The sequence below is a fragment of the Mercenaria mercenaria genome, chromosome 1 (genome assembly GCF_021730395.1).
Source record: "Mercenaria mercenaria strain notata chromosome 1, MADL_Memer_1, whole genome shotgun sequence".
Taxonomy (NCBI): domain Eukaryota; kingdom Metazoa; phylum Mollusca; class Bivalvia; order Venerida; family Veneridae; genus Mercenaria; species Mercenaria mercenaria.
In genome coordinates, this window is record NC_069361.1 from 116,249,976 (window position 1) to 116,394,154 (window position 144,179).

Below are 144,179 nucleotides of genomic sequence, written 5' to 3' on the forward strand. Positions count from 1 at the left end.
GCTGATTTTATTAGGGAAAATATATATATGTGCCATATAAGGAAGAAAATTATGGTGGGCGGGGATGCGAGAGATGTAAACAAACCATATGTAGTAAATCAGCACTGATCATACCAGGTGATTTTTTGATGAATTTATGAGCGATAATATGTTATTGTATCTTTTGTGTATTCGTACCTATTAAACCTGTCGAACCAAAAACATAAATAGCATGTTTGGTATTCGGAGAAGTGCGACACATGGAGAAACAAATGAAGTTCTTATTAAATATCAAATTGCAATTTGCAGATATTTTGTACTTTTGCAGTTCTTTCTTAACAATGAAAAAGTTTTGTTTTTTTCAAACAAAACCACAAAGAATTTTATCTAAAACGATTGAATTGTGAAAGTAATAGGGGACAAGATTCGAAGGGCAGGATGGTTCATTTGTTTATCTAAAACCGCACAATTCCACACACCCAGGCTTGTGGTGTAGTCTTTCAATAAAACAAAAAAAAACACATAGCCAATTATAAACGGTAATAATATTTCAATTATTTGCAATTTTCGAGTTGCACAATTGAAATTCTAAATGTACTTGTCTCAAAATTAGAATCAGATCCATCTCTACTGATTTTAAGCAGATAAATTGATGGTTGTGAACCCTACATTGTTGCATTAATTTCCATCCCCTCTACCTACAAACATTTCAGACAATGAAAAATTGTTTTATGGAAATGGGAGTATGTACAGATCTGACAGTGATCAGACCATTTAGACTGTAACTTTTTAGTTCAGGCAGACTGTAATTATCTTTAGGGAGTGCCTGGTTAGTTCTATGTTCTCAGCCTTGTTTTCAGGGGCTAGAGAGTGTGGACGGTAGCATGCATTTCCACTACCGTCCATGAACAGGCACAATCACACCTGCAACATTTTCATTTTTGTCATGTTGAGCGACCTGTGGAGTTTCCATTTTTTCTATTAAATTGAAAGAAGACCACCTCAGATCGATTTTGTAAAGAATAATGTATAATACCCTTTTTCGAATGCAGGAAAAGTGACTAGATTAATTGACCCTTGTTACATAAATGAAATACTATTTTGTCTTGATGGTATACTATTTCATATGATATCCTCATGCTTCAGTTTTGCTCTTTGTTGAAGCATAGCTACCGTCTATACTGTGACTATACTTTGTCAAACTTTAATGGTCTCAATTAATTTGAAACTTAGTATTGAATTTCTATAGATTATTTCGCACTTTAGTAGTCTGAACTATGTCTAACCTTAGTCCCTAAACTATGTTGAGCCTTACATCAAGCCTTCGTAGTCCATAAATTATGTCAAGTCCTCTTGTCATGCCTGGGTAGTCCCTAAACAATGTCAAACCTGGGTAGTCCCTAAACAATGTGAAACCTGGGTAGTCCCTAAACAATGTGAAACCTTGGTAGTCCCTAAACAATGTCAAACCTTGGTAGTCTCTAAACAATGTCAAACCTGGGTAGTTCCTAAACAATGTCACACCTTGATAGTCCCTAAAAAATGTCAAACCTTTGAAGTCCCTAAACAATGTCAAACCTTAGAAGTCCTTAAACAATGTCAAACCTTGGTAGTCCCTAAACAATGTCAAACCTTGGTAGTCCCTAAACAATGTCAAACCTTGGTAAGTCCCTAAACAATGTCAAACCTTGGTAAGTCCCTAAACAATGTCAAACCTTGGTATTTTCTAAAAAATGTCAAACCTTTGAAGTCCCGAAGGCGTAAAAAAAATTGTTTGTTTCCAGTATCCCGACCTACCCTAAATTTTTGGCCGGACCCTAAAATGTTTTATGGCCTTAAAGAATATTTTTTTCAACTTTTTAACAAAAAGTTGCAAAACTGCACTTTCTATGCTTTAAACGTGGTTAGTGAACTCGACTTACTGATGCTCTAAAGGCATACCCCCTTATTTGTATTAATTTCTTGGCACAAAAATAATTTCCGAAAAGTCTCCCGTAATAAAAAAAAATCCCCCCAAAAAATTTTTTCCAACCTACCTACCCTAATTTTTTTGAGCATGTTACAGGAAACAAAGAATTTTTTTAGCATGTTACCAGAAACAAAGGATTTTTTTTAGGCCCCGCCATATAACCTATACTGTGTTGGTGCGCCGTAAAACCCAAATAAATAAATAAACATTTTTAGGCCTAAACAATGTCAAATCTTAGAAGTCCCTAAACAATGTCAAACCTTCGTAGTCCCTAAACAATGTCAAACCTTGGTAGTCCCTAAGCAATGTCAAATCTTGGTAGTCCCTAAACAGTGTCAAACCCTGGTATTCCCTAAACAATGTCAAACCTTGGAAGTCCCTAAACAATGTCAAACCTTGGTAGCCCTACAAATGTTAAACCTTGGTAGTCCCTAAACAGTGTCAAACCTTTTAAGTCCCTACACAATGCCAAACCTTGGTAGTCCCTAAACAGTGTCAAACCTTTAAACCTTGGTAGTCCTTAACAATGTCAAACCTTGGTAGTCCCTAAACAATGGCAAACCTTGGTAGCCCTACAAATGTTAAACCTTGGTAGTCCCTAAACAGTGTCAAACCTTTTAAGTCCCTACACAATGCCAAACCTTGGTAGTCCCTAAACAATGCCAAACCTTGGTAGTCCTTAACAATGCCAAACCTTGGTAGTCCCTTAACAATGCCAAACCTTGGTAGTCCCTAAACAATGTCAAACCTTTAAACCTTGGTAGTCCTTAACAATGCCAAACCTTGGTAGTCCTTAACAATGCCAAACCTTGGTAGTCCCTTAACAATGCCAAACCTTGGTAGTCCCTTAACAATGTCAAACTTTGGTAGTCCCTTAACAATGTCAAACCTTGGTAGTCCCTAAACAGTGTCAAACCTTTTAAGTCCCTACACAATGCCAAACCTTGGTAGTCCCTAAACAATGTCAAACCTTTAAACCTTGGTAGTCCTTAACAATGCCAAACCTTGGTAGTCCTTAACAATGTCAAACCTTGGTAGTCCTTAACAATGCCAAACCTTGGTAGTCCTTTAACAATGTCAATCCTTGGTAGTCCCTTAACAATGTCAAACTTTGGTAGTCCCTAAACAATGTCAAACCTTTTAAGTCCCTACACAATGCCAAACCTTGGTAGTCCCTAAACAATGTCAAACCTTTAAACCTTGGTAGTCCTTAACAATGCCAAACCTTGGTAGTCCTTAACAATGTCAAACCTTGGTAGTCCCTTAACAATGCCAAACCTTGGTAGTCCTTAACAATGCCAAACCTTGGTAGTCCCTTAACAATGCCAAACCTTGGTAGTCCCTTAACAATGTCAAACCTTGGTAGTCCCTAAACAGTGTCAAACCTTTTAAGTCCCTACACAATGCCAAACCTTGGTAGTCCCTAAACAATGTCAAACCTTTAAACCTTGGTAGTCCTTAACAATGCCAAACCTTGGTAGTCCCTTAACAATGTCAAACTTTGGTAGTCCCTTAACAATGTCAAACCTTGGTAGTCCTTAACAATGCCAAACCTTGGTAGTCCCTAAACAATGTCAAACCTTTAAACCTTGGTAGTCCTTAACAATGCCAAACCTTGGTAGTCCTTAACAATGCCAAACCTTGGTAGTCCCTAAACAATGCCAAACCTTGGTAGTCCCTAAACAATGTTAAACCTTTAAACCTTGGTAGTCCTTAACAATGCCAAACCTTGGTAGTCCTTAACAATGCCAAACCTAATGCCAAACCTTGGTAGTCATTAACAATGCCAAACCTTGGTAGTCCCTAAACAATGTCAAACCTTGGTAGTCCCTTAACAATGTCAAACCTTTTAAACCTTGGTAGTCCTTAACAATGCCAAACCTTGGTAGTCCCTTAACAATGTCAAACCTTGGTAGTCCCTTAACAATGTCAAACCTTGGTAGTCCCTAAACAAAGTCAAACTTGAGAAGTCTTTAAACAATCTCAAACCTTGGTAGTCCCTTAACAATGTCAAACCTCAGTTGTCAGTAAACTGACAAAATCTAGTAGTCTCCAACGATGCAGGCCTTTGCAGTCCCTTAATGATTTCAAAAAGTAGTTCCTAAACTGTGTTAAATTTTAGTTGTGCTCAAGTTGTCAAACCATAGTAGTCTTTAAACTAAATAAGACAGACCTAAGTTGTTTTTAAACTTTGTCGAACCAAAGTAGCCTCTAAAATGTGTTGCAACTTAGTAATTCTCTAAACTATATTGAACCTTAATAGTCTAGAAACTATGTCAAACCTAAGTAATGTCAAAACTATGTCAAATCTAAATATTCTCTAAATTGCAGTTAACCTTAAATGTGAACTTCAAATTGATGAGTACATGTCCGATATGTTATGATTAAATGATTATAGGACAAATCCATCGTGAATTTTTTGTTGTTGTTAATTGTTTTTTATTTTCATGTTTTTATTTTTTTTTTAGTAAAGTGTCATGTTCGAATATGGGGTTAATGAGTTTTCCTTACTATACATCATATCCATCAGTGTTTACGTGTTTTGACAGACAAAATAACCAAATCATGAATAAACATGAGGTATGAACTTACCTCCTCGGATGCAAAAAAGGAACTTTTAGTTTGGTTGTCTAGTTGAGTCATATTTTTTAGCATTTCAGATGCACTTTTAGTGCAATTAAGTTATAGCGATTTGTTCTCACTGAAGCACTTAGCACAAATCATTGCACGGGGAGTTGCCACAGGACTTAGGTACATTTAACAGTTTTCTGTCATTGGATCGTCCACAATGACTTGACAAGAAAAGTTGAAATGCAGTACTAATTGTAGAGTTAGTGTATATTATTATTATTGTTATTATTATTATTATTATCATTATTATACCACATTTATATAGCACTCTTTTCATGCACATGTATGCGTTCAAGTCCCATGTGGTTCGATCTGTGTATGAAAAGAACTGGAACCACTTCCTTACCCTTGCATGATCGTAACAGGCGACTAATAGGGTCTTAACACTTGGTTTTGCTGTAACTCTGTGATTCCAGCAGGTATGCAAATTTTGATTCCATACCTCATGTTTTTATTTCGATGTAAATGAGATGTGGAACCAAAATTTGTAGTCCTATTTGGCGCCATTATACTGTGTTGGTGCGCCGTAAAACCCAAATAAATAAATAAGTGCTTTACAGCATAAATTGCAAACAATACAAACAAATACGCATTCAACACAAATAAAAATGCATTCCACATTAACAAAGTCATAAATGTAAAACATATAGATAAAACAAGACAAACATACATACATATCTAAAAGTATTTAAGTGACCTCAAGATAAAATACTGTACTACGCTGTTTTATGAAAAGAAAAAATGTGTCGGTCAGTTAATGAAATGTTGTACAAAGAAGTGGGTTTTTGGCAGGCTTTTGAAAGCAGCTAGCATGTGAGCTTCCCTGATCTTGACGGGAAGGGAGTTCCAGAGGTTTGGAGCAGTGAACGAAAAGCTCAGCAATTGCCATACATCATGGTTTTAGTTTTTGGCATAACAAGTGACGGGGTGTCTTGTGATCTTGGGTTTCTGACCGGTTTATACACTTCTATCATATCCCTTATATAGGCAGAGGACTGATTGTGTAAAGCCTTAAGGTGCGGGTCGGAACCTTGTATTGCACCCTGTATTTCACTGGCAACCAATGGAGCTCCTTCAGAACCGGTGTTATATGATTGCGAGTTAGTGATAACGCGAGCTGCCGTGTTCTGGACATGTTGCAACTTGTTAAGCGTGCTGCTTGGAATACCACTTAACAAGGCATTACAGTAGTGAAGTAACCAGGCTGTATACTTCATGGCACAAATCATGGTGCTGTTGTAGTGTGTGAAAAATGTCTGTTTTTGGTTACGTAGTGGATAGTTCATGGTGCTGTTGTAGTGTGTGAAAAATGTCTGTTTTTGGTTACATAGTGGATAGTTCATGGTGCTGTTGTAGTGTGTGAAAAATGTCTGTTTTTGGTTACATAGTGGATAGTTCATGGTGCTGTTGTAGTGTGTGAAAAATGTCTGTTTTTGGTTACGTAGTGGATAGTTCATGGTGCTGTTGTAGTGTGTGAAAAATGTCTGTTTTTGGTTACGTAGTGGATAGTTCATGGTGCTGTTGTAGTGTGTGAAAAATGTCTGTTTTTGGTTACATAGTGGATAGTGGGTACGCTTGTCAAAATTTGTAAATAAACACCATTGCCTAAAAGGAAGACATACTGCTTTTTGAGCCTTGACCTGCACTGTAAATGGTGCCATTAAGTGCAGCTCAGTACACTTTCTGAGGTATATTTAAATAATTCTTATGATTTTGAATAGAAAATGCACAATAGTATTTTATGCATATTATTTATGTCATTTATTAATTAAATTTTCCTTTGTTGTCATTTGCAGTCATCTAAATCATCCCTTACAATAATAGAAGCTTAGGGCATTAACCTTGTTGTTGAGAATACAGAAGTATGATGTTTGTATAATCATTTATTTGTGTGATTAATTATTAGGTATAAATCCCGCATGATAACTCAATTGATAACATGTTTGATAATTATGATTTTTCTTCATTATAACGTTTCAATACAGAAAATATTTTTTGTGTAACATTACAGTATGAACTTAACTTATATCATTGACAACCTTTTTGAGTTCAACGACGCATGAGAACCATAACAATCAAACGGTATAATAAACATGCTGTCGTTCAAATTATCATGCGGGAGTAGTAGTGACTGTCGTTGTTTGTGTTTTCTATGGACCTTTCAACTGTTTGTTAGGTTTTACGTCACACTGACATAATTATGTCACAGTGACTTTCAAGCTTTTGATTGTGGACAAAGACCTTTGGTGCCCTACCAAGCATTATTTCATCACAGGCGGGTACCTGAGTAGAACAACCAACCTTCTGTAAGCCAACTTGTCGGCTTGCTCTCATGAAAGAGTTGTACACCCAAGCGATGTGATAATACATAGCACAAAGCAGATATGGACAGTGTCAAATCTTCAGTAGCCAAGATTAATGTTTATTTTTTTGTTAGCATTGCTCAGGTGAGTTCTTCTGATCGCTCGATGTCCGGCGTCCATCATCTGTCGTCTGTCAACATTTAGCTTGTGTATGCGATAGAGGCTGTATTTTTCAACTGATCTTCATGAAATTTGGCCAGAATGATTACCTTGATGAAATCTAGGCCGAGTTTGAAAATGGGTCATCTGGGGCCAAAAACTAGGTCACAAGGTCAAATCAAAGGAAAAGCTTTTATATGCGATAGAGGCTGTATTTTTCAATTAATCTTCCTGAAATTAAGTCAGAATGATAACCTTAATGAAATCTAGGCTGAATTTGAAAATGGGTCATCTTGGGTCAAAAAGTAGGTCACTAGGTCAAATCAAAGAAAAACCTTGTGTATGCGATAGAGGCAGTCTTTTTCAGTTGATCTTCATGAAATTTGGTCAGAGTGATTGCATTGAGGAAATCTAGGTCAAGTTTGAATATGGGTCATCTGGGGTCAAAAATTAGGTCACTAGGTAAAATCAAAGAAAAACTTTGTGTATGCGATAGAGGCTATATTTTTCAATTGATCTTCATGAAATTAAGTCAGAATAATTGCCTTGATGAAGTCTAGAATAAATTTGAATATGGGTCATCTGGGATCAAAAAGTAGGTCACTAGGTCAAATCAAAGAAAAACCTTGTGTATGCGATAGAGGCTGTATTATTCACTTGATCTTCGTGAAATTTGGTCAAAATGATTGCCTTGATAAAATCTATATTAAGTTTGATTATGGGTCATCTTGGGTCAAAAAATAGGTCACTAGGTCAAATCAAAGAAAACCCTTCTGTATGCAATAGAGGCTGTATTTTTCAATTGATCTTCATGAATTTTGGTCAGAATGATTGTCTTGATGAAATCTAGTTCAAGTTTGAATATGGGTCATCTGGGGTCAAAAACTAAGTCACAAGGTCAAATCAAAGGAAAAGCTTTTATATGCGATAGAGGCTGTATTTTTCAATTGATCTTCCTGAAATTAAGTCAGAATGATAACCTTAATGAAATCTAGGCTGAATTTGAAAATGGGTCATCTTGGGTCAAAAAGTAGGTCACTAGGTCAAATCAAAGAAAAACCTTGTGTATGCGATAGAGGCTGTCTTTTTCAGTTGATCTTCATGAAATTTGGTCAGAGTGATTGCATTGAGGAAATCTAGATCAAGTTTGAATATGGGTCATCTGGAATCAAAAATTAGGTCACTAGGTCAAATCAAAGAAAAACTTTGTGTATGCGATAGAGGCTATATTTTTCAATTGATCTTCATGAAATTAAGACAGAATAATTGCCTTGATGAAATCTAGGTCAAATTTGAATATGGGTCACCTGGGGTCAAAAAGTAGGTCACTAGGTCAAATCAAAGAAAACCCTTCTGTATGCAATAGAGGCTGTATTTTTCAATTGATCTTCATGAAATTTGGTCAGAATGATAGCCTTGATGAAATCTAGGTCAAGTTCGAATATGGGTCATCTGGGTTCAAAAACTGGGTCACTAGGTCAAATCAAAGAAAATACTTACTTATACTCAAGATTTTTGCTCCAATTTTAATGATAATTGGTCAAAATATTTTTTTCCATGAAGTCACTAGGTCAAACATGTTTACACTGTTTAATATGTTGTGTTATGGTGTGTTTCTCAGGTGAGCGACCTAGGGCCATCTTGGCCCTCTTGTTTGTTTGCTCGACTATACGAAGTATAAGGAGAGCTATCCTACTCGCACCGGTGTCGGCGTCGGCGTCTTTCCGTGTCCCCACCTTGGTTAAAGTTTTGGTGCACTTTCTCTTTTTTCAACTTATCTCTGTAATTACTTGATGGATTTGATTCAAACTTGAAATACTTATTCCTCATCATCATCCACATCATCTGACATAAGGGCCATAACTCTGGCACCAATATTTCATGAATTATCCCCCCTTTTCACTTAGAATTTCAGGTTAAAGTTTTGATGCACTTTCACTCTATCTCTGTTATTACTGAATGGATTTGATTCAAACTTAAAATAGTTGTTCAACATCATCACCCACATCATATGACACAAGGTGCATAACTCTGGTGCCATTTTTTCATGAATTATTCCCCCTTTTTACTTAGAATTTCAGGTTAAAGTTTTGGTGCACTTTCACTCTACCTCTGTTTTTACTGAATGGATTTGATTCAAACTTGAAATAGTTGTTCAGCATCATCACCCACATCATATGACACAAGATGCGTAACTGGCACAATTTTTCATGAATTATTCCCCTTTTTACTTAGAATTTCAGGTTAAAGTTTTATGCACTTTCACTCTATCTCTGTTATTACTGAATGGATCTGATTCAAACTTAAACAATTGTTCAACATCATTACCCTTATCATGTGACACAAGGTGCATAACTCTGGGACCAATTTTTCATGAATTATTTCCCCTTTTTACTTAGAATTTTGGATTAAAGTTTTGATGCACTTTCACTCTGTCTCTGTTATTACTGAATGGATTTGATTCAAACTTAAAATAGTTGTTCAACATCATCACCCACACCATATGACGCAAGGTGCATAACTCTGGCACCAATTTTTCATTAATTATTCCCCCTTTTTACTTAGAATTTTAGGTTAAAGTTTTGATGCACTTTCACTCTGTCTCTGTTATTACTGAATGGATTTGATTCAAACTTAAAATAGTTGTTCAACATCATCACCCACACTATATGACACAAGCTGCATAACTCTGGTACCAATATTTAATGAATTATGCCCCTTTTTGCTTAGGTTATACTTATATAGTGTTTTGATACATTTTATCTTTACCTCTCATATTACTTTAAGTTGATATTTTTGACATAGACTCAGGCTATTGTGCAATATCTTCATCCACAATTGGATAATTAAACACTCCAGTGACAGCTCTAGTTTCCTCAGATGTGCCCAGTTTCACTATCCAGCATCGAAATAGTCGAGCGCGCTGTCTCCTGTGACAGCTCTTGTTTTGTTTTTGTTTTGTTTTTCAGGGTAAGCTATACCTATAAGCGAATGGTCTGGTATCTGGTGTCCATCATTCGTTGTCAACAATTTACTTTAACATTACTCTGAAACTACTGGTCAGAAGTACATCAAACTTGTCTGTTGCATCCTGGCAACCTGTCCTCTTAAGTTTGCTCAAATGGGGGCACTTGGTTCATTTTAGGGCCACTAGAGCTAAAAACCTTTAAACAACTTTTTCTCATGAACTATAAGTTGATGGATCTTCATCAAACTTGGTCTGTAGCATCATTTTGAAGTCCTCTTTTTAGTTTTGTCCAAATGGGTGCATTAGGTCACTTGTTTCAGCCGCAAGAGCTTAAAATAGAAATACCTTTTAACAGCTTCTTCTCATGAACTGCTTGATGGATCTTTATTTAACTTGGTCTGAAGCATCATTGTAAGATACCCTCTGAAATTTGTCCAAATGGGGGCACTTGTCCTCTTTTAGGCATCTATAGAGCTTAAAATAGGAAAAATGTTTAAACAACTTCTTTTCATGAACCACATGATGGAGCTTCATCAAACTTGGTCTGTAGCATCATTGTAAGGTCCTCCCTCAAATTTATTCAATGGGGGTACTTTGCCCCTTTTAGGGTCCACTAGAGCTAAAAATAAATTTAAAAAACCAGCTTAAAACAACTTCTTCTCATGAACTGCTGGGTGGCCCTTTATGCGACTTGGTCTGTAGCATCAGTTTCAGGTCCTCTCTCAGATTTATTCAAATGGGAGCACTTGGCCCCTTCTAGGGGCCACTAGAACTAAAAATAGAAATATCTTCAAATGACTTCCTCTCATGAACCACATGATAGACCTCATCAAACTTGGTCTGTAGCATCATGATAAAATCCTCTCTCAATCAGGTTCAAATGGCTCCTTTTAGGGGCCACTGGAGCTAAAAATAGAAAAACCTTTAAACAACTTCTCATGAATCACAAGATGGATCAGCATCATTGTAAGGTCCTGTCTGAAGTTACCGTCGTCATCATCTGTTCACACTTAGGTTGTGTATGCAATAGAGGCTGCACCTTTTACTTGATCTATATGAAATTTGATCAGAATGATTGCCATGGTAAAATCTAGGTCAAATTGGAATATTGGTTACCTGGGTTCAAAAAGTAGGTCAAAGAAAGACCTTGTGTATGCAGCAGGGGCTGCATTTTACACTGGATCTTCATGAAATTTGATCAGGATAATTGCTACAATGAAGTCTATGTAAAGTTTCATTATGGGTCACGTGGAGTCAAAAAGAAGGTCAGGTCTAATCAAAGAAAAACCTTGTGTATGCAATAGAGGCTGCATTTTTTACACCAGATATTCATGAAATTTGATCAGATTGTCTTGATGAAACCTAGGTCAAGTTTGAATATAGGTCATCTGGGGTCAAAAACTAGGTCACTTGATCAGATATTCCTCAGGTGAGTGACCTAGGACCATTTGGTCCTCTTATTATTATTATTATTATACCAGATTTATATAGCGCCCTTTTCATGGTAAACATGTTCAAAGGCGCTTTACATATAGCAGCTGTTGTTGTATTTTCAGTAGGAGTAGTTGAATTTTATTTCCGCTTACATCTCTACAGACTCTACGAAGATTCTGTGTGTCACAGTGACAAACCAAGGTTAGTTTTATACCAGTCTGTAACTTGATTTATACCTGTTACAGATAAAGGTTTGAGATTTTAGATGCAAGCGAATGGGTGACAATTATGTAGAATATGAGTAAGGAAGATCATGTTTTAGGTGCAAGACTGTTGGTTTATGTGTACCGCGTATTTTTTGTTAATGTATGATAATATTTAGTGTGTGATAGATATATTTGTACTAAGTACAAAGTACTAAACTGTAGAAATACCGCGTGCATTCAAATAAAGGTCAAATTTCATATCTACCAGAACTACACTTTGAACCCAAGAGTGTAAATTAAATGCTATTTGTTGTGTATGATTTACATTAAAAATCAGAAAAGCAGATTAAAGGTGGAGGAGAAGATAACAATTGAAATGTTGAGATAGAAGAAAATGAATTTTCATTACAGTATGCTGTCCACGGCCCATCAACTTGGTGCCATGAATCTGATTGTCCCGAAGGTATAATCATTACTGGCTACTGGAGATAAAAGAACTGTTTATCTGGACCAGTTGTAAGTTTACGTTATTAACTGTAGGTTAAGCTTATCTTTAAAATAATCTAAATATGAAATCATTCATTTGCCAGTGTGGTTGGCGAGTGCCTTGGGTTCAAGTATTGTGGATAGGAGTTACACCATGAAACATGATTACAGCTCCGTTTACAATAAAACCATAGTCCGAATAAATTGAATAAATCGTCTTTTCAATGTACGAATATGTTTATATTCATTGAACTTTTATTAGTGTTGCAAATTAGGGTTTAGAGGCTTGCATGTTCTGTTTGTATTTGTTAGTCTTTGAAGACACTGTTTCATTTGTCGGACAGGGTTTTAATTTCAGTGAGATTCGAGTGCATTTGCCTTTGAGAAAATTGCACGAAGCTTCCAAATTATGAAGTTTTATTTCGCCTATTAGAATGCTCATGAATAGTGAATAGATACTTTAGCTGGATCTCTCTTTTATTTCGAACTTTTGAACATGAGCGTTTTGACTCGATAATTATAATGCTGTGAAAAGTTTTAGGAGAATTTCTTTGGCGGTCTTTGCTCAAGACTATTTGGCGTGCAAAATAACAAGTTTTCTTTCAATCGAAGAGGTGTACACGTACCAGTAGGTCTTTAAATCTACAGCAGTGTTGCACTCGCTGAAATATGACATCTTGTCACCTGTTTTAAATATATTGTGGTTAATTTTCGATACATTATATTATGATTTACCGCTTTCATATATTATCAGCTACTTGTCATGATTGTATTTTTAACTAGATACGCAGGAAGTCTGTTTAGTTAAAACACTTGCATAATTTGAAACCAAATCAAAAATTATATTTCAAACTTCATTGCCTCATCATCTCTGAAGGTCATTTCTCAGTAACTTACGAACACTTTCAGTATACCTATGCAGGAAGTGGTAAAGGGAAAGTTATTTTGATCCCCTAGTTAGCTCACCTGTCACATAGTGACAAGGTGACCTTTGGTGATCACCCTTCGTCCGTGCGTGCGTCCGTCCGTCCGTCCGTGCGTCAACAATTTCGTGTCTGCACGGTAGTGGTTTCATTTATGATTTTATTTTAACCAAACTTGCACACAACTTGTATCACCATACAATCTCGGTTCCTTTCTTGAACTGGCTAGATCCCATTATGGGTTCCAGAGTTATGGCCCCTGAAAGGGCCAAAATTAGCTATTTTGACCTTGTCTGCACAATAGCAGCTTCATTTATGATTTGAATTGAATCAAACTTACACAAAACTTGTGTCACCATAAGATCTTGGTTCCTTTCTTGAACCAGCCAGATCCCATTATGGGTTCCAGAGTTATGGCCCCTGAAAGGGCCAAAATTAGCTATTTTGACCTTGTCTGCACAATAGCAGCTTTATTTATGATTTGATTTTTACCAAACTGGCACACAACTTGTATCACCATAAGATCTTGGTTCCTTTCTTGAACTGGCCGGATTCCATTATGGGTTCCAGAGTTATTGCCCCTGGAAGGGCAAAATTGGTTATTTTGACCTTGTCTGCACAATAGCAGCTTCATTTATGATTTTATTTTAACCAAGCTTGCCCACAACTTGTATCACCATAACATCATGATTCCTTTCTTGAACTGGCGAGATTCCTTTATGGGTTCCAGAGTGATGGCCCCTGAAAGGGCCAGAATTAGCTATTTTGACTTTGTCTGCACAATAGCAGCTTCACTTTTTATTTGAATTTAATCAAACTTGCACAAAACTTGTGTCACCATAAGATCTTGGTTCTTTTTTTTAATCGGCCAGATCCCATAATGGGTTCCAGAGTTATTGCTCCTGAAAGGGCCAGAATTAGCTACTTTGACCTTGTCTGCACAATAGCAGCTTCATTTATGATTTGATTTTAACCAAACTTGCACACAACTTGTATCACCACAAGATCTTGGTTCCTTTCTTGAACTGGCCAGATTCCGTCATGGGTTCCAGAGTTATGGCCCCTTAAAGGTCCAAAATTGGCTATTTTGGCTTTTGCAGCCATATAGAGACTTCATTTATGGTTTTATTTGATACAAACTTCCAAAATATCTTCAACAACAATAAATCTTGGATTCCATGACAAATCAGATCCAGTCGTAGGTTCCAGAGTTATTTTATATCTGATTATCTCCCCTGATTGTAATCAAAATGGATTTATATCAGTAAGTACTTATAGGACTTATTTGAAATTTCATTATTGTCATTAATTGGACTGAGCCAATCAGGGTAGATAACTACGGACTGATTTTATGTCAAATTACCTCCCTTTATTTCAAATTAAAATGGGTACATCTCCATTACTAATAAAGATACTGATCTGAAATTTCATTTATGTCAACAGATTTATTTGGCAGATCCTTCTTTTGTTCACTTACAATAAAAATTTTTTTTAATTACTTCCCTTTTACGTTACTATAAATAGCTTATTTTTAGTAACTTTTTTATTATTGGCCGTAGGAAAAAACCGAGACCACTTTTAAGTAGTACAATATGGATGGTACCTCCAATTTTTAGGTGTATTTTGACATATCTGTACCTTGTAAGAATTTTTTTTTTCATTTTGGTTAAATTTCTTCCCTTTGTTGTTACTGTCCTTTGGACTTAGATATTTTTTCTGAGGACCTTCTTGCCCTCAAGTGCAATGATAACAGGTGAGCGATATAGGGCCATCATGGCCCTTTTGTTTTTGTTCTTGTTTAGCCAATAGAAACTACATTTAGGCAGTTTTAGTGAAACTCACATAGTGTATATTGGCCACAAAGTCTCATTGAAGTTCGATATTAACTGGAAAGTGTTTTCAAGTAGCAGTTGAGTTATGGCCCCTGAATTGGTCAAAATTGCTGTATTTTGCACATTTTAGATATCTCATTTCTTGATAAATATTCATGAGTTGCACAGAAAGTACAAGACCATGAACAGGAAAGATTTCTGTCTAATAACTCTAGCGTTACAGCCTTGGCTTTACTTGAAATTGCCCTATTTCATCATACAAAGCTAACACTTAAAAAGCTTCATATTTTGAGCAGTCATCAGGAAAGTGGAGATTGAGTTGTATATGAAATATAATTATGTAAGTAACTTAAAGATTTCTATGGGTGATTTTAACAAAAAATAATAAAGTTATGGCCCTTGAATTATTCAAAGTTGCCATATTTGACCTAGTTTACAAATATTGCCACATTTCATTGGTGTGCTTCCTTATTTGAAATGCTGTTGACTTTTCCACTTTCATTCTTAACCTTTAACCAGCAAAATTTCTAAAATGGACTGGTCCATCAATCAATTTGGGCAAAATCATTTATCATTCGAAGGGGTGTTCACTGAAAATGTACTTACTGAATTGCTAACAATGCAGACTATGACTGGCCATGGTCTGCACTGGTCGCAAAGGTAGAATCACTTGCCGTCAGCAGGCTAAAGGTTAATGTCCTCATGTCATTAATGATATAACTGTCACACTTCTTTTCCGATCAATAACTGAAGAACCATTTAGCCTAAAACCTTCAAACTTTATAGGGTGGTAGCGCTTGTGGAGTAGATGGCCCCTATTGTTTTTTGGTTCACTCCATCAAAGGTCAAGGTCACAGGGGCCTGAATGTGGAAAACATCACTGCCTCGGTAGCCTTGTGGTAGAGCATCCGCTTTGAGTGCGGGTGGTCGTGGGTTCGATCCCTGGCCTCGTCATACCAAAGACGTAAAAAATGGTACTAGTAGCTTCCTCGCTTGGTGCTCAGCATTAAAAGGATAGTACTAGGACTGGTCAGCCCGGTGTCAGTATAATGTGACAGGGTGGGGTATGGTTTGGGCATTGTGCTCACTGCTACAAGTAGACACCATCGTTCATATGACTGAAAAATTGTTGAGAAAGACGTTAAACCCGAACACGCACGCACGCACACATTTCCAATCTATAACTTGAGAACCACTTCCAGAATGTTAAATTGGACATGCAGAGTAGATGACCCCTATTGATTCTGGAGTCACTCTGTTAAACGTCAAGGTCATAGTGGCCTGAACATGGAAAACCATTTCCAATCAATAACTTGAGAACCACTTGACACAGACTGTTGAAACTTCATAGGATGATTGGATTTGCAGAGTAGATGACTCCTGTTGATTTTGTGGTCACTATTGAAGGTAAAAGTCACAGGGGCCTGAAAATGGAAAACCATTTCTGATCAATACCTTAAGAACCACTTGACTCAAAATGTTGAAACTTCATAGGATAATAGGACAGAGTAAATGACCCCTATTGTTTTTGGGGTCACACCATCAAATGTCAGGATCTCAGGGGCCATCTTCCTGTCACACTTCATTTTCAATCAATAACTGGAGAACCATTTTACCTAGAACCTTCAAACTTCATTGGATGATAGCGCTTACAAAGTAGATGACCCCTGTTATTTTTGGGGTTACTCCATCAAAGGTCAAGGTCACAGGGGCCTAAACATGGAAACTGTTTCTGATCAATAACATGAGAACCACTTGACCCCAAATGTTGAAACTTCATCAGAGGATTGGAAATGTTGAGTACATGACCCCTATTGATTTTTGGGTCACTTGATCAAAGTTCAAGGTCACAGGGGCCAGAAGTTTGAAAACCATTTCTGATCAATAACTTGAACCATTTGACCAAGAACCTTCAAACTTCATAGAATGATAGGACTTACAGAGTGGATGACCCCTATTGATTTTCAGGTCATTTGAGCAAAGGTCAAAGTCACAGGGTCCTGAATATGGAAAAATCTTTCCGATCAATAACTTGAGAACCACTTGGCCCAAAATGTTGAAACTTCATAGGATGATTGGACATGCAAAGTAAATGACCCCTATTGATTTTGTGGTCACTCGATCAAAGGTCAAGGTCACAGGGGCCAGAATATGGAAAACCATTTCCAGTCCATAACTTGAGAACCACTAGGCCCAGAATGTTGAAATTTCTTAGATGATTGGACATGCCGAGTAGATGATCCCTATTACAGCCAAACATCGGTGTCTCATGGACTTTTGTCCCCTATTGACTTCTGCCTATTACTACTACATGCGCATCTTCTAGTTTATATGTACTTTAGGCATATTGGAGACTGTTTTGAATTAATTGTATAAATGATGTACCACATTGTGACAGACCGGTACAAAGATGGTATAAAGTGCATCTTAGGCTGGTGTTTTCAAATAGAGACAAGTAGTGCAATTTCATGCTGATTTGCACTAACTGAAGTTGAAGAGTCAAATATTTAATAGACCTGTGTTTACTTGTTTCACCACCAGACAATAATAATAGACATTTTTAGTTCATTAAGGTACAGTAAGAACCTATTACATACAAATATATATAGAGACCGTACAAGAGTTCTTCATGTACTTTGATTTTTGTAAATAAAGTGGTTTTAACAGTTGCACCGATAACGAGTAAAAATGTAAACAATGAACTCTGCATCTGTGAATCATTGAAAGAATGAATGACAGGCAATCTCTGTCATTATACTGACTGACAGTGAATACTAATTACAGAAAGGTATGTAGTTTGTAAATGTAATTTCCTATCAATTGAAATCCTCTTGAAAGTTGTAAAGTTGTTGCAGCTCACTGTTTTTGCTGGTCACCTGCTCCTAAAGGGGCAAATATAAAAGAATCTGTGTAAGTTATATTTCTCTGGTACTACCAGTTAGTAAGTTCATACTCTAAAAAACATGTCCGAGAAATTTGGGCAGTTTTAACAGATTAAAAATGTTGGCAAAATCAGATTATATTTTTTCTTTACATGAAAATTGCCGTTAGCTAGGAAAGTGAATACGATAATCCGGAGTATTCCGAACACGTTATTGTCACAAAATTGTAACAGTTCACATAGGTAGTCGGGTAGAGAATAAAGGTGCACTTACACTACCTAGCTATAGATACTGCTGTTATAGCAAAGTGGTAGAGTGTCTGCCTTGTGTGTGAGAGGTCCTGGGATCGAGTCCCGGTCAGCTCTTAAATATTTGCATTCTGTTACAGAACGTATTTGAAGGTTATCAGACCGTTCAAGATGTTCTAAATTTTTAGCGAACAGTATAATGGATCATTGTTTATAGCAATCCGGATCACTGTTGAATGTTAAATGAAATACACCCAAAGAGAATTTAACTATTCGATATAATTATTATGTCCCTTTGATGTTTCTGCTCTACATGTCCATTGAAGAAGATCAGCTTACAATTTCCTTGATCATAAAATTTTCTTTAATACAAAAATATTAATACTCATAACTATACACATCTGGGTTAAAATGTTGTAGATATATCTATTTTTGAGAAATATAATTATGGACATTTGCCTGCATTTCAAAGCTTTTTAACTTCGTACCTGTTTTGAAAAAAGTAGGTACTGTCTTGAAAATATACGCTTGTTGTGTGTATTTGTGTCAAGCTGTACGAACTTTATTTAATAAAATACACCATTTGCTATGTCAGTCAGCTTCCAACTCAAAACGGAGTGAAATATAGGTCAAAGCCCACCAGCTAGTAGGGAGAGCGCAGATCTGTGGATCAGGGGTGGGGGGTGTGAGTTTGATTCCCAGGTAGGACTATATATTCTCCGTGACAGTTTGAAAAAGACATTGTGTCTGCCTCTAACTGCTAGTCATGTGGATTTTGGCAGTTACTTGCAGAAAAGAGGTTAGTAATGGTACTGAAGCCAGGAACACAGGTAAGGTTAACTGCCCGTCATTATATAACAGAAATACTGTTTGAAAACAGTGCTAAACCCAAAACAAAGAAAGAAATATCGGTCTCAGAGCCGCGTACGTCAAACTTTGTTCTCTCGAACTCGGATAATTTGATTCGATGACCACCTTTCACTCGAACCCATTTTAAGTCCCGAGCAAAATCCCTCTACAATTTATTTTGTTCATTATCTACAGGTACGAGCAGAATCATTGTATAATCTATTTTGTTCGACATTTAGAACTACCGATAACTCGAATTATAAGGGAAAAGTGACAGGTTGCGTGAATGACACAATGAAAGTACTCTTTGAAATGTTGAACTGCCTTAAAATCTCATTATAATTGTTTTCAAATCTTGGATTGCAGTATTGTCTGTACAAATTATGATCCTTATTAATATTGATTATACAGATTAAAAAGAGTCATTTTCTTGATTAGAGGGACTTAATAATCTCACGGGGCTTGTGTAAAGTAGCAATTTTGGTTCAGCTTTAATCTACAAAATAATATTAACCTTTCATTTTGTTGTTCGAAATTGCAGTTGGCTCTTAATTTGTTCAGTAGAGACATTGTATGTGGCCCAACATGTTTAAGAAATTTGTAAATAACAATTATAATGTCTTTGGCAATGTCACCTGTGAAATTAAACTTTACTTGTACTCTTTGAAATGGGTTGAAAAACATAATGTTGAATAAGATTTCAATGGGGAAAAAAAATAAATGTAATGATTTGAAAATGTGTTTATCTCTTGTATTTTCATGTTCAAGGATAGATCAATGCCAATTTGTGTCCGTTTTTTGTGCAGGAATAACGATTCAATAACAGCCTATTGTGAATTCAAATTACGTTGTTTACCTGTCAGTTTTAATGTAAATTACATTAATTATTTTCAAACTCTTATTTTCAGGTATTTTGTATCCGGACATCCCCGTCATCATCAGAATGTGTATAAACAAATACTTCAGGGTGATCGTCAACCATTTGGTCACTTGATGTTTATACTGTGATTATTTCGTTCATTGCGGTCATGGTCAACGCATCCAGTAGCGGCGTCTGCTGCGCATAGGTCATAGAGGGCAGAGCGCCATTATCTGTAAATTGAATCAAGGTCATTGAGAAAACCCATAGAAAGCGTAAAATCCTTGAAAGGAAATGAATTGATGTCCAGAGGTAAAATTATTTGAAATTCGATCGGCTGAAAAATTAATTAAGAAAAGTCATCCATCGTTCATTGAGAAAATGTCAGATGACAGGATTGTGTTAACTGAATTATATGCTTTTGTTTTCATGATCATTTCATTTTCCAGGGTGAAAGATTTCAAATGCATAAACGAGTTACTAAACTGAAACCCTTATTTCGAATACGACTGTCTAGTTCTTAGGGAAAAGTCCCGTTTATTATTGATATTCTTGATGGTTTAACTTGGATGAGTATACCCACCCTAAGACTGGAGGACGTAATTACTGTAATTAGTTCAAAAGAATGGAGACAAACGTCTTCGCCACAAACGCTTTTATCGATCTTTAAATGATTGGAAATTGGTACAGTAAAAGTATGAATTTCATTTGATAGTTCAATAGTATGCCTTTATGGGTATTGTCATAGATCTTGACGCTGATAAAGACGATAAACATGTATTCGTGAATTGTAAGGTCACAGTTGAAACGTGTAATTTATATAAAAAAAAATATGAATGTTTTAATGAATTTCTGTAATCTCTTTTTTTTGCAACTGATATCCTTGTAGGTAATAAGTAGCTTTTTTCATTTTCATTTGTTGATAAATTGACAAGTTCTTATATACCGGTAGTCAGTGAAATATTGCTTATTAATATAAATTGATGTGTTTGCCTGTAATTCTATTGTTGGTGAGAAAAAAGATAGGGTTCAAGTCCAACATGATTAAAATCACTTCAGATTCACAAATTTGGAGTGAGGGAGTACATAAAACTGTGATGTTTATCAGTATTGGTATACTTAAAAATCCTGTTCATTGAATGATTAGGAAACCATTTTAAGTCGCTGGCATTTTAAGATAATATCGTAAAAGTGCATAACTGACAGCGTGATCAAAACTGCACTCATTTCAAAGTGGTTTCTGCATATAATACAACATTAGATATAATTGATTAAGTAACTTGTGCTGTCATTTTTGGGGATTTTTTTTTGTTCAATAAGTTCTATTTTATATTAATAGTTTTTTAGTGCTTCGAGTGAATGCAATGTATTCTGTATATAAATTTTATATAAAAGTGAAAAAGAAGTAATTTTGATTTAAGATGTTCATCTTTTCTTTCTGCCAAAATCTTAAATGCAAGTACTTTTAGTAAGCGTGATATTATTTGAATTATCTTGATCAATCTATATTTAAAGAGAGTTTTGAGTGTATCATAGATATAATGAATACCCATTGGGGCCATTTAAATAAATATATGTAAATCCAGTACAATTTAGAAAAAAAAATTTGCATAAGTATTCTGTGTCAGTAATTCAGGAATAGGTAACCTGAGATCCCATTTTACTTTTATTCATTCTGTTATGTCGTTAACAACAATTTAGTGATATCAGAGACAAATTTGCGCTATTTTTAGCTATTGGCATCACATTGAATGTCAGCTTTTGCTATTTTTTATGCGTTCATGACGATACCACATGAATCTTCGTCAGTACAGTAGCATTATTGCTACTGTCACCGTATTCCACGTTTCGAACAAATAATCCTTTTCTTAAGTATGGATTTTGATGGCTTTTTAAGATATTATCTATATAAGTACATATAGCGACATCTTAAAATGTCCACAATGACAATAATCGCATTATTTATGATATTAATGATGTGCGATATAATCTTTCTGTACAACAAAGAAAAAAGGCGAAATGGGCGGCTGGGTCAGAGTGCACACAACCCTTTTGGTCATTCATAAATGGCCGTATTCATTTGAACGGACATTTTGAAATCAGAAATAGCTTGTTATCTGATTTATGGAAATTTAGGCTATAATCATTTTGGTGTCGTGAAATATTTCCCATGAAGTTTTTATAAATGAATATGTAGCCCATTAGAATTGCTCCTCGAAAAATAGACTGACCAAAAAGATATCGGAAATACCCATAAGGCATGAAATATGAGGATGGGACATTTGAATTGTAGATTTTCCATGTACCAACTTCCTCAAGCAGCATCTTAATTCATACCCAACAGTATCCATTTAGTACTACATAATGAATTAACCTAATCCTCTCTAAAAGGGACTACTGAAGAATTTTTTTGATGCATAATTAGAGATGTGATGTTTCTTGCATTCTCCAGTTCTTTTTCACAAGAACAATTTTCTGAAGTTCATTGAACTATGTGCAAGTGCATTTCTGGGGCGCAGTGAATCTATAAAATGGCGTATTTTGTTTAACGTTATTTCAAGTATGAAAAGAAATTTGATTCAGACATTAAATCAAATTTTTTTTTTAATTTATTTTATATTTTGAATGTTTCAGTTGATCCTATTTATTTTATGGTGATATGTTTGTCAGTTTAATACAGTTAGTTCTAAATACACTCATTACCTGATCAACCTAACACTTCAATGACATGTAATCAAGATGCATTATGGGTGCTTGCGGTTTGCACGTTAAGATCTTCTTTCCAGTTACAAACAGATCAATTTACCAATCAAAATTTTACTGCATTTAAAAGCTTTTTTTGTCAACTTTTTGTATGAAAAAACCTTCTAAATTTGTCAAATTCGCATTAATTTTTTGTCCCACTTTTGTTCATATTTCATAATTTGTAAATATTATTTCATTTTAAAAGCAATGAATGGATATATTTATTTTAGGTTAAATGGTATCAAAGCTTTCAATCAGTAGCTTCATGTCATATTAATTGCATTTCACATATTTGAAGAGTTGCTTCCCTTAGACCATGTTTAGTTATTGTAGGGTAGTTTGTGTTGAGGGAGAGAGGGGGAGGGAGTGGTGATATTTGCAGGTGTCAGGTTGGCGAGACTGTGAATTAATGTTTTATGAGAACGTTAATCTGTTGATTCAAGATTTTAATGATTAAAAAACGTGTAGATATTATTTTCAAACACATTCATTTTTGTGGAATGGTTCAGTCACATGATACATAAAAATTGCTGCTAGTCCCCCCACTAATACCAATAATTTATATAATATTCAACTAATATCTTGGATAGCCTCTGATGAAATAATTTTCACAACTCTGGGTTGGTATGAGAACAACACTGGCTTACCACAATGATTGAGAACCATTTTAGCTGGCAGTAAGAATAACACTGGCCTTGAACAATGAGAACAACACTCTTAACCGTGAGGTCAACACTTGCCTTCAACAGTGAGAACAATCTTAACCGTTAGGTCAACACTGGCCTTCAACAATGAGAACAATCTTAATCGTGAGGTCAGCACTGGCCTTCAACTATGAGAACAATCTTAACTGTGAGGTCAACACTGGCCTTCAACAATGAGAACAATCTTATCCGTGAGGTCAACTCAGGCCTTCAACACTGAAAACAACACTCTTAACCATGAGGTCAACACTGGCCTTCAACAATGAAAACAATCTTAACCGTGAGGTCAACACTGGCCTTCAACAATGAGAACAATCTTAACCGTGAAGTCAACACTGGCCTTCAACAATGAGAACAACACTCTTAACCGTGAGGTCAACACTGGCCTTCAACAATAACAGTCTTAACCGTGAGGTCAACACTGGCCTTCAGCAATGAGAACAATCTTAATCGTGAGGTCAACACTGGCCTTCAACAATGAGAACAATCTTAACCGAGAGGTTTAACACTGGCCTTCAACAATGAGAACAATCTTAACTGTGAGGTCAACACTGGCCTTCAACAATGAGAACAATCTTAACCGTGAGGTCAACACTGGCCTTCAACAATGAGAACAATCTTAACCGTGAGGTCAACACTGGCCTTCAACAATGAGAACAATCTTAACCGTGAGTTCAACACTGGCCTTCAACAATGAGAACAATCTTAACCGTGAGGTCAACACTGGCCTTCAACAATGAGAACAATCTTAACCGTGAGGTCAACACTGGCCTTCATCAATGAGAACAATCTTAACCGTGAGGTCAACACTGGCCTTCAGCAATGAGAACAATCTTAACCGTGAGGTCAACACTGGCCTTCAGCAATGAGAACAATCTTAATCGTGAGGTCAACACTGGCCTTCAACAATGAGAACAATCTTAACCATGAGGTTTAACACTGGCCTTCAACAATGAGAACAATCTTATCCGTGAGGTCAACACTGGCCTTCAACAATGAGAACAATCTTAATTGTGAGGTCAATACTGGCCTTCAACAATGAGAACAACACTTTTAACCTTGAAGTCAACACTGGCCTTCAACAATGAGAACAATCTTAACCGTGAGGTCAGCACTGGCCTTCAACAATGAGAACAATCTTAACCGTGAGGTCAACACTGGCCTTCAACAATGAGAACAATCTTAACCGTGAGGTCAACACTGGCCTTCAACAATGAGAACAATCTTAACCGTGAGGTCAACACTGGCCTCCAACAATGAGAACAATCTTAACCGTGAGGTCAACACTGGCCTTCAACAATGAGAACAATCTTAACCTTGAGGTCAACACTGGCCTTCATCTGCAAGAACTACTTGCAATTAATTTTCAGTCACAAGAACAACACTGGCCTCTCACCATGAATTTAACTATGAGAACAAAACTAGAGATAATTACACTTGCTTTCAACCACAAGAGCATCATTGGCCTTCAGTCATAAGAGCAACACTGGTCTTTAAACATGAGTTTTAACCATGAGTGTAATTCTGGTCTTTAACCATGATAGCATCTTCCATGACATAAGAACAGCACATTTGCCCTCAACCAGGAGAACAGCACTTACCTTCAACCTTGTGAGTAAAAGTTGGTGTTGTGGGTGTAAAAGTTGTTTTTAGATGTAGAAGTTGATGTTGAGTGATGTAGAAGTTGTTGGTGAGGGATGTAGATGTTTTTGTTGAGGGGTGTAGAAGTTGTTGGGGAGGGATGTAGAAGTTGTTGGGGAGGGATGTAGAAGTTGTTGTTGAGGGATGTAGAAGTTGTTGGTGAGGGGTGTAGAAGTTGTTGGTGAGGGATGTAGAAGTTGTTGGTGAAGGAGGAAGAAGTTGTTGTTGAGGGGTGTAGAAGTTGTTGTTGAGGAGTGTAGATGTTGTTGTTGATATAGTGAAAAGAACTAAATATTAAGAAGCCAAGGAACACTATCAGCCTAATTATCCCCAGTTATATAATTCCAATGCTAAACCCGATGGTATTAAAAAGACTCTTCATTAATTTTATTCTCATTCATATAAATTACCATTTAATCTTTGGTCTTCATTTCATCACTTTCTGAAGTTGTCAATTTAGTTGAATTTTACAGACTATAATAGTCCAAGTACTGTATACAAGTAGTGTCAAAGACACTTGGTTGACGTTTTGTGTTATTTGGGTACCATTTGGTGGTTGGGTACATACAGCACATGTTTTAATGGTTTGACAGCCTATTAAGTGTTAATTGAACATTGAAAGCACATCAAGAATTAACATAAACTGGTACAGTATCAACTAATGGAAAATAAGTAAAAAAAATCTTGTTGACTTTGATTAATTACGTTTTAAACTTTAAAAGGAAAAGTATATCATCATTATTATGTGGTTAATGTGGTTTTTATGTTCAATGGTTCCGAGTTAATTATTGTTGATTTCTGATTAAAATTGCGTCTTTAATGGGTTTTATGGAGAAATAGATAATTTTTGTCTATTAAGGAACTATTATAACATTAATCAGTTTCATCTAAATCAGTGACTTGATATATTACACCAGGACAAAACAAGATCTTGTACTTGTTAGCCCGCCCGCTTAGCTCAGAAGGGTCCAGAGCGTTGGTCTACGGATTGCGGGGTCGCGAGTTCGATCCTCGGGCAGGGTGTATATTCTCTGTGACGATTTGATAAAAGACATTGTGTCTAAAATCATTTGTAATTCATGTGGGGAAGTTGGCAGTTACTTGCAGAGAACAGGTTTGTACTGGTACAGAGCCCAGGAACACTGGTTAGGTTTACTGCCCGCCGTTACATGACTGAAATACTGTTGAAAAACTGCGTTAAACCCAAAACAAACTTGTACTTGTTGCAGAGTGATCCATATCAAACCAATTTACTATCCTTTTTGTTAGAAGAAATAAGTATTTAGCCCATGGCTCTGTAGAAAAGGAGCCCCTAAAACACTGAAGTGTGTCCTTACCTATCATTTCAATTTATGTTCGTGAAACTTGTCTATTGTAGGATCATGAATTAATTTCATTGCAAATGTATTTGTGTCATTTTGATATTAAAATAAGAGAAAAGTCTCTCTGTGTTTGGTGAAGAAAAAGTTTTAGTGTAAGTAGCAATACCAGGTCACAGCAGTGTGATTTTTCATGTGATTTTGCAGTAAGCCAATGTGGCAGGAAAAATCTCTCTTAGATGATACATTACCCTTCACTTTATGCCAGTTATAGGATAAGTATTCAAAATGAAGGAAGAATTTATACTTTGAAGGTGGTCTAGGCTTATTTTTTATTTTATGTAGAAGAATCTATGGATCGCAGGGTCGTGAGTTCGATCCCCGGTCAGGGCGTATGTTCTCTGTGACGATTCGATAAAAGACATTGTGTCTGAAATCATTCGTCCTCCACCTCTGATTCATGTGGGGAAGTTGGCATTTACTTGCGGAGAACAGGTTTGTACTGGTACAGAATCCAGGAACACTGGTCAGGTTAACTGCCCGCTGTTACATAACTGAAATACTGTCGAAAAATGGTGTTAAGCAAACAAACAAACAGAAGAATCAGACATATGGAGTAATATTTAGGTGTGTTGGACCTAGTAAGGAGATGACAGTTTGAGTTCAGGCAGGTGCTTTCAAGAAAACTATCCTTATAAGTTAACATCATCATTATCACACAATTATGTGTGATGAATTCACCCATCCTGGTATACAACATTCCAGCTGAACAATTGATGGTCATATTTCCTCCCTCATTATTTGTAATACTGTATAAACAATTACCATTAATTGCCAAAAAAGGTTGTTAATTGTCTACCATTAATTTGTTTCAAGGAAGTTATTTAAGAGTAAACAAATGCATTAAGCTATGAATGAATGAATGAATGAGTGGTTTTATGTTGAGATCAAACAACGTTTTCATAAATTCGTTGTTTTTATACATTATTCATTTAAGTCTGGGCCCACTATATCAGTTTACTTCTGCATAGTTTTTGCCTATATTTTTGCATTTTAACAGACGTCTTTGCAACTATATTTTCTACTTCTACAAACTCAACTTTGGACACCACACAGTCGTAGTAGTTAAAGGAAGCTAGTTCCTGAATATAATACACAAAATGATAGTTAAGAATAGAGCATTTTGATATTGTGCCGATGATCAAGGTTTGAAACAGGTCTCCAATTTCAGTTTTATACCTTGGATTCTTGTCTCTTAATAATATCAAAAGAGGGGACTTGGAGGGCCCATAGATAAACTACAGACAAAAACCACAAGTGTGGAGTTTGATCCTTCGCTCTCCAAAAGTAATAGTACTTAATCTGTAGGAGTACAGTGTTCCATGTATGGATGCTTTACACCTTTCACATTGGAGAACCAGAGAAACTTGTCTTGATGTTTCTAACACCATGCAGCATTTGATATAGTTTACACCATGCAGCATTTGGTTTAGTTTACACCATATACCATTTGTTGAGTGATACACCATGGAGTTTTTGATGTTACAAAATGGAGCATTTTGTGTATCTTACACCATGAAACATTTTATGTATCTTTTACCATGGGTCATTTAATATATATCTTATACCATGGAACATTTGATGTATCTTACACCATGGAGCATTTAATATATCTTAAACCATGGACCTTTTGATGTATCTTACACCATGGAGCATTTGCTGTATCTTACACCATGGAGCATTTGGTGTATCTCACACCATGGAGCATTTGATGTATCTTACACCATGGAGCATTTAATGTATCTTAAACCATGGAGCTTTTGATGTATCTTACACCATGGAGCATTTTGTATATCTACATCCATGAAACATTTAATGTATCTATACCATGAGCATTTAATTATATACTTAAACAATGGACTATTGATGTAACTTACCACAATGGCATTTAATGTTCTAACCATGAGCTTTTGATGATATCTTTACATGAGATTGATACTACACCATAAACATTAAATTGTATTTACACCATAAAGCATTTTGTATATTACACCATGAAACAATTAATGTATTATAACATGGAGCATTTTATATATCTTAAACCATGGACCTTTTGATGTATTCTTACCCATGGAGCATTTGTGTCATTAACACCTGGAGCATATTGTGTATCTCAACCCATGGAGCATTTGATGTATTTACACAGGAAGCATTTAATGTAATCTAAACCATGAGCTTTGATGATCTTTAATCCATGGGCAAGTTGTGAATATCTTACACCATAAACATTTAATGTTTGTTTATACCATGAAGATTGGTGGGCTCATAAAAATACACCAGGAGCATTTAATGTATCGTTAAACCATGAGCTTTTGATGTATCTTTCACCATGGAGCATTTTATTTTACTTAGAACCATGGAGCATTTATGATTTTCTAACCCATGGAGCATTTAATATATCTTAACACATGGAGCTTTTGAGTATCTTACACCATGAGCATTTAATGATTAAACCATGGAGCTTTTGATGTTACTTCACCATGGAGCATTTTGTTATCTTACACCATGAAACATTTAATGTATCTTATACCATGGAGCATTTTTATATCTTACACCATGAAACATTTAATGTATCTTATACCATGGAGCATTTTATATATCTTAAACCATGGACCTTTTGATGTATCTTACACCATGGAGCATTTGCTGTATCTTACACCATGGAGCATTTGGTGTATCTCACACCATGGAGCATTTGATGTATCTTACACCATGGAGCATTTAATGTATCTTAAACCATGGAGCTTTTGATGTATCTTACACCATGGAGCATTTTGTATATCTTACACCATGAAACATTTAATGTATCTTATACCATGGAGCATTTAATATATCTTAAACAATGGAGCTTTTGATGTATCTTACACCATGGAGCATTTAATGTATCTTAAACCATGGAGCTTTTGATGTATCTTTCACCATGGAGCATTTTGTATATCTTACACCATGAAACATTTAATGTATCTTACACCATGGAGCATTTTGTATATCTTACACCATGAAACATTTAATGTATCTTATACCATGGAGCATTTTATATATCTTAAACCATGGACCTTTTGATGTATCTTACACCATGGAGCATTTGGTGTATCTTACACCATGGAGCATTTGGTGTATCTCACACCATGGAGCTTTTGATGTATCTTACACCATGGAGCATTTAATGTATCTTAAACCATGGAGCTTTTGATGTATCTTACACCATGGAGCATTTTGTATATCTTACACCATGAAACATTTAATGTATTTTATACCATGGAGCATTTGTTACTTCTAAAATACACCATGGAGCATTTAATGTATCTTAAACCATGGAGCTTTTGATATACCTTACACCATGGAGCATTTGATGTATCTTAAGCCATGAAGCTTTTGGTGTATCTTACACCATGGAGCATTTAATGTATCTCACACCATGGAGCTTTTGATGTATCTTACACCATGGATCTTTTGATGTATCCTAAACCATGGAGCTTTTGATGTATCTTACACCATGGAGCATTTCGTGTATCTTAAACCATGAAGCTTTTGATGTATCTTACACCATGGAGCATTTTGTGTATCTTACACCATGGAGCATTTAATGTATCTTATACCTTGGAGCATTTGTTGCTTCTAAAATACACCATGGAGCATTTAATGTATCTTATACCATGGAGCATTTAATGTATCTTATACCATGGAGCATTTGTTACTTCTAAAATACACCATGGAGCTTTTGATGTATCCTAAACCATGGAGCTTTTGATGTATCTTACACCATGGAGCATTTAATGTATCTTAAGCCATGAAGTTTTGAAATATCTTACACCATGGAGCATTTTGTTTATCTTACTATCATTCAGTACTTCAGACAACTCTTGTTCATCTGTACAGGTGGTCTCCCCACATTGATGGTGACTGTGAATTAAATGTTCTTGAATAGATGGACCTATCTCCTTTTACATGCATTTTATTGATGTATACATACATGCCAGATCACAATTTGAGATGACTCTAAAAAAATCAAGAAAAGAGTGTACCAAACAGAACTGTTTTAATAAAATATTAAGGATGTCTTAGTCTGTGGGTTTAAAGACAATGACTTTAAGCTTCGTTGCATTTAACATTTTTGCTCAATATTAAAGTCATTTTTTCAAAAAGAATTATGTAGACATTGAATAAAATATGCTTTTTGAGTACATGAAAGGCAGTTGTGAACTTAAAATGTATATTGTTGTCTATTGTAAAAAAAAAACGAGGTTACAACTTTATGTTACTCAAATATCTATTTTAAAAAAATCTCCTTTCAAAATCTACAACAAGAGATAACACGAGTGATCTTGGCGCACAACAAATATGCAGCATTTGAGTGTTTCCAAATTTCAAGAATTAATGAGCTAAAGCTCAAGACAAATTTCATTTCAGTACACAAAAACATGTCATGTTCCAAATTGAAGCTTAACTTGAAGATAATGTGAAAGAATCATAGATCAATTTCATAACAAAGTTCTTTTACACAAACATGCAATGTGCACAAGTTTGAAGGCTGTAGTTTTGAAATTAAAGTAGGTCACTAGGTTCAAATAAGGTCAAAGTTTATTTCGTTAATAAAACCATGAATGGTCCAAATTGAAGGCTGTATTTAGAAATTGAAGTTAGGTCAACCAAAATCAAAGGTCAAATTACACTACAGAATCATAATACATGCATGTGGTCCAAACATTTAAAGCCTGTACTCTTCAAATAATGAAAAATAGGTCACTAGGTCAATTGTCAAGGTCAAAGTTTTATAAGGTACAAATCAAATGCATAGTGGCTAAATTAAGCCTGTAGTTTAAAGAATATGTGAAAGTAGGTCACCAGGTCCCAATCTTAAGGTCAAAGTGTCATTCGTACACAACTATGCAAGTTGACCAAATTTAAGCTGTAGCTCAGAATGTGAAAGTAGTACATAGCAAAATCAAGTCCAAATATAATTCTGAACAGACATCATGAGTCTAATTTGAAGCCCTGTCCTTCAAAATTGGTTAAAGTAGGTCACAGTCAATGTAAAGGGCAAGTTTGTTTCAGGTACCCAAAACTATGCAAGTGGTCCATATTGAGGTCACTGGGAAAGTGTAAAGTAGGTCACTAGGTCAAATCAAGGTCAAATTTATTTTCAGAATCACGAACTATGGCCTGTGTCGAAATTGAACTGTACCTCAAAAATTGAAAGTAGGTCACTAGGTCAAACTATGTCAAGGTCAATAAAGTAATTTTTTCAGTGCACAAAACTATGCCATGTGGTCCAAATTTGAAGGCTGTAGCTACAGAAATGTGAAAGTAGGTCACTAGGTCAAAATCAAGGTCACCATGTCAAGGTTCATCTTGCCACTCAAAACCATACATGTGGTCCAAATCTGAATGTTTGTAGTTTATTGACAAGAAGATTTAAAAGCTTTTCCCTATACAAGTCTATATGAACCATGTGACCCCCCCCCCCCAGGGCGGGGCCATATTTGACCCTAGGGGGATAATTTGAACAAACTTGGTAGAGAACCACTCGATGATGCTACATTACAAATGCCAAAGCCCTAGGCTTTGTGGTTTGGACCAGAAGATTTTCAAAGAGTTTCCCTATATAAGTCTATGTAAACCATGTGACCCCCAGGGCGGGGCCATATTTGACCCTAGGGGGATAATTTGAATAATCTTAGTAGAAGACCACTAGATGATGTCACATACAAAATATCAAAGCCCTACGCCCTGGGGTTTTGAACAAGAGGGTTTTCAAAGTTTTTCCCTATATAAGTCTATATAAACCATGTGACCCCTGGGGCGGGGCGATGTTAGACCCCAGGGAAATAATTTGAATCATCTTGGTAGAGGACCACTAGATGATGCTTCATACCAAATATCAAAGCCCTAGGCTCTGTGGTTTGGACAAGAAGATTTTCAAAGTTTTTCCCTATATAAATCTATGTAAATTATAGAAATAAACAAAGGGCCATAACTCATTCAAAAATTGTTGAACCAGTCTGATTTTCAGGGGGACACAACTAGGGTACCAATACATCATTCTGACAAAGTTTGGTCAAAATCCCCCTGGTAGTTTCTGAGGAGATGCGATAACGAGAAATTGTTAACGGAAGGACGGACGGAAGGACGACGGACCACGGACGCAGAGTGATTTGAATAGCCCACCATCTGATGATGGTGGGCTAAAAATGTTTTTGTATGTTAGGAAACACCCTGTTTGAACATACATGGAAATTTTGGAGAAAAAAAAATAATAGCAAGACAAATATCACGCTGTTTAAAAACCTACTAGTTCATAACTGCAATTTATATGGATAGTACATAAATAGTTTACACAGAATAAAAAGAATTTACATAGAATACAAAAATAAACAGTCATCAAATTGTTTTGAAGGATTAGATGTCTTAAAATATGAAATTCCTTTTTGTTCTGTACTATCCTAAAATAATTTACTGTCTAAAGACGGGATCCAAATTAGCACAGAAATTGTTTGAAGATGGACAATTCTTCTTTGAAAAAAGGATGGAACGATTTTAAAAAAGTAATGTTTGTATTTCACCTTTAGACAGTTTCATTGAATGAAAAGTACACATGAATCATAAATTAAAGTGCATGTTGCAGTAAATAGCAATTAGGCGACCAAATCTTAGATTAAAGAAATAATCTAAATAAGAGTACATGATCATGTGAATAGATACAGTTCTCAATAGCTTATTTGAAGACGTAGCTAATTAAAACTTAGTATTTATATAATGCAAAAATGAGGTTTGAAAGATCCTTTCATGAAAAGCTTTATACAGCTTTTTAAAAAAAAATTCTATAAATACTTAAATTAAATGCATTATTGTTTATAGAAGTCATCCGGCTGGCTTACAAAAGGTCAGTGGTTCTACCCAGGTGCCCGGGCACTGCCTGCCAGGGGACTGACTTCCTCCACCATGAAAAGCTGGAAAGCCACCATAATTACCTATGTGTCCGTGTGAAAGACTTAACCCCAACAAAAAAACCAACAAAACAAACAAAAATCATTTTCATTGCCACATCATAATCTGACTACTTTTTAGCTCAAGGTGAGCTTTTGTGATCGCCCTGTGTCCGTCGTCGGTCGGCGGCGGCATCGACAATTTGACTGTTAAATTTCTAGAGGTCACAATTTTGGCCCAATCTTAATGAAACTTGGTCAGAATGTTACCCTCAATAAAATCTTGGACGAGTTCGCTATTGGGTCATCTGGGGTCAAAATCTAGGTCACCAGGTCAAATCAAAGGAAAAGCTTGTTAATACTCTAGAGGTCACATATTTGGCCCAATCTTGATGAAACTTGGTCAGAATGTTACCCTCAATAAAATCTTGGATGAGTTTGATATTGGGTCATCTGGGGTCAAAAACTAGGTCACCACGTCAAATCAAAGGAAGGGCTTGTTAACACTCTAGAGGTCACAATTTGGGCCCAGTCTTAATAAAACTTGGTCAGAATGTTACCGTCAATAAAGTCTTGGACGAATTTGATATTGGGTCATCCGTGGTCAAAAACTAGGTCACCAGGTCAAATCAAAGGAAAAACTTGTTCACACTGTAGAGGCCACATTTATGATTATATCTTCATGAAACATGATCAGAATGTTAATCTTGATTATCTATAGGTCAAGTTCAAATCCGGGTCAGATGGGGGTCAAAAACTAGGTCACTAGGTCATTTCAAAGGAAAAGCTTGTTAACACTCTAGAGGCCACATTTATGACTGTATCTTCATGAAACTTAGTCAGAATGTTAATCTTGATGATCTTTAGATCAAGTTTGAATCTTGGTCATGTGGGGTCAAAAACTAGGTCACAGGGTCAAATCAAAGGAAAAGCTAGTTTACACTGTAGAGGCCACATTTATGATCATATCTTAATGAAACTTGGTCAGAACGTAAAGCTTGATTATCTATAGGTCAAGTTCAAATCTGGGTCAGGTGGGGTAAAAAACTAGGTCACTAGGTCATTCAAAGGAAAAGCTTGTTAACACTCTAGAGGCCACATTTATGACTGTATCTTCATGAAACTTAGTCAGAATGTTAATCTTGGTGATCTTTAGGTCAAGTTTGAATCTTGGTCATGTGGGGTCAAAAACTAGGTCACAGGGCCAAATCAAAGGAATAGCTATTTAACACTTTAGAAGCCACATTTATGACCATATCTTAATGAAACTTGGTTAGAATGTTAATCTTGATGATCTTTAGGTCAATAGGTCAGGTGAGTGATACAGGGCCTTCATGGCCCTCTTATTTATGTCTAAGAATTTAGATGAAAGCTAGCAAAAGTGTTCACTTCATGTAGAAAATTTTAAAGGTAAAAGTGCTAATGTCCAGAAGTACTATTTGCTGTACAGTTTATCAATATCTGCAGAATTTGATCATTGCTAGCATAGATTTTCATTTTATCCTGGCAGTTGTAATAATACAGCACTATCAGGTCAAGGTCAGTGTCAGAAAAAAATCAGAACTCAAAATGGCTGCTTTATGTTCATTGTATTACAAAGGATTGTCAATGTATCAAGAGTTAAATCATCTTCACAGATACCAGGTCAAGGTCACAGTGTTTGTTATTTAAGGTCAAGGTAAAGTGTAAATTACCAATTCAGTGTTGCTCTTTTATGTTTTCAGGTCGAGATCAGAGTAAAAAACGTAAGTTACTCTTATTAGGTCAAGGGTGCAGTTATATATACATCGAATGGCAGTTATATCATGCAAGGATCATTTATGACCTTCACCTTCTGTGTGTCAGTTACTCAAGCTCATGGTCACAAATACCTTCAACAATGAAATAGGTAACAGGTAGATGCTCAAAAGCTGTGTTTTTTTGTGATAGATTAGAATCAAGAGGGTTTTTTTCAGGTCAAGGTCACAGTTAAAATCTCCATATGTATGTTATTAGATCACCATCAAGATCACATTTACAGTTAAAAGATTTTAGATGTATATTTCCAGGTCAAGTCACAGTTGAAAAATTCAGCAGTATGTTTTCAGGTCAAGGCAAGGATTTTTTAGTTCAAAGTTTCGAGTTGTGTGATGCCACATTTATAAACTTATTATAGGTCATAATCACTGTTTAAAACATCTAGTGTCTGTTAGTAGAGGTCATGGACACAGTTCTTATTATTATAGGTCATGGTCAAAGCACTAAACTTGATGTATCTTTTAAAGTTATCTATGGTCATAGTACTGAACATGATGTGTCTATTAGAATAGGTTATGGTCATGGTACTAAACTTGATGTGTCTGTTATAATGGTTGTGGTCATGGTACTAAACTTGATGTGTCTGTTATAATAGGTTGTGGTCATGGTACTAAACGTGAAATATCTGTTATAATAGGTTGTGGTCACGGTACTAAACTTGATGTGTCTGTTATAATAGGTTGTGGTCACGGTACTAAACTTGATGTGTCTGTTATAATAGGTTGTGGTCATACTACTAAACTTGATGTGTCTGTTATAATAGGTTGTGTCTGTAATAATAGGTTATGGTCAAAGCACTAAACTTGAGGTGTCTGTTATAATTGGTTAAGGCCAGTGTACTATACTTGATATGTCTTGTGTGTTCTAATAGGTCATGGTCACAGACACTAAACTTGATGTGTCTGTTAAAATAGATCATGGTCACAGTTCTAAACGTGATGCGTCTGTTATAATAGATTATGATCACAGTACTAAACCGGATGTGTCTGTTATAATAGGTTATGGTCACGGTGCTAAATTTAATGTGCCCGTTATAATAGGTTATGGTCACAGCACTTAACTTGCAGTGTCTGTTATAATAGGTTATGGTCAATATACTAAACTTGATGTGTCTGTTATAAAAGGCCATGGTCACAGTACTAAATCTGATGTGCCTGTTATAATAAGTCAGGTCACAATGCTTAACTTGAAATGTCTGTTATAAAAGGCCATGGTCACAGTACTAAACCTGATGTGTCTGTTATAATAGGTTTTGGTCACAGTAAACCTGATGTGTCTGTTATAAAAGCCCATGGTCACAGTACTAAACATGATGTGCCTGTTATAATAAGTTATGGTCACAATGCTTAACTTGAAATGTCTGTTATAAAAGGCCATGGTCACAGTACTAAACCTGATGTGTCTGTTATAATAGGTAATGGTCACATTAAACCTGATGTGTCTGTTATAAAAGGCCATGGTCACAGTACTAAACCTGATGTGTCTGTTATAATAGTTATGGTCACAATGCTTAACTTGAAATGTCTGTTATAAAAGGCCATGGTCACAGTACTAAACCTGATGTGTCTGTTATAATAGATCATGGTCACAGTAACCTGATGTGTCTGTTATAATAGGTTATGGTCACAGTACTGAACCTGGTGTGTCTGTTATAGTAGATCATGGTCACATGTATAACTTCAAATGTCTATTCAGTATTACACCCCATGGTCACAGTAATAACATTTAGTGTATGTTTGAGTACATGGACACTGTTATGAACTTGAGTGTCTGTTATTTAAGGTCATAGCCAAAGTTATAAACTTGAGTGTCTGTTGTTTAAGGTCATAGCCAAAGTAATAAACTTGAGTGTCTGTTATTTAAGGTCATAGCCAAAGTAACAAACTTCAGTGTCTATTATTTAAGGTCATGGATTACTGGTATAAACTTTTCTGTCTGTTATTTTAGGTCATAGTCACAGAAATAAACTTTAGTGTCTATTATTTGATGGGCAGTAGTCAAAGCCCAAAGTCTAAAGGAATGATGGCTGTAATAGTTTTGACTATTGACCGGCAATTTAAGCCATTCAGTATGTGTTTCATTACAGTCAGACATCAGAAATTAATTTTCATAGTTTTACTTTCAATTTTTGACTTATTGTGCCATCAAACCTTTATTGAAAGATCATTATAGTAGACAGACTAAGGACCAGTGATTTCTGTAAGGTGTCAAGTGATAACTGAAGATAGAACAATATAGTCTGATCAATTTCAGACATCATTTATGCATTTTAATGATGCGGAATGGATGATATAGTAATGTGGTGCATAAAATTTTGCTACCAGAAATAACTATAAATGGGACATTGTTGTTTAATGAGAAGCTTAAAATATTATTTATGGTTCAAGCTCTATCAATTTTATACATTTGAACAATACAAATAATAATTAATAAAACATGTTGTGGCATAACAGTGATGCTATTTTCATTTCCTTTATTAAACATTCATAAAGTTTTCTCAGGTCTATGACATTAATTTAAATTACTATACTATTAATCATGATTCATATTGGAAACTGAAATAAAACTGTCCTAGAAATGCAGAGGTTGTTGACATGTAAATATGTACAAAATAAGGTTTTTGAAAGTGGCAAAATATTGATACTTGTGTTTATATACATGATTTTCATGTATTGTTTAAAAGACTGAAAACATGGTAATATTAGAACTTACCAAAATATGTTATGAATTGAATATCAATTTTTTATAATGTTTATTTTCCATAGTAAATGCGGGCCATTTAGGACACAGATAATTTTCAAATAAGGCAGTGCAACTAATTACAAGAAAATCATTAATTAGTGTAAAGATTTATTTTTTTTGCTATATTTAACTCACCTGAAGGGAAGGGTGTTAGTATGGGCAGATGTCCTGCATCCATCATCTGTCATCCTCAATTTACATCTTCTCTGAAACTACTGGTCAGAATTACACTAAACTTAGTCTGTAGCATCCTAGCAAGGTCCTTTCTCTAGTTTGTTAAATGGGGCTGCTAAAGCTAAAACAAAACAAAAAAAACCCTTTAATGCAAGCTGATCATGATCTACACTGGTCGCAAAGGCAGAAGCAATCTTGTCTAGTATGATAAGGGTTAAACATCATATCATTGTAAGGCCCTCTCTCAAAGTCATTCAAATGGGGTAATTTTGCCCCTTGTAGGGGATGCTATAGCTAAATGTAGAAAAACCTTTTTAATATCTTTTCTTGAACTGCTTGAAGGATCTTCATCAAAGTTGAATGTAACATGATTGTAAGGTCCTTTCCCAGATTTCTTCAAAGTGTGGATCTTTGCACCTTTTATAGGTCATTTATAAGCTAAAAATAGAAAAGACTTTAAATAATTTCTTCTCTAGACTGCTAGATGGAAAGTTTATAATGAAACTTTGTCTTAAGCATTATTGTAAGGTCTTCTCTTAAATTTATTCAGAAGGTGTACTCAGCCCATTGAAGGGCTACAGCTACAAATAGAAAACAACATCCAAACAACTTCTGCCCATGAACTGCTAGATAGATCTTCATCAAACTTTGTCTGTAGCATCATCGTAAGGTGCTCTTTACATTTTGTCCAAAAGGGAGCACTGCCCTGTTGAGAAATTCATGAACAGTTCATGAATAATCCTTGAACTATTCCAGAACTTTGTTCATGAACAGTTCACGAATAGTTCATGAGTTAGTGAACTACAAATGGGACTTTTTACGGCATCAAAAAATCATGAACTGGGCGTGGTTCATCAAGTTCATGAACTGGACTGGTTCGTCAAATTCATGAACTGGATGTGTTCATCAAAGTTCATGAATTGATAGGTTCATGAATTTGATGAACCAGGAATTCGTGAACTTGATGAACAGTTCATGAATATTTCTTGAACTATTCATGAACAGTTCATCAACTACAAATGGGACTTTTTTCGGCATCAACTATTCATCAAGTTGATGAACCATAGTTCATGAACCAGGGGTTCATGAACTGAAAGTAACAAGATAAATGGAAAGTTGATGAACCCAGCTGAATTAGAAACAGTGATTTTGACAATAGTGACGTTACTATAGCAACTGCCTGATAAAGCCTGTCTGAGAAAAGCAGGCTTTCTCAGGTCAGTGACTTGAGAACACTTTGCACTGTTTAAACCTGTGAAGGACATCCGATTGTGTCCATTTTGCATTTAAAATTATTACACCCTCATACGACACTGAAAAAGGTCTTTAAATTCCAAAATATAAAAAAGCGGAAAAAACAACAAATGCTAACCTTGTGTTTTGTAACCACATCTCTGTTTTCCTGAACACGAAAGAGTATCCGAAATTCAGTTGCTAGACGGTCTAATTTACTTTAATCTCAAGATTGACATTCAGATTAGATACTAGCTTTGTTTCAGGGTCGTGAAAACATGTGACATTTAAAAGGATTTTATATTTTTTAAAATGAACAATTTACGACAACACCATAATTACTTATTTGATATTCAGTATACTCGTGTTCCTTTTAAACCATTCCTTACTGCAGTATGATAAATATTTCCTTCTCATTTGCTGCACAAACTTCTAAAAAATTGCTGAATCACATGCGCAAAAAATTTCCCAGCATGCAACAAAATAATGGAAACTGATCATGTGACATAAATTTAATGTTCATGAACATTCATGAACAGTTCATGAACTTATTCATTTATTGTAAAAGGAAAACCTAAGTTTTATGTTTAATGAGTGAACAGTTCAGAAACTCCTAATTGGGTTCAAGAACTGGTACTGAACTAGAAAAAGGTTTTGAATTTTTAGTACTTTTATTGAATCTTAGATGACTTTTTCTTAAGAACACATCAAGAATGTTTTAAGAATTTAATATTCTTAAACTGCTCATAAAATGTTCATAATTTTTTTTTCAAGAATTTTTCTTGAATTCTATAGGTATATTGACATTCATGAAAAAATCTTGATTCATTCTTAAACAAGTTCATGAATATTTCAAGGATTTCTGGTATGAAATGAAAGACATCAATAAATTCACCAACCAAGTATCAGTGTACACCATTATTCTTTTTCAGTGACATTTTCTAAATTGCCAAATAATGATGAAACTTCTGTGTTTAATCAAATTGTGTACAAATTGCAGACAACATAAAATACAAAATACATGTAGTAACATTCCTAGTCATATGTATGTTATCAGTAACTCTGGTATTAGCCTTCAGCTGTAAATACTAGAAGCTTTTACAAGTAAATGGATCTTGTTTTATGGATTTTATGAATTTCAGACTTGATTGATCAATTCATTAATTTGAAGTTCATGAACAGTGTATGAACTTCAGGTTCATGAACCATCAGCATAATTGAAATAAAATCAAATACTGCACTGGAGTTCTGAATGAAGTCACTTGTTTGATTACTGAACTATTCGTGAACTTAAAATCATGCACCAAAGGTGAAATTTTTGAAGAACCAGTTCATGAATAATTCTTGACTTTAAGTTCACAGACAGTTGGTGAACTTTTTCAGGAATAGTTTCATGAACAATTCATGAACTTTTGGTTCGTGAACAGTTCACAAACTTTTTGAGGAACATTCATCGCATTGTTCACGAATGGTTCAGGAATGTTCATGAACAGTTCGTGAACAGTTCATGAATGCACATCAGTTCATGAACTACAGCTCAACAGGGTTAGTCTTTACATTTTGTCCAAAAGGGAGCACTTAGCCCCATTTTGGCTGCTGTAGAGTGAAATACTTTTAAACACTTAGCCCCATTTTGGCTGCTGTAGAGTGAAATACCTTTAAAAGACTTCTTCTCATGAAGTGCTTGATGGATCTTCATCAAACTTTGTTGCACTCTTACAAAGTCTTCTGTTAAATTTTTCTAAATGGGGGGCACTTGGCCCCTTTAAGGGGAGATTTATAGATACCCGTAACATTTTAAAATAACGATGATGTTTTCCAGTGAATCTTCTTTAAATCCTTGTAAGGTTCTCCCAAATTGGTTCAAATGGGGTCGTTAAACATTATATTACTAAACATTCATTCAGCAGCAGTGTATATTCAATGTTAACTAGTCAATTTCAGGTGAGAGACTTGGGGCCACTATGACCCTCTTGTTTAAACTGTGTGGAGAAGATAATGTTTAATTGCTGATATATACAATAATAAAGCCAGATTTGACCTTGTACCTTAAATAGGGTTGAAAGACTTACATCTTGTTAAAAAATATTAATGAAAGAAGGGTTGAAGTTAAATGAATTTCTTTTTTCTTGTCACAAAAAAGAAACATTTCAACCTCCAACTGTTATGTCATAGAAGACAGTGATTTATCTTCAAGGGGATTTCAGGTCACAAAATTAATTTTTTGCCCCTACTGATTTCAATTTGTTTGCTCATTCATCATCTATCTTGTACAATGGGCCTATTCTTTAGCCTGTTTGGGTATTGCCTTTACTGTTTATCTATTTTAACAATGGTTGGATTGTTTATGATATCAAAATTTTATTGAAGGTTTTAGGTGTCTTTAGATGTGGAAAGGAACTTAATAAATCAAATAACTTCTAATCTACCTCTAATCCCATTTACAAATTCATTGATGGAATTTTGTTTATTCTGATTTTCAGTTGCTATAATTTCTAGAGACTGGGTGGGACTTAAATTGCTGACATTATATTTTAATTGTCTATTAAATCCTTTAATTGACTCCCCCACAAAGTTGTTTATTGACTCATTTAAAAGGCAGTTAATTTTGATTTAACACAAACACAAGACATCTCCATCCAATTTGAAATAAAATAAAGTTTTGAAGGCCACTTTACAATATTTGATATGAAAAACTGTCTATTTTCAAACAACTTTCTCAGTTAGTTATAACATACCCTTTCAGTAAAGATATATCAGTATTAAAACAACACTTTCAGCAAAGGCATATTATTATAACATAATGTATTTCTTTATAAAATTATGTTTCAAAAAAGGAAGTCCATTATAACATAACCCTTTCAGCAAATGGATAGTGTTATAACCTAACTGTTTATTGTTATAACATAACTGTTTATTGTTATAACATAACAGTACTTCTAAGCAAATGTATATCATTATAAAATGACCTTTTCAACAAAGTTATATCATTATAACGTAACTCTTCTTTATAACCATTTTCAGTGAAGGTATATTATGATAACATTACCCTTTTTCAGCAGTTGTACATAGTTATCACCCTTTAAGCAATTACACTATACCATTATGTCATAGTTATGTCATTATAATATAACCCCTACCGCAAACATATAGCAGTTATAACAGAATCCTTTTCATCAGATGCATACTATTATTAACATCAGTCAGTAGGGAGAGCGTTGGTTTACGAATCGCGAAGTCGCGAGTTCAATCCCCGGGCAGGGCGTTTGTTCTCCGTGACGATTTGATAAAAGACATTGTGTCCGACATCATTCGTCCTCCACCTCTGATAATTCATGTGGGGAAGTTGGCAGTTACTTGCGGAGAACAGGTTTGTACTGGTACAGAATCCAGGAACACTGGTTAGGTTAACTGCCCGCCATTACATGACTGAAATACTGTTGAAAAACGGTATTAAAACCCAAAACAAACAAACAAAATTATTAACATCAGATGCATACTATTATTAACCAAAGATGCAGCAAATGGATATTGTTACAACACAGCCCTTTCAGCAAAGTTATAACATTTGATGTAACATCTTCAGCAGAGTCATAGAATCATATAAAATCCTTTTTCATCAGATGCAATATCATCATGACATAATCTTTTAAGCAAAGATATATCATTATAACATAACCCCTTAGCAAATGTCTCAAAATCTCTGTGTCAGAGTAAATGGCCTTTCAGAAAGGAAGTCTTTGTATCAAAGTAAAAGACTTTTTAGGAAGATAGTGTCTATATCAAATTAAATGACCTTCCAGGAAGAATTTAGACCTTTCAGAGAGGAAATATCTGTACAAAGTAAATGACTTCTCAGGGAGTAAGTATTTGTATCAAAGTAAGTGACCTTCCAGGAAGTAAGTCTCTGTATCAATGTAAATGACCTTCCAGGAAGAAAGTCTCTGTATCAATGGAAGGTCATCTCTGTATCAAAGTTAATGACCTTCCGGGAAGGAAGTCTCTGTATCAAAGTTAATGACCTTCTGGGAAGGAAGTCTCTGTATCAAAGTAAATGACCTTCCGGGAAGGAAGTCTCTGTATCAAAGTAAATGACCTTCCGGGAAGGAAGTCTCTGTATCAAAGTTAATGACCTTCCAGGAAGAAAGTCTCTGTATCAAAGTTAATAACATCTCAGGACGTAAGTCTCTGTATCAGTGTAAATGACCTTCCAGGAAGGAAGTCTCTGTATCAATGTAAATGACCTTCCAGGAAGAAAGTCCCTGTATCAATGTAAATGACCTTCCAAAGAAAGTCTCTGTATCAATGTAAATGACCTTCCAGGAAGGAAGTCTCTGTATCAAAGTTAATGACCTTCCAGGAAGGAAGTTTCTGTATCAAAGTAAATGACCTTCCAGGAAGGAAGTCTCTGTATCAAAGTTAATGACCTTCCAGGAAGTAAGTCTCTGTATCAATGTAAATGACCTTCCGGGAAGGAAGTCTCTGTATCAAAGTTAATGACCTTCCAGGAAGGAAGTCTCTGTATCATAGTAAATGACCTTCGAGGAAGGAAGTCTCTGTATCAAAGTCAATGACCTTCCGGGAAGTAAGTCTCTGTATCAATGTAAATGACCTTCCGGGAAGGAAGTCTCTGTATCAATGTAAATGACCTTCTAGGAAGAAAGTCTCTGTATCAATGTAAATGACCTTCCAGGAAGGAAGTCTCTGTATCAAAGTTAATGACCTTCAAGGAAGAAAGTCTCTGTATCAAAGTTAATAACATCTCAGGAAGTAAGTCTCTGTATCAATGTAAGTGACCTTCCAGGAAAAAGTCTCTGTATCAATGTAAATGACCTTCCAGGAAGTAAGTCTCTGTATCAATGTAAATGACCTTCCAGGAAGGAAGTCTCTGTATCAAAGTTAATGACCTTCCAGGAAGAAAGTCTCTGTATCAATGTAAATGACCTTTCAGGAAGGAAGTCTCTGTATCAAAGTAAATGACCTTCCAGGAAGAAAGTCTCTGTATCAATGTAAATGACCTTTCAGGAAGGAAGTCTCTGTATCAATGTAAATGACCTTCCAGGAAGGAAGTCTCTGTATCAAAGTTAATGACCTTCCAGGAAGAAAGTCTCTATATCAATGTAAATGACCTTTCAGGAAGTAAGTCTCTGTATCAATGTAAATGACCTTCCAGGAAGGAAGTCTCTGTATCAAAGTTAATGACCTTCCAGGAAGAAAGTCTATCAAAGTAAGTGACCTTCAAGGAAGAAAGTCTCTATCAAAGTAAGTGACCTTCCAGGAAGAAAGTCTCTGTATCAGTGTAAATGACCTTTCAGGAAGTAGGTCTCTGTATCAAAGTAAGTGACCTTCCAGGAAGAAAGTCTCTGTATCAAAGTAAATGACCTTTCAGGAAGTAAGTCTCTGTATTAAAGTAAGTGACCTTCCAGGAAGAAAGTCTCTGTATCAGTGTAAATGACCTTTCATAAAGGAAGTCTCTGTATCAAAGTAAATGGCCTTCCAGGAAGTAAGTCTTGGTATCAAAATAAGTGACCTTCCAAGAAGAAAGTCTCTGTATCAAAGTGAATGGCCTTCGAGTAAGGAAGTCTCTGTATCAAATTAAGTGACCTTCCAGGAAGAAAGTCTCTGTATCAATGTAAATGACCTGTCAGAAAGGAAGTCTCTATATCAAAGTAAATGACTTTTCAGGAAGTAAGTATTTGTATCAGAGTAAGTGACCTTCCAGGAAGAAAGTCTCAATCAAAGTAACTAGTGACCTTTCAGGAAGTAATTTAAGTGTCTGTATCAATGTAAATAACCTTAAAGGAAGTATGTCTCTGTATCAAAGTAAATGTCCTGTCAGAGAGGAAGTCTCTGTATCAATGTAAATGACCTGTCAGAGAGGAAGTCTCTGTATCAAAGTAAATGACCTGTCAGAGAGGAAGTCTCAGTATCAAAGTAAGTGACTTTTCAGGAAGTAAGTATTTGTATCAGAGTAAGTGACCTTCCAGGAAGAAAGTCTCAATCAAAGTAACTAGTGACCTTTCAGGACGTAATTTAAGTCTCTGTATCAATGTAAATAACCTTTAAGGAAGTAAGTCTCTGTATCAAAGTAAAAGTCAATGTAAATTACCTTTCAGGAAGTAAGTCTCTGTATCAAAGTAAATGACCTTTCAGGAAGAAAGTCTCTATCAAAGTAAGTGACCTTCCAGGAAGAAAGTCTCTATCAAAGTAAGTGACCTTCCAGGAAGAAAGTCTCTGTATCAATGTAAATGACCTTCCAGGAAGAAAGTATCTGTCTCTAAGTACCGGTAAGTAGTGACCTTTCAGTAAGGAAGTTTCTGTATCAATGTAAATGACCTTTCAGGAAGTAAGTTTTTGTATCAAAGTAAATGACCTTTTAGGAAGTAAGTTTCTGTATCATAGTAAATGACCTGTCAGGAAGAAAGTCTCTGTATCAGAGTTAATGACCTTCCATGAAGAAAGTTTTTGTATCAAAGTAAGTGATCTTTCAGGAAGAAAGTCTCTATATCAAAGTAAATGACTTTCTTGGAAGAAAGTCTCTGTATCAAAGTAAATACCCTTTCAGGAAGAAAGTCTCTCTATCAAAGTAAATGACCTTTGAGGAAGTAAGTCTGTGTTTCAAAGTTAATGACCTTCCAGGAAGTAAGTGTGTATCAAAGTAAGTGACCTTCAAGGAAGAAAGTCTCTGTATCAAAGTAAATGACCTTTCAGGAAGGAAGTCTCTGTATCATAGTAAATGACCATCCAGGAAGTAAGTCTCTGTATCAAAGTAAATGACCTTTCAGGAAGTAAGTCTCTGTATCAAAGTAAATGACCTTTTAGGAAGTAAGTTTCAGTATCATAGTAAATGACCTTTCAGGAAGAAAGTCTCTGTATCAGAGTTAATGACCTTCCATGAAGAAAGTTTTTGTATCAGAGTAAATGATCTTTCAGGAAGAAAGTCTCTATATCAAAGTAAATGACTTTCTTGGATGAAAGTCTCTGTATCAAAGTAAATACTCTTTCAGGAAGAAAGTCTCTGTATCAAAGTAAATGACCTTTGAGGAAGTAAGTCTGTGTTTCAAAGTTAATGACCTTCCAGGAAGTAAGTGTGTATCAAAGTAAGTGACCTTCAAGGAAGAAAGTCTGTATCAGTGTAAATGACCTTTCAGGAAGGAAGTCTCTGTATCAAAGTAAATGACCTTTCAGGAAGGAAGTCTCTGTATCAAAGTAAATGACCTTCCAGGAAGGAAGTCTCTGTATCAAAGTAAATGGCCTTTTAGGAAGGAAGTCTCTGTATCAAAGTAAATGACCTTTCAGGAAGTAAGTATTTGTATCAAAGTAAATGACCTTTCAGGAAGAAAGTCTCTGTACCCTTTGCTGTTATTACAACAAACTGAAACGAAACAGTCTAAAACAAGACTTCAGGAAGAATCTTGTTTTAATTAATCTGCAGTCATTTGAAATACAATTCCATTTTAAGATCAAATTTCAAGGGGAAATACTGCTTCTGCTTGAGCCTTTATACCTACTTTATCATGATAATTACTTACGTATAGGTCTGTAAATCTTTTAAATTGTGGATTTTAAATAAGATATTTTGAAAGGAAGTTCATGGTACTCTTTCATTATCATGGGCCCATTAAAATAAATCGGGTTTAAATGCCTTATTTGGTATTTATTGACAGTCCTACATTATTACATTTGTAATAAAAATGGTGTAAAATTTAATATAGTGACTTGTTTTGCTTACATAAAGTTAATTCTCTTCTCTGTTTACCACTAACTGCAAAAAAGGTTGTTATTATCAAGTCTATAAAAATCTCCACTTTTAAAAGGAAATGTAAAATTGAAAGATCTAATTTGGTACAGCTATTGCCATGCACGCTTATAAAAATTGTATAAATGAAAAGAAAGCAAATATTTTTGTCCACGCAGAGATAATGAAAGAGGAGAAGTTGACAGGAAAATTACAATGTACTATAACAGATGACATTCTTTTTATATGTTTTTAATGAAAGATCGCTAATTGTAGTGCATTTACAAAAATTATTCCTCAGTTATGAAATTATGATAAAAATGTTGATTTAATATTTTTGTATAAATACTAGAAATCTTATCTCGATGAGCAATTATGATTGCAAGTGACATGATATTGAGTAATCTTTTGTAAAAATTAGAATGCTTTATGGAATGAAAGAAATAAAATGATTCATAATCGGTACTCTGGGTTATTGACTCATTCATTTAATGCATAGAATTAGTAATATTACAAAAAAGTCCCTCCAATAAAAAAATAGTTCCTCCAATAAGAAGCTTGCATCTGTCTCTTAACTTGATAATAAATTGCATTAGATTGTATTCTTAGTCAGAATTTAAGTGTCTCAAATTGAGCAAAACAGTTTAAACATAAACTTGTTCATTCATTGAATCGAATTATGTTTTTAAATTTGTATAAATTTCAATAATTGCTTGGAGCTATAACTGCTTGTATTAGCAACTGTGTGATGGCCTTTGAATGTCTGTTTTTGTGCAGCACAGTATATTATAAGAAAATGTAGAAAAAAGTAAAAATATTTATTAATTCTCTTTTAATGTCATGTGTATATCATCTAAGGAAGTAATTATTACTGGAGGAGAACAAGTTTGCACTAGGAAATGTTTTGTTGATTATTTACATTTGCAAACAAATTTCTAAAATGGACTGGTCCATCATTCAATTTGGGCAGTACCACTTATTATTCAAAGGGGTATTCACTGAAACATTACTGACTGAATAGCGAACAGTGCAGACCATGAACAGCCTGCACAGATGTGCAGGCTGATGTTGATCTGCACTATTTGTTCTCAAGGGCAGAATCACTTGACGCCAGCAGGCTAAAGGTAAACTAATATTGACAGAATGTCTGCTAGGTATTCTTGAAGTTGAAAGTAGTGAAAAATGTTCTATGAAAAGTTATGAATATTTCAAAATGGTAGCAATTTAATTTCTATGGCAACATAAAGAAAATGGCATAAGTTTTTTGTTTGGATATTGATATGAACAGTCATTTCCTTAGTTCAGAAAAAATAATTTATTTACCTTTTTCAACTAGAACAACAGTTTTCCTTTTGATTTGGTTTGATTGTTTTTGTTTGGTTCAGTGTCATACTGACCCAATTTAATTAATGTCGGGATTTTCCCAGGTTTTGATGGTCGAGGAAGTCCCCAGGTTCACCTCGGAGCATTGTTTCAAACATGTATGCGGCCACCTTGGTAGAACCACCAGTCTTCCATAAGCTATCTTGATAGCTTCCATGTATGAAAGTCCACACAGTCTAAGCAAGGTTTCAAACCAATAGTGATGTTGAACTTATGTCCATAACTCTGCCAGGGAGGCCCCTTGTTTACCCTTCAAGGAAATTACAAATACACAAAACATTGAATTTGTTTTTGTTGAATAATGAGATGATTTTAAACTATTTACATTGATTAGGATATAATTTTTTATGTTGATGTTTGTTACTACAAACTGCATTCCTGAGTAAACACAGCTGCCATATATTTGCATTTTGTCCTCTAGGTATGTTGATACACTCTAAAACATTTGATTTAAATTAAGTGTAATAATTACTAGTGTTCTTATACTACAAAAAAACAAAATATATGGAAGCTATAACCTTTCCGCAGCTGTAATGTGATAAAACGTATCTGATGGCCCTTTCACACTTCCATAGAATCAACATTTATTACACGAAATTCATTTTGAAAATATTTCTGAAATGTCTAGGTCTGCAGCTCTCAAATATGGAAATATCTTACATCCGAGGCATATACTGAAACTTTCAGACATTTTGAGCGATTTGACGAGGTTCCAAAAATCTCTATGTACCCTTGCTCCGTTACGGACCCCTGTTATTACTTCTAATGAGCCAATGTTGGGCCAACGATGTTTTCTCTGTATAAGTCTTTCTCTGAAAATCAATATTGAGCCAATGCAGAGATATCTGTGACTGAAATTCAAAGTTGGTTCAACGTTGGCCCAACAGCTGTATTTACAATACTTATTAATCATTGTTGGGCCAACAGATTATCCTTTGACGGTTTTCCGTCGTTGACCCAATGACCTCATGTTTACAGGGGTGGGATTTGTGTTTATTCCGAGTTCAAATATGTTTTCGTAGATGAAAAGCTGACATGTTGTGCTTAAGCCCAGGCATTTTCAAATTGTTAGAAAATGCTGAAAATACATTTTGACGGGGTGACCCCTGCACGTGACCCCTGACTATCGACCAATCGAAAGGTGACTCCTTTTTTAAGTTAGCATTTCTACTTTCAATTTTTTTTACTTCCGGAAATAGCTGAAGGTCGAGCAACGTCATTTTCTGTGTTGTCAAAAACATACATATGCCTGGCGAGATTGCATAAGAATGTGCCAGCTGTCCTAAGAATATGGGAGCCATGCATGTCTGCCGGTTAGTCTGTCCATCCAATATATGTGTTTGCTTCATAATCTTCTTGACCACTGGCAAGTCTTTCATAAAACCAACTTCAGTTATTAAATTCATCAAGTTGATGTGCAGTCTTAGAACCCAGGTCACTTGGTTCAAGGTTAAGGTCACACTTTGAGGTCAAGTCAGATAGTATAACTTTATGTCTACCCAATATCTCAAAACAGTTTGGAAATTGTTTGTAAACTACCGTCATTTAGTTCATCAAGACAATAATATGCAGAGCAAACAACCTAGGTCTCCAGGTCCAAGGTCAAGGACACACTTGGTCAAGTAAAAGAACATTCATGAAACTAGCATCATTTAAATAGACATCATGCAGAGTGCACAGCTCAAGTCACCAGGTACAAGGTACAAGGTCAAGGTCACACTTGAAGGTCATAGGTTATGATAAAAACATTTTTCTTCTCCTGTATCAAAGTAGCATCTGGGGTTATTCAGTCACATTTTTCTACTTTAAATCTTGTGTATTTCTTTCTCATAGATGGTACAGTCAGTGCAGTAGGGAGGTCACAGGAATACTAGTCCAGAGATTACGAGATTGATACTCAATGTGAGGTTTACTGACTGTAGCAGTGTGGTCAGAGATCACACATTTAATTGCCCGGTGAGGTAGACTACAATCATACTACAGAAAGGAGGTCACAGGAATTCCAATCCAAGGTCACACATTTGTCAAGGTGAGGTGAACAAACATACAAACATCAAGGCATATTACTGCCACACATCATTTAACTTACTTTCATGCTTATTATCTAGATAACATCTTAACAAAATCATAACAAGTTAGCTAGATATATATTGAAGATATTAAATAACTCTCTAGATAATTAATGCAAAAGTAAGTAAGTAAAATAAGGTGTGGCAGTAACATGCCACCATAACTAACATATTTCATCGAACTCTCTACAGTTTCTTATGCGTTCACTTTCTGGTTTCTTTAACAACTTTTCAATAGAAGGTTTATAGAAATCACTCTGTCCATCTATGTGTCTGTATCCAGACACCTTGTCTGTGCCATATTTTGAAGCTGTTCAGTGGGTTTTGTTAACTCTCCACACTGCGACAGAGGACACTGAGACGTAATGCAGTGAACAAGAACCATAACCTTGCAAACTTTTTTCATTATCTCCCTTTGTTAAATTTAATTGTATCGGCCATATCTACAAAAGTTCCAAAAGAAAGTTATTCAAACCACATACAAACATAGAGAACATTAAGGGAAATAACTCGGCATTGTTTTTTAGCTCACCTGTCAAAAAGTGACAAGGTGAGCTTTTGTGATCGCGCAGTGTCCGTCGTCTGTCCGTGCGTCCGTAAACTTTTGCTTGTGACCAGTTTAGAGGTCACATTTTTCATGGGATCTTTATGAAAGTTGGTCAGAATGTTCATCTTGATGATATCTAGGTCAAGTTCTAAACTGGGTCACATGCCTTCAAAAACGAGGTCAGTAGGTCTAAAAATAGGAAAACCTTGTGACCTCTCTAGAGGCCATATATTTCACAAGATCTTCATGAAAATTGGTCAGAATGTTCACCTTGATGATATCTAGGTCAAGTTTGAAATTGGGTCACGTGCGGTCAAAAACTAGGTCAGTAGGTCTAAAAATAGAAAAACCTTGTGGCCTCTCTAGAGGCCATATATTTCACAAGAACTTCATGAAAATTGGTCAGAATGTTCACCTTGATGATATCTAGGTCAAGATCGAAACTGGGTCACGTGCCTTCAAAAACTAGGTCAGTAGGTCAAATAATAGAAAAACCTTGTGACCTCTCTAAAGGCCATATTTTTCATGGGATCTGTATGAAAGTTGGTCTGAATGTTCATCTTGAGAATATCTAGGTCAAGTTTGAAACTGGGTCACGTGCGATTAAAAACTAGGTCAGTAGGTCTAAAAATAGAAAAACCTTGTGACCTCTCTAGAGGCCATATATTTCATGAGATCTTCATGAAAATTATTCAGAATATTCACCTTGATGATATCTAGGTCAAGTTCAAAAGTGGGTCACGTGCCTTCAAAAACTAGGTCAGTAGGTCAAATAATAGAAAAACCTTGTGACCTCTCTAGAGGCCATATTTTTCATGGGATCTTTATGAAAGTTGGTCTGAATGTTCAGCTTGATGATATCTAGGTCAAGTTGGAAAGTGGGTCACGTGCCTTCAAAAACTAGGTCAGTAGGTCAAATAATAGAAAAACCTTTTGACCTCTCTAAAGGCCATATTTTTCATTGGATCTATATGAAAATTGGTCTGAATGTTCATCTTGATGATATCTAGGTCAAGTTCGAAACTGGGTCATGTGCGGTCAAAAACTAGGTCAGTAGGTCTAAATATAGAAAAACCTTGTGACCTCTCTAGAGGCCATACTTGTGAATGGATCTCCATAAAAATTGGTCAGAATGTTCACCTTGATGATATCTAGGTCAAGTTTGAAACTGGGTCACGTACCATAAAAAACTAGGTCAGTAGGTCAAATAATAAAAAACCTTGTGACCTCTCTAGATGCCATACTTTTCATGGGATCTGTATGAAAGTTTGTCTGAATGTTCATCTTGATGATATCTAGGTCAAGTTTGAAACTGGGTCAACTGTGGTTAAAAACTAGGTCAGTAGGTCTAAAATTATTAAAATCTTTTGACCTCTCTAGAGGCCATATTTTTCAATGGATCTTCATGAAAATTGATCTGAAAGTTCACCTTGATGATATCTAGATCAGTTTCGAAACTGGGTCACGTGCGGTCAAAGACTAGGCCAGGTATAAAAATAGAAAAACCTTGTGACCTCTCTAGAGGCCATATTTTTCATGAGATCTTCATGAAAATTAGTGAGAATGTTCACCTTGATGATATCTAGGTAAAGTTCAAAACAGGGTCACCTACCTTCGAAAACTAGGTCAATAGGTCAAATAATAGAAAAACCTTGTGACCTCTCTAGAGACCATATTTTTCAATGGATCTTCATGAAAATTGGTCAGAATTTTTATCTTGATAATATCTTGGTCAAGTTCAAAACTGGGTCACATGAGCACAAAAACTAGGTCACTATGTCAAATAATAGAAAAAATGACGTCATACTCAAAACTGGGTCATGTGGGAAGAGGTGAGCGATTCAGGACCATCATGGTCCTCTTGTTTTTTTAGCTCACCTGAGCACAAAGTGCTCATGGTGAGCTTTTGTGATCGCTCTGTGTCCGTCGTCTGTCATCAACAATTTGACTGTTAACACTCTAGAGGTCACAATTTTAGCCCAATCTTAATGAAACTTGGTCAGAATGTTACCCTCAATAAAATCTTGGGACAAGATTGATATTGGGTCATCTGGAATCAAAAACTAGGTCACCAGGTCAGATCAAAGGAAAAGCTTGTTAACACTCTAGAGGTCACAATTATGGTTCAATCTTAATGAAACTTGGTCAGAATGTTACCCTCAATAAAATTTTGGTCGAGTTTGATATTGGGTTATGTGGGATCAAAAACTAGGTCACCAGGTCAAATCAAAGGAAAAGCTAGTTAACACTCTAGAGGCCACATTTATGGCCATATATTAATGAAACTTTTTCAGAATATTAATCGTGATGATATTTAGGTCGAGTTCAAATCTGGGTCAGGTGTGTTCAAAAACTAGGTCACCAGGTCAAATCAAAGGAAAAGCTAGTTAACACTCTAGAGGCCACATTTATGACCATATCTTAATGAAACTTGGTCAGAATGTTAATCTTGATGATCTATAGGCGAAGTTTAAATCTGGGTCAGGTGGGGTCAAAAACTAGGTCACCAGGTCAAATCAGAGGAAAAGCTTGTTAACACTCTAGAGGCCACATTTATGGCAATATCTCTATGAAACTTGGTCAGAATGTTAATCTTGATGTTTTTCAGGCAAAGAACAAATCTGGGTCAAGTTGGGTCAAAAACTCGGTCACCAGGTCAAAAAATCAAAGGAAAAACTTGTTAACACTCTAGGGGCTACATTTATGACTATATCTTCATGAAACTTGGTCAGAAAGTAAACCTTGATGATCTTTAGGTCAAGTTCGAAACTGGGTCATGTGGGGTCAAAAATTAGGTCACAAGATCAATTCAAAGGAAAAGCTAGTTAACACTCTTGAGGCCACATTCATGACCTTATCTTAACGAAACTTGGTCAGAATGTTAATCATTAGGATCTTTAGGTCAGGTTCCAATCTGGGTCAGGTTGGAATCAAAAACTAAGTCACCAGGTCATATCAAAGGAAAAGCTTGTTAACACTCTAGAGGTCACAATTTTGGCCCAATCTTAATGAAACTTGGTCAAAATGTTACCCGCAATAAAATCTTGGATGAGTCCAGATCAGTTATGGCCCCTGAAATAATTAAAAATGCACATTTTCACCTTGTGATGCATCTAACTCAAAAAGTATTTCATATAAATAGATGAAACCTTGCATGAGTCTTTATCATGATAGGAACTTGCGCACCTCCTATTTTTTGTCTGAATTAGTTAAAAATGCACATTTCCACTTTGTGACGCACCTAGCTCAAAAAGTATATGATATAAATGGATGAAAACTTGCATGAGTCTTTATCATGATATAAACTTGCACACCTTTTCTTTTTTTGCTGGCTCTAACTATTTTTAAAGTTATGGCCCCTGAAATAGGCAAAAATGCACATTTTCACCTAATAATGTGCCGAGCTCAAAAAGTATTTTATGTAAATTCATGAAACCTTGCTTGAGTCTTTATCCTGATGTGACCTTGCACACTTGTCATTCTTCTTGAGAATTTAAGCGCTTATTACAGAGTTACGGTCTTTGAAATAGCGTGGATTTTTTGTTTGTGATGCTCATAGCTCAAACAGTTCCTGGCCTAGAATAATGAATCCTTTTCATAAAATGTTTGTTGAGGCTATATTACCCCCTTAAGACTGCAAACATTTGAATTATTGCCCCTTATTTGTGACAAATGTACCAGTGGGGGGAGCACACCCTGTGTCCTATGTTAAGTTTAATTTGGATGAGTTGAAGGCAGATTGAACTGTGATTTAAGCAGGGCCTTCTTTCGATAGTACTTGTGATGTATGTTCCATAGGCAGACTGACAGTAAAAAACAATGTTTATTTCAATAAGAGTTTTAGGCAAATGATTGCTTCAAGTTATTGACTAATCATTTAATAAAAATTGGATAATGTTACAGAGTAAAGATCATTGTAAAACAAACTTGAAACTGTTCTGCCACTTTGACAGGTTTAGAAATCTTAAAATGCATTATTCCAGGTTTTATATTGATTTAATGTCAAATAATTGATGAAAAGTATGGGCAAATCTCAAAATCAACACTTCTTCCCCTAACCCTTGTTACTTGTTTATTTAGAAATGTTGTCTAAAAATCTTGGGTAAATATATTAAGATTTTCTTGTCATAGACTTCCTGGTGGCTGTTTTCTTTTAAGATTAAAATGTATTCATTTACTTTAGAAATTGTCAAAAAGTAGTTAGGGGGCTTGGTTGCAGGACCAGTTAAATAAATATATATTGTATAACTAATGTATTTAAAGGGATTTAGCGGGTAATTTGCTACCTTTTAAATTGTGCATTTTATGCAATTTGATCTCATTTGTCTGTGCACACAGACTGTACGATAAGCCAAAAAACTAATAGAAGAGTAATCCAACATTATTGTAGTATAAGTCTGTGCAATATGAAGTATTATTGACTATTTTGATAAGTTTTTAAATCTCATAAAGGTATTATTGTAATTCAGTTCAATATTTACTTTCCTTAGTATGTACTTTTCTACTTTTGACTAGTAAGATTAGTGTTCTCGAGATAAATAGAGAAAATGGGCTTTCCAGTGGGCTCCTTTGGAGGCATAATCTTTAGTTAATGGCAAGAAAGGGGTACTGGCTGAATGCCCAAGAAAATATAATTTTATGGGCTCTTGAGTGCTTACTGCCCAGCTGCTGAAGAGTAATTGTTTTCAGCAATTTAACCATATGGTTAACTGCAGACACTATGCTTGCAAATAAGGGATCAAAATCTGCAGAAAAAATATTTTTGCCATCCTTTTGGCTCTGTATAAGCTTTGGGCTCTCATAGTAGGAGACTTGAGTTAGATCCCTTGAAAGTCAATTTTCATCCATAATGATTTAACCAATATATAAATAACATTGACATTGATTTAATGTCCTCCACCTCAGACTGTTAAAACTGAGAAAATCTTTAGTGATTGTAAAACCAACTGCACCACAAAAGGAACTGATCCCAATCAGCACATTATATGCATGTATGATGTGGAGATCAAAAATTATTTTATAAGTTTTGTTCCTTAGACTACAGTTCTACTATTTGTTTAGACTGTTCTGCCAGTATTTGGTTGAAGTAACATTATATGATGACCATCTTATCTAAAGGTGCCTGCTCGCTCTCAGATATACTTTTTGTCATTTCCTGCCATAATTCTAGACTTTCAAAGTCTGTTAAAATCAAGAAATCTTTAATAAAGTACCTTTCGTTCTTCATATTGACACAGAAATTCTGTTGAAATCAGCCCCATGTGGTTCTGGGATGATCTGTGTATGAAAAGAATTGGAACCACTGCCTTACCCTTGCATGATTGTAAGAGGCGACTAAAAGGGTCTTAACACTTGGTTTTGCTGTAACTCTGTGATTCCAGCAGGTATGCAAATTTTGATTCCATACCTCATGTTTTTATTTTGATGTAAATGAGATGTGAAACCAAAATTTGTAGTCCTGTTTGGCGCCATATAACCTATACTGTGTTGGTGCGCCATAAAACCCAAATAAATAAATCTGTTAAAATCAAGAAATCTTTAATAAAATACCTTTCGTTCTTCATATTGACACAGAAATCCTGTTAAAATCAAGACATCTTTAATAAAGTACCTTTCGTTCTTCATATTGACACAGAAATTCTGTTAAAATCAAGACATCTTTAATAAAGTACCTTTCGTTCTTCATATTGACACAGAAATCCTGTTAAAATCAAGACATCTTTAATAAAGTACCTTTCGTTCTTCATATTGACACAGAAATCCTGTTAAAATCAAGACATCTTTAATAAAGTACCTTTTGTTCTTCATATTGACACAGAAATTCTCTTAATAAAGTACCTTTCGTTCTTCATATTGACACAGAAATTCTGTTAAAATCAAGACATCTTTAATAAAGTACCTTTTGTTCTTCGTATTGACACAGAAATTTTCTAAACCCCTCCTCTCAAGAGACATGCAGAGATAAGAGAAAAAAGTTCAGGAAGTGCTATAAAGGAGGATTTTATGATAGAGGGATTTATTTTAAAAAGTAGCCAGTCTAATATTAGAACTGTAGCAAATATTTTTTACGAAAAGATCCTTTGGAAGTTTAAAATGTTACCAGGTAACATAACAGCAGACTTGGTTTGACTATAAAAGGTGCAACAACCCTTACATCCCCTCCCCACTAGCTTAAGTGGAATTCTATCATACTATACATCCTCTCCCCACTAGCTTAAGTGGAATTCTATCATACTATACATCCTCTCCTTACTAGCTTAAGGGGAATTATATCATACTATACATCCTCTCCTCACTAGCTTAAGTGGAATTCTATCATACTATACATCCTCTCCTCACTAGCTTAAGTGGAATTCTGTCATACTATACATCCTCTCCTCACTAGCTTAAGTGGAATTCTATCATACTATACATCCTCTCCTCACTAGCTTAAGTGGAATTATATCATACTATACATCCCCTCCCCACTAGCTTAAGTGGAATTATATCATACTATACATCCCCTCCTCACTAGCTTAAGTGGAATTCTATCATACTATACAGCCTCTCCTCACTAGCTTAAGTGGAATTATATCATACTATACATCCTCTCCTCACTAGCTTAAGTGGAATTCTATCATACTATACATCCTCGCCTCACTAGCTTAAGTGGAATTATATCATACTATACATCCCCTCCCCACTAGCTTAAGTGGAAATCCTCTCCTCATACTTAATGAATTCTATCATACTATACATCCTCTCCTCACTAGCTTAAGTGGAATTCTATCATACTATACATCCTCGCCTCACTAGCTTAAGTGGAATTATATCATACTATACATCCCCTCCCCACTAGCTTAAGTGGAAATCCTCTCCTCACTAGCTTAAGTGGAATTCTATCATACTATACATCCTCTCCCCACTAGCTTAAGTGGAATTCTATCATACTATACATCCTCTCCTCACTAGCTTAAGTGGAATTCTATCATACTATACATCCTCTCCTCACTAGCTTAAGTGGAATTCTATCATACTATACATCCTCTCCCCACTAGCTTAAGTGGAATTCTATCATACTATACATCCTCTCCCCACTAGCTTAAGTGGAATTCTATCATACTATACATCCTCTCTCCACTAGCTTAAGTGGAATTCTATCATACTATACATCTTCTCCCCACTAGCTTAAGTGGAATTCTATCATACTATACATCCTCTCTCCACTAGCTTAAGTGGAATTCTATCATACTATACATCCTCTCCTCACTAGCTTAAGTGGAATTATATCATACTATACATCCTCTCCTCACCAGCTTAAGTGGAACTCTATCATATACTATACATCCTCTCCCCACTAGCTTAAGTGGAATTCTATCATACTATACATCCTCTCCCCACTAGCTTAAGTGGAATTCTATCATACTATACATCCTCTCCCCACTAGCTTAAGTGGAATTCTATCATACTATACATCCTCTCCCCACTAGCTTAAGTGGAATTCTATCATACTATACATCCTCTCCTCACTAGCTTAAGTGGAATTCTATCATACTATACATCCTCTCCCCACTAGCTTAAGTGGAATTCTATCATATACTATACATCCTCTCCCCACTAGCTAAAGTGGAATTCTATCATATACTATACATCCTCTCCCCACTAGCTTAAGTGGAATTCTATCATATACTATACATCCTCTCCCCACTAGCTTAAGTGGAATTCTATCATACTATACATCCTCTCCCCACTAGCTAAAGTGGAATTCTATCATACTATAGATCCCCTCCCCACTAGCTTAAGTGGAATTCTATCATACTATGCATCCCCTCCCCACTAGCTAAAGTGGAATTCTATCATACTATACATCCCCTCCCCACTAGCTTAAGTGGAATTCTATCATACTATACATCCCCTCCCCACTAGCTTAAGTGGAATTCTATCATACTATACATCCCCTCCCCACTAGCTTAAGTGGAATTCTATCATACTATACATCCCCTCCTCACTAGCTTAAGTGGAATTCTATCATACTATACATCCTTTTATCACTAGCTTAAGTGGAATTCTATCATACTATACATCCCCTCCTCACTAGCTTAAGTGGAATTCTATCATACTATACATCCTCTCCCCACTAGCTTAAGTGGAATTCTATCATACTATACATCCCCTCTTCACTAGCTTAAGAGGAATTCTATCATACTATACATCCTCTCCCCACTAGCTTAAGTGGAATTCTATCATACTATACATCCCCTCCCCACTAGCTTAAGTGGAATTCTATCATACTATACATCCCCTCTCCACTAGCTTAAGTGGAATTCTATCATACTATACATCCCCTCCTCACTAGCTTAAGTGGAATTCTATCATACTATACATCCTTTTATCACTAGCTTAAGTGGAATTCTATCATACTATACATCCCCTCCTCACTAGCTTAAGTGGAATTCTATCATACTATACATCCTCTCCCCACTAGCTTAAGTGGAATTCTATCATACTATACATCCCCTCTTCACTAGCTTAAGAGGAATTCTATCATACTATACATCCTCTCCCCACTAGCTTAAGTGGAATTCTATCATACTATACATCCCCTCCTCACTAGCTTAAGTGGAATTCTATCATACTATACATCCCCTCCTCACTAGCTTAAGTGGAATTCTATCATACTATACATCCCCTCCCCACTAGCTTAAGTGGAAATTCTCTCCCCACTAGCTTAAGTGGAATTCTATCATACTGTACATCCTCTCCCCACTAGCTTAAGTGGAATTCTATCATACTGTACATCCCCTCCTCACTAGCTTAAGTGGAATTTTATCATACTATACATCCCCTCCTCACTAGCTTAAGTGGAATTCTATCATACTATACATCCCCTCCTCACTAGCTTAAGTGGAATTCTATCATACTATACATCCTTTTATCACTAGCTTAAGTGGAATTCTATCATACTATACATCCCCTCCTCACTAGCTTAAGTGGAATTCTATCATACTATACATCCTCTCCCCACTAGCTTAAGTGGAATTCTATCATACTATACATCCCCTCCTCACTAGCTTAAGTGGAATTCTATCATACTATACATCCCCTCCTCACTAGCTTAAGTGGAATTCTATCATACTATACATCCCCTCCTTACTAGGTTAAGTGGAATTATATCATACTATACATCCTCTCCTCACTAGCTTAAGTGGAATTCTATCATACTATACATCCCATCCCCACTAGCTTAAGTGGAAATCCTCTCCCCACTAGCTTAAGTGGAATTCTATCATACTGTACATCCTCTCCCCACTAGCTTAAGTGGAATTCTATCATACTGTACATCCCCTCCCCACTAGCTTAAGTGGAATTCTATCATACTATAAGTTAAATGTTCTCCATGATCCCAGAGGACCAAAAATAACAACTCTGAGTCCTTTAACTTGTACTTGATAGACTTTTTGTATACTGGCTGAACCATGTAGCTGCAACACGTACTGTCCTAATGTTCAAAGTTCAGTAACTTTGATCCTGCAGTCAACAACTATCCCCTTTATTAGCCAAGTTTCACTAACTGTGATGCCAAGCAGTACCCTTCAAATTAGCAATGTTATGCCTTTCAATTAATTATATGTTGTTAGTATTTCACTAGTTTTAGCCCTCAAATTAGCAGTTACATTGTAGGACAATCTTGTCTACATAAGTAAATCAATATTGTTTCACTTACTGGTAAGCATCTAGTCTGGCTACTGACTGGATAATCTTTTTAGATTTTTTAAAATAATTTCTCTTATATATTCTGACCAATCTTTCATGGCTTTGATTAACCAGCGTTTTGAATAGAAAAGGGACATGATTATACAAAATTTGAATAGCTTCAGGAGTTATCTCCTGTGAACAAAACACAGGGTCTGGACACAGACTAGTAAACATCCATGAGACATGTATTTCTCTCAGATTTGTTCAATTCTAGTTTTTTGCCATATGGACAAAGGGGTCAGTGTTATACATACGAAAATATTTATAAATTTGCTTCCCAAGTTTAGAAGTAAGAAAGTTAACATGAGGCATTAGTAAGTGTAAAGTATTTAAATGCAACAAAAGTAAATTGTCCCCTATGGTATCAAATTTAGCTTTGACAAAGCAGTGGGTATTTTCACATAAGAGGACCCTTTATAAGACACATTTAATACACTTCTTCAGCAGTGCTCAGGTGCCTCTGTGGCTGGGCGGTGGAGGTTGTTAATCCCATACTGGTTGAAGACCAGTTTCAAGGCTATACGATTTCGCTTTTCCATGCATCATTCTATCTACCTACACTAGTGTTCGGTCTATAACTCTGTAGTTCTTGGAAGGACTTGGCACAAATGTATCCCATCTTGCACAATACCCTGACAACAAGCTCCAAGGTCAAGAGCACACTTGGAGGTCAAATGTCTTATTTTTCCTATCTGGTCTGTAACTGAACCATCCATCAAGGAATTTCAATATTAATAATAAGATGATAATTATGTCTTGCACAACTTCTGTGACCCCTAGCTGAAAGGGCAAGGTCACACTTTGAGGTCAAATGTTAACATGATATTAAAAGGGTCTGTTTCATGTAGGGTTCATATAACTGCCATCCATGAAAGAATTATAATATTACTTGAAAGAATTTTCACCATAATAAGATAATGTGTTGTGCAGAATACACAGACCCTATCTCAAAGGTCAAGGTCACTTGGAGGTTAAAGTGTAGCTTTTTTGCCTGCTCAGTCCATAATGCAACCATTAGTCAAAGGAGAATTTAATATTACTTGGCGCAAATGTTGCCCATAATGAGACAATGTGTCATGCCTTACACCTAGACTCTTAGCTCTAGAGTTCAAGGTCACACTTGGAGGTCGAAAAGGTCAACATAGATTTTTTCTGTCCTATCTGTATCATGACCATCCATCAAGGGATTTTAATATTACTTGTTCCAAAAAACAAAATGATGTGTCTTGTTGAATTCGAGAGCCCTGGTTATGGTTGTACTGGTTGAACTGTGTCTGTTTTGTGTCCGCTCCATAACTATGCCATCCATCAAGGTATTTTAATGATACTTGGCACAAATGCTCCCAATAATGAAATGATGCATCAAATACAAGCTACAGAGCTCCTGTGTTAAAGGTCAAGGACAGTTGGAGGTTAGAGGTAAACAGGGTCTGTTCTGTGTCCACTTGATTACTGCTATCCATCAAAGGGATTTTAATATTGCTTGACCCAAAAATTCCACATAATGACACCTAGCTGAAAGGTCAAGGTCACAAAGGAATTCAAGTATTTTCTTCGATAATTTTTGTCCAGTTTGTAACTGTTTCATCCAAAATGATGTGTCATATGGACTCGGTTAAAAAACTTGTTGGTGTTTTATCTTCATAATTACTTCCCTTTAATATGATAGAGTATTTCATTACATATTTTCTCTATTTTCCCACAAATGTAAAAATATTTTTTTTATATACCGGTTTACCATTAGATGTTAAAATCAGGTAACAGCTGTAGATTTTCAGATATGCAAATTTAAATATAAACATTCTGTATTATAACATAATATTATTATATATTAGCAAAATATTGTATATACCTCAGCCATTAGGTTATGGTTTGTAGTCATCTTCCAGTATGGGATTCTGCATTGCATGGTTCATTTGTTTACTTCTAATCACTGACACCTCACTGATGTGGGTTTGAAACCTTGATTTGGATGTAGATATTTTCATGTGAGCAAGCCATTCAACGTTGTTGGTTCTACTCAGGTGCTTGTACATGCCTGAAATAATGCACAGAGGAGCACTGGGGGTCTTACTCCACCATATTCACAGAGGAGCACTAGGGGCCTAACTCCACAATATTCACAGAGGAGCACTAGGGGCCTAACTCCACCATATTCACAGAGGAGCACTGGGGGTCTAACTCCACCATATTCAAAGAGGAGCACTGGGGGCCTCACACTACCATATTCACAGAGGAGCACTGGGGGTCTAACTCCACCATATTCACAGAGGAGCACTGGGGGCCTAACTCCACCATATTCACAGAGGAGCACTGGGGGCCTAACTCCACCATATTCACAGAGGAGCACTGGGGGCCTAACTCCACCATATTCACAGAGGAGCACTGGGGGTCTAACACTACCATATTCACAGAGGAGCACTGGGGGTCTAACTCCACCATATTCACAGAGGAGCACTAGGGGCCTCACACTACCATATTCACAGAGGAGCACTGGGGGTCTAACTCCACCATATTTACAGAGGAGCACTGGGGGCCTAACACCTCCATATTCACAGAGGAGCACTGGGGGCCTAACTCCACCATATTCACAAAGGAGCACTGGGGGCCTAACTCCACCATATTCACAGAGGAGCACTGGGGGTCTAACTCCACCATATTCACAGAGGAGCACTGGGGGCCTCACACTACCATATTCACAGAGGAGCACTGGGGGTCTAACTCCACCATATTCACAGAGGAGCACTGGGGGCCTCACACTACCATATTCACAGAGGAGCACTGGGGGTCTAACTCCACCATATTTACAATGGAGCACTGGGGGTCTAACTCCACCATATTCACAGAGGAGCACTGGGGGCCTAACACTACCATATTCACAGAGGAGCACTGGGGGTCTAACTCCACCATATTCACAGAGGAGCACTGGGGGTCTAACTCCACCATATTCACAGAGGAGCACTGGGGGTCTAACTCCACCATATTCACAGAGGAGCACTGGGGGCCTCACACTACCATATTCACAGAGGAGCACTGGGGGTCTAACTCCAGCATATTCACAGAGGAGCACTGGGGGCCTCACACTACCATATTCACAGAGGAGCACTGGGGGTCTAACTCCACCATATTTACAGAGGAGCACTGGGGGCCTAACACCTCCATATTCACAGAGGAGCACCGGGGGCCTAACTCCACCATATTCACAGAGGAGCACTAGGGGCCTAACACTACCATATTCACAGAGGAGCACTGGGGGTCTAACTCCACCATATTCACAGAGGAGCACTGGGGGTCTAACTCCACCATATTTACAGAGGAGCACTGGGGGCCTAACACCTCCATATTCACAGAGGAGCACCAGGGGCCTAACTCCACCATATTCACAGAGGAGCACTAGGGGCCTAACACTATCATATTCACAGAGGAGCACTGGGGGTCTAACTCCACCATATTCACAGAGGAGCACTAGGGGCCTAACACTGCCATATTCACAGAGGAGCACTGGGGGTCTAACTCCATTATATTCACAGAGGAGCACTGGGGGCCTCACACTACCATATTACAGAGGAGCACTGGGGGTCTAACTCCACCATATTTACAGAGGAGCACTGGGGGCCTAACACCTCCATATTCACAGAGGAGCACCAGGGGCCTAACTCCTCCATATTCACAGAGGAGCACTAGGGGCCTAACACTACCATATTCACAGAGGAGCACTGGGGGTCTAACTCCTCCATATTCACAGAGGAGCACTGGGGGCCTCACACTACCATATTCACAGAGGAGCACTGGGGGTCTAACTCCACCATATTTACAGAGGAGCACTAGGGGCCTAACACTACCATATTCACAGAGGAGCACTGGGGGTCTAACTCCACCATATTCACAGAGGAGCACTAGGGGCCTAACACTACCATATTTACAGAGGAGCACTGGGGGCCTCACACTACCATATTCACAGAGGAGCACTGGGGGCCTCACACTACCATATTCACAGAGGAGCACTGGGGGTCTAACTCCACCATATTTACAGAGGAGCACTAGGGGCCTAACACTACCATATTCACAGAGGAGCACTGGGGGTCTAACTCCACCATATTCACAGAGGAGCACTGGGGGTCTAACTCCACCATATTCACAGAGGAGCACTAGGGGTCTAACACCTCCATATTCACAGAGGAGCACTGGGGGTCTAACTCCTCCATATTCACAGAGGAGCACTGGGGGCCTAACACCTCCATATTCACAGAGGAGCACTGGGGGTCTAACTCCACCATATTCACAGAGGAGCACTGGGGGCCTAACACCTCCATATTCACTGGGGGTCTAACTCCACCATATTCACAGAGGAGCACTAGGGGCCTAACACTACCATATTCACAGAGGAGCACTGGGGGTGTAACTCCACCATATTCACAGAGGAGCACTGGGGGTTTAACTCCACCATATTCACAGAGGAGCACTGGGGGCCTAACACCTCCATATTCACAGAGGAGCACTGGGGGTCTAACTCCACCATAGTCACAGAGGAGCACTGGGGGTGTAACTCCACCATATTCACAGAGGAGCACTGGGGGCCTGACACCTCCATATTCACAGAGGAGCACTGGGGGTCTAACTCCACCATATTCACAGAGGAGCACTGGGGGCCTAACACCTCCATATTCACAGAGGAGCACTGGGGGTCTAACTCCACCATATTCACAGAGGAGCACTGGGGGCCTAACACCTCCATATTCACAGAGGAGCACTGGGGGTCTAACTCCACCATATTCACAGAGGAGCACTAGGGGCCTAACACTACCATATTCACAGAGGAGCACTAGGGGTCTAACTCCACCATATTCACAGAGGAGCACTGGGGGTCTAACTCCACCATATTCACAGAGGAGCACAAGGGGCCTAACTCCACCATATTCACAGAGGAGCACTGGGGGTCTAACTCCACCATATTCACAGAGGAGCACTAGGGGCCTAACACTACCATATTCACAGAGGAGCACTGGGGGTCTAACTCCACCATATTTACAGAGGAGCACTGGGGGCCTCACACTACCATATTCACAGAGGAGCACTGGGGGTCTAACACTACCCCTGTAAACATGAAGTCATTGGGCCAACGACGGAAAACCGTCAAAGGATAATCGTTGTTGGGCCACTGTTGGCCCAACAATGATTAATAAGTATTGTAAATACAGCTGTTGGGCCAACGTTGAACCAACTTTAAATTTCAGTCACAGATATCTCTGCATTGGCCCGATATTGATTTTCAGGGAAAGACTTATACAGAGAAAACATCGTTGGCCCAACGGGCATGTTCTAATCTCTGGCCTGGCCTGGCCCGATGAGCCCAATTTCCGACTGAGCCAGGCCACAGGGCCATAGATTTCAATTTCGTGAAAGTGATTTCTATAGCATCTTTTAAATCTGACTTTTGGAATAAGTTTGGATATTTCAGACATTATATAATTTAACATTTTGAACTCCCACTCTGTTAAAATTATACCATGGGAATAAGCCTGTAGCTAACATAACTATTATGTCTATTTAAGGTGATGCCTGATTAATTGTTGACTATTATCAGGGATCTCCACCTCAATTGACCCTTGACTGGTGGTTTGGTTTTCCCCAAATTGAATAACCTAACTAATTTTATTATTTTGTTTATTATTTAGTATTGTCCGAAATTATTGAACTAGCACTCAAGAATATATTTTGTATGCTTCCGTAAAAAAAAAGTTGTGCCCAAACATAAACAAAAATATAAATATTGAAAACCAAATAAAATATAAACATTTCTTTACTGCCAGGTCGTACATGCAGATAAAGCTGTGCTGACAAAACGTTTAGCTACCAGTCTCGGGACTGTAAGTTCGAAACACCTGTTTGACCATTTTCATTATCATTTTTTTAATTTCCTCTGTAAACTTAGAATGCAGGAAAATTATCACTTATCGTGATTTGTTGTTCATTTATTGAAAGAAATACACAAGTATTTGACATTCTTATACATACAAGTTATTACCATAAAATGTTGTAAGAATAAAACCAGTATCAATAACATGACATTATATTGATTTAATGAAAACAATCTGAATTGAAATCGAACCCACGGTAACATGTGTGAAAGTCGGAGAACTTATCACTACGCCACTGTGCCATTGGTAAACTTTGCATGTTATTTTGGTCAATTTAGATATTTTCAGGTTACAAATATGATGTAAAATAAAGAGTGGCACCTGTCAATACTAACGGACAACAACTTTCAATTTCTAAAATAATGCTAACTCCGTTCTAGAACCTGGGATAGTATGGTACGGGGAAGCGATATATAAATTTTGTAGTTTAGGTTATACACATACTGAATATTTTTGTAAGATTGTTTTTATATTGATCTAATTATGTGGAAAAAAAATCATACAAAGTCTTGTGAAACAGGCTCAAGAGCATCTTTTAGCATGAAATATATCACTTAGAAATAACATAAACACAATGCACCATTATTTTTTTTGTGCAAGAAAAATATCAATAATCTAAAATGCCAACACCCTGACAATGAGTTAGAGGTCCCACAATTAACGAATATTATTTTCATTACTCTTCCATGAATTGAACATCAGCTTTACTAAACCAAACACATTAAAAGTTCAACTGAACAGTTAAAAGGTCAGCTAAGGATAGTAGGGACACAACCTGTAATTACAATTCCCAAAGAGATGTGTTCTCAGTGCATGTAAATATTCAGTTATATTACAGCAGGTAAACTTATCAATGAAATTAGCCATTAGTTTTAAAACCAAGTATTAAAGTTGACTTTAAATAATTTGATTACAGAAAAAATGGGTAGTTATCATTTAGTTACACCATTTTCTACAGTGCAAATCTGTATTTCAAATAAGATGAATGACGGCTAAGTAATGATTCTCCAGGGGACTGGTTGACATGCAGCAAGTAAACAATGCAGGTTAATACTGCCTGCTATTGTAATTGTATATTTAGATTTTATGCCATTCATTTCTCTATGTATAATAAAATCTGGCCTGGCCTGGCCTGGCCCGGCCCAGTCGAAAATAGAGCTCATCGGGCCAGGCCAGGCCAGGCCAGGCCGGGCCAGGCCAGGCCAGAGATTAGAACATGCCGGCCCAACGTTGGGCCAACGTTGGTCCATTAGAAGTAATAATACAATAATTGTATATTTTACAGGTCACTGTTTTATCACAAGCCCCCACAGGTATACACAGGTTGTGTAGCTGTAACATGCAATATTTAATTAATTATTAAACACTTTTCTGCACCAATTTATAATCAGTTAAATTTGGGCTAATTAAACTAAAAACTTATCTGCAGCCGTAATGATATTTTGAACTATTTCAAATCTACTACCATGAAAAAATTGTGAAAAAAGTATTGAAAAAACCCCTTACTAACTCTATAACAAATATCTAATTTTATACAATCATAAAATGTTTACAATAAATCTGTTGAATATTCCACAGCATGAACTCTCGTTAACCCGAGTTATGTAAGAAATCCCAGAAAATGTGGTTAATTTTACTCTCTAGGCCAGGTTTCTAGCTTTTTAGACATGTGAAGTAAAGGAAACTATTATACATGTGATAGGTCTAGGTTTAACAAAAACCCCGGTCTTCCAGCTATAAACTGTAAGTAGAAGTTTTTTTTAAAATATTTTTTGATAAAGTTATAGAATCTTATACAGAATTTCTTTTTATGTCCTGTATGCATGTTATATCCATATGACTTGAACATATGTTAAATACTAATATCTAAAGCTGGCGGATGGTATTTGTGTTGAGTATTAAATTCTGTAAATAACATAACTCATTTTCTTGTTAATTCTAACATATTTTTCTCGGTTAAATACAGACAAAAATTAATTTCATACATTAGTTATTGTTATCAATTTGACTAGATAGTTTAATCAACATTATGATTTTTGTTTTTTACAGGGTGCTGTTCAAGGGAGTAATAATGGAGTGCCTAGCACTGTGGTGCACAGGAAAAAATAAAAATATAAAAAGCTGCAACTTCAGTGAGAAAAGAAAACAAACAAACAGAACTTGGATGTATAATGAGTTAATATACAGACAGTAATTCACTTTAGTAGGATTTAATTAGTGACTGCAATAAGAAAAAATATTTAGATTTATAAAAGACTGGAAACAATATTTTACATGTTGTAGTGTTGAAATATTCTGTTATATTTCTTCAGGAAAATTGCAAACAAACTTTAAATAAATGTTAGATTTCTTTTTGTTAAATGTTAACAAAATCACAACTATTTGAAAATAAAACATGTATTAAACAATGCTAGTTTTAGTCTTTTTTCAATTTCGTAATCGTTGGGATAGCGTTGGCATCCATCTTTGGCCAACAAAGAAACAGAGTTGGCCCAACGTTGGACCAACCGTGATAGACGAAAAAATGCTGTTGGCCCAATGGAGGGCCAACGATGAGTGTAGGATATCAGTTGTTGGCCCAATGGAGGGCCAACGATGAGTGTAGGATATCAGTTGTTGGCCCAATGGAGGGCCAACGATGAGTGTAGGATACCAGTCGTTGGGCCAACGGTGTACCAACCGTTGGGCCAAGGTTGCGCCAATTAGTCAAATGGCGTTGGGCCAACGTCGGAAATCTTCGTTGGGCCAACGAAGAGTCTGCCGTTGGCCCAACGTTGGGCCAACGCATGTCTGCTATCTGGGACCATATTCACAGAGGAGCACTGGGGGTCTAACTCCACCATATTCACAGAGGAGCACTGGGGGCCTCACACTACCATATTCACAGAGGAGCACTGGGGGTCTAACTCCACCATATTCACAGAGGAGCACTGGGGGTCTAGCTCCACCATATTCACAGAGGAGCACTGGGGGCCTCACACTACCATATTCACAGAGGAGCACTGGGGGTCTAACACTACCATATTCACAGAGGAGCACTGGGGGTCTAACTCCACCATATTCACAGAGGAGCACTAGGGGCCTAACACTACCATATTCACAGAGGAGCACTGGGGGTCTAACTCCACCATATTCACAGAGGAGCACTGGGGGTCTAACACTACCATATTCACAGAGGAGCACTGGGGGTCTAACTCCACCATATTCACAGAGGAGCACTGGGGGCCTCACACTACCATATTCACAGAGGAGCACTGGGGGTCTAACTCCACCATATTCACAGAGGAGCACTAGGGGCCTAACACTACCATATTCACAGAGGAGCACTGGGGGCCTAACACTACCATATTCACAGAGGAGCACTGGGGGTCTAACTCCACCATATTCACAGAGGAGCACTAGGGGCCTAACACTACCATATTCACAGAGGAGCACTAGGGGCCTAACACTACCATATTCACAGAGGAGCACTGGGGGTCTACCATATTCACAGAGGAGCACTGGGGGTCTAACTCCACCATATTCACAGAGGAGCACTGGGGGCCTAACACTACCATATTCACAGAGGAGCACTGGGGGTCTAACTCCACCATATTCACAGAGGAGCACTGGGGGTCTAACTCCACCATATTCACAGAGGAGCACTGGGGGTCTAACTCCACCATATTCACAGAGGAGCATTGGGGGTTTTAAACTCCACCATATTTACAGAGGAGCACTGGGGGTCTACCTCCACCATATTCACAGAGGAGCACTGGGGATCTAGTCTCTACCATATTCATAGAGGTGCAGTGGGGGTCTAACTCCACCATATTAAAAGCTGAAAAGTTGCCATATGATGATCATTCTATAGAAACAAAGTGATAAAAGTGTGATGATGATTTTTTGATGAAGCAGTGATGACCTGTGCACTTTGGAGAAACACAAAATGATGAAATTGATCATTATATTCAATTTTTGCATTTTTGGTACTTACTAGACAAGACACAGGCAGTTCACACTGGGAAAACATGACAATGGCAATTTATTTATTGGGCCAGATCAAAGACATTGCAGCCTTGTAAAACAGCATGGGGCCATAACTCTTGCATTCTAACAAGAAAGAGATGTAGTATTTATTAATTGAACCATGGTGTAATAGATGACCTCATCAGTAATCAAATTTGAATTTTCTTTCCTGAGGGAATCAATTGGGAAATTCCAAACAGGTGCTTTATTAGCCCCAGATTTGTTAATTAACAGTTACCTAATTAGTTCCTGGTAATTAATATACAGTTAGCTTTCTTGATGTGGACATGGGGGTCACTTTAATCACTAGTTTATCATAGATTGGGATCTCTTAGATCTATCCTAGTTAGTGTATTGATGAAAAGAAATTCTATGTGAATGGTAATGAACAGTTTTATTGTTTGTCATTTTATATATAATGAAAGATGTATAGTATACTGATAAGTATAGACTCTTTAACAGTATGCTGTTTGACAGACTATATGTTGAAATGACTTTTATTTAGCCCAAAACTGCTATTGTCTGAAAATGCATTATGTTATTTACATTATTAACATTTTCTATACAGTTGTGATTTTTCAGATGTCTTATGAAAATGCACTACCTCTTATTTATGTGCTACACATACTTTAGATTAATTTGTTCAGTAATGACAATATACATTTTCCTTTTGATTGCATATTCTCTATAAGTGATTTCCGCATTATACAGTTTTTATAAAAAAAAAAAAAAAATTAAGTAATGGCAAAAGATGCATAAATAGCATAGGAGGATATGGGATCACAAGGAGGTTGCGGATTGTCGTTACGGGACCACTACCTTAATGGAATATTTTAGTCTTTCATCCATGTTATTATAGGTTTTACTGTTTTTGGGTGCATCATATTGGATAATTATTACATACTCAATTAAGTTACGATAGAACCTGAAATGTCAATATTTTTCCATATTGACATTCAGATTTCATATCTGGTGCATGATATCATAAATGGTCATTTGTGACGTCAGTTTCATGCATGTTATCACGTTTAAAAGTTCTTTAACGATGATATTTTTAACTTGACTCAGGCTAAAGAACAAGTTTATATCATTTATAGAATAATTATAAAACTAGTGTAGTATGTGTATGTAATAAAAAGATTATTAGATTTGCATCGCGAAATATGAACTCGTTCTTTCGCGAAATAATATTGCGCTCCTAAAGTTGCAGAATATTTCCGCTTCAGAACTCGTGCATATTTCTCAATACAAATCCAATAACCTATTAATAATTGGTGTCTAATTTTCATAAATTCTAATGAATTTTTAAATAAATATTTTACTTTTAATGAATTTTGAAATAAATATTTTCCAGGAAGTTCAGTAGATATTTGAGTTGTATGATATAATATCCATTTGTTGTGGGGAATACAAATTTTGTTTACTTAACGCTGTCTTGTAAAACAGCCTGTCTATAAGTTCGTTTAATAGTTTGCTTGGAAGCAGTGGTTAGCAGATTACTAGTAGTAAACTATTACGTCAGAATTACTGACACGTCAGGATGACACCACCCTTTACTTAGAAAGGGAAAATAAAAACACAAATGCTGAATAAATTTGAAAACCAACCAAATTTTTACTTAACTTTCTAAACTAATATTTTACAAAGTGATCTAAATATACAAGTTAGAAAAATGCCAAAAATACTGATAAAGATGACAAATCAGCTTATTGAATGAAAAGATGAAGTTCTTAAAGTTCTGTCAGAAAGTAAATAATAATCTCAATAAATGGTATTATTAAAGTATCTAAATGTATTTTGTGACTCTGTACTTTTATGTCTCTGTCCAAAATTAACAGCAATGTAAATTAATTGTAAATGTTTACTGAAGTATTTAAAGATGAAAATCTAAAACAATTGCTGTTATAACAATAGAATTTAAGTTACTTAATTAAAGAAAATTACTTACTAATTTAGAGAAAAGTTACAATGAATTTAGTAAAACTCTTAGGTTAAATAAATAGCCAGAAATAAATACAAAATTAATTAATTATTGATTACTAAACCCTAAGAGAGTTTTTTAGATGTTGTCAGTCCAAAAATTCCTTACAAAGTGAAAGAAATGGCTCTGAAATTCTACTGAGGTAAACTCTTCCCGAATGCAGTCAACCATGAAGGATGTAAAGTACATTCTGATTGGTCAGCATTTTTCTGATAAGCCATTCAACATTTATCTTACATATCAGCTATGACCTTGACAGTGTTTATGTAAGTTCTTTGTCTATAATCTAAAAATAGCTCAAAGTTCTTTCATAACTGGTCTTACCAAAAATAGCTGATGGAAATACAAAATGAAAATATGTAATGATATTAAATGCAGTTTGTAACAATAAAGATAAACTGAAAGTACTGATGACTATGAAATATATCTAGACATTACTAAAGTGTCAAATGAATAAACTGAACTGAATGATCTGTCTAGGTATATCAGCAGTCTTTAATAGACTAGCTGAATGCCCTTTATAGACTAGCTAAAGTCTATGCTTTCAAAACTTAAATACCATACTATATGAAAATACAAACATTTATGATAAAATATTACTGTTAGATTATATTATGCAATACTAAAACTGTATGTTACGTAACCTTATGTTGTAAAAATCCAACTTTACAACAACACACTGGTTTTGGGAAAAGAAAAAATTTATTACTTTAAGAAAAGTAATAAATTTTTTCAAGATGAAACTTGAAATTTGAAAAACGAAAGCTTGTGAAAAATCAAAGTATGCTAAATCTAAATGTTGCATCGTACTAAAATATGACATTTTTGCCGAATGAAACAATCTATCTTGAGAGTCATATGTATTCAAGAGTTATCGATGTAATGGTCATGTCCTGGAATATGAAAAGAAGTACATGTTTAATATAATGTGAGAATACAAATAACAATTATTTTCTTCTTCTTGTCTCTTCACATCATCTTCTTTTACGTCATGTTCGGGGTTTATCGTACTAGTGTGCTGACACAATCACCTTAAATGTTCATTGCGCCCAATGTCTTTACACTAGATTTTGACTCATTAGTTTTGTGTAAATTTATGTCGCGTTCGGGATTTATCGTACTAGTGTGCTGACACAATCACCTTAAATGTTCATTGCGCCCAATGTCTTTGCACTAGATTTTGTCACATTAGTTTTGGGTAATTTTATGTCACGTTCGGGATTTATCATACTAGTGTGCTGACACAATCACCTTAAATGTTCATTGTGCCCAATGTCTTTGCACTAGATTTTGTCGCATTAGTTTCGGGATTACTGATGTCTTCAGATGTGCGTTTATTTGAGAATATATATGTGTGTGTGGACACAACTACCTTAAATGTTATATCATGCCCACTGTTAACTTATATTCAGTATGCCTGTTTGTGTGCGCAGGTACAACCACCTTAAATGTTCATTGTACCTAATGTCTCTGCACAAATTTATTTCTCTCAATAGCATATGTAAACTTAAATAGTCTTGTAGATGTTGCGCGGTGCTATTCTGATCAAAACACTTTTTCACTTATATATACACTTTTTCTCTTTAACATTTGTTCGTCAGAATAGCACTTGGAGAAAGGAAAGGAAACATCACTATATACTATGCAAATGCATTGTTTTTAGATAATCTTTTGTTCTATCGAATAACGAAAACATTTTACTCTGTTACATCTCCATTAAAAATACAATACAACAATAACAATAAAACTATGAAAACTGAAGCGTTAAGTAGTGCACATACTTAAAACTTACAAGTTCGGACTAAGATATTTATATCTTTCACCTATGCATCATGTTTAACTGAAATTATTAAAGCAAAACTCATTGTCAGTCTGTAAAATTATATGCAAGAGAATGTTCTTATGTTTTCATTGTCTGATTAACAGTTCTATAAAGAAATATACTCTGTATGTAAATATATATATCAACTAATCAACAAAATTAAAGTTCACACCATTGTGAAAACTCACAAAAATGCTGTGCGTTAGACTTAGCCGCGAGTGGGGCTATACGCACCAATATGACACGATCGCTTATATCCCAGGGTTACAATAGCAACAAAAATATGTCTGTGATAAACATCCAACAGACGCCTATAGAAATTAGATCCTATAGAAAACACAAAAATTTGATACCTATTATACCTATATAATGATATCAAGCCCATAGAAACTTAGATTCTATGTAAACGAACCAAAAATCGCTAAGAACCCTAAGGAAGCCTTACAGAGACTCATTCTGAAAAACTTCTCTTAATATGACAGCTAATAAACATTTTCACATATACAAGACATTCTTAAGTAAAACTTTTTACTTATCGTATGTAAAAATTGTTAAAATTACTGAAATATATCAGCCTGAATTCTTAGCATGAAAAATGTATGGTGAACATCAATTAATAGGTAAAAGCAAAAATCTTAACATGAACAAACAGAAAATCAAACGATATACAATGATTTACACAAAATTATTTTACACTTTAAAATGGCATGGCATGGAGTTGTAACATTTTAAATGTATGATACTTAAAATCTTAGATCACCGAAATCATAAATTGAGCCGAAAGAAAGTGATGTTTCTTACGCGAATACTTAGTAACACTAATACTTAACAATGGTCTTTACCGCAATCAAGTGGAATATCTTTCATCATCTGGATCGAACGATATGTTGTTGGTCGCAAAATTGTAGACGTCATCTTCTCTGGGTTATCTGGACATCTTGGAATGACATCATTGATGGTATACCAGTATAACATCTGGTTATTCTTCAAGGACTTCTTGTTGATACTTCGATAGTTAGTTACAACTGCTTCGTGGTTTTCTTTGGTAGTGTGTTTCGGCAGAAAACCTGGAATGGACCATATGTGAAGTTGGTTGTGGTCTGAACAGGGGTGGTCTTCTGGATAACTGCCTCTTGGTGATTTGGTGTTTCTTGTTTCTTCTTTGAAGTATGGCTTTGGTATTACAGTCCTCTGGTGTTTCTGGTTTGCCAAGGAAGGTACAATGTTGTAGTTTTGCAGTGGAGGACAGACGAGGCACTGCAGTTTGGTCTTGTTGTGGGGCCTGGTTGGTAGGTTGTGTCCCACTACAGGAACAGGATACGATTGTGGTAGTGGTGGTAGACCTTCTTGAAGATAGTTGAAATTGATGTTGGCAAGAGCAGTGGTTTGAGGCGTTATATGCTGGCCTGCTTGAAGCTTTCCTCTGTGACTGTGTAAAGCTTCAAAGGTTGGCTGATGGTTTGTATTTTCACCTGGCCGACTGCTTGTAGAAGATGGATGAGCGGGTAATAGATCATGCGTAGGTTGGAGTTGTATTGTTACTTCGGTGGTGGTGTTTCTTCTAGCTGCTTCCAGTACAGGTCTGTTCCGGTTTGTAGTTATTGTAACATCTTGCAGCAGTGGTGTTTTGTTTGTTGCCTGGTCTTCGTAAGAAATTAAGTTTGACTTCTGATTTGGTTGCCAGAAGATAAGAAGTCATCACATATAGACGTGATGTGATGGTTCAGTTTGTAGTTGGTGTAGAGTGGCAGGACTGGTAGAGTGCTGGTTTCTGGTGCCATCTTCTGTAGTTATGATTGGTGAAACGTACGGCTGTGTTGTGCTTCTTGACAGCTGACAATATCTTGGTATGACAATAACTGAGAGAAATAGTCTTTCTCTATTTGGTGGAAGCCAATATACGGACAGAATTTTGAGGTGAATTTTGTAGAATGCCTGGAGTGCTCTGAAGTTGAAAATTTTGAGAGGGTAGCCTTTTCGGACAAAATAATGAAATCATCCACACAATAAAGCCAAAAGTAAATTGTGGATACTTGAAAATGTAAAGCACTTATGGACGCTGAAATGAATGAGTTATTAGTTGGCTAAGGACTTCACTTCATAGATCTGAAACTGGGTCTGCTGCAGATCTCAGTGTAATATTGGGGTACTTGGCTTGTACTGCTTGAGGGTCACGGTCTCTAAAGGGAGTTGGCCTTTATAATTTAAAAGAGAACAATAGGCAAGGGCAGAAGAAAGAAAAGAGGTGTACAGCCATAAAAGTCATATATAACACTTGCGTGCTCCAGCTTCCTCAACGTATAGCCAGAAATATGCTCATACCGCTGTACTGAAATGATAACAAAACGATAAAATCATATAACGCCCAGTTTTACCCGACTTCCACACCGTATAGTCGGAAGGTTGTTAATGCATTTACCGTTCCATCTTATATACTAATAAACTGAAACTAAGCTTTCTGATCAAACTCGCACCGAGCTTCAACCTTACGGCAATCCTTGTCAGTTGAAATTGAACAAATTGCTTAGCACAGTGGAAGGAAGAATAGAAGGGACAAGATAATACTGGATAATACTGTAGTGTGGCAGTTCACTTAGGTATTTAATTGCTGAATTTGCCTTCAAAAATATTTTGAAAAATCTACTGTTTCAAAAATACAAAAATTTACTGTTTCAAAAATAAGCTGCTTCCAAGTTGAGAAAATTAACAATTTTCAAAACTATCCCGATTCTGACACCATTGTTGTGGGGAATACAAATTTTGTTTACTTAACGCTGTCTTGTAAAACAGCCTGTCTATAAGTTCGTTTAATAGTTTGCTTGGAAGCAGTGGTTAGCAGATTACTAGTAGTAAACTATTACGTCAGAATTACTGACACGTCAGGATGACACCACCCTTTACTTAGAAAGGGAAAATAAAAACACAAATGCTGAATAAATTTGAAAACCAACCAAATTTTTACTTAACTTTCTAAACTAATATTTTACAAAGTGATCTAAATATACAAGTTAGAAAAATGCCAAAAATACTGATAAAGATGACAAATCAGCTTATTGAATGAAAAGATGAAGTTCTTAAAGTTCTGTCAGAAAGTAAATAATAATCTCAATAAATGGTATTATTAAAGTATCTAAATGTATTTTGTGACTCTGTACTTTTATGTCTCTGTCCAAAATTAACAGCAATGTAAATTAATTGTAATGTTTACTGAAGTATTTAAAGATGAAAATCTAAAACAATTGCTGTTATAACAATAGAATTTAAGTTACTTAATTAAAGAAAATTACTTACTAATTTAGAGAAAAGTTACAATGAATTTAGTAAAACTCTTAGGTTAAATAAATAGCCAGAAATAAATACAAAATTAATTAATTATTGATTACTAAACCCTAAGAGAGTTTTTTAGATGTTGTCAGTCCAAAAATTCCTTACAAAGTGAAAGAAATGGCTCTGAAATTCTACTGAGGTTAAACTCTTCCCGAATGCAGTCAACCATGAAGGATGTAAAGTACATTCTGATTGGTCAGCATTTTTCTGATAAGCCATTCAACATTTATCTTACATATCAGCTATGACCTTGACAGTGTTTATGTAAGTTCTTTGTCTATAATCTAAAAATAGCTCAAAGTTCTTTCATAACTGGTCTTACCAAAAATAGCTGATGGAAATACAAAATGAAAATATGTAATGATATTAAATGCAGTTTGTAACAATAAAGATAAACTGAAAGTACTGATGACTATGAAATATATCTAGACATTACTAAAGTGTCAAATGAATAAACTGAACTGAATGATCTGTCTAGGTAAATCAGCAGTCTTTAATAGACTAGCTGAATGCCCTTTATAGACTAGCTAAAGTCTATGCTTTCAAAACTTAAATACCATACTATATGAAAATACAAACATTTATGATAAAATATTACTGTTAGATTATATTATGCAATACTAAAACTGTATGTTACGTAACCTTATGTTGTAAAAATCCAACTTTACAACACATTCATATAACTGTCTAGTAAATGTCATTTAACATCCTGAAATTGCATGCCATGGAACCTGAGAATTACAAGGAAATATATAAATCTTTTCAAGAGAATGCTGATGTAAGTTCCTGGTTGGGGTGATGTTCAAAATGTTGCCATGGAAACTGAAAGCAATATGCTGCCCGAAAGTTCTGTTTTGCTTAAAAATGAAGGAAGTAATTCAATTCTAGCCATTCTTTTTAAAGGAAATATAATTTATTATAGAAACTTGTTAGATAATTCAGGGAGAATGTGTGGGTGATCCGGTTTAGTGTCAGTAACGTAATGCACATCTTCCGTATGACACACCAGGGTTGGAAGCCATGACAGCCTGCACTTGAAAAGGGTGCTCTGCCAATAGGCTACTATAAGGAAGAGAGAAATAGTTGTTTTCTGTGCAATGTTTAACAATGTGAGACCAAGCATACCTGGCCAAGCATATCTTTATTGAAAATGTGCTTTTTTCATGTGAATTGGGATAATGATCATACTCAGTGTCATATTAGATAAATATTTATTTTATCTAACTCTAAAACACATGCACCTTCTACAAAGGATTTATTTATTATTACAAAATTTAATCTTGTTAAAAAAAATAGAACAACATTTAAAATGTCTTTATATGCAATAATTTCAAATGAAAAGCACATAATATTTCATTATTTTTCTGACATTATTGAATTTACTGACACTATCAATTTAAGTTTTCAAAAAAGAAAATGTCTAAACATCCTGAGTAAACAGACGAGAGTTGAGAGTATTTCCGTTTAAGGAATGGCAGCCCCTTTATAATCAGGAGTTTTAATTAAAATCAATAATTCAAGTAGTTTATTATCATTTGAGGGCCAGGAAGTGAGATTAAAAGATTTCATGAGCAAATAAATTACAAGTGTGCTTTATTTTCTACATTTTTTTTCTGAAATCATGTAAGAGGGATTATTATATATACAGCCTTGCCAGTTTTTTTCATAGCTATGTGCTTCTTTGACAAAACTTTCTCAAAATTTGTGTTGCAAATTTCTTTTGGAGAAATTGTCTGAGTAGTTGTGAAGGAAAAGTAAGGAAATGTACACTTGGTTGAAAAATAAACATTTAACCCTGCAAACTTAATACTGAAGTTGAATCTTGCACCAATGATTAACTGACAATTAAGTGAAACACTGTTGTAAAATAGAAATAAACCCTTCAAACTATGACAACAACTATCTGAATCAATGGTGGCATGGATGACCTACTGGTGCTGGTCTGACAAAAATTATACATTAACATTATTCACATTTCTTTTGAAGAAGTGGTCAGAGTAATTATATTCCCTCCTAGGACATAATCTGGGAAAAACACTTCTAATTTCCACCTTCTATCTGATTAACATAACAACTTTGGCTTTGTCTGTGGTTCTTTGGCTTTGTTAGTGGTTTTTGGCGTTAATAACTTGGCTCTCCAGAGGTTTGCTGTTCTCCTTTTGAACATGGTCATTTAACTCAGCAGGGCATGCTGACCAACATTGACCAGGAACTTAACATGAAAAACAAAATTGAATCTGTTTTAGAATTTAACCTGACAGAATGATGGATAACCCAGCAACAAACAGGTTTCTCCTAATTATTTCCAAGGTTATTTAGACCTTTATGTATTTTCTCCAAAAATAATCATTTTTCACTTTGTAGGAAAATAAAAGGCCCAGTCATGAAAGAAAATCTTTTTAGGTTGGTACTGCTTTTATTCAGTGTCATAAAATTAAGATTAGTAAAGAGTGCTGCTATTAACAGCTGGATGCCCTCTTTCTATTCAAACGGATCATTAGGTGGCCTTGAATTAGAAAATCTTACATAAAGGGAAACAATTCATTAAAAATTGAGTTTACTTCCTTAGCTTTTGAAGAGAATGAATGGATTCTGAAGATGATGGTTTAGTCATGGATTGGTGTTATATAACAAAAAGTCTTCAAAGGAAGTAAATGAAGCCAGCATAGATTGATAATTAATTTGTATGTTGATAAAGGGAGGTAATAGATTCATAGTTGGCAGTATTGTTAATCAGTACAGGAGGTCCTAATTGCTAACAGTAATAAAAACGCCTTTTATTATTTGTAATGTTTTATCCTTTGATGATGCAGTGATTTAATTAATGATCAATTACAAATAAATTGGCATGTAATGCACTTTACATGCAATCAATAATACTGTAAGTGATGGAAAACATTTGGTAAGGTTATGCATGGCTCTACAGGGATTTAAGAATTAAATTAATGGATTGTCTGGTCCTGCACTGATTGTGCTATAAAGGACAGTATGTGAGATAACCAGCATTCTCCTTTTATTGCAGGTGATATAAGCCCCTGATAGATTTAGCAGGCTAGGTAAATGAGGTGTGGAAAATTGTTGGAATTGTAGAGGAATTTGCCGACTCCCTGGGTGTTATGCTAGGAACTCCACTTACACCAAGTTGATTATGGGTTATGTGAATTTCAAAGCAGTGTGTAAAACCTGGGGAATTCCACAAAGGGATTAGACCATTGATGGGTATATGAATGACAGTAGATTAGGTAGTGAAAATAGATGAAAGGATTTATGGGAATCAAGGCTTAATAGAGCACCTGTTTCCCTGTTAATGTATTATAACAATTTGCAAAAGTGACATAAAGTTTTTTTTATGGGTAATTATGTATTTCTAATTTCAAAGAGATTAAGAATAATGTAATCTTTTACCTTTGAACCCCTTGGCTGATGACTCCTCTTTAAAATTATTTCATAAATGTTCTCAATAATCTGTTTTTTTATACCTAAAGTTTATTTGTAGCAAATTATATCTAATTATCTTGTATAATATTAAACCTAGTAAATGTGCAAAAAGATGTTACTGGATTAAATTCCATACACTTATATATCTTTATATAGTGTCTAAAGTTCTAAACTCCCCTTAAGGTTATGATGTTTAAAAATGTGATGCAGAACCAGGAAAATGAAAACCCAGCTGTCAAAAAATGTTAAGGAGTAAGTCATGGACTCCAGAATTATTTGTGGACTCTCAGACAGTCAAACCATCCCCCCATCCCTGGTCTGTGTTGGCAGTATTTCACAACAGGAATGCTGCATGTTAATATAAATTAGTCATGTACTACCTGGTAATTTGATGCCTCCTACTTTGCAGGGTGTCACCTGTTAATAAGCAAGTCATGTGTCCAGTGTGTAGGCATAGGAAATAGAGATCAATATAATTGCACCTTTACTAATCCTACCAGGTGTTCTGTATTACAAAAGTGGATCTATTGTGACATTTTGATACAAGCAAAACTGTATTATCTGCACTATTATTTACCTACTGGTACTTCGTTTTATTATTGGCTTGTTAAAAGTTAATTTTTTACCATATGTAAGTTGACAGAATCATAGGAACCATGTCTTGAGGGGTAAATCAAACACAAATTAATAAATCCTTAATGATTTTGTTGTGCAAAAAAGTATGATATTGTGTCTTAAACAGTTTTCTTTTTCCACTCAATTGTGTAATTGCAAGGGAAGTAAACTAATAGATCTCTACTTATAAGTACTAGCCTAAGGCAAGAGTTGTCATTCTTTGCGGATCACAACTTTAAATTAAAAATTAAAACTTCTGTTATTGATATTAACAAAACTATCATAAACTTCACATTTGTGAAATCATTTTTGGTTATTTCAAGGACTTGGAAATTAATTTCTAGACTTTATTTAATGTAATTCTATCATTGAAAATTTTAGGGCCTATCTCTACAGTGTGTTGAAACTCTCCTTAGACTATTTGCTTGCTTAAAGGTTGTTTGTTTATTTAATACATGTATAGTGTTTGTGTAATACATGTATAGTGTTTGTGTGATACATGTATAGTGTTTGTGTGATATATAAAATTTCCCTTTTTCTGCATATGAATAAATAAATACGTAAAGCTAACTGTTCAGGTTCCTATTAAATGCAAATTTAAGTGAGATATTCAAAATCACTTGCTCTAAGGTGCATTTGTATAAAAATGTATAATAGAAATAGTTCTGAGAATGTCCCTATAATTAGACTTTAATGATTAAACCTATGGTTGCCTTTTATAAATGCTTAGGAAATGACTTTAAAATACACCTTTTGTGACTCAGACATGATTTCATTGATGAAGTAGTTGTACTGGTCAAGGATGGTTCACTACGGTGCTTGTGTTGATCTCATTAAGATAACTTGATACAGAAATTAATCGGAAAACATGATAAAGGGAAAGGTTACAATGACCATAGCACTTGGAGGCCCAATAATGAACTACATGAACTAATTGATTAGAGATTTTTTTCCTGGAAAAAATGTTTTATGTGTTTTCAAGGTCTCTCTTGCATCACACTAGAAAATTTCTTTCAAATCAAAGAATTTTCCAGTAAAATTTACTGTATGCCAGGAAATTTATCCTTGCTTGTCCAATTTACAATTCTTAGCTTTTCACCCCCCTGCCTGCCCCTCCACTTATAGTTAAAAATATCTAGGTTTTAAATCTGTGAATGAGAAGATCTCAAGCATGTGGTCATTAAATGTTATATTTAATATATTTACAATCATTGTTAGTATAGTGCAACCAGTAATTTTGTTGGTGCAAGGCAATTTTCCAACAGTATTTCAGATAAAGTATTAACATTCTTTGCACTGTCATCTTCTCCACATGAATCAGGGGTGGAGGACAAATTCTGATACCTTCTCTTCCAGTAATGAGAGAGATTCATCTCACCTGGGCACCTGGTGTACCTGATTTGCGGCACTGGTGGGTGTAGTTCAACATTAATATGTTATGATTTTTCTTTTAAAAATAATTTTTTAGGAAACAGTTCTGAATATTCAGACATTGGATCAGTTATGTTTCTATGAATTTTTCCTGGACAAAAAGCAGTTTCACTTCATGTACCAAGCTGCACTCAGGCTGGAATGTAGAAGATAGCTGGTAAATTATAGATCTTTATGGTTGACCAACACTGGGTGATTTAATGGCCAAAATATGAACAAACCTTGACCAGTGCTGGTCAAAACAGATGAGCAGACTGACCACAGTGTATTGTAAATGTCTGGAAAATACATTCCCTCCTTTGTGATAATTGGAACTTGTAGTTAATTGATCAAGTTTTCCGAAACAGAAACCTGCATCTTGAATCATATAAAATAATGAAGGTAACCAGTCTAGGAAGCAGTCTGGTTGTATTTATTCCATTTTTTGTGGTATTCAAATAAAGTGGTTTGGTGTTACCAGGGATAGAAATTTTCGTTTTGTTTTTGTTTTTGTTTTTTTCGTTTAAAAAAAGCAATTTTGCAAAATTGGGTTGTCAAGAGATTGTGAGTTTAGAAATGCCACTTTGGTTGTACAGTTTGTCTGCCACCAGAATAAAAGCTAACATTTAGACTGTTCAATAAATACTTTAGTGTTTATCCTACTTTCTTTCCTTTTTCAAATGCAACTTACATTCCAGTTATGGGAGACAAAAAAATGCTTTAAGATCAAAGTGTTAAAATCACCAGTGCTGCTGGTGAATCTCCTGCAGACTATGGTATACTTTTCAGGTCTTTTAAAAAGTTTTATATAGTGTCTAAACTCCCCTTAATTTCAGCAGTTTTCATACATTTAGTTTGAAAATTTACAGACTGAAAAATTTGTATGTATGCAAAGAGCTATAAAAATAAATAGATTGGCAACTTGAAAGGCATATAGAGCAAATCTCGCCAACCTCCCGTGACAAAAAAACGAGATCTTGTTTACCGGAAGTGGCGCTTTCTCCACGCGCCATTTTGTATGCGAAAGCAATTATTCATCGGTAAAATAATTATCACCGTATGACCACGCTTTTTTCGATGGCAAAAAAAACCCGTGTACTTCGTGTCTTAAGACCATTTCACATTAAACTAATTTTGTTTTAGAAGCTAACATGTATTTTAAATGTAGTTTTAAAGGTACAAATTGTAACTCCATGCTCGCCGATATTTCTTTTTAGTAAGATAACGCCGAATCACGCTCTGACACGAGCTCACGCGAGATTACAGCCAGTTGCCATTCTGTGTATTTTATACTTCTTTGATGTATGTCAGAAGCAGAAGAAGCAGAAGATACCACTTTGTACCTAACTTAGTTGCATAACTTTGAAATTCCGTTCCATTCCCATTTTACAGTTAGAAACCTAGAAACATGACTATTACTATAGAATAAATAAAAACAATTTTATTAAATGACAAAATGTTAAATCCATTAGAATGAACTTTTCAACTGATCTGCTTGTTTCATCTCAGGTGCTGTTTATTTATTCTTCATTATTTACCGAGTAAACAGGGTACTTGATTGTCAAGTGTCTATACATCCTGTTCATGATTCTGGTGTAAATATTGACCATAAAAATGGAGGTAAAAATCATGCAAAATTTGTTTGCTGACTGTAATTGAATGGTGAAGAGTACCTTTTCAGTTACAATTAAGATAAAAAAGCTTCAGGCATTAATTTTTTATGGCAGAAACTAAACAGACTTCATACAGTGAAAATTAAAGAAAGGGACTTTATTGTATTAGTTTAACATTTAAAAAGCTAAGCATTTCCGCAAATATTTGGATATTTGTTTAACAGGAACATCTTAGATTATAGAAACACAATTTCTGATGCACTTTCATGCATCCTACCTCACTATACGCATAATTCATGTACATAAAATTTTATAAGAACATTGTTGGTCATGTTCTTTTTTCCTACATTTTTTTGCCTAATGACTTCTTATCTAAGTGTTGAAAACATTATAAAATGAAGAACAGAAGGCAAGAAATGTTCCTGAAATGAAACACAAGTCTCTATGTAAGCCATTCTAACCAGAAAAAAAGAGTCTCAGATTTGAGAGTTACCTCCCTTAGACTGTGGTCAGTCTGAACAGCGGTCATTTAAGCTAGCTGTTACTAGTACAGTGATTAATATATAAAATGTTTAGATTTGTACTGTTTTTCTATTGTTCTAATTAGGAATTGCAATTTTAAATTAATTGAATGTAACCTGGCTTGATTTTTAAATATAAGGGAAATGCTGCATTTTAAATATTGACCACATGGATGAAGATGCTTTTCTTTTTCCAAAGTAATAGAGCTCAAATAACAGCTAATTTTCTCTAATAGGGACACTATGATGTGTTATGTAAGTCACATCTTCCAAAATTACCCCTCCCTGTAACTGAATTCTCTGTCCATTGAAAGGTGCAAATTAGAGTTCTGCCTTCTGGGGTGGTTTGTAATGATAAATTACACTTTGATAATAGTTCATTCTGACAAGTTTTATTTTCATGAGAATTTCATTGGCCATTGAAATAGCTACTTTATTGGGGATTATCAAGCCCCATTGCATAATGTGGTCTCAGCGTGGACTGCCCAGGGATAATTCATACATTACAGTTTCGAGGGTGCTTGAAAAGTTTTGTGCTCCTTGGTTACATCAGTGAAGACAGAAATAGTGTCATTTGATAGTTTTTATGGTTTTGATAGTGGTCTTAGTTAAATAAATAGTGCATGTTACCTTGGTAACAAATTAGTGACTTTGGTATTCAGGGTATATTTCCCCAATCTGCATTATTGAACAGAAGTCATCATGTACCTAATACTGAAAGAATTGTAATGGCAATACCTGAATGTTCCTATATTTGTATGTAAATTATTGAACAGAATTGTCAAATTTATCTCTTATAATAAATGTGTACACCAGCTCACTAAACAGAATATATGTAATACATGCGTTATCACTAGTTTCGTGTCTTGACTTTCTTTGTAGGTTAGGATCCAACTTCCTCACATATAAGACTGCAGAGGGTGTTAAATGAGAGTGTAGCTGCCCAGGAACCTAGCACTTATTTCAGATATTTGACATGTCAAAGTCAGCTTTTATGGAGGTAAAACCTACTATAACAGATTTAGTGAATTTTCTGGTGTTGGAATTGTCTTCATATGCAAAATATACTTGAAGTGCTATAGTGTGGACAATCAACAGTAGGTTTCGGAACTAAAGTAATTTACTATATGTACGAATATTGCAATATTTTAAGATCAGTTAATTGAGGTACACAATAAACTTGTTACTTTTTCTGGTTATACATGGAATTCCTTAGAGCATGGGAAATGCATGAATAAAATGCATTTTTTTCTAAAACAAACAAGTCACTTGCTGAAAATGGATCAGATGAAAAATCTAGACTGGCACAAAAATTAAAGTATTACATCTAGCCTCATTATACTAAGGAGTTAAAACATTGGTGAAAGGATTTTGTTCAAAACATACGCAGGAAGCACTGGCTGACTCCTGTACTGATGAATGTTTTCTATGTTCAGGTTCAGTAACTATCATCGTAAATTCTGCACCCTAGTATTTTCATTGCAAGCTTTGATTTCATCACAAATGCCTGGCCTTGATGGTCAGGTTTTATGACCCGTACATCCTTACATTACAAAGACTTCTTTCACATGGATTCTGCAAGGCATTAATGAGATAGCCAGTGGAGATAGAGTGACCAATGGTTTTTATAGCCATGTTATGCCACCTTGACCACTGGCTGTTATATCATTTTATTACCATACAAATAGATTATAGGGATTGTATGCTTAGACATACAGGTTTAATTGGGAGGAAGTGTGAAAATATATATGAGCTGGCTTTGTCTTGGATTGTCCTTTATTTTTTAATGCAAAAATAGATGATGTCATTATTGTATCAGTACGGTATTAATGACGGTCTTAGTGGTTAATTATTTCAGATTATTGACAACATTAAATGTACTAACTTGTCCTTTGTCATTAGCGGACAGTTTCCCTACTTTAATAAACTGTTACAAAATCACTTAAAACTTTAAGCTGATGATATTTAGTTAAGTCCGTTTTTATAAAATAACATTTATTCACACCGCCTCTGCTTACCTATATAATTTGTATTCATTTGGGACTTTCAAGTCAACACGGATGTTTTTATCATGTTTTTTGAATGAAGCAACCCAAATAAACATTCAATGAATTCATTTCCATGGTATTTGAAACAGCAGCTGTAACAGAATGCAACAGTATGTCACCTGTCATTTCTTTCTCAAAACTGAGCATTTTTGTCAACATATGTAAATTAGAGGTATTGTAAAGATTTTTGATAAAATCTTAGTTGATGGGAGAGTACATTAGCATTAGTAAATATCAGATAAACACAATATACGCTCGTATTTAATCTCTTAAAAGAATCTTACTCCATATGCAAATCACTCTGCTATATTCTAAGACTTGTCCAAATATGGTATCTGTGTCACGTAAACGATGGAATTAAAATGTCTTGATATGATCAGATGTCACATACTGTAATCCTTCGTATTAGACTGATTATGTGGTAAACGTCCGATATATCACTTACTCTATTTTACGGTTGTTCACCATTTACGTACAGATGCCATACAGTCGCATATGACACCCATTTAAAAAGAATTATTCTATGGCATATTTATTCTAAATAGCCACTTAGATAATACTTTCAAAAAATTAGTCTAATGTTTAAAGTGAAACATAAATATTTGTATTAAGTTAAAACATATTACTGATTTAATCGGATGGTCTAGTTACACAAGATTATTATTAAAGAGCACTGATCATTGTGCAGACTTAAGTTTTTAAAAGTAATCGGCACAATCTAAAGCAGGTAATTGGTAAAATACTTGATGCTGTTAAAAATGGGCGGAGACAGGCCCAGAGAATAGCCGTCTGTCAGAAAAAACAGAGACTCCTAGTCATGTTGCATGCAGTGTTTGTATATATTCTAGACTTTTAATCTTGTAAAAGTGCCAAGCGTTTAATATCTTATTAGGATAAGGGTAATTCCGGCATTTACTACTATAATTATCGATGTTCATTTTGTGAAAAACACATGTCATTGTTATTAAGTTTGTTGCCCATTTAAGTCTTGAGATATCCTGCTGCTTTCGTAAAGCCTACTTAGCCGCATAAATGAAGTATATATAGTACAGTTAGCTTAGATCCGTGCTAGGGGGCCTGCATGTCACGCCAAAGGCTTAGTAGGGATGAACAATCTCTGTATCGCTCAGAGGTCTGTACCATTCCTTTATTATATGATGCAGACAGTATCATGATGACTTTACAAAATTAACCCTTACCCTGTTAAATTTATATAATGAACTTGTCCACCTTTCAGTTTGGACAGTACCTTTAACTGCTAAAAGGGGTGCTTACCTAAAAGATACTGACTGAATGACGAACAGTGCAGATCTTGATCAGACAGCACGGACGTGCAGGCTGATCATGATCTACACTGGTCGCAAAGGCAGAATCAGTTGTGTCCTGAGCATGATAAGGGTTAATCAGAAAAAATACTTACTTTGACAGTGCTTTGTAGAAATTTAAATACTGCCTGTTGTAAGTTACTTTGAGGTGCAAAATTTCTGTAACAAGTTCTCAGAAAGTGAGGAAATTACACTTAAAAGTGTAAGTTTTGTCTTTTAGCTCAGTGTCTATCCAGTATAGGAGAAATGTGTAAAGGTCATTGTCTTGAAATGCGAAAATCTTGAACTTGTTGACCGTTACATATTCAATATTGCAGTTTTTACTTCATCTTTTTCCTTCCCTTGGAATATAATCTTGTCAGTTCGATAAAAAAATGCCAGGAAAAACAACCATAAAGAGACATGTTAAAATTTTTTGTAGAATTTAGTTCTGGCAGTGCCAGATGGAACTATCAAGGCAATGAAAAAAACCGTATTGGTCAGTATTTAAGAATTACCTCCCTTAGACTGTGGTCAGTCTTGACCATGGTAGTAAGAAGCTGTGCTTGATATGAGAACCTACTTGTAGAGATAGGCCCTAAAATTTTCAATGATAGAATTACATTAAATAAAGTCTAGAAATTAATTTCCAAGTCCTTGAAATAACCAAAAATGATTTCACAAATGTGAAGTTTATGATAGTTTTGTTAATATCAATAACAGAAGTTTTAATTTTTAATTTAAAGTTGTGATCCGCAAAGAATGACAACTCTTGCCTTAGGCTAGTACTTATAAGTAGAGATCTATTAGTTTACTTCCCTTGCAATTACACAATTGAGTGGAAAAAGAAAACTGTTTAAGACACAATATCATACTTTTTTGCACAACAAAATCATTAAGGATTTATTAATTTGTGTTTGATTTACCCCTCAAGACATGGTTCCTATGATTCTGTCAACTTACATATGGTAAAAAATTAACTTTTAACAAGCCAATAATAAAACGAAGTACCAGTAGGTAAATAATAGTGCAGATAATACAGTTTTGCTTGTATCAAAATGTCACAATAGATCCACTTTTGTAATACAGAACACCTGGTAGGATTAGTAAAGGTGCAATTATATTGATCTCTATTTCCTATGCCTACTACTTGATGTGATGTCTCTTATTTACTGCTTTGATTTGTTTGTTTGTTTTGGGTTTTACGCCGTTTTTCAACAGTATTTCTTTGAATGGCAAAATTAACCCTTACCCTGCGAAATTTCTATACTTCCAATTTGGACAGTAATACCATTAACTGTTAAAAGGGGTGCTTTACAAAAAGATACTGACTGAATGGCGAACAGTGCAGATCATGATTAGACTGCATGGATGTGCAGGCTTATCATGATCTACACTGGTCGCAAAGGCAGAATGAGTTATGTCCAGCATGATAAGTGTTGAGTTTTACATTGTATTTGATGTTCCAGTGATGTGAATTTTACCACCACAGGAATATTATTGAACTTCGATGTATCAAAACAAGTTCAACTGACATTATATTTCAACAAAAAATAAAAAATTTCAATTTTAATGAAGCATGGAACAAAAAGTCATAAAGGTATAGATCTTACCTGATAAAATGTATTTTATTTTACAAAAAAGTTTGAGTTTATTACAATATTTTTGAAGGTCATCAATAGAAATGTTATTTAATGATGTTGTTTACTATAAACAGTATAGATATTTTCAAATTAACAGCTGTCTATTTGCATTCAGGGTGCTTATTGCATATTAATTTCTGGTCTGTAACCAGAGCAACATGATGTGCACATTCTTTCATTTTGTGTCAAGGTTTTTAAAGCTGCAAAAAAAAAAAAAGTCGAAAGTATTTACAAGGCAGAGATTAGTAGAAAAGTATGTAATATACAGTTATATTAATTAATAAAAAAAATCTTCTCGGATTGGTTCTATGAAGACATTTGTCTCCATTTGACAGAATGTAGTTATATAATAGGGTTTGAAAAATTTCTGGAGCTATAGTGATATTGTCTTAAATAGGAAAATACTAGATTGACTATTACTAAGAAATTGTTTTTTACTGACACTGGCATTTATAACAGCCCCTTGAGACTACTTCATGCTTATCTTCATTGATTTTATCACACCAAAGTCTGTCAAGAAATCAACACCATGGAGTCTTAATGGAACCTAAAGGAGCACTTGTTGGTGCCTAAAGGACCACTTAATGTCACTAAATGAGGTAATATTGGTGTGTCCGGAGATCAATTATCACTCCCCAGGATTCTTAGCAACAAGTTTTCCCAGATGTCTATATAACAGTTAGTGTATTGTTCCTCAGCTAGAAAGTGGTATGATAAGTAGGTGCCATATTTTAACAGATTTTGATTGGCTTAATTGATTTGACACTGCCAATACACTTGATTACAAGGGGCAGACAACTCTAATTGTATAATGAAATGTAATTTTAATTGTCTCTTGACAGAAGTGCATAACAAATAGAAACATTATCCGCCTGATGTTGGTGTCACCCAGCAGCCATTGTTACAAGCGAGGTATAGAGACCAAGATAGAGAAGAGGAGACCATTTCAAGAAGCTTTTGTTATGACACTCTTGGTTAATAAACATAAACTTCATGGATCTTTACTGTATTTTTCTAAAAAAAAAAAAAAAAAAAAAAAAAAAAAAGTTTTGGAATTATATAACTTTGCATCATAGAATTTTAATGTGTTATTTTGTCATTCTGTTATAATTTATGATCATATTATCACATTAATTCTCATGATTTATTACCATTAAGTGTTTCACATATGGTTCTGTGAAAATTACATAAAATGAGCCCTCATTTAGCCAATATAAAAGAAGAAGAGCAATTTACAGTTACAAATTGTGACACTGACAGGTACCCTGCTGGCCATTTCTTATCTTTCTTAGCACCTCATTAACACCTGTACTGGTTCCCCTACAAGACATTGCAGAATTTTCCCAGGACTCCAGAAATTCACAGACTGCCTTTTACAGCAGTTAGGCTAGGGGTTTAAAACCTGAGAAAAAATATATGGGAAGGAGAGGAAAATTATAAATTGTCCAATACTTATCATGATTTTGCTAATATATATAAAAAAACTAGTAAACTTTAGAACTACCTTGTTCAGATATTGAAAAAGTAATACAGACTGAAACTTTAACAAATTCCCATTGATTTGTCCTGTACTTATCATGAGTTTTCTAATTAGGAAACAAAGGTACTCTAGTAAACTTAGAACTACATTTGTTCAAATTTTGAAAAAGGTAGAAATAAAAAAAAATCTGGAACAAATTTTCATTCTGAATTAATAAATTCCCATTGGTAGAAAATTGAATCAATTAGAGGTAGCTGAATGATGAATATAACAGAATGTCAAGCATATTAATGCCAAAGATTCTTACCTATAACCTCTGTCAAATATAATGTGTACAACACCTAATCAATTGGTATACCATTATCAATCAAGGCTATTGGTGCCAGGCTTGATGACAGGTCACAGATCGTTACCAGGGTTTGGAAATTAATAGGTAAGCCAGCTGTAAATTGTGTATCCAGGGAGTTATTGTGTATCTACCAGGTCAGTTATAATTGCTGTAGTGACAGTAATTTCTTATCCAGACACCCCCAAGGTTGATATGCCCTGCTGAATGTTATGGTCTCTGATAGCCTTCTGGGAGAATTGATTCTAAGATAACAGTTTTTGATTGATTTGAAATAACTTGTAGTTTTGCATTATGTTAAGAGACTTGTTTTAGCTTAATTTATATGATGAAACATTTATACTTTAGTACACTGCCAAATTTCTATAATGTACTTATCCATCTTTCAATTGAGAGAGTTACCATTAACTGTTAAAAGGGGTGCTTAAAATTACCAAAAAGATGCTGACTGAACAGGCAACAGTGCAGATCTTTATCATATTTCACAGACCTACGGAGTGGGGTCATGAGTATTATCCTTGGACAGGGTGTAGGTTCTCTCTGATGATTTGATAAAAATCACTTTGCCTGAAATCATTCATCCTCCAACTCTGATTCATGTTGGGAAGTTGGCAGTAACTTATAGAGAACAGGTTTGTACTCAGAATCCAGGAACACTCTGGTTAGGTTAACTGCTGGCTGTTACATATCTGAAATACTGTTGAAAAACAGTGTTAAACCCAAAACAAAAGAAACTGATTGCCTGAATAATGCCAGGATTTGTACAAAATTATGATAATGGGGGTCCAATAGAAAAGGGAAGTAATTAATATATTTTCAGCAGGATCAAAAAAATGATTTTTCGTTACATATAATTCACTCGACAGAACTTTATAACATTTTCATTTTGAATTTCAGGATCCTGATTTTCCAGTAAATCCTGAGTCAAAGTTTATATTTTGATCAGATGTAATTGTTGGTCATTTGTATTGAAGAAATAATAATGTCCCAAGCCTGGTTTATCGTACAATAACCTGTGTTTTGAGTTCTTATGCGTAAGAAAATATCACGAAGGCTGTAGGTCTGAGTGATATATTGTTTCGCATAATAATGAAAAACTCTGGTTATTCTACGATAAATCACACTTGGGAACTTGTTATTTCGATTCTAACATGACATACTAGTATCAACATTGTTAGAAAAAATGGTAACTACTTTTTACGACATGAACTACACTTCGTGCAATGCACCTGGATCATTCTATACATAGAGGATGATGTCACTAATTTGCACACGCATGCATGGGTTATCGCAAAATAACTGTTGATTGATTTTCTCCTATGTGTATATAGGTTATTTCTGGTCATGTTAGAATATAATATAATCCTCTGGTTGATGCAAGTTGAAGTTGGTGAAAATTTCAATGATGGAATGGTGTTGGAAGCTCATGTATGATGCCCACAGTGATGACATTTCACAGAAGCAATAGATTTTGTAATTATTGTGAAATAATTTGCTGCACCCATTTTAAAATCTCTAGCATATCACTTCAATGATAATTATGTCCAGTTGTGATGATAAGAAAGATAACTACAACATTAATGAAATAACAAGTGATATAACTGCTCTAAATGTTTCTGAGAGTGTTCTATAGTCTGGCAAACGTTTTCTCACCTAAATTACAAGTAAAACCAGCTAGAAATAATTATACCATACTTATAACAGAGGTAATTTGTTTTAGCAGTAACTGTTAAATATTTTTTATGCCCAAAGGGACGTATCATGTTATACCCCTAGTGTCCATCTGTCCGTCCGTTAGCAATTTTGTGTCCGCTCTGTAACTTTTGAACCCTTTGAAGGATTTCAAAGAAACTTGACACAAATGTTCACCACATCGGGACGACGTGCAGAGCGTATGTAGGTCATACTTATGGGTCAAAGGTCATACGAGTGTGTTTCGTGTCCGCTCTGTAACTCTTGACCCCCCTTGAAGGATTTCAAAGAAACTTGACACAAATGTTCACCACAATGAGACGACATGCAGAGCGCATGTTCTGGATGGCTCGCATCAAGGTCAAGGTCACACTTAGGGGTCAATAGTCATATGAGTGTGTTTCGTGTCCGCTCTGTAACTCTTGAACTGCTCGAAGGATTGTAAAGAAACTTAGCACAAATGCTCTGGATGTCTCAATTCAAGGTCAAGGTCATACTTAGGGGTCAAAGGTCATTGATCTGTAACTCTTGACCCTTGAAGGATTTCAAAGAAACTTGACACAAATGTTCACCACATCGAGACGATGTGCAGAGTGCATGTTCTGGATGGCTAGCTACAAGGTCAAGGTCACACTTTGGGGTCAAAGGTCATACCTTCGGCATATATTGAAGATGGAAAAAAGAGTTGGGATTTTTGATGCAATATCAAAATATTCAGATCTGCTGTCATGTTGAAGCAGATTTTGTACTTCATTGTTAATCAGTTACAAAAGTACTTAACATCTTGAATGTTTATTTTGTAAATTTCATGCAGTAGCTACTGGCCTGGTGCTTTTACACTTATATAGTCAGGTCACAATTTACTTTCTAAATTAAAATGTTGCAGGTTCAGTTTGATTGAGCCTATTCATGGACAGTAGTGGAAATGCGAATTCAAAATAAGAAATGTTTCTGCAACAACTTGGATGCTGGATTCAAATAAACTGCCTAGCTACCTGAATCCTTAGAAAAATGGAAATAGTTTAAACACTAAAACGTGAACAAAATTTAAAAGCAAGTCATTTAATTTTCAGATATTTCCGTATTTGAGAGCTGCAGACCTACCGGTAGACATTCCAGAAATTTTTTCAAACTGAATTTTGTGTAGTAAATGTTGATTTGATTCTACAAAAGCATGTAAGTTCCAATTGAGGCTAATACTTTTTTATTACCTTACAGGTGTGCAAAGGATATACAGCTTGCCTGCATTAATCAAATTTATAGGGTTGATGTAAAACTAAATACACCACCTATATGTTTCTGGGGAAAATGAACTGAAATAAGGAGTGTCATGACATTTTCTAAAGTTAATTAATAATGGTAATCAGCTATGGTTGCTGTGCATAGTTTATGCAGATACATCAGTGATACAGAAGTATTCCAGTGTACTGATCTTTGTTTTTTCAGGGGAGTCTCAGCATGACTATGATAACTGTGAGGTTGGGTGTAGATTAAAACAGATTTGTTCTTGAATAACAGGTATTTTCTAGGAAGCTATATTTGGTATATAGGTGTGTTCTGTAACCTTTACAGTTTCAAGTGATACAGAAATCGGTAAAAAAAATGTGCTTCCATGATGTAGTTGAAAGAAGGCCGTAGTATTTTTATTTTCATTTTTGATAAGAATGGGTGCTTTAATAACACTTTTCACTGCTGGAATGCATTCTGTATAAAATGTGATAGTTTTTTATGTTAAAGAATTGCAGATTGAAATGGAAAATAAGGTATAATTGTGCAGAATAGAGCAAATATGGGTTTTATTTAGAGTAGCAGATTACCACTGACTGGCATTTCAGGAACTGTTCAATCCCCTATTTTCTTCTATTTTTAGCTCACCTGTCACAAAGTGACAAGGTGAGCTTTTGTGATCACACGGCGTCTGTGCGTCCAGAAACTTTTGCTTGTGACCACTCTAGAGGTCACATTTTTGTGGGATCTTTATGAATGTTGGTCAGAATGTTCATCTTGATGATATCTAGGTCAAGTTCGAAACTGGGTCATGTGCCATCAAAAACTAGGTCAGTAGGTCTAAAAATAGAAAAACCTTGTGACCTCTCTAGAGGCCATATATTTCATAAGATCTTCATGAAAATTGGTCAGAATGTTCACCTTGATGATATCTAGATCAAGTTCGAAACTGGGTCATGTGCCATCAAAAACTAGGTCAGTAGGTCTAAAAATAGAAAAACCTTGTGACCTCTCTAGAGGCCATATATTTCACAAGATCTTCATGAAAATTGGTCAGAACGTTCACCTTGATGATATCTAGATCAAGTTCGAAACTGCGTCACGTGCCTTCAAGAACTAGGTCAGTAGGTCAAATAATAGAAAAACCTTGTGACCTCTCTAAAGGCCATATTTTTCATGGGATCTGTATGAAAGTTAATTTGAATGTTCATCTTGATGATATCTAGGTCAAGTTCGAAACTGGGTCACGTGCGGTCAAAACTTAGGTCAGTAGGTCTAAAAATAGAAAAACCTTGTGACCTCTCTAGAGGCCATCCCTTTGAATGGATCTTCATAAAAATTGGTCAGAATGTTCATCTTGATGATATCTATGTCAAGTTCGAAAATGGGTCACGTGTCTTCAAAGAGTAGGTCAGTAGGTCAAATAATGAAAAAACCTTGTGACCTCTCTAAAGGTCATATTTTTCATGGGATCTGTATGAAAGTTGGTCTGAATGTTTATCTTGATGATATAGAGGTCAAGTTTGAAACTGGGTCAACTGCGATCAAAAACTAGGTCAGTAGGTCTTAAAATAGAAAAATCTTGTGACCTCTCTAGAGGCCATACCCTTGAATGGATCTTCATGAAAATTGGTCAGAATGTTCACCTTGATGATATCAAGGTCAAGTTTGAAACTGGGTCATGTGCCATCAAAAACTAGGTCAGTAGGTCAGATAATAAAAAAACCTTGTGACCTCTCTACAGGCCATACTTTTCATGGGATCTGTATGAAAGTTGGTCTGAATGTTCATCTTTATGATATCTAGTTCAAGTTTGAAACTGGGTCAACTGCGGTCAAAAACTAGGTCAGTAGGTCTAAAATTAGAAAAATCTTTTGACTTCTGTAGAGGCCATATTTTTCAATGGATCTTCATGAAAATCGGTCAGAATTTTTATCTTGATGATATCTAGGTCAAGTTCAAAACTGGGTCACATGAGCTCAAAAACTGGGTCACTATGTCAGATAATAGAAAAACGATGTCATACTCAAAACTGGGTCATGTGGGAACAGGTGAGCGATTCAGGACCATCATGGTCCTCTTGTTATTTATGATAGAACTTTCATTTCATGAAAAGTAGATGTAGTTCAATAAAGGTACATAAATTAGGTTGGAATTGGTCATTTTTTAAATGAACCAAAGAAGGATATGAGTTAATGACCGTAACCTACCTAAACATTCTGATGAATGTACCCAAGGGTATCCAAATGAACAATAATTGCTACATAAATATTTGCATTTCATTTTACAAACATTAGTTAGGCAACAAAGCAAGTGCCCCTGTTATTGGGTCAGCACTCTGTGGACTTTGAAGATAAGTAATTAAGATCTACTGAGTGTATGGTGTTTGTTAACTGTGTTCTAATATCAGTCAAACAATCTTCAGTGATTTGAGTTACCTAAGATACAGGGATGGTGATATAATACCAAGAGGAACAGGTTCCATCTTAGATAAAGATTGGTTTAATTTGGTAATTACAAATGATGAAGTTCTAGCCAATGAAAACAATTAAGTTTCAAAGAAAGTAACAGGAAGGCTGTTTTGCGCTTTGGAGATAGTATAGCTGAATTAATATAAAATTATGACAGTCAAAGTTTGTTAGTTTTAACTTTCATTGGATGGATTTCAAAAAGACTTCACACAAATGACTAGTATGACATGACGATGTGTCGCATGCAAGAACCATAAATTAATCCCTCTTACTTTTTTAATTATCTCCCTTTATTGAATGTCCATCCATATTTCCTGTCCGGCATGTAACTTTGTCGTTCCTAGTTGGATTTCAAAAATAAACTTGGCCCCAATGATCAGCATGACATGATGATGTGTCTTGTGCAAGAACCATAACTCTACCCTTCTCCCTCTTTGAGTTATCTCTTTATGGAAGGAATGTACGGAAATTGCACACAATGATAGAGGACATTTAGTGGAAGTGCAATGTGCATAGACCATGTAGAACTCTACCAGACTTATTTTGTCAGTTAACTCCCTTTATTAATTTTTTCATACAGGGTATGAATTTGAAAATAATGAAGGTAGTTTATTCAAACTGCATGTGGTGGTAGACGGGAAATGCATTGTATTAGAACCATAACTCTTCCTTTGCTTATTTTATGCCAGCTCTCAAGAGTTATACTCGGATGTGACATTTAGGGCAATGTATTGCAGAGTAAGTAGTGGGTACTGCCTAAACATGAAGCCTTATTCCTTTCTTGAACTGATTGGACACAGTTTCCTGTTCTTTGTCATACCTTGCAAAGGTTTACTATTAATTTTTCAACTATAATGGTCTCATATTTCATATCCAACATGCACAATTATATAAGGCTATGAAAATTTTGACCAAAAACTTACCCAGATATTACATACAAGTTACCACTTCCATTCCAATTAAGCAGTATGGGGGGTGGGGGTGTGCACTTATTAAAATGTAGTCACTTGTGTTATCATGAGTTGGTTGACTTTTGTATCAAGAAAAAAAACACAGGTAATATGACAAAATCTCTCTCTCTCTTCCCCCACCCCCACCAGCCCAATTTGACCATGACAGACAAAATCCCAACTGATCTTTTGATTTTGCTGAATAAAAGCTTTGAAATTAATTGAAGATGAACATAAATGCTGGAAAAAATGAATGATAGGATTTTGTCTGCCTTTGTCAAATTGAGCAGGGGGATGGAGGTGGTTGTCTGGGATGTATTCAGTGGTTGGGGCCATATTCCTAACTGCATTCCTATCATGAAACTTGTCCATTTCTATATTTATTGACTGATAATGACCATGTCATTAATACCTTATTAAGCATTACAGTTATTCAAATGCCCCCATATAATAAAGATCATGATGCCATAAGTATTTGTAAATACAAAAGTGTCAAAGATCAAATTGTAAGAACAAGTATTACTTTGTATGTACTGTTACAGATCTATGACATTTATATAAGAGCATTATCATGTCATGATGGACAAAAGGCAAGTGTTGATATAAAGATTATAATTAGAATTTGTCCCAGGGTGGTCAGTTTTTAACTAAAGGGAGATAATTTGAATGGTATATCTGACATTATTGACAGTTACATAATATTACAGTAATACCTTTAAATAAAGAAATACTGTCAAAATTAGAGCACTTAGGGGCAATAACTGTGAAGAGGGAGGTTATATTATTGGTATTTTGTTCTGCAAGGTTGTCTTATAAACAGGTTAGATGCACTATGCAGGAAAAATGTCACAATTTCAAAGATTTTGATAATTACAATGTCCCCAGGGTGTTGATAATGTTTGTATAGATTTGTATCAATTTGTTTCACAGTACCAATCTAATTTTCTAGTTGAATGTCTAATGTATTCTAGTTTGTCTAGAAGCTTGTATATACTGCCAGAGGCTTGTTTATCTATTTAGTCAGTATGGTAATTTTCGCGATCCTTGCTGATGCAAACAGTCATGCAGCTGATTTTTCTGTATTGTATTTTATTTACGTAATATTTTTATTTTCTTTAATTAGATTGCATAACTGTTCAGATGCAGTTGTGTTGTAAAGTGCCAAACTTACATAAAATGTGCACATGACATCATATATATATATATATATCCTTAGTATACCTGTTATATGGGAACTTTACTTTGCTGGGATCTTGGAACGATCATGGATCATCAACAAAAGAATGTTCCAACAAACCAGGTCATCTGAGGAATTTACATTATAAAAATATAGATATGGTTATCTTGTGGCAATTGATAATATATTGTGTTATTTAAAGCTACACTGTTTAAATTACCTCCCTTTAATACACCTCATTAACATTAAAATGATCCCCTGATCTTCAGTAATGGCCATTGTTTTTATGCTTATTAGCTTTCCTTTTTCGCCTTTCTCTTCTGATTGCAATTCCATTTAACCATTTTAATGATCTTTAATGTAGATAGAAAGAAGTCACATTCTCTTTATCTGATTTTATTGCACAATATCATCTGCCCAGCAGAAAAAAAGGAAAGCGGTCTTCTTTTTGCATATTGAGGCAGGCCTAAGAGATAAAATCAAATATACCTTTAGTCCTTTGTCGGTAAAATATCCATAAATCATTTATTAGTTTCTGATACACAATTCAAACTTTGATCTTTCTCACTTGCAGATTTGCCTCAGGTTGACAGTTACATTTTACAGTTAAATTATCAGTAAAGATTTTTATCAGAAAAATTAGACCTGTAATTGACTTTTAAATGGATTCTTGAGGCAGGCAAGGTAGACCAAGATGCCCTGTCATTGTTTGGTCTACAGTTTTTGTTTTTTTTTTAGATGTTTGAAAAAAAGCTTGATATTTTTGTTTTCTTGCATGCCCACAAGTGAATGGAAACATTTACCATGTCTTGTACTGCTTCTGAAAATTTTGAACAAAAACATTATTATTTATGAAAACTAAAATAAGAATTCACATAAAGGGCGGTAATATAAAATACATCTCAACTTTTGCACAAAAAAATGAAAAATAAAAAAGGAATTTCCTTAGCAGGGTGTTTCAGTGCCATTATTTGCATCTTTAAATTATTTAATTACAGTTACTTTTAAAATGTACTAAACATGAACTGGTGGGCATGGGGTCATCAGCCATTTTTATGACAAAAATCATTGAAAAAGAAGTAGTGTTAATGACATATAATTGTAAGTAATACCCTTTTTATCATTTCTGGATTGAGATATGTGGTAAAAAGCATCAATTATCTATTTTGTTTATGGGTTCTATCCATTAAGCCCTAAAATTAAAATTCTCAATTTACAGTAGCGAGATTTTTATTGGGTAAGAAGATCAGATATCTGTTTCATTAAATAACTGACGAAGATCCATATTTTCAGGGTACATTGAGCAGGGCTGATGTCACTGTATTTTTTGTTGAGCCCGCTTGTGGAAGCGAAGACATAGTTGTCCAAATGGCTGTTGGATGTAAGTGCGTGCATCCGTCTGTCCGTCTGGAGTTGTTTGTCCGGACCATAACTTTGACATGCGTTGAGCAATCTTGTTTATATTTGGCATGAATGTTTACCTCAGTGCGATTGAATGTTGTGCACAAACCCCCGGTTCCTATCTCAAAGGTCAAGGTCACACAGGTCAAAGGTCAAATTCAATAATGACTTTGTCCGGAGCATTTCTTCTTCATGCATGAAGGGTTTTTGATGTAACTTGGCACAATTGTTCATCATCATCAGGTGGAGTGTCTTGCGCAAGAACCAGGTCCCTAGGTCTAAGGTCAAGGTCACACTTAGAGGTCAAATGATACAAGAATGACGGCTTTGTCTGGAGCATTTCTTCTTCATGCATGGAGGGATTTTGATGTAACTTGGCACAAATGTTCACCACCATGAGACTGAGTGTCATGCGCAAGAACTCCCAAGGTCTAAGGTCAAGGTCACACTTAGAGGTCAAAGGTCGGATACCAGAATAACTTTGTCTGGAGCATTTCTTTTTCATGCATCGAGGGATTTTGATGTAACTTGGCACAATTGTTCACCATCATGAGAGGGAGTGTCATGCGCAAGATCCTAGAATTACCCATACTTCCCTTTGTTTTACTATAAATAGCTTATATTGTAACTTTTTTATTACTGGTCAAAGGGGAAAAATCAAGACCACTTTTCTGTAGTACAACATGCATGTTACATCGAATTTTGAGGTGTATTTTGACCTATCTCTACTTGTAAGGATTTTTGTATGGACTTAGAAATTTTTTTTTTAAGATTTACTTCCCTTTGTTGTTACTATAAATAACTTATATTGTAACTTTTTGCAATCTTTTTTTTATTTGGCATAAATGTTTGCCTCAATGAGACAAGGAGTGTCGTGTGCAACTCCCAGTCCTTTTGACAGCTGGCAGGCTTGACATCTTGCCAGTGGGCAGCTAGTTTTCATTGTTGTTTTGATTGTTGCTTTGATTTTCGTGGGGATTAACTTTTTTTTATTTCTTTCTTATATTTATTTTTTTGCACCATTCTCCAGAAGTTTTACAACTATTTACTAAAATATAAAATGTTCCTTTGTTTGTTTGTTTTGGTTTTAATGCCGTTTTTCAACATTATTTCAGTTATTTAATGGCTGGCAGTTAACCTAACCTGTGTTCCTGGATTCTGTACCAGTAAAAACGTGTTCTTTGCAAGTAACTGCCAACTTCCCCACATGAATCAGTGGTGGAGGACAAATGATTTCAGACACAATGACTTTTATCAAATCATCAGAGAGAACATACACCCGCCCAGGGATCAAACTCATGACCCCGCGATCAGCAGATATGCTAAGCCGGCAGGTATAATATTCCTGAAATTTTCTTACATTTGAAGTGACAACAAGTTCTATACAAGAAGCGGAGAAGAAACACAGTTTGTATACATCTTTGGTTAATTTTTAATTGAAAACTTACGAAGTCTGCTTGGAGTCAAACTTGATACTGCTGATTTCAAGGCAGAGGTCATGTTATGTTATTATACCAAAAAAATAGTTATACGTTTGAATATTCTTTAGGTAAACAAAAAAAAACTGTTGTATTATTTTTTGTCCCCAACTTTCACCAGTAACTGTACACCTCTCTGAATGATCTGTTAATGTTACTTTTTTTGTCAGGCTTCTCAATTAATTTGTCACTACTTTGACTCTGTTAGACTACAGGACACCAGTCAGTCTCGCCTCACACACTGAAAATGTATATAAATTTATTATTAGAACTCTTTAATACCTGGGCAACTCCTGCTGGACAGGTTGGTTCTGCCTTTGAGACCAGTGTAGATCATGACCAGCCTGCATATCTTACAGTTAATGTATTGTCCAAATTGAAAGTTCATTATAGAAATTTAACAGGGTAAGGGTTAAATTAACATTTCTTTAATTATACAGTGTTATAATCAGATTCTTTTTATTTTTTACATTTTTTTATCAAAATTTGTTCTGATGTCAATGAAGTCTGACATGAAAAAAATCAAACTGTGGAAAAATTTCATCCTTTCAACTTGATTAATATTCAGAAAACAAATATTAGATTAATTAATTGATGAAAAGGTCGGAGGCCATTTCATTTACACTTTTATAGGTGTGGGAGTTTCCACAAACGGTCTCATTTCATTCATTGTTATTCCTTAAACTTTTGTTGATACAAAATTCCTTTTAACAATTCAAGGAATAAAAGTGAATGAAAAATTGGCCACTTTGGAAGTATTTATCACATTAAAATTTGCATAAATAAGTGGTATTAGTTTCAGAGAAATGAGAAGTAGTTCGGGGAGTCATTGTCACGTACTGTTTCTGATGAGCTGTTGTGTCACATTCCAAACACGCCTTGTAAATTTTAACAGTTTTTTTTTTCTGTAAAAAGATGACGAAACAGGATCCTACCTGACACTTGTTGAGGTGGAAAAACTGTTTTATAAAATGTGACTTTTATGAAACAGTTTATCCATATCACAAACAACAAATGTATTACATAATTTTAAAAAGGGGAGATAAAAGGTGAAATTAGAAATAAATATATTTCAAGAAATATAATGTTTATGTTTTAGTTTTGGTTATGGTTCATTTTTCCATTGTAACGATTGTACAGTATACGGTCAGTCAGAGAGATATCAGTACAAATTGCAGTTGCCGGAGAGTTACTGCCCTTTGAAACTCTCATCTTCCTCCTAAAATCACTGTCTTGAGGTCTTAGTTTGAGCTCCACTCGACTGCATGTTCTCATGTGACACTATTACTTGTGAGTGATTCATATTGCTAAACCAGAAACTGTCATACAGTATATCCATTTGTGCCCTCTTCAATTTAGAAATCAGAAATTAATGGCCTTCTCCTATATATTTTCTGGTTTTCAGAACAGTTGATCTTCTGTATAGCTAGGAGATGTGCTACACTATGATGTATATACATATTGTTATTCCCAGGTAATCATATATGTCCGAATTAATCAACATTTAAATTGATTTAAAGATGACCTTTTATCCATGTGGGAAAGTTAGGTAATGTAATTGTAGCAATTTCAGCATCTCATTACAGCAATGTTTATTTTTCATTTCAGGTTTTCAGTCACCAATGATAGAATTGATTAAAGTGATATATTTACAAAACACCATGCCACAGGGGGCTGTATCCTGCTGTGGCTTTTGGACTAGTTATGACCAATTGACACCTTGCCAGTTAAGTATGTATGTCTGGAAATATTTGTTGTATTATAATTTGTTTATCTATATCAGTTACAGTGAAAGCTCATTCAGGTTATATTTATGTCTCCCCCAGGAGACATATTGTTTTTGCCCCGTCCGTCCGTACGTCACACTTCATTTCCGAGCAATAACTGGAGAACCATTTGACCTAGAACCTTCAAACTTTATAGGGTTGTAGGGCTGCTGGAGTAGACAACCCCTATTGTTTTTGGGGTCACTCTGTCAAAGGTCAGGGTCACAGGGGCCTGAACATTGTAAACCATTTCCGATCAATAACTAGAGAACCACTTGACCCAGAATGTTGAAACTTCATTGGATGATTGGTCATGAAGAGTAGATGACCCCTATCGATTTTGGGGTCACTCCATTAAAGGTCAAGGTCACAGGGGCCTGAACATTGAAAACCATTTCCGGTCAGTAACTTGAGAACCACTTCACCCAGAATGTTGAAACTTCATAGGATGATTGGTCATAAAGAGTAGATGACCCCTAACGATTTTGGGGTCACTTTTTGAAAGGTCAAGGTCACAGGGGCCTGAACATTGAAAACCATTTCCGGTCAGTAACTAGAGAACCACTTGACCCAGAATGTTGAAACTTCATAGGATGATTGTACATGCAAAGTAGATGACCCCTATCGATTTTGGGGTCACTCCATTAAAGGTCAAGGTCACAGGGGCCTGAACACTGAAAACCATTTCCGGTCAGTAACTTGAGAACCACTTCACCCAGAATGTTGAAACTTAATAGGATGATTGGTCATACAGAGTAGATGACCCCTAACGATTTTGGGGTCACTCTGTGAAAGGTCAAGGTCACAGGAGCCTGAACATTGATAACCAGTTCCGGTCAGTAACTTGAGAACCACTTGACCCAGAATGATGAAACTTCATAGGATGATTGGTCATGCAGAGTAGATGACCCCTAACGATTTTGGGATCACTCTGTTAAAGATCGAGGCCACAGGGGCCTGAACATGGAAAACCATTTCCAATCAATAACTTGAGAACCTCTCGACCCAGAATGTTTAAACTTCATAGGATGATTGTTCATGCAGAGTAAATGACCCCTATTGTTTTTGGGGTCACTCGGGTAAAGGTCAAGGTCACAGGGGCCTGAACATTGATAACCAGTTCCAATCAATCACTTGAGAACCACTTGACCCAGAATGTTGAAACTTCATAGGATGATTGAACATGCAGAGTAGATGACCCCTACTGATTTTGGGGTCAGTCAATTAAAGTTCAAGGTCACAGTGGCCTGTTCATGTAAAATCATTTTTTGGAAATAACTTGAGAACCACTTGACCTACAATGTTGAAACTTAATAGGATGATTGGACATGCAGAGTAGGTGACCCCTATTTATTTTGAGGTCACTTGATCAAAGGTCAAGGTCACAGGAGCCTGAACAGTGACTTGAGAACCACTAGGCCAAGAGTGTTGAAATTTAGCAGGATGACTGGACATGCCAAGTAGATGATCCCTATTGCAGTCAACCATCAGTGTCTCTTTGACTTTCGCTCCTGACCCCTATTGACTTCTTGCCTATAGGACTTTGCATTTGGGGAGACATGCGCTTTTTTACAAAAGCATTTTCTAGTTATTACAGTTCTTGACAAAGAACAAACAAGCCAAATATGGTAATACATTAATGTCTTTCTTACAGCATGTGCTGCGACTGCCAAGCACTATTTGACCTATACAGTCCTGCTAATTGAAGGCTTAATTGGCTAGGTGTGACATTGACAAAGCAGTGGTCTTATTATTTTGCCTAGATTAATTCCAGTATTAGCATTATATACTATATATTAATATATATATAATTATATAAATATAATACAATATTTATTGCTAGGGGAATTGCCGTAATTAGTCTGGTACATTGTGGCGGTGATTTTTTTTCATATAAATTCTCTCTACCTATAATAATTTATGATGCGAACTTCTATCCTCATGGATTTCATGTATGGGGAAGTTGACTGTTTTGAATTATATTATATCCTAAATGCACACTATCTCTATGAAATTCATTGTATTCTGGAGATCCAGTTAACTTTCATAAAGAAAATATGTAGCTTCTCTGGCCCCAATTAGTTAAAAAGACTAAAAGGTTCCTGCTGATTTGTGACACATGATAACAGAGAATTTAGTGTATATGCAAATGTTGAACCAGCACAAATGTGTAGTACAATTTGAGTGTGTGTATAAAGCAACATCCATACTAATCTTATTTGTGTTAGTGGACTTGTTGTGAAATATGCATACATGTTTTTGTTGCTAGGCGCCTTGCCATAATTGGTCTGGTATATTGTGGTGGTGATTTGTTGGTATTAGGTCTCTATCTCTCTCTCTCTCTCTATATATATATATATTTATTATATATATATATATTTTAGACATGGAATAATGATTAGTCCTGAAACAAGGGCAAATACATTCTAGTAAAATATGTAGTCTTCTAAACATAAATTCTACATTCTGTGTACAAATGAGTACCTTATCCATTTCAGCCAAAGCAAACAGTATTGTGAAAGCAAAGCTAGAAGCAGAATCTATTTTGAATAGAGACAATTGAGACCAAAGATATGTGACAGCTAGAAGCAAAATCTCGAGTCAAATGAGAAAGTGAAATCCAAATATATCAGTTATCTAGATGTAAACCCTATTGTGTACTTTGCAAATAGAGTTCAAAGTTATATTAGAAAGCTTCAAGAAAAAACAATTGGGAATTGAAACAATGGAGTCTTTTAGTCTGTTGTGAACTGAGAAAATGGAAACCAGAGATAAGTCAGCTAGAAGTAAGCCTATTGTGAACTGAAAGAGTGGAGATCAAAATTGAGTCAGCTAGATGTAAAACCTGATTTAAGAGTAAGTTGTTTCCAGTCCCTGTGGGACCCAGTAAAGAAAATTAATTTGATGTTTAATTGAAATGTATTAGATGCTGGCTTAGTTTTTATGAATACAAATATGTTGACACCTTTATGGTTTTTGGGGAAAATCTTTAATTTGAATTTATTAGATTTTTAATTCAATTTCTCAGTTGGTTGATACAGTTCAGCCTAGCATTATTAAATTTCATGGAGGCATGTAAATTTTGACCTAATGTCAACATTTGGGGGGAAATTTAAAGTGAAAGTATATAATTAAGTCATTTCAAATTAAAAAATTGCACTCTAAAGGGTTGTAAAACTTACGCAATGTTTTAGGACTGTTGATGTATGAGCTATTGTACTGGTTTTATTGGGGCTGTACATTATCAACAGACTGGTCTTAATCTATAATTAAGTCACTTCACTTTTTTAAAGGATTTCAGAAAAAAATTTAATTAATGCTCAAGTTTGTGTATTGAAGATTTCATCCATGGCAAATTCTTTTGAAAGAAGTTTTCTATTCAGTTGCATTTTGTTACAACATTTTGTGGAGAACATTGCTTTTAAATGTAATTTGAAAGGAGTAATTTGAATGTACTGGGATTGGTGGGTAAAGTTTCGTCATAATCTTTAATCACGCCATCTACCCCCTGAAGTAAAAGGAAGCTTTGGATTACAGCACCGATGTTACCGTCATCCCCGTATTGTTACACAAAATAGAATATTTCCAGTCGAATAAGCATTACACTTACAGATCGCCAATTCAAGATTACTTATTCATAAGTTTTAATGATAACATATTGAAAAAGTAGCAAGTTTTGAAATACTAGATAGAGTAGATGAAATTCTCTGTTTGAAAATAACAATTTTTTTGTCCTCGAATAAATCTATCGTAAAATCTAGGTCTTTGATGTAGCTGATCTGTCTAGTGGACTATGAAAAAGGCTTTTAAAAGTGATTTAAAAAGATATTTAAAGGTATTTAAATGCAAAGGTTAATTTGAGAGCCATATTTTTGGTGATTTTATAGAGTATCTAAATTATTTATTAATCGACACAGTTGTTGGTCTTTGAGTAAGTTACTGTACTGCTTTGTTTGGTTCTTCGACAAAAGTTTTATTGCTTAAAATTAACAACATAATTTCTCCCGTAACATTTCGAAATAAGTAATTCTAAAATGAGGATAATATACTGAGATAATCAAGGTGATATTATTAATAGAATACAAATTAAAGTTTGTCACTATTTAATCGCATGGGACACACCAATTGCATTTAAGTTGTATGTATGCTGACTGAAGGAGGACCAAGATGCTGATCTGAACATAATTTTTCCTGACCCTGCAGCTATAAAAATGAAAGAAAAAAAAAATTAGTCCAAGTAATTAAGATTCGCTTTTCTTTGTCCAAATGTAAGTCGGGATATTTGTGGTAAAAGAAAACACTACACTTTTGCTGGACATGATTGATTCTGTCTTTGCGACCAGTGTAGATCATGATCTGCACAGTTCGCCATTCAGTCAGTATCTTTTGGGTATTTACCACTTTTAACTGTTAATTGTACTGTCCAAACTGAAAGATGGACAAGTTCATTATAGAAATTTAGCAGGGTAAGGGTTAGAAAACCATTAGTTCTATGTCTGCAACTTTATTTTTATCCAAACCTTGCTTCAAGGATATAAAACTTGAGTTTGGAGACCAGTCTCGGCATGCAGCCTTGTCATTGGTCAATTTTCAAAGATGTGCTCAGTTTCAGCCAATCAGATGCTGGGATTCTGAGACTGGTCCCCAAACTTTGGTTTTTATAACTGTGCACCCAGTGCAATGGGACCATTGAGTTCTTTATAATTGAAGTTGCATGTTGAGATCTTTACTTAAAGAAGTCATTGCTTCTTTTTATATTTTTTGTATACAGTTTACACTGATGTGCTCTTATCAGTTTTTGTTTTGATTACCGAAACACATTTTTCTTTTTAAAAGCCTTGTGTATCTGTCACTTGAAATGGCCATTTTTTTCACCATAAAATTTTATCAATGGAAATCATAGGAGGTCTTATGGTACAATTAACAGTTAAGGTAAAATTCCTCTGAAACAAAATTTGAATACCACCATGAGATTTGTATTTAATCATTTCATCATAATTTCCTTTACTGTTACATTTTAACAGTTTCTTGCTACGTTATCACTTTTAAAGGTATCATATTTTTTCCATTTTCTTTCATACCCAGGGATCATATTTTCAAACATCATCTATATGATAGCATTATCTGATCAGAAAATAAAAGGTGAAACCCTGGGCCATTGCGCATCAGTGTGAAGTGAGTGTAAATATAATGTAAAATTACGCTTTTTGTCATTTATCAGCGTGAAAACTGAAACTTTTTTTATTAAGAAAGACCACTGGATCACCTTTTCGGATGACTCGGTGATGATGGTGATACAAGATAGATAGACAGTGTTAGACCTGGCCAAGCGGAAATCGCAGATATTATTATCGCATCTTTTTTTACTATATTTTTCTTGCAGTAACATAATTTGCATTTGTTGGGGTTAATAGTTCATGTCGTAAAATCGCCCCATGATAAAGAATGGATATGAACTTGATGTCCATGTAATGTGGTATATCGTAAACAAAATTCTTTCCCTTGGAATGTTGCCTTTCAAAAATGTGAACAATAGAGAAAGCCGGTGAAATAATCTGTGGATAACCAACATTACTATAATCTGCATAAATTATAAAAATATAAGTCACTTGATATCTTCTACGAATGATTTTAAATGATTTAAAGTAGTGGGCCAGTAATGACACTCTGCAAATCAAGTAAGTTTTGGTATTCTTTGGAAGCAACTCAGCTCGGTGCACCCATGGCTTTCAGCAGAAAAAGGAGAATAGAGATCAGAGAATACTTAACTTGCTGATTGTCAGTACTGAAATAGAGAGCAGAGAATACTTAACTTGCTTATTGTCAGTACTGAAATAGAGATCAGAGAATACTTAACTTGCTGATTGTCAGTATTGAAATAAAGATCAGAGAATACTTAATTTGCTGATTGTCAGTACTGAAATAGAGATCAGAGAATACTTAATTTGCTGATTGTCAGTACTGAAATAGAGATCAGAGAATACTTAATTTGCTGATTGTCAGTACTGAAATACAGATCAGAGAATACTTATTTTGCTGATCTGAGAATACTTAATTTGCTGATTGTCAGTACTGAAATAGAGAGCAGAGAATACTTAACTTGCTGATTGTCAATACTGAAATAGAGAGCAGAGAATACTTAACTTGCTGATTGTCAGTACTGAAACAGAGAGCTGAGAATACTTAACTTGCTGATTGTTAGTACTGAAATAGAGAGCAGAGAATACTTAATTTGCTGATTGTCAATACAGGTCTCCACTAGTTTAATACCAGTTTTCAAACACTCCACTTGTTTAATACCATTTTTCAGACACTTCTATTTAACATTTACCATGCTGATTTTCTAAAATGTACAGTGGCTATTCATTCAGTTTCAGCAGTACCACTTATTATTCAAAGAGGTGTTGACTGAAAATTTACTGACTGACTGGCGAACAATCTAGACACAGATGTGCAGGTTGATCTTGGTCTGCACTGGTTGCAAAGGCAAAATCACTTTCTGCCAGCAGGCTAAAGCGATGAATCATGTGTTCTTAGGTTCCATGCCTGCAACAAGTAATTTACAACTTCTCTACCTTGGTTCGAGGTGGAGCTAAATAATGTTTGAGGAAATTCTTCTCACTGGAAGATCAAACTTGTAACTTACTGATGGGAAGTTGCGTGTTAAGTCGTGTCACAAATTTGTGCGCTGCTGTACATTTTTCCGCATATTGTTATAAAAGTGAAGGTCAGAGATTCAGTGATTTACAATTAAGTAGCCAGGAGCATAGAAAATTAAAATATGGAAATTGAATCTGGACATTATCATAAAACCTGTTTTGATGAGAAGATTGTATTGGGGTGTCAGGGTAGCTCAATACAGGTTGTCACATTGACCAGTGAAATAAATTAGCATATCATTTAGATACTGGACAAGCCAGGTCCCACCATCTTCATTCTAGTATTTGAATGATTTAATGATAGCTTTATGAAACACCTGCAAGGTTTTTCAAAAAGTTTTCAAGAAATTGTGGAGTATAATTAAAGAGGAATGCATTCAATTGTAAAAAAAATAATGAAGCTGCCTTTTACTGGTACAGGAATTGCTGATTTAAAATAATGCATTTGAAAAGCAGGTTGAAAACATGTTTAGATTTGTAACTATTCTTATCCAGATTTTATGACTAGTAAATTACTGAGAAAAAAAAATCTAAAACCATATTTAGTCGTCAATAGCAACAGTTTCATGTAGGAAGTTGATAGCTCTTTATACTGTTATAATTGATTACATAATATTGAATTTGTTTCGTTTAATTGCATGGGTGCAGACTTCGTGACATATTGTTTAGTTTCAGTCATAGCTTCTGTTGTTGAGAATGGGTAAACTTTGAGGCGGTTTTCTAAAATCTTAAGTTGATACATCACTTTGCTCTCCTTCTCAGCTCAAGTTTATAAATTTTGTTTATATTTTTATAGATAAGAACATTTATATATTTAACTTTGTTTGATAACATAACATGTTATAGTAAATTTACTAATTCAATATGACCGTTGACCTTACAGATTTATTGAAAGTATGTTATTTTAGTGTTTAATTATATTTTAATAGCTGTTTAATGGTTATATTAGTATTCATATAGTTTAAAGTAGAAAATTTGTCATTTAATTTTGTTCTGAATCTGAAATTCATACTAGACTTAAAGTCTCTTAAATTCATTAAATCTTTCCCACGGAAAATTTTCTGACATTTTTTTCATTATAGGAACTGTCTTTCTGGGGTTGTTTTATTGGAGGGTGGGGGGGGGGGGGGGGGGGGGCGGTCGGTCATGAAAATTGGCATATGACAATCTTTTTAACATTATACAACTTCATCAAAATTACTTTTTACACATATTAAACTTGTTTAATACACAAAATTGAGGGTAAAAAGTCCCCTGGGCATATTTTTCTTCAGATTAAGGAGATAAGATGAATTTTTCAATTTCAATTTTCTTTAACAATCTATAGTAAGATAAAGTAGTTAGATTATTGAAAAGTCAAGGATCACCCAGGTAATAGAAAAAGATATAATCACACCGCGAAAGATTCTAATTTACAGAATTTGCGTAATGTCACCAAGGTTATTGAACTTTTATTTAAATCTGAACATTTTAATGTAAATTTGCATTTGGCCATATTGAAATGTTGTTGAAGAAAGGAAGTTTTATCGGTAAGCAGGAAATAGGCACTCAATTGTGATTTAATATGTATTGTGCCCCAGCTATCTTATCCAATATTTCACAATATGGGGTACTCTTTGGATTATTTATTATCTCTATTTGAGAGAGAATGGGTACTGATAATAGCTATTCAATCTTTTATTACAATTAGTGTATTGGCATGAGAGATTTGATGTGTGGGTCACATTATTATATTTTATTTGACAACTTCGTAATAAAATTTTAATTAAAAATTATTTATTTCTTCATAAAAAGACTTTACCATAAATGCATAATGTTTTGGCAATACCACTTTTTTCATTTCCATGTGGATTTGGTACTTGGTAATGTTGCTTCATGGGTTGTTAATACTTTACTATAGCTGCAGTGAATATGGAAATTGTTTCTTGGTGAAAAATAATCATGTTGTTGCACATACTATTAAAATGTTGCTGTGGCTTACAGTAACAAATTATCCTGTTGCATAGGCTTTTAGATATTGCCTTTGCCTATCCTAGAAATACATTAATTTGTTTCTGTAGCTGATTATGATACATACCTCCTGATAAAATACTTTGCCTATTAAACTTTTGTTGGTCTTAACACAATCTGAAATATTATTTTGTTATTATGCAACTGTATTCACAACTTTAGTTAGACTGTTTCAGGTTGTCTGTCTGTCTGTCCGTCAGTCCGTAGACACAATCTTGTGCGCACCATCTCTCCTCATCCCCTTGACACAATTTAATGAAACTTCACACAAGTGATCAGTAACAACAGTAGTTGTGCATGGGGCATGTTAGGTTCTTTCAGAAAAAAAAATTGCAGAGTTACGGGACTTTGTTTTTTGTTACTATACTATATACATAGACACAATCTTGTGCGCACCATCTCTCCTCATCCCCTTGACACAATTTAATGAAACTTCACACAAGTGATCAGTAACAACAGTAGTTGTGCATGGGGCATGTTAGGTTCTTTCAACAACAAAAATTGCAGTGTTATGGGACTTTGTTTCTTGTTAACATACTATGTACATACAGTCTGCATATGCAAACTTGTGCGCGCCTAATCTTCCGAACCCTTGCACACAATTTAATGAAACTTCACACAATTGATCAGTACCAACCCTATTTGTGCATGGGGCATGTTACGTTCTTTTAGATAAATATTCTGCATAGTTATGGGACTTTGTTTTTAGCTCGACTATTCAAAGAATAGTCTAGCTATTCTACTCACCCTGGCGTCGGCGTCGGCGTCGGCGTCACACCTTGGTTAAGTTTTTGCATGCAAGTACATACACCCATCAATTAAAGGCATATAGCTTTGAAACTTATTTTTTCTTTTTCTAGGTCAATTACCAACCTCTCTGGGTCAAGTCCCATAACTCTGACATGTATTTTGAGCAAATTATGCCCCCTTTTGGACTTAGAAAATTTTGGTTAAAGTTTTACATGCAAGTTACTATCTCCAAAACTAATGCAGATATTGATTTGAAACTTCACATGTGTCTTCGGGTTATAAAACTAGTTGATAGCAGCAAGTCCCATAACTCTGACTTTCATTTTGGCCAAATTATGCCCCCTTTTGGACTTAGAAAATTCTGGTTAAAGTTTTGCGTGCAAGTACATACAGCTATTTCTAAAAGGCATATAGATTTGAAACTTACTTTTTCTTTCTCTAGATCAATTACCAACCTCACTGGGTCAAGACCCATAACTCTGACATGTTTTTTGAGCAAATTATGCCCCCTTTTAGACTTAGAAAATTTTGGTTAAAGTTTTACATGCAAGTTATTATCTCCAAAACTAATGCAGATATTGATTTGTATCTTCGGGGTTATAAAACTAGTTGATAGCAGCAAGTCCCATAACTCTGACCTTCATTTTGGCCAAATTATGCCCCCTTTTGGACTTAGCAAATTCTGGTTAAAGTTTTGCGTGCAAGTACATACAGCTATTTCTAAAAGGCATATAGATTTGAAACTTATTTTTTCTTTTTCTAGATCAATTACTAACCTCACTGGATCAAATCCCATAACTCTGGCATGTATTTTGGGCAAATTATGCCCCCTTTTGGACTTAGAAAATTTTGGTTAAAGTTTTACATGCAAGTTATTATCTCCAAAACTAATGCAGATATTGATTTGAAACTTCACATGTATCTTCGGGGTTATAAAACTAGTTGATAGCAGCAAGTCCCATAACTCTGACCTTCATTTTGGCCAAATTATGCCCCGTTTTGGACTTAGCAAATTCTGGTTAAAGTTTTGCATGCAAGTACATACAGCTATTTCTAAAAGGCATATAGATTTGAAACTTATTTTTTCTTTTTCTAGATCAATTACTAACCTCACTGGATCAAGTCCCATAACTCTGGCATGTATTTTGGGCAAATTATGCCCCCTTTTGGACTTTGAAAATTCTGGTTAAAGTTTTACATGCAAGTTTCTATCTCTAAAACTAATGCAGATATTGAATTGAAACTTCACATGTGCTTTCGGGGTTATAAAACTAGTTGATAGCAGCAAGTCCCATAACTGATATGCATTTTGGTCAAATTATTCCCCCTTTAGAACTTAAAACTCTTTTGATATTTAACCTTTTTGGGTAATATTTTCCTGCTTCTGGGACAATATTTTGAATAGTCGAGCTTGGCTGTCTTACGGACAGCTCTTGTTTGTTACTATACTGTATACATACAGTCCACATAATTATGCAATCTTGTGTGTGTCAAATTGCAATGTACTGTGACAGTGCATGCGGGGGGAGGGGTGGGGGGGGTACATTCATCACCTTTAGTGATAGCTCTAGTTTGTTGTCCACTTTCATTTACTGTTGTTTCTACTTTAACTGCTACAGCTGTATTTTACAATTGTTCTGCTTCTTCTCAATAAACTGCAATTACTGCTTGTTTTGTTTGCAATTTTTGCTTTAACTGATTGTTATTTTGCTGATTGTTATTTTTGCTTTATCTGATTGCTATTTTTGCTTTAACTGATTATTAATATTTTTTGATTGCTATTTTTGCTTTAACTGATTGTTATTTTGCTGATTGTTATTTTTGCTTTAACTGGTTGTTATTTTTGCTTTAACTGATTGCTATTTTTTTATTGCTTTGTTTGCTTAAACTGATGCTGATTGAATGGCTGGAAACAGGGGTCTTTAAAAAACAACAATGTTTTTGTCAACAGCATACCAGCCCACTGCCATTTTCTCATTTATTTATCAAAAAAACAGTGATTGTACAGTAATGCAAACAGTTATTTTTAGAGATAGGAGTGTTTGAGTTACCAACTGCACACTTAATGCTTATGCCCTCTTTGCACGTCTTATTGAAGAAAAAGGGTGAAGGTCATGGGAGAAAATCCATTTACAATGATTTACCGTTAAACTGTTAGGTTATTAAAAGCAATATTGAATGGGGGGATCTTAAATTGGAGCCCATCTTCTATAATACAAAATCAATATTAGGATATGAAGAGATTACTGTTGATTAGGCGTTATCTTACCGGATTTCCTGTGCTAGTGACACAGTTGTATACCGCTATGGCATGAGTGCTTCCATTTGCATAAAATATTGTAAATAAAACGCAAAAAAAAATATCCTGCGTAGAAACTTAGGATATTTTGAGAACGGTGTTTAAAAACAGGTGTTTCACTGCAAATACTGATGAAAGAAGCATGTTTTTTCCAAAGCGTTGTTAGATATTTAGAAATAATTAAATATAATATTTATTGATGTCATCTTCTATATAAGTCTTCTTTATTTTACAAAAATTTAATTTTTACTTGCTATTTTTTTTTTTATGAAATGAGAATTTTAAAAAGTTTTAAGAGTTGAGTGTGCCCATATTTCTCTGGTTATCCCTTGAAGTGCAAGTTTGTAGGTTTATAGGAGAATGTAAAAGATTGAACTTATATTAATATTCAGTAGATTTAGGCTAAAGGAACATTGCAGGTTGTGGTTCAGCATGGATGTGCAGGCTGATGTTGGTCTGCAGAATCACTTGCCGCCAGCAGGCTAAAGGTTATAGCTTATTCTGTCTATAATTTCTGGGCACATTGTGATAGGGGTGATAGTGTAAAAAAATTCATTAAATTAAATATGTGATGTTGTATTCTACATACCATCTAGCTCTATGTTTAGGTCTAGGTTAGAATATTTTGCATCTTTTGCAAGACTTCAGATGGATATTAAAGAATTTCACAAATAATAAAAAAGCAAGTCTGTCTATATATTATACACTAATTGAATGACTTGCAGGTCAGTAATTGAAACTATTGCCCAAGGTCCAAATCACTAGAATTTAATTTTCAGTCTAATTTCTAAAGTTTTGATTAATTAGCCCAGTAAGCATGAGTTGAATATAGGGCTTTCATATAGCACAAACTACGGATTGTCAGTTTACAGAAGGAGTCACTAAATAATTCATATTGCAAGATGGTTGCGTGGTTTCTGCCAACATTGTTCTGTTGTTCTGGTGCCTGTGAGGGAAGATTGTGGGAAGTGGGGAGGGGCGGGTGCAGACAGAATCTCAAAACAGAGAGACACCAAGTGACCTCTGTCTCTTCATTCTTTAGTGGGTGTCAGAATGAGGAAAATCAGAAATTCAGCAGGTATCTTTGTAACAGTTACCTCCCTTACTCCATACAAAGACAGTTGTCGAGATTGCATTGATACAATAAAATATGTCTAAAGGATGAGCAAGAATGGAAAAAATGAAAATAATTCTTTTAAAGGATTAATGATTCTTGAGGGTGTATTCATCAATCTTTTATACTCTCCTTCACTTGCCTTACAATAGGTTGAAAATGAGATGAGTAAATGCCAAATGAAAATTTCAAAGTGAATTTAAAGTTTTAAGCGCTATTTGTTTAGGAATAATTTTGTTTGATATATTTTGCATGCTTCGTTCGGAGGTAAATATCAAATTGTATTATTCCGAGATGTGAAATCTTAAAAACAGAATAGACAATGTTTGAATAGCCATTATCGGAGGATATAAAACCCGATATTAATCAAAATGGTGGTTTGATTTTAATTTAAGAAAAACTTAACGATGAGCAGCGTTAACTTAAAAGTTGGACTATTGTGTTTCGAGTGGTTTGTCCATTGACAGGGGGATTCCACATTTTGATCTGATAAATTGTCAATATTTGAATTCGAAAACAGCCCAGGTGATTCTTCTGATATATTAATGGAAATCTGTGTTCTTTATAACGACTATTATGCTAGAATACACTCGTAAAATATAGAAAGGGAATAAAGAATAATCCTTGGGTAGAACATGCCGATAAAGAAGCTTATTTTACGAGGAGACCTTTACGCTTTCAAAAATCATTTTATCAGTGAAACAAGTTTTCATGACACCTTGTAGATTATTTAAGGACATATTTATAGACCAACACTAAGGGGGTACCTGGTTTTTTCTCAGTCTGTTTGAATAAAATGTTTTACGCCACAGCTATAATATTTATTTCAAAGTAGAACCAGCTGTATTTCACATTTTTGCATGTTTCGGACCACATGCATTGGTCGGTGTGTATAGACTCAATTGTGACAATACTTTGACCCGGTAATAACATCTTTTACTTCTTGTTCATGGAAAAGACCTTGCCATAGCAAAAAAACACCTTTAATTGATTTGTCAGTTCTAAAGGACCATTTAAACGAGATCATTTTTCTTGTCACAAGCGTGAAAAACAAGTAAAAACTTCCAACAAAACATTAATACTTCGTGATTTATCTTGGCAAAAATTGCTCACCAAAGGAATTCAAGTGTTTATCGATCACCAGATCAATGTGTTTTCCGCACTTCAAATAATTCAAGTCAAAATGTGTTTGATAATCAGCAGAAGAATTGATCTGTTGCAGTTAGAGACATTAAGTGGTTATAATTGGAAATCAATTAATTCTATTAGAATTGCTGTAACAGCAGTTTGTTTTAAATGGAACAATTTTTCAATGGAAGATGCACCAAATTGATTGATCAATCAGTAATTGACATTATTTTGCCTATATATAGAGATAGGCCCTAAAATTTTCAATGATAGAATTACATTAAATAAAGTCTAGAAATTAATTTCCAAGTCCTTGAAATAACCAAAAATGATTTCACAAATGTGAAGTTTATGATAGTTTTGTTAATATCAATAACAGAAGTTTTAATTTTTAATTTAAAGTTGTGATCCGCAAAGAATGACAACTCTTGCCTTAGGCTAGTACTTATAAGTAGAGATCTATTAGTTTACTTCCCTTGCAATTACACAATTGAGTGGAAAAAGAAAACTGTTTAAGACACAATATCATACTTTTTTGCACAACAAAATCATTAAGGATTTATTAATTTGTGTTTGATTTACCCCTCAAGACATGGTTCCTATGATTCTGTCAACTTACATATGGTAAAAAATTAACTTTTAACAAGCCAATAATAAAACGAAGTACCAGTAGGTAAATAATAGTGCAGATAATACAGTTTTGCTTGTATCAAAATGTCACAATAGATCCACTTTTGTAATACAGAACACCTGGTAGGATTAGTAAAGGTGCAATTATATTGATCTCTATTTCCTATGCCTACTATATACAAGTAATGCTGTGAGACTGTATTCTAATTTTCAAAATGTGCGATACTACTTGTAACACTGCTGACTTTGACAACATTTAACGAGTACAGTGCTCCCTCTGTACAGCGGCCTCTGAACAACAATTCCCACCTTGCAACAACTCTTGCTACTGACTCCAAAATATGCTAATTGTTCTTTATTTTACCTCTCTACAACAACTCCCTCCGAACAACAACCAAATTTTCCATCTCCCAAAGGGTGTTGTTGTAGAGACTCTGAGGGAGCACTGTACACTGTGAAATCACTAATATTTGTCAGGAACTGTAACTTTCATGGTCACATCAGTCTGCAAAATAAGGTCACAACGAATACAAATTTTACTCATCTTATCTTATTAGTTGCAGGAAGATTAGCTGGTAGCTTGGTTTAGTAAGCTTAATTTACCGAACCAGCTGAATGGCTCCTTGAATGAAAACCTTTAATTCCCCTCCCCCCAACCACCACCCACACGGCTTGAATCGGTATCCACTTATTTCATAATCTTGACACTCTGCCAGTGATAATACCACAAATTTAAACTGAAAGTTCAATTGCTTACATTTAAATACTTGTTAAAACGAAAGTTGATTAAGTTATTTAACACGTAGACTCTGAAAGCGAGGAAGTGCGTCACTATTTCAAGTAACATGAAAATGGCAATAAAATTTTATATTTGACTATCAAATAAAAAGTTGGTTCAGTATTTATGATATCTGTGACATTTAATGTTTACCGACCACATATTACTATAAATCTTGTAAAATTAAGTTAAAGAGAGATTATTCTCGTAACCATGTTTGTTTTTAAATAGCTTATCGTCTAAAATCAGATATTGGTGATATAAGGACAGTTTACGCAGAGACAATAGAACAGTATTTAAATGGCTACTTGTATAATGCCTTTAGTTTCATGTTGTAATCATATATGACACCATTACGGGTTTATGAAATCATATAATTACAACATGTTTGGTTCATTAACTCCAGTTTCATTCATAAAATAGCCCTTGACAATCGAAAAAATCAGAAGGTTAATGGAAAAATGTTGTAAGTTTTGCTTTTCGTTTAGTGAAATAAAATCAGTTTTTCCAACAGCCCTGGGACTTTGGGTACATTTTATATAATACAATACGTATTGTAAGGTGATTGACCGCTCTTGTTTTTCTCATAGTTAAAATTCATAGGAGCAGAAAGGCCATAAATCTGTACTTTTTATGTACCCAGTTTCAGTACAATGGCATGTCACAATGACATTGAAAATTGTTTATTATAAACTGTTTGTTTTCTCATTAATTTTTAATTATTTATCATTAAAGCAAAAAGCACCTAGGACACAAAATGAATTCTGTTACATGTTTCCTCTTTAATTATTAAAATACAAACTAGGTTAATATGATGGCAATCTTTAAAACAAATTTAAAAGTCCCTACAGATTTTGTTTTTGAACCTGCCTTATAGTACACATGCAGGCTTAATGTTTATGTTTGTAATTGTAACAAACAATGTCCTGTATACTTACGCTTACTGACCTTGACTACTCAAAAATGAAATATAAACACTTTTTTTTTTGTACATTATAATAATTCATTCATTTTTTTTTTCCAATTATTTTTTTTTTCAGGTCATATCACTATATAATATTATACTTACTATTCTTTGCTGTGGTATGTAAATTAGAAAAAAAAATTGTTAAGTTGATGGTTATAGGATATACAGGAAAATAATGAGGATGACTTTGTTGACCTTTGACAGCATATTTCACTACTGTCATGTACTTGTTTTGATATGCAATGACGTAAATTGGACAGTACTTATTAATTTTTATTAATTTTTTTTCGAAGAAAAGCAAATAGTTGTGAAAAAAATAGCTATAAAATAGTTGTATTAAACTTTTTGTATGACATTTTTTATTGTATGATCCAGAAAGCTTAACTCACCTTATCAGTGCTCAAGGCTGAGGACACCCAGTATCCATTGTATGTTGTCCGTTGTCTATCAGTGATTGCTTCAAACATTACAGGAATGTTCATTAGAAGGACCTCTGTCCAAATTGTTAAAAGAAATCCATTCTAGTTCTGACTTATCAAAAAACATGGCAGCAAGAGCTGTACGGTTAAAGGTAGGTAAAGAACCATGACTGTTGCATTTTGTCAGAATTATAACCCATTGGTGTTTCTTGATTAACTTTTTAGTCATGTTCTTAATACTGTAGCTTTGAAACTTTATACATTTTTTCATCATCAATAATGAGAAAAAAAGCAAAGAATCTTAACTCTTTTCTTACATTTTGACTTAATGTCAACGAAGCACTTATAGACTTGAGTTGGTACCAGCAGGCGTGCTCGCTTATAGGCTTGAGTTGGTACCAGCAGGCGTGCTCGCTTATAGGCTTGAGTTGGTACCAGCAGGCGTGCTCGCTTACAGGCTTATGTTGGTACAAGCAGGCGTGCTCACTTACAGGCTTGAGTTGGTACCAGCAGGCGTGCTCACTTACAGGCTTGAGTTGGTACCAGCAGGCGTGCTCACTTACAGGCTTGAGTTGGTACCAGCAGGCGTGCTCACTTACAGGCTTGAGTTGGTACCAGCAGGCGTGCTCACTTACAGGCTTGAGTTGGTACCAGCAGGCGTGCTCACTTACAGACTTGAGTTGGTACCAGCAGGGGTGCTCACTTACAGACTTGAGTTGGTACCAGCAGGTGTGCTCACTTATAGACTTGAGTTGGTACCAGCAGGTGTGCTCACTTATAGACTTGAGTTGGTACCAGCAGGTGTGCTCACTTACAGACCTGAGTTGGACTACTAGCAGGTGTGCTCACAGACTTTAGTTAGACTACCAGCTGGTGTGCTCACTTATAGACTTGAGTTGGTACCAGCAGGTGTGCTCACTTACAGACTTGAGTTGGTACCAGCAGGTGTGCTCGCTTATAGACCTGAGCAACCAAGGTACCAGCATGTGTGCTCACTTATAGACTTGAGTGTACAACAGTGTTGCTGTTTTAGCAGAGTGTACCAGGTTGCTCACTTAAAGACTTGATTTGGTACCATCAGGTGTGCTCTTGCTTTGAATCTTAGGTATTTTTCAGATTTATATACATGATATTTAGTAATAATTGTATTTGGCAGTTCGATTTATGATGCTTTTCTGAAAATCTCAGTTTTCCTACAAAGAGATTTGCACATAATGATTCTGTGGCCAATCCCAGATAAACACCAACATAGTAACCATAGTAATCATAATGAAAGCTGTACACATAAATCAAGTGTCCTATTGTTTTCCTATGTCACATTGTCAAGAGATTTACTTAATAAAGTAAAAGTAAAATATAAAAGTATAATATATAGATAATGAAATTATTTTGGGGTTTAGAATATGATACTCTTGATGTTGGTTTCTTCCATAGTGACAAACAAAAATACTGCAATAACATGAATTCTTGTTTCTACATAATTGTTTGTTGTTTATAATAAATAGAGAATATTTAATTTAATATTGAAAATAGTGACAGTTATGTAGGGTAGCTGTACTTTGCAGAAGTGTCGAGTAACATTTTACACAAATATAGACTTTTCAGCTTAGGTAATACAGCATTGTTCTGCACAGTGCAGGAGTACTGACATTTGAAGAAGCATATGGTTTCAGTGTAAGATTGAAATATCTTTCACATATGCAATAACTTCATGAAGTGAAAATGTAATATAAAATTATGGTGTTCATGAGTGAAAGAAGTATTGTGGTCTTGCATGATTGTAAAACAAACAAAGTTTCTTTTTATTTCATGTTTTGACCAAATTTACCCATTTTTAGCTCAACTTTTCGAAGAAAAAGTAGAGCTATTGCACTCGCCCCAGCGCTGTCGCCGTTGGTTAAAGTTTCTGATAAAGTCATATATATCTCTGTTACTTCCACAGCTATTGACTTAAAACTTAAAATACTTATTTACTATCAGAGGCTACACCAGAAGAAACAATCCCCATAACTCCTGATTTGAATTTTGACAGAGTTATGCCCCTTTTACTGGCAAAGCTTTAATTCAGAGTGAAGCACTAAGAAAAGTCGAGCGTGCTGTCTTACAGACAGCTCTTGTTACAGTTATTACTTACAAACTGTACTTTTAATATTTACAAAATTAGGGGTCAGTTTTAGTCGCAAAGTCATAATCGAAATTTGAGAGGCCTTTGAAGTAGCTCATAAATTGTGAACAGCCATTATTAAAGACTTGTGTATCATAGTTGTACTTATTTCTACCTTTCATTGGGGGATCAGCTACAAAATTGATAACTTTATTTATGATATTTTATTGTAAACATGGATTATTATCCATAAACTATCTTTGAAGTTTTAAATAACAGTTGATAAAATACTCCAAAATTAGTTTTGTTGTGAACAGCGGTAATCATGTTCTAAGCTATTGTTCTGCTGCAAACCTGCAACTTATGTTTTCTCTTGTTATGTGTGTTGTTTGTTCATTGGGGAATCCTATTCCACAATAGTTTACATTAAGGTTTTCGTTCATTAGAGGTTGATTACACTTTGAAGGAAAGAATCAAGAGGTGTTTTCTCTTCAAAAGTGTCATTTCCTGAGGTTATACTGTAACAAAACCGGAGGTTATACTGTAATAATACCGGAGGTTATACTGTAACGATACCGGAGGTTACACTGTAACGATACCGGAGGTTAAACTGTAACAATACCGCACACTGTAACAATACCGGAGGTTACACTGTAACAATACCGGAGGTTACACTGTAACAGTACCGGAGGTTACACTGTAACGATACCGGAGGTTAAACTGTAACAATACCGCACACTGTAACAATACCGGAGGTTACACTGTAACAGTACCGGAGGTTAAACTGTAACAATACCGCACACTGTAACAATACCGGAGGTTAAACTGTAACAGTACCGGAGGTTATACTGTAACCATACTGGAGGTTACACTGTAACAATACCGGAGGTTACACTGTAATGATACCGGATGTTACACTGTAACGATACCGGAGGTTAAACTGTAACGATACTGGAGGTTTACACTGTAATGATACCGGAGGTTATACTGTAACAATACCTGAGGTTAAACTGTAACAATACCGGAGGTTTACACTGTAACGATACCGGAGGTTAAACTGTAACAATACCGGAGGTTTACACTGTAACGATACCGGAGGTTATACTGTAATGATACCGGAGGTTATACTGTAACAATACCGGAGGTTATACTGTAACGATACTGGAGGTTATACTGTAACAGTAGAATGCCCCCTCTTTATAAGGTTGAATTTCATTCACTTGAACTCAACAGGACAAACAAAATTTGTTTGAGGTACTGGTAGTTCGAGCCATGTAAAAGATATTTAGCTGGGATCTGGCAGTGAGTTAGGTGAAGGTTGGTGTACGAATTATCCGAGTTTGAGCGAACAAAGTTCGACTGTACTTACTGAAAATTAATGAACTATGAACTTGAGACAATCAACTACAAAATAAAAAGAAAGAAAAATATTTCAGAACAGCATTTTTGTCTAATCGTTTGATTGGCACTTATATTTGAAATATTTTTTATGTTTCTACTTCACATGATTAATAAGACAAATGTAATGCACTTCACATTCTTATAAAATACTTGATTATAATTCTGCTGTCAGCTTAAAACATGGACTTAAAATTCTTGAGAAAATATTCTGTCCTGTCTTACTTAAAGATTGTAACAGACTTTGTAAAGTGGGTATGATTATATTATGACAGTGAAATATCTTACACAATTGATCATATCAATAATAATTGAAGTTTGTGTCTTTTGTTGAATTTTATACCAATTTTAAACATAATTTAGGTTACCTGATAGCAGACATTTGACCAAACAAATGTTGCTGGATTCTGTAGCCTCTGCAAGTAACTGAGACCTTCTCCATAATTATATATCAGAGATGAAGAATGACTGACTTAAATTGTCCCGGAGAATGTTAATCTTGTCAAGTAACTCGCAACCTAGATTGATAATCTCTTGCACCCTCCAATGAGCTATCCTGAGGCAGGCATAAATACCCATAATTCTTAAATATGTCAGTTTATGGGGAAGGGGCCTCTGTGGCCGAGTCATTTCAGGTCGCTGACTGAACCATTTGCCCCTCATTGATGTAGGTTCAAGCCTCATTCGCGGTGTTGAATTCTTCATGTGAGTGAGCCATCCAGCTGTCTTAAGTAAGGTTGCTGGTTCTGCCCAGATACTTACTTTTTTATGAAATAATGCATGGAAGGGCACCTGGGGTCTTCCTCTGGAAAGTCACCATATGACCTATAGTTGTGTTGGTGTGATGTTAAACCAGCTAACAAAAAACAGGTTATGTGGAAACACGAGACCTATGGTAAGTATGCATTATAATTAGCTCTTACCATAAGCAAATCATGGTCTGCTAACATGCTAATGTGAACCTCATTTAAACCAAAGTCACCATATCCAACAAAGTTTGTCAAACAACAGTGTGACCATCCTTACATACAGTTCAAAATATCCCGCATTCTAACCTTGATCTGATAAGCTGCCCATGTGGTTCTGGGACGATCTGTGTATGAAAAGAATTGGAACCACTGCCTTACCCTTGCATGATCGTAAGAGGCGACTAATAGGGTCTTAACACTTGGTTTTGCTGTAACTCTGTGATTCCAGCAGGTATACAATTTTTGATTCCATACTTCATGTTTTTATTTCGATGTAAATGAGATGTGAAACCAAAATTTGTAGTCCTGTTTGGCACCATATAACCTATACTGTGTTGGTGTGCCGTAAAACCCAAATAAATAAATAAAGTCTGGGTTGGCCATGGTTGAACATAGTAGCACTGAGAGTGAAGTTTTCATGATGGTCTTGCTATCCATTAACGGTTTGGCAATTTAGTAATGGTCAGTCTTGAGGTGACCATACTAAAACAGAGTAACAATTTTTACTATGGTTGCGTGTATTATGACTGGTGTTAATCATAAAAAATAACCCACAATGCATCAAAGTGTGGCTGCTTCCTGCAACATGTAATAATCAAAAGTGAAAGGAAAGAATTTTAAGCAAAGTTACTTGGCAATGGGCTACCTGTACTTGTTGTTCAGTGGTATTCTAGCAGGCTTTGTCGTGTCCCTGATGACAATAGTCAGTCATGCTTAGCTCAAGTTAAAACCATGGTTGACCGTATAGTCTGCCATAGTCCTTACAAGCATTTTTAATCTGTTGTAAACTACAGATAAGGATGGTTCATAGGGGTGCTTAAATCCTTAGCCTATAAATAAAAATGTTCATCGTTTTGTGCAGTTAAGTGTTTTGGGTGCTTCATAAAAGTTTTAAAATTATCAAACTTACAGTTCTGAAATGTTGTTGAACTGGAATTTAGAAGAAATCAGTATGAGAAATCGACTCTAGTAGTCAAGTGCCTCTATTTTAGGAGTAAAAGTTAAGTCATATTATACATTTGACTAGATTTATGGTGAGTATAAAATAAGGTAAGAACATATATGGGCACTTCACACCTTACCTGTTATGTAATACACACCCTTTATAAGCTCTAAGGGGGCTTATTGCTAGCACTTGATATGTGCAGAAATTTATCACTTTATTGTTCAGTGTTTGTTTCTGTCTGTTAGAAGGTTGATAGATTGTTGTTAGATGAAAGGCTTTACCAGCTCAAGGTCCTTTGTTAAGACATACTGATTTTATGAAATACCAAGTTTTTAATGCTTCTGTTTTAGTTCTATAAAGCAGTCAGTTCACATAATCACAGAGGATTACATGTTTTGCCATATATAACTTGCAACTTTGAACATGAATTAGAGAATAGTAGAAGTACTGCTTCAATGAATCATAACCATATACAGGACCGGCCAAGGGGGCCAGTGCCCCCCCCCCCCCCCAGTTGGCCGAGAAGTAACTTATACTCATTAAAGATGCACCCTACTATTTTGGCAAAGGAAAAATTTAGACCCAGAAATGTACCAGAGGCTACCATTTCATACCTGTATTTCAAAATTTTCCAGGGGAAGAGCCTGACCCCACAATCAAAAAGGGAGTATCGTACCCCTCCAGTACTTCAAAACTTTGACCTTGGTGTATTAGATACACCAGAGGCCACCATTTTATGCCTGTATTTCAAACATTTCCAGGGAGAGTCCCTCTGACCCAGCTACTGACCCCTGAACCCCTACCTAACATGGGCAAAGGCACCCCCCATCCAATACCTTGCACCTTGGCGGTGATGCCTTCGTTCAAGACTGGTGCCCCTCAGTCAAAAATTTCTGGATCCGGCTCTGCCATAAACATCTCTCATGAACCTCAGGATTCCAGTGACCCAGATCTTATACTATCAAGACAAACCAGTCAATTTCCAACACATGCACGGTCCAATAGGTTTTACATCTACACAGTTCAACAAGTGTTACACCTGCACCATCCTATAGGCTCTACATTTGCATTATCCATTAGGTGCTACACCTGCACTACTTTTTAGGTGCTACATCACCATCTACGAGGTGTTATGCCTGCATTGTCTTACAGGGGTTATACCTACTCTGCCCTATAGGTTGTACACTTGCATTACCCCATAGGTTGTACACTTGCATTACCCCATAGGTTGTACACTTGCATTACCTAATAGGTTGTACACTTGCATCACCTAATAAATTGTACACTTGCATTACCTAAAAGGTTGTACACTTGCATCACCTAATAGGTTGTACACTTGCATTACCCCATAGGTTGTACACTTGCATTACCTAATAGGTTGTACACTTGCATTACCCCATAGGTTGTACACTTGCATTACCCCATAAGTTGTACACTTGCATTACCTAATAGGTTGTACACTTGCATTACCTAATAGGTTGTACACTTGCATTACCCCATAGGTGGTACACTTGCATTACCTAATAGGTTGTACACTTGCATTACCTAATAGGTTGTATACACTTGCATTACCTAATAGGTTGTACACTTGCATTACCTAATAGGTTGTACACTTGCATTACCCCATAGGTGGTACACTTGCATTACCTAATAGGTTGTACACTTGCATTACCTAATAGGTTGTATACACTTGCATTACCTAATAGGTTGTACACTTGCATTACCTAATAGGTTGTACACGTACACTTGCATTACCTAATAGGTTGTACACACTTGCATTACCTAATAGGTTGTACACTTGCATTACCCCATAGGTTGTACACTTGCATTACCTAATAGGTTGTATACACTTGCATTACCTAATAGGTTGTACACTTGCATTACCTAATAGGTTGTACACTTGCATTACCTAATAGGTTGTACACTTGCATTACCTAATAGGTTGTACACTTGCATTACCTAATAGGTTGTACACTTGCATTACCCCATAGGTTGTACACTTGCATTACCTAATAGGTTGTACACTTGCATTACCCAATAGGTTGTACACTTGCATTACTCCATAGGTTGTACACTTGCATTACCTAATAGGCTGTACACTTGCATTACCTAATAGGTTGTACACTTGCATTACCCCATAGGTTGTACACTTGCATTACCTAATAGGTTGTACACTTGCATTACCTAATAGGTTGTATACACTTGCATTACCTAATAGGTTGTACACTTGCATTACCCCATAGGTTGTACACTTGCATTACCCCATAGGTTGTACACTTGCATTACCTAATAGGTTGTACACTTGCATTACCCCATAGGTTGTACACTTGCATTACCTAATAGGTTGTATACACTTGCATTACCCCATAGGTACTACACCTGCATTACTGCATAGGTAATGCATCTGCGCTACCCAAAGTGAGTACGTACTTCATCTTTAAAGTCCTACACCTGTGCTGTCTTAAAAGTGCTACAAACGCAGCAGAAGTTAAACAGTTACTAGATCAAAATGTCCCAAGATACCTTCAATATTTAGTGTCATCTTGCCATATAAACTGTCAGTTCATCAAATTTCCTCTTGTAAACCTAGGAGGGATCTATTAATCTTTTTGGTCATAACATACTCATTGTAATATTCTACTTTTTGAAAAACTTAACAAGTACTTGACAGCTCAGTAGGTAAAAGATCAGTTAGAGTTTTATCAAACTTTACACAGAAGTAAAAGGCATGCTCTGTTTTGTATAGTGACAGTAACTGTTGTCATTCTGATTTTAATCGAAATCTCTAATTAACCACTTAAGAGAAATTAACCAAAAGTACTTAAAATATTAACACCTTTGATCTTTCTTACTATAGGTCACATGACTGAGAATAATTATGTTCTGTATTTGGTCAGGAACACCAAAATCAAATACAGAAATATTTCCATATATCTAGACAAAAATACCTTACACTAAATTGTACCATGTTCAATTTGTCAAGTGCCAAATGCATTTCTTTACAGAAACATCAAAAACACGGAACATTAAATACTACAAATGCAGACGGTACCTCTCCAAGCCACTTGTTGTTTCTGAAAGACTGTGAGAAAAACCACAGGCATTTTTGCAAAATCAAACATGGTTGCTTTCATTCAGTCTTTTTAATAGGGAAAGACCCACAGTGTTCCTCAGATCAAAAATTGTTAATTGAAGGGACAAGTCAGTTTGTTTAATCCAGTTTAGCATTATAAACAGTCTTTCTTGTTAACCTTGGATTCACCCTCTTCAAACATGGCTCCAAGCTCTTCAGCATGTGACTTTTTTAACCTCCTCACTGAAGAGCTTTTACAAGAAGTGCTTCCTGGTTGCAGCAATGTAGAATCAGTGCAGAGATATAAATATAGAGCCATAGAAAATCGAGAATTCTGTGGCTTTTTTCAAGAGACATCCTATTATGTTATACCTTTGACAATTAATATCCGTTTATCCTTGTTATACAGGCTGACCTCTCTTCGTCTGGAACAAGTCCGCTGTACTGGAAGACTAATTATGGTTCCTGTAGTGAAGGAGACATATTGATTTAGTGCAATCTGTATGTCTGTCTGTATGTCACAAAGGTTGTCCATGCAAGTCCACTGACTCACAGGTAATGAGTATGAAGCATAGTTGGGCATATCATTGGCATGATCTGGGCGGAGTCAAAGACCTTGATCTGACAAATTCTGTGCCTGTGATTCTCCTATACCACTGGTTAGAATTTCACCAAACTGCAGGAGAGTGACCAGTACCAAGCCTAGTTGTATATATTATTGGAATGTTATGGTTCAGTGTATTTCCCTGGAGTTATGGCCCTTATTTTGTGCCATTTTACAATGTCTGCATGTTTAGTGGTGGGATCCATGTTTTTCATGAAAAATAATCTCTGGGTTAATGGGTTAGGAATGTTATTTTGGGGAAGAACCTCTAAAGAACTACAATAGTCTGAAAACATTGGGAAGCACACTATATCTGATCTTGAAGGCTGGAAGATTCTTTATGCTGTGAGAAAAAATAGGTTAAAAACAATCCTGTACTGGTATTGTGTTCTTTTAGGTTACAGTCGTATGTACTTTTATGGTGTGTGATAAATAAAATACTCGGTCATATTTCTGTCAGCAGAAGTCCAAGAAAACTGTGATACAGAATAAAGTATGTACATAAAATGTAGACAAACAGTCCCATGAAGGTTATTATAGGAAGCCGTATACTGGTTTATATGAAATTATTTTGTAACAAACAAGCAAGAATACCATAGATTATGACAGTTTTTCAGGTATTTACATGAAATTCAGTATTGGTAAACAAGACTTTAGATTGTATTTATGTCCTCAATGGAAGGTCGAAAGTAATGTCACTGACTGTCTGTCTGACTGAAGAACAGTGTCTCGGCTATAACTTAAAAAGGGATAACTTTACATAAATGTAAAGCGAGATGAGATGACGTGTCTCACATGATCATTTCCACTGTGGTCAAGGTCACAGACAGAGGCACTTGCCCTAACCATTACCCTTACATAACCCCCTGTCAGGTTTGCTATTTTGGGTCATGTGTGTTTCACAGTTGGTTTTGTTCAGTATTTCAGTTATGAATTGATGGTAGTCAGCCCTACATGGTCAGTCAGTCCTGACACGGTCAGTCAGCCCTACAAAGTCAGTCAGTCCTGACACGGTCAGTCAGCCCTGCATGGTGTTGCTGAATTCTATTCCAATACTTACTAGTTTTTATAATTTCTCCACATGTATAAGAGAAGGATGGACCACTTACAAGAATACTTTCTTTACAGTGGTATGGAACTTGCGACTTCCTAAGTCTGATACTGACTTCAGGCTCTCCGAATCAGTACCTTTTGCTCTGGTAATTATACGATTTACCATGGTTCCGAGTTCAAGATACACAGGACTTGAACGTAGAGAAATATCCAAGCATCTCTGAACAGCGAACCATTGAAAATCAGATGATTAACGATGAAAAGGCCTGGTTTATTTTCATTTTACAAACTCTTTTAATTATAATGATTAAAAATGTACTGAAATTAGTCACAGTAATAGTAATGAATTGTCTCATGCTGCAACGTGACGTCATAATGTCCTCTCGTTGTTTCTTGTAAAATATATGTATACTCTACTTCACATCATAATCTTTGTTTACCTAACAAACTTAACATAATTGCTCTTAGTATTCCAGTAATTATGTATGTTTATCAAATTAATAAGAATTCTAAAACACAGGTAACCACATTCAGAAAATCAGATTTTAAAAATGCTTAAAAATTTAATATTTATGAAGTGAATATGTATAAGTAAATGATCAGATGAAAAATTTAGGACAAAACCATTACATGGCTAAAAAGTCAGTTTGACCACATTTATTAGTAAAACAAATTTTAATACGGAGCCTGTTGCCAAATTTAGATAAGTTTTCTGAAGTAATGTAGGAGTATGTTACACATTATTTATCTAAGACATGTCACATATCACATAATATCACGTAACAAAAGGATGCAGTAGTCTAAATTCTAACATGATTGTTTCTGTTAAAACACGCTTTTGCTTTAGATTAAGGGCATCTAGATCTATTAGAATCGAAATAATACATAGCAAAATCGTGTTTTACATAAATTTATACACTCAAAATTTGTTATACGTTGCTAGAATAATTCACTCGGGCTACGCCCTCGTGAAATTATTCAGCAGATGTATAACCTGTTTCCGTGTATTAATAACGTTAAAACACGGTTTTTCTAGACGTTATTTCTTAATTGAACTTAATTTGCACTGATTTAAGGACAAAGAAAAGTAGAATTTTACATGTTTGATGGTTTTGATCGATAATATTGCCATTCCTGTCAACACTTCAAAACTACGTAGTTATATATTTCTGAGAAAATTTGATTGAAATTTTATTTTAGTCATTATCTTCTCACCATTGGTGATGCAATACACGAATTTCTTATTAGTACTAGACAGTGTTTGTGAGATTTCGTGTTTGATATTTAAATTCGCTATAAAATGATGGATATATTTATATGAAAGGAAATTGTCTCTTTCCTTCTAATAAGTACGTGGACAATTTAAAAATTACTCACACATATTTTTCTAAGTTCATTAAGAAATTCCCTTTTTAGTACACGTACGTATTTATTATTAAATCAAAAGGTCAACTGTTAAATTATTATCTCAAATTGCCAGTACTTCCGCACTTTTGTCACCAATTATAATAACTGTAGAGCACACTTGTCGTCATAATAACTGTTTTTATAGAGTAAAAAATATATTGTACTAATATTTCCTGTTTGTTTGATGTAAGATAAATTTTCCTGATAAGAAAACAATGAAGTTTTCTTTAACCTTCATGCTGCTAAATTTCTAAAATGGACTGGTCCATTATTCAGTTTGAGCAGTCCCATTTATTATTCAAAGGGGTGTTCACTGAAAATTTGCAGAGTGAATAGCAAACTAAATCTGCACTAGTTGAAAAGGCAAAATCACTTGCCGCCAGCTGGCTAAAGGTAATCTGTGAAATCAGTTATTTCATAAGCGTGAAATGTCCGGATTGGACAAAAAATCGGCTATATGTGGGGATTTCCTATTTTTGACCTGAAATGAATGAAAATTTAATATTTTTTTTGGGGGGGATTTCATTTGTGGATTGATGCAACCACATAATCCATGAAAAATAGTATTCCAGGAATACTAATAATATTATATCACTGTCTATTCTCACATTTATAATGGTTACGGGATCGTTGTTTATTTGAGTGTTTATTCGTTAATTATTTTAATTTTTATATGCCAATCAAGTGGACATATGTAAGTGGAAAAATCTCTGAGAATTTTGGCTTTTAAATTTCTGTATACAGACAATTCCTCACCCCTGTCATTGTTGTCAGCTACATGGTCATCAAACTGACTATTCTGTGCTAGTGTATTTGTGCATACATCATCCCATTTTGCACATACTTCTTATATATTTGGCAGAAATGTTGGGACATGCAAGACCTGGGTCCTTATTTCAAAGGTTGAGGCCACACAAGGTCAAAGGTCATGACCTGTCCGCACCATAACTTTAACATCCATTGAACAATCTTTTTTTATACACCCGAAGGGACGTATTATGTTGTGACCCGGTGTCCGTCTGTCTGTCCATCCGTTAGCAATTTCGTGTCCGCTCTGTAACTCTTGAATCCCTTGAAGGATTTCAAAGAAACTTGACACAAATGTTTTTCACATCGAGACGACATGCAGAGTGCATGTTTTGGATGGCTCACTTCAAGCTCAAGGTCGCACTTAGGGGTCAAAGGTCATATGACTTTGTTTCATGTCGGCTCTGTAACTTTTGAACTGCTTGTAGGATTTAAAAGAAATTTGGCACAATTGTTCATCACATCGAGACGACATGCAGAGCATATGTTTCGGATAACTCACTTCAAAGTCAAGGTCACACTTAGGGGTCAAAGGTCATATGACTTCATTTCGTGTGTATATTGCTCAGCATTGCAGTGCTTTTGTTTTCATTTGGCAGATCCCTTTTTGTTCACTTACAATAATTTTTATTGAATTATTTCCCTTTTATGTTACTATAAATAGCTTATTTTGTAACTAGGGAAAAACCATGACCACTTTCCTGTGGTACAACATGGATGGTACCTCCAATTTTTAGGTGTATTTTGACATATCTGTACCTAGTAAGGATTTTTTTTTGTGGACTTAAAATTATTTTTTTCTGTGGACTTTCTTCCCTTTGTTGTTCCTGTCCTTTAGGCTATCAAGTTCTTTAAATTTTGCTCCCATCCTTCTCTGTTATAACCCTTTGGGCGTATATTGCCCCACTTGGCGGTGCTCTAGTTTTTATTATATGATACAATTATTTTTCGTGAAGGAAAGGTTTTATATCCTAAGCCTGGGGAAGAGGTAGCTAGGGGTTAGGGAAACAGTTTGTTCTACATTCACAATATTTTAACCTTGAGCCCCCCTATTCCCTGCAAGTGATCCTGCATTTGGGACCAGTGCAGACCAAGATCAGCCTGCAAAGATGTGCAGGCCGATCATGGTCTGCACTGTTCATTATACAGTCAATAAATTTTCATTGAATGCCCCTTCAAACAATAACCGGTAATGCCCAGATTGAATGATGGGCCAACCTATTTTAGAAATTTAGCAGGCTAAAGGTTATCACATCTTCCTCTCATATCTTGCATTCAAAGACAGTGCTTCAGCTGCTCTCAGAGCTTTAAGTTTCTGTACTGCATGTTGGATATTTGGCTGGGGGCAGTAAGTCCTTTCTTAAGTGGGGTAATTATCATCCACCAGAGTTGTGATGCTTGTTTTCATGGAATTCACATGTAAAAATGAATTGCTAAAATGAAATAGCACCTGGAGACTTGGGAGCGATAGTTCTGTTGACTTAAAGGATAAGGAGTGGTAATGTGGACATTTAAAACCTGCACTTATGAGAACTTTGACACTTACCGGTAAATATCGTAAGGATTGGAACGAATATCAAAACTACTACCAAATTACTTGAATATATTAGATTATCGCATAGTGCGGCAATTTTCCTTTGATCTTTGCAGCATGTTATACATAGTAACACACATTATTACTACAAAACTGTGCTGATATCTTACAAAACTGTTGCGATATATATCAACACGGAAATCTCTATGGAGTTTCATAAGAAAAAAAGTGTTCCGATATATATCAGCACAGTAAAACTGTTCCGATATATATCGGAACACTTTTTCTCTATTGAGGTCCTATCAAGGGAGTATAATTTGTTCCTTTCAAAGAAAAGATGATTTTAGCTCCAATTTACAGTTCACAGAGAAAGAATTGTCACAAACACCTACATTTATAAAGTAAAAGAATAAATAAACTAGAATATTTCAAAAACTTGATAGTTATTGCCAAATTCAGAAATACGTGAAATATATGAAATTCTGAGATTTCTCAAATGTTTCTTTTTCTTTGATTTTTTTTACAAACAAAACAAGAAGTTTTACAATATGTCTGGCCAATGAAATGCAAAGATTTAAAACCAATGCAGAAATTTGTTGGGTACTTTTATCTGGGGAACACATTTTCTAAAACAGAAGTTTTAGTGTTTCAGTCAGCGAGGCGCAGAAAGGGAATCAAAATAGTAAAAATAATAATAAACAAATTTAAATGAAAATAATATATAAATTTTAATGATAAACTATGCGATAAAACAGTTATAATATGTAGTGCTCGTGTGTTACCAGGATATATCAGAGCTAGGGGTACATCTCGTTATTTTTCTCTTCACATATCTGTCTCGGCCTACCGGCCTCGACGATATGTGCAGAGAAAAATACCCTCGATGTACCCCTAGCTCTGATATATCCTGGTAACACACTCTCACACATACTATAACTATTACATATTCATGCACAAAATACAGTAACTTTTCTGTTTGAATGTGGGTGCCTGAAATAGTTGATAGTAGGACAGTTAAAGACAAATATGCCTTGCCTTCCGGGAAAATGCCCAAACCTAGTCTAGCTTTCATGGGTAATGTCAATGGAAACCACAGTCTGGTACCAGAAATGGTTTATCTTGGGACTTGACTTATCTGTGGACTGATCGTCTTTGGGGGTGACAAGGGGATGAAATGTAGTTTGTATTTGAAGGGGAAATAATGATAAAAGTACCATACCCTAAGCAAAGGTCTGTGAAACTACTCCCCAATACCCATCAGGTAATGAAGTAACAGTGCAGACAGGATAGGGATGTGTAATGATAACAGAGAGTGACATAAATTAATAGAAAGACAGCAGACAAAAAATCATTAAATGATTTCATAATTGTATAATAGCTGGAAGATAACTGGGTACAAAAAACATTGATAGAAAGTACAGTCTATAGATGAAGTGAATACATGAGTTTATAATTATTACTTTATTGAAAATACTGTACAAATAAGTCAACTACAACAACAAACTTTATTAGAAGTGTCTGATGTAATGCTGATGTATAATACATACACCACATTGGGCCAACAAGGTAAAACTGTAGGATAATCGCTGTTGGACCACTGTTGGCCCAACAATGGTTAATAAGTACAGTCGAGACTGTTTTAAGAGACCGACTTTGGGAAGCAGCGAAAAAGGTCACATATGACAGGGAGTCTCTTAAAACAGTCTCACTTAACAGGATGACGCTGGTTTCATATATTTTTCCAATTAAAGTACATGAATATCGGATACTTATATATTGGCCACTTTTAAGGTAGAAGTGGAAAATGATTAAATACTACTTCTTTAATTGCATATTGATAAAATATAAATTTCAAATAATTTGCATCATTCGTATGATGTTGATAAAACAAATTTAAGCTCATGATCTGGCAAGAAAATAAAGGGGAGCAGTAAAATATAAATGTTCAATTTAAACTATTTTTTGAGGTTTATGATATTTATATTTTTGTGTACTAATTGTTCATTGACTTTTATTCGATTATTGACTGCATCTTTAATCTGTGTTTACTTCGTCGTTTCCTGTTAAATACTGCCATATTTTTGTTTCACCAGGAATAAAGTTAATTTATGCACCGACTCCGAATTCTTCAGCGATTTTATTCGCTGGTTTTCCCAAATCGAGCAATTCAAGTGCCTTAACACGCTGTTCTAATGTCAAAACAGTTCTTTTTTATGTTTTTCATCAGCCATTTTTTGTAAACAAATAAGTTCTCATCTCAAACAACTTAACGCGAGATAAAGAACGATAACTCTATCGTGTAAAATCTTGCGAGATAGCGTCTCAAAGTCGCTGAAAACGGTCTAAATATCGATTCGGGAGCCTGATTTCACAGTCGCTTGTCGTGTAAGGCAGGGGGTTGCTTAATTCAGACTCTTTTAATAGTAAATTGCGTCCGGAGCATAAAATAGGGTCGCATATGACAGGGAGTCGCTAAATTCAGGGGGTCGTTAAGGCAGTCTCGACTGTATTGTAAATACAGCTGTTGGGCCAACATTAAATTTCAGTCAGAAATATCTCTGCATTAGCCCAATATGGATTTTAAGGAAAAAACTGACACAGAGAAAACATTGTTGGCCCAATGTTGGGACCATTAGAGGTATAAAATATTCTATCTAGTGATCTATAATTATGTATTTTACAGTTCACTATTTTATCATAAGCCTCTATAGTATGAGTAAACATTATTCTTCTATTATAAAATATATTCATTACAGTTCATAAGATAGATAGTACAAGATATGTACTTCAGACTGGACCTGAATGTCCTTAAACTAGGTAAATGTACTGGTAATATAATATTATATTTGTTTTATGTATTATATTTACATTAACAAATAAGTTCAACCGTTTAACCCCGTAAATGTAAATATTTGACGTCCTTGACGATATAGTAATTCCATCTACTAATTTGTAGTAAATTGAAGAAAAACAGTCTGTGTGACATATGTTATCCGAAAAGGGTTTTAACGGTATCAATTAGTATATTCGGTACAAATAAACTCTGCTAAACTTATATGAGGAAGTGTACATTTCCGCACCAAAATCCATTAGTCTGTTTAAACAGAAAATGGACACAGCTAATGAATAGTTTGGTGTCCACTTTTGACTTTAGTATTGGAGGGGGAGACTTAACAAAACAAGGTGTAAGCAATCTATTATCCTCGATGGTGCGTTTTCAAATGAATACAAATTATACATGGTATGACGTAGCTGCTAGAAATGTACTTCTTGTGCTCTGCATTTTCTTTAACCCTTATCATGATGGACACAATGGATTCTGCGCTGTTCGCTATTCAGTCAGTATCTTTTTGGTAACATCCCTTTTAACAGGTAATGGTACTGCCCAAATTGACAGATGGACAAGTTCATTATAGAAATTTAGCAGAGTAAGGGTTAACTTTGGTCTGTACCGACTGCAAGTTTCAGTAAAAGTTAGACTTTATGATAATGCTACAGTAACTGGAGGAAGGATTATAGTACTTGCATTGTGCACATTCACTTATAATTCATATATATCATTATGTAAAATATCTTAAAATTCCCTTCGTTAGTTGAAAATTTAAGTTTGTGCACGTTTGGACGATAAGCACAGAAAGGGATATAATCAAACAAGTACTTTAGATATTGTACAGGTTTTGTGCTGTACACATCTGGTTATTGATGCCTGCAAATATTCAAGTCTCACTGAGACCTTATAATTTATTTCGGCAGTAATATGCTCTAGATAAGGAAGAACAAGAATGGTGCTACAGTATACTATATATAACTAAGTCAAAGGGCCATAACTCTGTGACAAATCATATAAATAGAACAGGTTGACAATATATACACTTCTCCTCATAACTGAAGGCTTCCCATGAAAATTCATTGAAATTTGTACTTTTAGATACTTCATGTCTTAATCTGCATTTTTCCCCGACTTTCAAGGTCAACGTACTCCATAGAACTAAATCAGTGCCAACAATTTAGCATTGTCTTTGCCAAATTTTCGGACATTATAATTGAACCATTAAAAGGAAAATGAAAATGAATAAATAAATGCATGAAATTCTGTTATGTTTATTTCTTTATTGATTACAGGTGCATTATAATACATATAAAAGTCTTTTAATTTGATAGGGGTTCTACGTTATCAAACTGTAAGATGATAGTGTTTGTGGAAAACAAGTTTTCTAATATTAAAGATAAGGCTGTTTAACCCTTAGCCTGCTGGCGGCAAGTGTGTCTGCCTTTGCGGCCAGTGCAGACCTAGATCAGTCTGCACATCCATGCAATCTGATCATTGTCTGCACTGTTCGCCATTCAGTCAGTATATTTTGGGCAAGCACCCCTTTTAACAGTTAATGGTACTGTCCAAATTGAAAGATGGACAAGTTCATTATATAAATTTAGTATGGTAAGAGTGAAAACTAATGTTATTATTTGCTACCATGCACATATTGTCACTTACTGCCATGCTGTTAATGTCAAGATACTGCTTTGCTGGTAATATAGTCAAGATATTGCTTTGCTGGTAATATAGTCAAGGTATTGCTATGCTGGTAATGTAGTCAAGATATTGCTATGCTAGTAATATAGTCAAGATATTGCTATGCTGGTAATGTAGTCAAGATATTGCTATGCTGGTAATGTAGTCAAGATATTGCTATGCTAGTAATATAGTCAAGATATTGCTATGCTAGTAATGTAGTCAAGATATTGCTATGTTGGTAATGTAGTCAAAGATATTTCTATGCTGGTAATGTAGTAAAGATACTGCTATGTTGGTAATGTAGGTTATGCTGCCAATGAAGCCAGTTACTGCTGTGCTGCCAATGAAACCAGTTACTGTTATGCTGCCAATGAAGCCAGTTACTGTTATGCTGCCAATGAAGTCAGTTATTGTTCTGCTGCCAATGAAGTCAGTTACTGCCATGCTGCCAATGAAGTCAGTTACTGCCATGCTGCCAATGAAGTCAGTAATTGTTATGCTGCCAATGAAGTCAGTTATTGTTATGCTGCTAATGAAGCCAGTTACTGTTATGCTGCCAATGTAGTCAGTTATTGTTATGCTGATAATGTTGTCAGTTACTGTTATGCTGCCAATATAGTCAGTTACTGTTATGCTGCTAATGTAGTCAGTTACTGCTATGCTGCTACTGTAACCAGTTACTGCTGTGCTGCTAATCAAATACTGTTATGCTGCTAATGTAGTCAGTTACTGCTATGCTGCTAATGTAACCAGTTACTGCTGTGCTGCTAATCAAATACTGTTGTGCTGCTAATGTAGTCAGTTACTGTTATGCTGCTAATGTAACCAGTTACTGCTGTGCTGCTAATCAAATACTGTTATGCTGCTAATGCAGCTGTTCATGTAGTCAGTTACTGCAGACAATTATTTCTAGTCAGGTTCTGCTATACTGTCAATATAGCTAGTTACTGCTCTACTGTCAATGCAAGACAGTTACTTTTAGTCTGTTTTGGCTATGCTTTCACTGATGTCAGGTACTGCTGTACTGTCAATGTAGTAAGTAAATGTCAATGTCATCAGTAACTGCTGTATCAATATAGTCAATTACTGCTATGCTGCCAGTGAAGTCAGTTGCTACTGCTCATTATTGTAGTCCATTACTGTTATGCTGCCAATGTAGTCAGTTGCTACTGCTCATTATTGTAGTCAGTTACTGCTATGCTGCCAATGTAGTCAGTTGCTACTGCCCATTATTGTAGTCAGTTATTGCTATGCTGCCAATGTAGTCAGTTGCTACTGCTCATTATTGTAGACCATTATTGTAGTCCATTACTGTTATGCTGCCAATGTAGTCAGTTGTTACTGCTCATTATTGTACTCAGTTACTGCTATGCTGCCAATGTAGTCAGTTGCTACTGCCCATTATTGTAGTCAGTTATTGCTATGCTGCCAATGTAGTCAGTTGCTACTGCTCATTATTGTAGACCATTATTGTAGTCCATTACTGTTATGCTGCCAATGTAGTCAGTTGCTACTGCTCATTATTATAGTAAGTTACTGCTATGCTGCCAATGTAGTCAGTTGCTACTGCCCATTATTGTAGTCCATTACTGTTATGCTGCCAATGTAGTCAGTTGCTACTGCTCATTATTGTAGTAAGTTACTGCCATGCCGCCAATGTAGTCAGTTGCTACTGCCCATTATTTTAGTCCATTACTGTTATGATGCCAATGTAGTCAGTTGCTACTGCCCATTATTGTAGTCAGTTACTGCTATGCTGCCAATGTAGTCAGTTGCTACTGCTCATTATTTTAGTCAGTTACTGCTATGCTGCCAATGTAGTCAGTTGCTACTGCTCATTTTTGTAGTCAGTTACTGCTATGCTGCCAATGTAGTCAGTTGCTAGTGCTCATTATTGTAGACCATTATTGTAGTCCATTACTGTTATGCTGCCAATGTAGTCAGTTGCTACTGCCCATTATTGTAGTCAGTTACTGCTATGCTGCCAATGTAGTCAGTTGCTACTGCTCATTATTGTAGACCATTATTGTAGTCCATTACTGTTATGCTGCCAATGTAGTCAGTTGCTACTGCCCATTATTGTAGTCAGTTACTGCTATGCTGCCAATGTAGTCAGTTGCTACTGCTCATTATTTTAGTCAGTTACTGCTATGCTGCCAATGTAGTCAGTTGCTACTGCTCATTTTTGTAGTCAGTTACTGCTATGCTGCCAATGTAGTCAGTTGCTAGTGCTCATTATTGTAGACCATTATTGTAGTCCATTACTGTTATGCTGCCAATGTAGTCAGTTGCTACTGCTCATTATTGTAGTAAGTTACTGCTATGCTGCCAATGTAGTCAGTTGCTACTGCCCATTATTGTAGTAAGTTACTGCTATGCTGCCAATGTAGTCAGTTGCTACTACTCATTATTGTAGTCAGTTACTGCTGTGCTGCCAATGTAGTCAGTTGCTACTGCTCATTATTGTAGTCAGTTACTGCTGTGCTGCCAGTGTAGTCAGTTGCTACTGCTCATTATTGTAGTCAGTTACTGCTGTGCTGCCAGTGTAGTCAGTTGCTACTGCCCATTATTGTAGTCCGTTACTGCTATGCTGCCAGTGTAGTCAGTTGCTACTGCCCATTATTGTAGTCAGTTACTGCTATGCTGCCAGTGTAGTCAGTTGCTACTGCTCATTATTGTAGTCAGTTACTGCAATGCTGCCAGTGTAGTCAGTTGCTACTGCCCATTATTGTAGTCCGTTACTGCTATGCTGCCAGTGAAGTCAGTTGCTACTGCCCATTATTGTAGTCCGTTACTGCTATGCTGCCAGTGTAGTCAGTTGCTACTGCCCATTATTCTAGTCCGTTACTGCTATGCTGCCAGTGTAGTCAGTTGCTACTGCCCATTATTGTAGTCCGTTACTGCTATGCTGCCAGTGTAGTCAGTTGCTACTGCCCATTATTGTAGTCCCTCACTGCTATGCTAATAAAGCAGTCGCTGTAAATGCAGTCAGTGTTTTTGTTATCTGTTTATAATGTTACACTTAGTTACTGCTGTGCTGCATAAAGTGAATTGCTTCAGACTGCTTTAAAATATATATCTGCCTTTTCAAGGACTTCAGTGTTTTATAAAGTAACCACTTGATATTATTAAATGAAACTTTTAATACTAGAGTTTGTTTATAATGAATTTTCTTCGCAAATAGAGATAGCGAATTTTGTTTGTTTTATATATTTGAGGTCTTCATTGTGATATTTTATGGATGTCCCCTGCTTAGAGCTATAAATTTCAAGACAAGCCGGGTTTTTTCAATACTTGCATTTAAAACTTGCATCATAGGTTCATACTGTAGTGGTGTAGTCAGTGTAGTCGTGTTTGTTTAGCTTGTTGTAAAATGTTTGAGTAAGTGTTAGTGTGTTTGGGTTTTACGTATTTTTCAACAATTTTTCAGCCATGTAAAGAATGGTGTTTACTTGTAGCAGCGAGTGCATTGCTCAACTTTACAGTGCTGACTCACTGGAATATCACACCATGGACACGACACGACATGATATCCCACCCAGTCACATAAGACTGACACCAGGCCGACCAGTCCTAGTACTAACCTGTTAATGCTGAGTGCAAAGCGAGGAGGCTACTAGTGCTATTTTTCTTTGGTGTGACGAGGCCAGAGAGCGAACCTACAATGCCCCGCACCCAAAGGGGTCGCTCTACCACTATGCTACCATAGTGATATGTAACTGAAGAGAAGTCAGTACAGATGTTTCAGGTCCAGTGTGGTGGCAAGATCACCACTCTAGCAGGTTTTGTCTTGTTGACTCTGGAGTAAACAACTATCTTTGTTTGTAGCTTTGAACCTCATGCCTCTCATTTGCTATTATATGAGGTATCAGTTTGCTTGCTTCTGCATCTCCTGTCAGAAATCTGGATCATAGTAAAACCTGACAAAAATCATACAGTCTGATCATTTATAGGAACAATATTATTTAACAAATAATCAAGGCCTTCGAGTGGTTTATCGTCTAATTTATCACGGTTTAGAGTTCAGATGTGTAGGAATTGAAATACTGAAGCATCTGAACGATGAACCATGGTAAATTAGACGATAAATCACAAGAAGGCCTTGATTGTTTTCATTCTGACATGCTCATTGACATCTTTTAATATATATTATGCTGGACTTCATTTACCCAAGGAGTAATGTATCAGACGTCATGCGGCAATTTGACGTCATAATGCTCTCTTACTTTCTGCGCATCTTATCGCAGAATATACAGAGCTTGATTTCCTTCTTTTCTGGAAATCAAATCGAGTCATGTTAGAATGTTTGATATATCTTTTTATGCTGTTAGACCCTGAGATCTATTGTTGTTATTAAGTTTACATTATTTAGTGTTTTTTTCAAAATGTCCATACTGCTTTACATTTTTATCTTAAAATCAGATGAAACAACTTTCCAAATAGATGTTATGTGTACTTACATGGTTAAAAAAAACACTACTTTTAATATTGCACATGAACTGTTATAGTTAGAGCATTAAAGGGAGGTAATAAAAAACAATAGATTCAATAAAACATTCTAGTATATTCAGCAATATTCAAACCTTTGACAAATGTTAAAGAAAGTAATTATCAAAATTAGATCTAACAAGAAATTAATGTATTTTATGTTCATAATTGAAAATGTGGCAGCCACATTTTAAACAAAAGCATTATGAGCCTTTAGAATATTGATTTAGATAAGTAACTATTAGATGTTGCTTTCCAACAAAATATGTAGTCAACTCTGAAGTCTTGAAATACCTTACTGTGTAGAGCTGTGTACTACCTATTTAGGGATGTGGAGATTAATTCCCCACTTT

At 35.5% G+C, this 144,179-nt stretch overlaps 1 protein-coding gene and 1 long non-coding RNA gene across 3 annotated transcripts; both read left to right on the plus strand.

The window, feature by feature from the left end:
* Positions 1-11,563: 11,563 nt before the first annotated feature.
* On the plus strand, positions 11,564-69,136 carry LOC123545296 (uncharacterized). 2 transcript variants are annotated; one of them, XR_008366749.1, is made up of 6 exons: positions 11,564-11,644; positions 12,061-12,165; positions 19,778-20,040; positions 50,024-50,219; positions 66,352-66,408; positions 68,509-69,136. It is a non-coding gene; the product is annotated as an uncharacterized LOC123545296 (long non-coding RNA). The 2 variants fall into 2 exon arrangements; XR_006685307.2 differs by lacking the exon at positions 66,352-66,408.
* A 51,920-nt stretch (positions 69,137-121,056) lies between these two features.
* LOC128551065 (uncharacterized) lies at positions 121,057-121,767 on the plus strand. The gene is made up of 2 exons (XM_053531403.1): positions 121,057-121,087; positions 121,301-121,767. Exons 1-2 carry the CDS (start codon positions 121,057-121,059, stop codon positions 121,765-121,767), a joined length of 498 nt encoding a protein of 165 aa, XP_053387378.1.
* The last annotated feature ends 22,412 nt before the right edge of the window (positions 121,768-144,179 follow it).

Bases quoted from the DNA above. Each gene is read 5' to 3' on its own strand.
- LOC128551065 (XM_053531403.1), top strand. From the start codon at position 121,057: ATGGCAGCAAGAGCTGTACGGTTAAAGGTAG. The intron at 121,088-121,300 runs GTAAAGAACCAT...TGGTACCAGCAG, and splicing joins AGCTGTACGGTTAAAGGTAG to GCGTGCTCGCTTATAGGCTT.